The sequence below is a fragment of the Cetorhinus maximus genome, chromosome 8 (genome assembly GCF_964194155.1).
Source record: "Cetorhinus maximus chromosome 8, sCetMax3.hap1.1, whole genome shotgun sequence".
Taxonomy (NCBI): domain Eukaryota; kingdom Metazoa; phylum Chordata; class Chondrichthyes; order Lamniformes; family Cetorhinidae; genus Cetorhinus; species Cetorhinus maximus.
This window is the reverse complement of record NC_135886.1, coordinates 19,331,862-19,476,040: the sequence shown is the minus strand read 5'-3', so window position 1 is coordinate 19,476,040 and position 144,179 is coordinate 19,331,862. Positions and strand designations below refer to the sequence as shown.

Here is a 144,179-nt window from a genome sequence, read left to right as displayed (position 1 = left end):
AGTCGCAACACATCGAGTAGTAGATTTAATGCTAACCACATTTATGGATACAATCTTTACACCCATTTTAAAGCATTTAGTCTCTTACCAAACCTGTTGTCTCTGAGAGTCCCAGACCTTTGGCCTGCTCTTGCATCCCTATAGTGTTCACAAATTGCCTCACTTTGGATGGGCTGAGGAAACCGTCCTGAACCTCCCCATTGGAGATGTTCTGCTCAGGTGGCATCTGGGGGTTCATGTAGAGAACGGGATTTGAAATGTCCTCTGTTAGAGAAGCTTCTCCAATCCTCTCCCCCTCTGGGGCGTTGCTGCTCCTGGCTTCCCAGAGCTGGGGTGCGCTGGCCTCCTCGGGTTGTGGGCAAAGTTGGGGTGCGCTGGTCTCCTCATTGTCTCCAATGTTCTGGAGCTCGGGTGACTCGTCCTCCAACTCCCTAGAGCTTTGCCGCTTCTTCTGTAGGTGCCGCCCTTGCACTTCTTCGTCCGAAGAGCAGCTGCCCTTGTCTTCCGTGTCAGATGGGAGACGCCTCTTGCCACTTGTCTGGGAAGTGGCTTGGTCCTTTCTTAGCCCCTTCTTCCTTTTGGCTCTCTTCACCAGCTGCCACTCCCCCTGCTGATTTTCTGCTGCTTCCTCCTCCATTGATTCGCTCTCCTGAGGATTGGGAGGTTCAGGGGGTAGGCGTTTGGGGCAGGTCCTGTAGAGGTGACCTGCCTTGCCACACAGGTTGCAGCACTTAGTCTGTTTGCAGTCCTTTGTCTGGTGCCCTTCCTGTTTGCAATTCTTGCAGAGGGCGGCGCTGCAGTTGGCCACCACATGACCAGACTTGCCTCATGAGCGACAAAGTTTGGGCTACCCAGCGTAGACAAGGGAGCCACGGCTTCTCTCGATAGCGAAGCTGGAAGGAGGGTGGAAGATGGCTCCCTTACCGTCGGTCTTGAGCGTGACCTAAACCTGGTGTTTGCATGTCCAAATCCCGAAAGCGTCTCTAACGTCGGTGCAGCTCCCAACCTTGTCGACGTACCTGGCGAGGAAGGTGAACACGTCGGCGACAGGGACATAGGGGTTGTAGAGATGCACCGTCACCACACGGTCCCATTGCAACGGCAGAGCAAATAGCGGCTCCACCGTCAGGATCTTCATCTCCGGCTGGTCTCTCTTCTCCTCAAACACCTTCAGGAACTTGACGCAAGCTGCCACATGCTTGAAAGTCACGTCGAAATATCCAGCGCTGGGGAAGTCTCGCAGGGAGTAGATCTCCTCCAAATCCACACGCCTTCAACAGGATCTGTTTGATGAAGAAGGCTCGATCCATGGGTGCTCCTCCTTCGCTGTCCTTCACCGTGACCCGGACTTATAAAGCCTCAGCAGCACATCCCTGCTTTTATATTCTAGTCCTCTCGAAATAAATGCCAACATTGCATTTGCCTTCCTAACTACCGACTCAACCTGCAAGTTAACCTTAAGAGAATCCTGGACTAGGACTCCCAAGTCCCTTTGCACCCCAGACTTCTGAATTCTCTCCCCATTTAGAAAATAGTCTATGCCTCTATTCTTCCCACTTAAAGTGCATGACCTCACACTTCCCCACGTTGTATTCCATCTGCCACTTCTTTGCCCATTCTCCTAACCTGTCCAAATCCTTCTGCAGCCTCCCCGCCTCCTCAATACTACCTGTCCCTCCACCTATCTTTGTATCATCTGCAAACTTAGCCAGGATGCCCTCAGTTCCTTCATCTAGATCATTAATGTATAAAGTGAAAAGTTGTGGTCCCAACACTGACCCTTGCGGAACTCCACTAGTCACCGGCCGCCATCCTGAGAAGGACCCCCTTATCCCCACTCTCTGCCTCCTGCCAGACAGCCAATCTTCTATCCATGCTAGTACCTTGCCTCTAACACCATGGGCTCTTATCTTACTGAGCAGCCTCCTGTGCGGCACCTTGTCAAAGGCCTTCTGGAAGTCCAAGTAGATAACATCCATTGGCTCTCCTTTGTCTAACCTACTCGTTACCTCCTCAAAAAATTCTAACAGATTTGTCAGGCATGACCTCCCCTTGATGAAACCATGCTGACTTTGCCCGATTTTACCATGAACCTCCAAGTATTCTGAAATCTCATCCTTAATAATGGACTCTAAAATCTTATCAATGACCGAGGTCAGGCTAATCGGCCTGTAATTTCCTGTCTTTTGCCTCACTCCCTTCTTAAACAGGGGGGTTACATTAGCGATTTTCCAGTCCTCTGGGACCCTCCCTGACTCCAGTGATTCCTGAAAGATCGCCACTAACGCCTCCACTATCTCTTCAGCTATCTCCTTCAGAACGCTGGGGTGTAATCCATCAGGTCCAGGTGATTTATCCACCTTCAGACCTTTCAGTTTTCCTAGCACCTTCTCCTTGGTAATGGCCACCATACTCACCTCTGCCCCCCGACTCTCTTGAACTTTGGGGATGTCACTCGTGTCTTCCACTGTGAAGAGTGACGTAAAGTACCTATTCAGTTCCTCCGCCATTTCTTTGTTCCCCACTACTACTTCTCCAGCGTCATTTTCCAGCAGCCCAAGGTCCACTTTTGCCTCTCTCTTACCTTTTATATATCTAAAAAAACTCTTGCAATCTTCTTTTATATTACTGGCTAGTTTACCCTCATATTTAATCTTCTCCCTCCTTATTTCTTTTTCAGTTATCCTCTGTTGGTCTTTGTAGGTTTCCCAATCCCCTGGTTTCCCACTGCTCTTCGCCGCATTGTATGCTTTCTCTTTAGCTTTTATGCTGTCCCTGACTCCCCTTGTCAGCCATGGTTGCCTTGTCCTCCCTTTAGTATGCTTCTTCTTCCTAGGGATGAATTTTTGCTGTGTCTCCCAAATTACTCCCAGAAACTCCTGCCATTGCTGTTCCACTGTCTTTCCTGCTAGGCTCATCTCCCAGTCAATTCTGGCCAACTCCTCACTCATGCCTCTGTAGTTGCCTTTATTCAACTGTAATACTGTTACATCTGATTCCAGCTTTTTCCTCTCAAATTGCAGGGTAAATTCTATCATATTATGGTCACTTCCTCCTAAGGGTTCCTTCACCTTAAGCTCCCTCGTCAAATCTGCCTCATTACACATCACTAAGTCTAGAATTGCCTGTTCCCTAGTGGGCTCCACCACAAGCTGCTCCAAAAAGCCATCTCGTAGACATTCCACAAATTCCTTTTCTTGGGATCCACTACCAACCTGATTTTCCCAGTCTACCTGCATATTGAAATCCCCCATGATCACTGTAACCTTGCCTTTCTTACATACCTTTTCTATCTCCTGGTGTATCTTGTGCCCCACATCCTGACTACTGTTCGGAGGCCTGAACATAACTCCCATTATGGTTTTTTTACCTTTGCGGTTCCTCAACTCTACCCACACAGATTCTACATCATCTGACCCTACATCATTTCTTGCTATTGATTTAATTTCATTTCTTACTAACAAAGCCACCCCACCCCCTCTGCCAACCTGCCTATCTTTTCGATAGGATGTATATCCTTGGATATTTATCTCCCAGTCCTGATCCCCTTGCAGCCATGTCTCCGTAATGCCCACCACATCATACCTGCCAATTTCAATCTGCACCACAAGCTCATTTACCTTATTTCGTATACTGCGTGCATTCAGATACAACACCTTCAGTCCTGTATTTCCCGTCCCCTTTCTCATTGTTGTCCCTTTATCTGATGTGCTTGAAGTTAGATTCCTAGCCCTTTCCAAACACTCTGTACTATTTTGTGTTCTGGAGATTTTAATAGCCTCTCCTGGGCTCTCCTTTCTTTTCAGTTTTTTCATAATTTTCCATGAAGTTGAATTCACCCCCCCACACGCTAACCTGCTGCTTTGTTTCCCATTAGTCATACTTCTTGGAGTTTTACCCTTCCTTCCCCACCAGTTGTGAGCAATTTTGGGCACCATATCTCAGGAAGGATGTGCTGGCCCTGGAGAGGTTCCAGAGGAGGTTCACGAGAATGATCCCAGGAATGAAAGGCTTAACATATGAGGAACGTTTGAGGACTCTGGGTCTATACTCGATGGAGTTTAGAAGGATGAGTGGGGATCTGATTGAAACTTACAGAATACTGAAAGGCCTGGATAGAGTGGACGTAGGAAAGATGTTTCCATTAGTAGGAGAGACTAGGACCCGAGAGCACAGCCTCAGAGTAAGGGGAAGACCTTTTAGAGCAGAGATGAGGAGAAACTTCTTTAGCCAGAGAGTGGTGAATCTATGGAATTCATTACCACAGAAGGCTGTGGAGGCCAGGTCATTGAGTGTATTTAAGACCGAGATAGATAGGTTCTTGATTGGTAAGGGGATCAAAGGTTACGGGGAGAAGGCAGGAGAATGGGGTTGAGAAACTTATCAGCCATGATTGAATGGCGGAGCAGACTCGATGGGCCGAATGGCCTAATTTCTGCTCCTATGTCTTATGGTCTTATGGTTTTATGGACGGTGTTAGGTACCCCATGGTATGGGGCTCGACTGGTTATAGCCATCACTTCACGACTACAATTGATCTTAGCCAAAAGGCCGAGAAGCGATAACCAGGTTGATGGCCTTGCCTTCAGCTGCTGAGACCCTAAACCTTGGAATTCCCTACCTAAATCTCTATGCACCCCCTACTTCCCCTCCCACATTTAAGATATTCCTTAAAACCTGCCTTTTTCACCAAACCTTTGGTCACCTGCACTTGTCTCTGTAGCTCGGTATCATAGTTTGTTTGACAATGTTCCTGTGAAGCAATTTGGGATGCTTTACTATATTAAAGGTGCTATATACATACAATTAATTGTTATGCTGCTAATAAGATATGATGAAATGGGGTGGGAGGAGGGTCAAATGGAACAACATGGGCCAGTTGGGCTGAATGGCCCATAGATTCTATATAAAACATTCCAGTAACTATGTCGGTTTAATTTCTGCAGCAAAAACAAGCTGTACACAAAGTATTGCAAAGATTTTATTCTAGTCCTACAGCTAAATTGCTGCAATCTTATGACAGTAAAGTGCAATTAAGGGTTCTACACAATGTTACTTTTTTCATTCCAAAGGTGAGTATTTAATGTTTTCCAAAAGATTATTGAGCATTCACACCGGCTAGTAATATGTTTGCATTTAAAATAAGCGATATAGGAATCGTTTAAAGCTTAATTGAATTTCAATAAATAATTTCTGCTTCTTGAAGTAGCTTCTTCAACAGCTCCAAAACCTTCCGTTTGTGATTGATCAGTTCCTGACGAAGTTGAACAGCTTCTTTTTGCACCTCAAGGATTTTCTCTATCAAATGAATGACACTCAGACTGTCCGTGCTGTAGAGTTGTGCTACGGTAAGAAAGAAGTGTTTAAACAGCAATGCCACTTAGGGATTAGAACATACTGCAGGTTTCAAGTTAATTCAAGTTCATAATATTAATTTTAATATTTTGTTTATATTCTACCCACATATTCCTTGTCCAAGAATCTGCTTGTAAATGCTTGCCCTTCTCAAGGGCAATTAGGGAAGGGGAATAAATGTTGGCTTTGCCAGCGATACCCACATCCTGTGACTGAATAAATTTAAAAGTCCCAATAATTCACTTATTTACAATTATCAATGATATAAAGTTTGAACAATGAAAATTTAAATATATTTGCTTATTAATTTACGAACAATAGGAAATAGTCAAAGGCAATTGTAACAAGGGGGAAATGTCTCTTGAAATAGGCTGTGGTGCTCACCAAAGGAACCAGCAAGGCCCCAAGATTGTGCACTGGCTGATAACGCAAATAATGGGCTCCATATGAGTGAGCTAAGGTCACACAGGCCCTGAGTTTGAACGCCGCTCTATGCTGAGTCATCTGAACAGTAGTTGGAATTGCCAGCAGCACTGCTACCTGGGGAGGGGGAAATGGGCAGAATTCCCACCAAGAATCCTCTTCCGTGATTCCTAGTGGAAACTTGGGCCAATATTTTCAATTGCCAGTGAGGTCAGGAAGGGGCGTGGGCGCGATTTGAAATCTCATTCACGAAGGACAGTACATGGATCCCGCCGCCACTGGAACGTGATGCAATTCTCAAAGGGAGGGCAGGAGGGAGTAATGGGGAACCTGCTCTCCTCCAATTAATAGCCCATTAGCTCTTTGAGGCATTTATTTAGATGGCTGAGGAGGGCCAGGATGGAATTTTCAAAGTTGAAATTGCTGAATCTGAATACTCTAGTGCGCATTACTGAGCAAGCTGTGGGATTCAAAGTGAGGAGAAATTAAAGTTTTCTTTTTTTATGAAAGATTTCAAGAGTTGGGGGATACCGCACCAGATGGTGCACTTTCCCTTCATTTGGCCATTTGGTTACTTTTGTGCTCAGTGAGGCTGCTGGCCCACAAAAATGCTGCCTCCTCTCCTATGCAAGGCAGCAGCAGTCCCCATCATGGCTGCCATCTGCCTTTGCGGTTCATGGTCTATATGTAGCTCCTGCCTCCTGGTTACACTTGGTGCCACCAATTGGTTGCTGAGCTCACCTCCGGCTCAATTAGGGCATTTACATTTCAAGATAGTAGTGCAGGATTGGGACCCTGATTTGGAAATTATATCCCTGGTGTCAGCTAAGGACAGGATCAGCATGGTTATGGTACTGTTATGGTTATAAATAGCAGCTTGTTATCATTGACCAGGCTAACGCATGAAGACTGGCCATTTCAGCAAATAGCTGGAAAGCCGGTTACAGCCATGGAATTATGTTTCACTCTATAGGAGTCAAAGCCTTCAGGAAGAGAGAGAGATGAAAGCACTTGGTACTTCAAATTAAGATTTATTTCCCTTTCAGAAAGGCTTTTATTTCAGGGCTCCAATCTCAGTGGGGAACATCACAATGCTTATCAGTGAGTGAATCAGCAAGTTGTAAACAAAATTAGGTCTCGTTTTTGGTCATGATTCTAATCAGGATACTCATTCATTCGAACCCACCATGCATTCTGTCTGGGTTAATTTTTGGAAACAATTTTAATGTTTGCGATTAAAATGCCACTGTTTCAAAAGTCTTGATATATTATTGCATTTTGGACTTTTCTTTGGTATTCAATGCTAAAGATTACTATTTTTTAAACTCAGATTTAAAGGGACACTATGGGGGTAATTTTAAACCCCCAGGTCAGACAGTGGGGATGGAGTTAAAAATAAAAAAAAACAGCGAGAATCCCCCAACTCACTTCCCATCTCTTAGTTATTATCTAGACCTATCATCCCTGAAAACTGATAGACAATGTATCATAATTGCATTAAAGAATTCACTGCAATCCTCTTACACTGCATAATTGTTGTGTTTACATTACTCAGCAATTGTGCTTATCCTCCTTCCAAAAAGAAATCAACAATTCCCTTTTAGTCTTGTGTTTTTTGAGCCAATTGTAAGCAGATTGTAATCTAACGTTAATCACTTTTACAGAAGCATCCTAATTGAATAACTATTTGTTGCTATTAATATTATTTGTAACCCTTACATTATTGCAAATTCCATTCTAATGTGAAGAATACAGCCTTTTGGAGAAATGCACTTTGATTTCAACTACATCCTGCAAAGAAACAGGTTGATATGACTGATGAATTGTTTTATAAACTTACTCTGATTCAGAAAGCAGTGAAGTGGTCTAATGCTACCTGCACAAAAAAGACAATTAAAAGACATTGTCATTTCTGCTAAATCATTAAAAAAAAGTTTTATTTTTACTTTAACTGAAAAACATACAAATCATGAGAGCACCATTCATGCAATGAAAATTGGGTTGGCATAAGACACCATGACAATTGCAGACTATTTCTCCATAAAATGACCAAGAATCCTCTTTAACATTCCATTTCATCTGTTATTCTAGTGAACCATGTTCATAAATAATCTTCAAAAAATCCACTTGTCAATCCCTGACATTTTGAAATGTTTGCTCATATTGAACATCCTGGTGAAATAATAATATGCAGATCTGATTTGAACCCTGGGAGAGGCTTCTAAATTAGTCAGTAACATCAAGGTTGTAACTGCCACTAAAAAACTTCTCTATTATTCATTATTACAGCAAGTGCTCTAGCTGTTACTAGAATGTTCTTTAAAAGGGATGGATTTAGCATTGATTTCTTCATTTGGGAGGGATGATGTAATGAACTTGATGCACGGATAGGTTTCTTACTTGAAACAGATAACTTTATTTACAGAGCTCGTTTAAAAGCTACATGCTTGAACCAGGCCTACGACTAGGAAGCTCCACCCCTCGGATTACCCGCGCTTAGGACTCATTCGTCAGTATAATCACGTGACCCATAAAAGCAATAGGAAAGGTTATGCCTACAATCATTGCATTTCCTCCCCCTTTAGTTTTTTCACATTTCCTATTTACAAAGAATATTTTAATCCACAACATATACATATATACACAGGTCATGTGATTAAAGATTAAGTCTTTGAGGTGGTTTTCTAATTCGGTTAGAGCGGCATAGTGCTACCACTTGAAATTCTCCCACTGGATTGACATGATCAGGAACTGCAGCATCAGGTACATCCTTAGAAAGTGGCAGTTCAGGATTAGACAATTCAACAGAGACATCAAGTATGTTTATTCTAGGCCAATCTGTCACCTAAGGGATTAAAGGTTCGACATCAATTACAAGCGGAATAGCTGGTTGTTTGAATGTCTCTCTACTCCTTAGATGGTCCACATGTGTTCAAATAATCCAGTCTTCAGCTTGGAATGACAAGGGTCCAGTTTCAGAGACAATTACACCCAAAACCCAACTAGACCCATTTCCAATATTCTGCATGAAAACTGTATCTCCCATAGTAAATCTTCGAGCTTTGCTATAAATATTGTGATTCAATTTTTGACTACTCTGATACTTCTCAACCTTCCGCTCTAAGTTTGGAAACACCAGACTTAATCTTGTACATAGGCAGCATTTCATCAATAATTCAGATGTCGTTGAACCTATAGTTGCATGAGGAGTCATACGATAATTGAGAAGAAACTGTGAAAGTCGAGTTTCTGGAGTACATTCGGATAACCTCTTCATCCCTGATTTGAAAGTTTGCACTACTCTTTCAGCTAACCCATTTGATGAGGGATGATGTGGTGCCGTTTTAATATGCTTAATTCCATTTAAACTCATGAATCTCTGAAACTCTGTACTAGTGAAGGCAGTACCGTTATCCGAAACAATGACTTCTGGTAGGCCATGTAGACTAAAACATTGGCCAGCTTTTCAATAGTTGCGCTCAATGTCGGTGGTCTAATTTCATACACATCCATCCACTTAGAATGTGTATCGATGATCAATAAAAACATTGCACTTAAAAATGGACCTACGTAATCAATATGTAGTCTAAATCAAGGTTGACCAGGCCACTCCCATGCAGTGGAGCTGAAACGGGGAACTTCTGTTGTTGCTGACACTGAAGATAGTGCTTGACCATGCTTTCAATGTCACTGTCTATGCCTGGCTACCAGACATATCTTCGCACAAGAATCTTCATCTTTGATATGCCTGGATGCACACTGTGAAGCTCTGTCAAGAGTGGTTCTCTTCTTTGCGAAGGGACGATGACGCTTGATGTCCACAACAAGATTCCACCTTGACAACTTAACTCTGTTTTACGGCCATCCAGCTCTAGTTATAGGTATGCATGGCTCATGTTCTGTTTGGTGTAGGATTTGCCTCCTGCAAGCTTTGCTTACAAGTCTTCTATCCTCGGGATAGGATATTTAGCTAGTTTGGCTGCCTTGTACACAGTCAATTTGTAGTCCCCACAGATGCAGGTTTCATCACAGGCACTCTGGGCGCTGCCCATTCCAAAAATTGGACTGACTGGATTATTCTAGCTTCTCTAAGTGGTACGATTCTGCATCAACCTTCTCTTTTAGGGATAAGGCACAGGTCTGGCCTTAAAGAACTGGGGTGTTGCCTCCAAATCTACATATATTTTTGCTTGTAATTCTTTTATCTTTCACAATTCATCACTAAATACGCTGTCGTATTTCCTTAACAGCTCAGGAATTCCTCCTGTTCTCACTTGAAATATTTCTGACCAGCTTAATTTTTTGTAACTAGTCACGGCCCAGAAGACTAGGTCCTTCACCTGTCACTATGATCACTGGAAGCTGGGCTGTCTGTTGCCTATATGACACAGGTACTGTGGTGATGCCCTTTACCTCCAGTGTAAGTCTTCAATTGAGCCGCGGTTTGCTCCAGATTCAGTGGCTGGGTACCTTCATTTAGGTATTTAAATGTGTGCTCTCCCACCACTGTGGTTGAGGCTCTTATGTCTACCTTCATGACTAGAGGCTTCCCATTCACTTGAGGAGTGATGCCTATTGGTTCAGTTTTTACTGCTTTGACATTGTATAGGGAATAGATATCAGTATCAGCAGCTTCATGTTCAATCACATTGTGCATTTCAATCATCTTGGTCTGCCTGATGGGCTGTCTCAATTTCGCCTTGCATTGCTTTATAACCTGCCTTTTTTTGTGGCAGTAATGGCATTCTTCCTCCTTGAATCTGCAGGTTTTTGATACATGGTTACCTCCACATCTGTAACAGATTAACTTCGGAGTCGTTGCTGAAATTCTTCCACTATGCCTTTTCGTTTTTGGAGCAGCAGAGCCTGTCTCCCACTTCGCTGCCGTCTCTCTGGTTTTCGAGCCACACCCAGCGGTAGGTTCCCACCCCAACTGAAGAATGGCGCTATGTTACACACCCTGTAAGGCTGCAAGTCCCTCACAGCACTTTCCATGGTTAGCGCTATTTCCATGGTATGCTTCAAATCGACGTTAACTTCTGCAAGTATGAATGGCGTCATCGTGAATGCTGTAAACTAACCGATCCCCCAACATATCATTGAGTGTGTCTCAGAAGTCGCAGTGCTCAGTCAACTGTTTCAACCTTGCTATATAACTTGCGATGAACTCTCCCGGGGCCCTTACTCTAGAGTTAAACTTAAACCTCTGCATTATTACCGATAGCTTTGGCTGAAAATGTACCTTCACGAGATCTACCAGTTCGTTAAAAGATTTAGAATTGGGTGCATTCGGAGTCATCAGACTGCAGATGAGGTTATATGTCTCACTACCACAGACACTCAATTTATTTCATTCGCCACAAAATAAAAACCTAGGCGCTCTACGTATTGGCTCCAATCTTCCATGGATGCTTCATAACGGTCGATTCTGCCAAAGAATGGCGTGTCTGGAGAGTATACTTTCCTTTCTTTCCTTAAGAACTGATGTACTCATATTCACAGGGTGAGGTGCAGTGTCGGATCTGTCCCATCCTCATCGCCAAATTTAATGAACTTGATGTACTGGGCAGGTTTCTTACTTGAAACAGATAAGTTTATTGCAGACCACTTTTAGAAACTACATACTTGGACCAGCTCCATGACTAGGAAGCTCCACCCCTCAGATTACCCACACTTAGGGCTCATTCATCAGTGCAATCACATGACCCCTAAAGGCAGTAGGAAAGGTTATACCTACAATCACTATAGATGGATAGCCAAAGGGATTCTCCAACAGGATATAAATCATACCTTATGTCTTCAAAACATATATGAAGAAACATAAGACCATAAGACGAAGGAGCAGAAGTAGGCCATTTGGCTCATCGAGTCTGCTCCGCCATTCAATGAGATCATGGCTGATCTGATAATCCTCAACTCCACTTTCCTGTCTTTTGCCCATACTCCTTAATTCCCTTACTGATTAAAAATCTGTCTATCTCAGCCTTGCATATACTTAATGACCCAGCCTCTATGGCCCTCTGCAGTAAAAAATTCCACAGATTGACTACCCTCTGAGAGAAGAAATTCCTCCTCATATCTATCTTAAATGGGAGACTGCTTACTCTGAGATTATGCCCTCTGGTCCTAGGCTCTCCCACAAGGGGAAACAACCTCTCAGCATCTACCCTGTCAAGCCCCCTAAGAATCTTATATGTTTCAATAAGGTCGCCTCTCATTCTTCTCAACTCCAATGAGTACAGGCTCAACCTACTCAACCTCTCCTCATAAGAAAATCCCTCCATGCCTAGGATCAACCTAGTGAACCTTCTCTGAGCTGCCTCCAATGCCCGTATATCTTTCCTTAGGTAAGGGGGCCAAAACTGTTCACAGTATTCTAGGTGTGGTCTAACTAGTGCCTTGTATAGTTTTAGCAAGACTTCCCTATTTTTATACTCCATTCCCTTTGAAATAAATGCCTTCCTTATTACCTGCTGAACTTGTATGCTAGCTTTTTGTGATTCATGCACAAGGACCCCCAAATACCTCTATGCTGCAGCTTTCTTCAGTCTTTCTCTATTTAAGTAATATTCAGCTCCTCTATTCTTCCTGCCAAAGTGCATAACCTCACATTTTCCCACATTATGTTCCATCTGCCAAGTTTTTGCCCACTCACTTATCCTGTCTATATCCCTCTGTAGACTCTTTGCGTCATCCTTACCACTTGCCTTCCCACCTATTTTGTGCCATCCACAAGCTTGGCAATAGTACATTCATTTCCCTCATCCAAGTCATTAATATGTATTGTAAATAATTGTGGCCCCAGCACTGGTCCCTATGGCATTCCACTAGTTACAGGTTGCCATCCTGAAAATGTCCCCCGTATCCCACTCTCTGTCTTCTATTAGTTAGCCAGTCCTCTATCCATGCTAATATACTACCCCAAACACCACCCTTATCTTATTACATAGCCTTATGTGTGGTACCTTATCGAACACCTTTTAGAAATCCAAATATATTACATCTACTGGTTCCCCTTTATCTATTCTGCTTGTTACCTGCTCAAAGAATTCTAATAAATAAGACATGATTTCCCCTTCATGAAGCCATGCTGACTCTGCTTGATTATATTATGCATTTCTAAATGCTCTGCTATTACATCCTTTATAATAGACTCTAACATTTTCCCAATGACAGATGTTAAGCTAACTGGCCTATTTTCTGTCTCCATCCCTTTTTGAATAAGGGTGTTACATCGGCAGTTTTCCAATCCTCTGGGACTTTTCCAGAATCTAACAATTCTTGGACGAATCCACTATCTCTGCAGCTATTTCCTTTAATATCCTAGGATGCAACCCATCAGATTCAGGTGGCTTATCGGCCTTTATCCCCATTAGTTTCCCTAGTACTTTTTCTCTAGTGATAGTCATTGTATTTATTTCCACCACCCCCCCTACCTTTTGCCTCATGATTATTTAGCATTTTTGGATTGCTATTAGTGTCTTCTACAGTGAAGACTGATGCAAAGTATTTATTTAACTCCTCTGCCATTTCCTGGTTCCCCATTATTATTTCCCTAGCCTCATTCTCCAAGGGAATTATATTCACCTTGACCTTGCTCTTCCTTTTCATATATTTAAAGAAGCTCTTACTGTCCATTTTTATATCACTTGCTAGTTTACCCTCAAAGTTTATTTTCTCCCTCTTTATTATTTTTTTGGTCGTCTTCTGTTGGTTTTCAAAATTTTCCCAATCCCCTGGTTTACCGCTAATCTTTGCCACCTAGTATGTTTTTTTTTCACTTTGATACTATCCTTAACTTCCTTGGTTAACCATGGTTGGCTTATCCCTTTCCTACAATCCTTCTTCCTCACTGGGATATATCTTTGTTGCGAGTCATGAGATATTTTCTTAAATGTCTGCCATTGTTCATCAACTGTCTTTTCTGCTAAGTTCCTTTCCCAGTCCACTCCAGCCAACTCTGCCCTTATTCCTTTGTACTTCCCTTATTTAAGTTTAGGATAGTTGTTTCCAAGCTAAGTTTCTCACTCTCAAACTGAATGCTAAATTCCACCATGTTATGCACTGTACGTGTAATTTATAAGCCCAGAGATTGTTTTTAAGTGGTTAACTGAGTGTTGCTTTGGGGTTTTTGAGTATCAACAAGACCATATGCTTCTCTGTCCATATTTTAAGAATACTTAAGATGGAGTTTTGTGGCCTTAATTTTAGTGAACCCCGTCCCCAATCGACAGGCAGGAAATGGTGCAGCAAGGATTAAATTTTAAATGTCTAATTCTCAACTCTAACTTGCCTCATTCCCAAATACCATAATTTAAATGATGGCAACTCATCGCAATGATTATGCTCCTGTCTGCAGACAGGTGGGAAGCACATGAAGAAAATGCAAGTTAGTGTCCTGGGATTTGATTAGACAATATCCTCAGGTGTCCCGACCATCGTGAAACTCACCAGCTGCTTGCCCATCAAACGTACTCAGTGTGTCATTGCCTGTCATGGCATCAGCATCCGTTGTGACATTTGATTGTGCATTCTCATGGGATGTGAGCCCCATTGATATAACTTCCCCCTCTGTAGGTAGAGAGTTTTGCACTTCATGTGAAGTACCTGGAGAAAAGAAGAAGGGGTGAAGACTTCATAATGGTGATAAGCCAAAGTAAATTTGAACATGAATCATTTGACCATGATGGTTGAGGTGCTGAAATTGACTGAAGGTGCACTTGGTTGTGGAGAATGAGTCTAAACTAAAACCAGTCACCGTGTTCCGCTGAGCTGTCAATCTCATATCCATTAATGCTGCCTTATCTCTAGTAACTCCTCCATGGACAGGCACACTTCCCCACAAACCTGTGGTCCTCCACCTGTTCTGGCTCTCTCTCTAGCATTCCATGCTCTCTTCTGAAAAAAGGAGGTTTCTGAGTGGCTAGCAAGGGTGTGTACTTCTTCTGGAAGCAGTGCATAAGCTGAAAGGGAAATTCGGACAGATTTTAAGGGAGTGCGGGGTAGGGGGGTGGGGTGGTGCGCCATGCATTTGCAGGAATTGGCTGCCTGTGTGAATTGAGCTGATCTGCTTAGAGCAGGTGCAGGTTGAGCAACTTGGAGTGAAGAGGATGAGGATGGGATGGGTGACAGCAGTGATGGGAGGAAGCGAGGGTGAGAGCTGGTGCAGCGTGTCCTTGTGTTCAATGGTGGGGACAAGATGGAGCGAAAGCAAGTACATTTCAAGAGATGATCATGAAGGACCTGCACTGACCTGCCCTGACTAGTGAGTTTACAGATACGTTTCCTGCACTGAATCCAAATTTTTGGCATCACACTCTGCTGCTAGCTTCCTGAGTTGCCATGTCCTCTTAGTTATGGCATTAGATTTCTTTTCGCTTGTAGGGAAAAGCTCACCTCTTCAGGCCCTCCCAGCTACTGTGACCTGCAGGAAGGCATCGGAGAAGATCCGTTCACTTTACAGCCATCTCCAAACTTAGTACTAATGGTGTACAATCGATGTAGCGTAAACCCTCACTGAGTGAATCCTACCTTGAAGAGATGGGCTTGAAACTATGGTGGGGACCTGGACTGGAAGTTGTATCATTTACGTGGGTTGGAAACCCACTGTTACATAGATGGGCTGGAAAACCAGGAAACATTGTGGGATTAGGGGCGGATAACAAATGCCGAACTTGCCAGCAATGCCCACATCCCATGAAAAAATAAAAGTGGTGCCAAGCCATTAAAATTGGCCAAGACTCCACATCTCAGAAAGTTGCAGACCTGCCCCTGTTTCTGCAATGGCCTGTTCGTCCCAACCTCCACTTAATATAGGGGCCACACTATGGATCTCTTTAACGTTCAGCTACATACAAGTTATTTCAGTCACTCATTAATAAACTTATCATTATCATTGATATGGCTTCTCTAATAAATCTTGGTGCTTCATGTATGTCCCAAAGATCATATTTTAGAAACAAATTTCTAAAATAGAAAAAAATAACATGCCAAAACTCCCTTGCAGCAAATAACTGAATATCTATTAAATACTAAAAAGGAATGTTCAATCTAATTGTAAAAAGAAACTCCTTTGTTTAACACCGCAGAGAATTTGAAACATCTAGTCGGAAAGTTAATCCCAAATAAATAAACTGAATTGTTGTTTCCTCACGAATAAATGCAAATGAGTCAAAATTGTCCCATGTGATATTTAGTAATGAATATATAAATATGCTTGCATGAAATTTATCTGTCAGTTATTTTAGCTAAGGATTTCAAATAATAAATATAATCAATGTTTGATCTATGTGCTGAATTAATAAAGAAAAAACACATACCATTAGGTGGTTTCCCAAATTGTCCCTGCAAAAAAAAAGGTTAATTTAATACATGCAGCACACAACTGGAAGCATGTTTCTTACAATTTTAGGAATGATGTTATGAAAATGTGGCATTGCTTAGGAGGCCTCCCAACTGGTTCTGCCTATTAGGAAACTATGGGTTCACTGTCAATGATGATGTGAGGGGATGTTCTCCGAGGCCTTCCTACAGGTCATGGTAGCTGCGAGGGCCGTTTCCCTACAAGCAAAAAGAAATCTGATGCCATAACTAAGAAGACATGGTATGGGGAGGTAATGGCATAGTGGTATTGTCACTCAGATAGTATTCTCGTGTAATTTTCTGAGGTTCAAATCTCACCACAGCAGATGGTGAACTTTGAATTCAATAAAAATCTGGTGGTTGTAGTTATATGATGGTGACCGTGAAACTGTTGCTGATTGTTGTAAAAGCCCATCTGGTTCATTAATATGCTTCCCTTCCTTTAGGGGAGGGAATCTGGCTTATGTGTGACTCCAGACCCGCAGCAATGTGGTTGATTCTTAAATGCCCTCTAAGCAAAGGCAATTAGGGATGGGCAATAAATGATGGCCCAGCCAACAATGCCTGCATCCCATGAACGAATATAAAAAAAAATTCCCGGTATGTGTATAGCCCCCTGCGTTTATAAAATTGGCCATCTTATGTACAGTAGACCCCTCTTATTAACAGGCTCCATGTACCAATCTGCTAGGCTATTAAAAGCTCCTGAAACAAATGCCAATTAAAGCCACACATCAGCAACAGAATATATTAAAACAGTCAGAACATGTTGGAAATGTATCGACAATGTGGTCAAATTTATGTTTATTCTCCTGGATTGTCCTGTAATTAAATCCCAGATAACACAATTAATAGGCATATAACATTTCCAAGCCTACAACCTCAATTTAGGAATAATCCATTTGTTTAATGGTTAATGCCTTGGTCAAACTAAAATAGAAAGGGATTTATACAAACGTGTCATGTGTTTATTCACTAATACCTCTAACAGTAATTTTTAGACTTAGGTTTTAAAAATGAAAATATTAATAAACTTACTGGAACTCTCCATCTTCCTTTGTTTATTGCCTAGAAATTCAGGAGTGCTGGGGAATGGGAAAGCGAAGCATACGTATCCCATTCCAGCTGGGTGTGACCTGAACCTTCCAAGCTATTCAGATGTGAACCTCATAAAGTTAGGGAAATGCAAAGAAAAATTGGGTCATTGCTAATGGCACAACAACTGTCCAGCAAGTTGGTTGTTGAGTCAGAACAGGGCCACAGTTCTGGTCAGGACAATCATGAGGGGGTATGGGGGTGAAGGAGAAAGTTGTGAGCATTGGCTAGGTGCTTTAATGTGGGATTGGGAGGAGCCATCATATGCAGGTTAGTTATTAATCTTTTTGTAGGGTGGGTTTCCCTGAGAGCAACCTGCAAAGGTGTTTTTTAGCCTGCCATTTGGGGCCTTAGTGCATGACATGGTGCCTGAGAAATGGGTGTTACACATCCAATTTTTAGTCCCATGTGTTTTGTGTTTTCAAACCACTGATGGAGCTGAATCTAGGGAGCAGATATTGAAGCAGAACCATTTTAGAGACAATCCTTACAGTTTCTGGATTATCATTAAAAACCTCTCGATATTCTTCAGAAGAACACTTTTCCTCAATGCATTCTCTTTCCAGGTTATCAGGTAATAGCTCCTCCAGACCAACATTAGCCCTCCGGATCCGGGACAGGAAGGTACTGGCAAGTGATTTCTGCAAAAACACTAAATCATAGGGGGAATGAACATTCCTCAGGTTGCAAAAACCAGTAACATTGTTATTGCACATGTGGAAATGTCTTCTTTTCGCTGCCTCTAGCAGAAACGTAACTGTAAAAATAATTACGCTGAACTCCAGTGAGCCACATGACTCAGGGCTATTCCAATGTTATTCTGTAACGAGCCAGTAGGAGGTGCACACAAAGAATTTGAAATGAACCAATTAGTCATTAATTTACCCTCCTTGCACCTTCATAAGAACATACGAAATAGGCACAAGAGTAGGTCATAACTGACCCTCACGCCTGCTCCACGTTAAAATAAGATGACAGCTGATCTTCTACCTCAACTCCACTATTTTGCCCTACCCGCTATCCCTTGATTCCCTTCCCTTGCCAACCAACGTAAGAAAGTCCCCATGTGAGATAATGTGAGCAGAGACCTAAATCCTATTATACCATGACTGAATATATAATAGCACATTTACTGTCCCTGATGGCAAAGCAGTCATCAAATAAATGAGATGCAACTTCTGATTTCAGAGGGCCTGAGAGCCTCCAAAAGAAATCATTTCTAAGTTGCTTCTGGGGGCAGATTCTAACTGCAACATAAATATGGTCATCTCATATCTGTGTTTGGTACCGACTGGCAAAATGAAGATCCAGCCAACTCATTTTGTCCTCAGTTTTTGCTGAAATGCTGGTCAGATACCAAAGATTTTTAAGGGTGTTTGTCAAACCACAGGCACCAGTTTGAAGCCAGTACCTACTTAGGTGGAGAGGTGTTAGACCCAAATTATATAGTTATTTGTCATCATCTCCAGCAATGGAAAATGGAGCTGAATAGCAGTTCTACATAAATGTTAACAAAGAAGTTGTCTTTTTCCTGATATATTAATACGTTCTTTGGACTACCTGAGAACTTCTTAAACATCATGTTGCTTCAATATAACTACAACCAGTATGAAGCCAAAGTGGTGTGAGATTACTTCTCCAAAATGGTTTCATGTCACTTGACTAAATTCGATTGGTTCTCTACGTAAAATGTATAATATAAGTGGCCTTCAGTTTCTGTCATGATTACTGCACTGCAAGTGCTCCAGCACTACATAAAGTCACTGAAAATAAGCGCTACACATGGCACATACTGTATCGGCGACACCAAAAATTACTTTCAAGTATACATTTAACTAATCAATTACTAGCGAGACTTATGAATGAAAAGCATAATTACAAAAACCGCCTCTCTTAAGAAATTGTCTCAGTAAATGTTGATAAATCACAATTATAATTACTTACAGCAGTTCGTCTGATAGGACCAAAAGAGGACCAAAAAGATATTTTCGTACTTCAAAATGAAATTCATGTCAATTTCAAAAGCTGAGAAACAAGAAGATTTTGCACAATCCTGACTGTTGTTTGATTATTTGCAATGTAGCTCACAGTTTTTACTTAATGTAAATATCTAGTTAATAAATAACCAATAAATTGTAAGGTCACAATTGACAAAATCCTAATTCTGGTAAAAGCCTCTTCAATATTACGGACATTGGGATGTCAGCAACCCACTTCCTGTTTTCCTTGTGTGAATTATGGGTAGAGGTTGGGAGCACTAGTATGCTGATGATTCTTAACTTTTGCATGTCTGGTGAATTGTACGGGCTGAGGTACAATATTGCACACCATAATTCTGTTCTATTTGTGCAAAACAATTGATTCCTAATTTCCTTAAGGCAGTTGCATTTATTTGGATTGAATAAGATTTTACTAATGTGAATTTAATAAGAGGCTGAAAAGCGTCTCTGGCAAGGCCCGACATTTATTGCCCACTCCTAATTTCCCTTGAGAAAGTGGTGGTGAGCCACCTTGCACTGTCGTCTGTGTGGCGTAGCTGTTAGGCAGAGAGTTCAGGTTTGTGGCCCAGCGACAACGGTGGAATGGTGATATATTTCCAAGTCAGGATGGGGTATGTGACTTGGAGGGGAACTTACAGATGGCGATGTTTCCTTGTGCCTGCCACTCTTGTATTTTCAGGTGGGTTTGTGGGGTTAACTGTCCTGTTGTAGTGTTAGTAAGACCACAGCACATTGCAAACACAGCACACATATAGCTTGCACAGCTCATTTTGTGCTTTTCACAAGGCTGGCACAATTTATGGATTTCCGCATTCTCCCTGTGCAGACTTGGAAATGTGCAGCAAGTGTCCTTAGTTACAGGGAGGAATATCCAGTCAGTCAGTAGTTTTTAAAGAGCTGCTCCAAGCGATTAAATATGACCTGCAGGTCTTCCAAAGTCATGTATGGCAGCAAGAAGGGAAAGGCACAATACTGATCTTTTTGAGGGCACAGCTTTTAAAGATGCCATACCTACACCTAAAACAGCTTATCAGGTCATGAATGTCATTGCTGTTTGAGGGAGCTTGCTGTGCACAATTTGGCATTGATTTTCCTACATTATGAATAAACTTCAAAAATACTCCATTGGTTGTGAAGTGCTTTGGGAAATCCTGGAGTCATAAAAGGCACTATTTAATTTGCTTGCTTTGTTTCTTTGTCTTCCAAATCCTTTGGTTGAGGGTGTAGGGGCAGACATATAAAGATAGGCAATGTATGGGTACCCACACGTTGGGTGGAATTTTCCGTGCCCGCTGGCGTCGGGCATGTTTTGACGGTGTGAGCGGACAATTTGACAAGAAGGCCAGAAAATGGTTTCACAATGTCATGAAACCAGTTTGCATTTGTCCGCTCCACCCATCAATGGCGGGCCATGTTTCCCGCCATCAGACATTGGGAACCTCATTGTAAGCCATCTGCATATCATTATAAGCCCAGTTCGCCGGAATCAGCCCCCCATGCTGGATCATCTGGGCACGTCAGAGTGATTGCACATCAACGTGTTTCACAGCTGTATATGAGTGACGTGCATCTGGCGAGCTGCACTTCGCTCAGGACTTCGAGGTTTGTTTACCCACAGTGCTTCAGTTAGCACTTGCAGTCATCAGCGCCAGGCTTTGCAGACAGCACCACATCACTTTTAGGGGGAGCTCTGGGGCCAGTCTCTACCTACCAGATCAGCCATAAGGCGTGGGCGGCTTCTTAACAGCTGCAGGGCTAGGGTCTTGCTTGGGGAAGGGGCAAAAGTGGCCTCAGGCAAGGGAAGAGGCTGCAGAGTGAGGGCTGTACTGGGGAATGGGGTATCCCAGGGTGTGTATGTGGAGGCACAAGTTGATCTCTGCATGTGGCCTCAAGATGGTGAGGGCTGAGGAGGCAGCCTCCAGAGGAGATCAGGCCAGATGGAGATGTGAAGGTGTGTGTGAGAGAGTGAGTGGTGATGTCCCTTGAGCTGGAGGTGTGAGATTCCAATGAATGTGTGACGGGCTTGAGTGTGTGAGGTTAGAGTGATGAGATGGTTGCTTTACCCTTGCAGCATGGATGAGATCATTCATCCTTTGTCTGCTTAGAATGTCCAACCTCGATCACCACTGCCATCGCCTACCAAGCCAGAGTGGTAACATTGCTGCCCCTCCTGTGGCCAGAGCGGGGGTAGAGGACATCACGGTGGGCCTCCCTGGCATCCAAAAGGAACTCGAGAGATGGGTCGCTAAACCAGGGCTGCAGTCTTTTTGCCTTTCAGGTCCATGTCTTCTGTGCAGCTGTCCTAGGCTGGAAGCACTGAGAGGTGTGCACGCGGCTGCACTTTAAATGTGGGCACCCGGCGTGATGAAGCAGCGAGGTGACGGCATCGTGGGCGAATCGGAGCTTGCCCACCATCAAAATGGTGTGTTGCCTGGGAATGAATGATTAATGAGGTGGGATTGGGATGATACAGCGTTAAAAGCCACATTGCGGGCTGGCGGGTAAAACATCCTTTTCCTGCCCACTACTGCACTTAGTGCAAATCTGGGACGAATCCGCCCATTGCCTATGGTTCGTATTTGATCTTACAATGAATGCCAATAAGAGTTCCTTCACACCTAGGTCCTCCTGCACTGGGGGAGTATGCAAAGCAATCTGGCAATGTTGGTTGACACAAACATCTTATGTGTTCATTTTGCTGCATGGTTCACTTTGCTGTTGCTATGGAAACATGCTTCTAATGCAACCTATGAATCTTGCGAGTTAGGCCTAACAAGTGCACTACTGACACCAGCTACTTGAATGCAGCCCATCCAGGGCCCACACAAGTTGGCTTGTAGCTAGGGCATTTGGGTAGCATTAGCATAGTTTTACAAGTCCTGTAAATCTGTAACTTTTAAGAGGGAAAGGTCACAAATAATAGGTGGGAACATATGTAGATTGGAGAGGATCTCACAAATATCCATTCTTGAAGGATAAGCCTTCCCAATTCTGGACAGCCCCATTGCAGAAATCAATGTAAAACTGGCACCCGGAAAAAGATCCTGCTTTTCCACACCTGTGTGCTTGTACTCGTAGCCATTAAGGTTAGTGTTAAAGAATTGACACAATGGTCGCACAAGCGGGCAAACCTTCTGGTCCTTGGATTATCAGGCACGCTGACCTACATGGGAATTTCCTGGGAAGTTTCAATTACTGATGGGAAATTCCCCTGCTCCCTTGATCCTCTGTGAATATCTCCAACTCTGAGCCAGAGTCAGAGAGTTCAGACTGTTCCAGGGAATTTACCTGGATAGTTACCCAGGAAATGTTAGGCTGATTAAAACCTAGACTAGTGTCTGGGAAACTAGACAACCAATCCATGATCACCTGGCCACACCCTCACCTACCCCCCACCCCCGATCAGACCCGACTACCCCCCACCCGACCACTTGACTCCCACCGACTATACCCCCGACCTGACTATCCCAATGACCCGACCTGACTACCCCTGACCAACTGACTACCCACCCCCGGCCTGACCCAACTTGAAATCCCCCTGACACGAACCAACTAACACCCCGGCCATCCAGCTACCCCCAGACCCAGCTGCCACCTCACCCACCTGCCACCTCACCCACATACCTTACTCAACTGTCAGCCCTACCACCCCACCCATTCATTCATCCGCTCATTCGCTCACCCATTCACTAACATTTAAACTGGACTTCTAAGCTTACCATACGGCAGCTAGTGCTGGAAGAAGGGAGCATGTACTGTCTTCCCCCAACTCTACTCTGCTTCGATGAAGATTGCTGAAGGACACTGCACTCCGCATTTCTGGAAAAATTGGGCTTGGAAGGTCCCAGAAGAAATGCAGAGGAGCGTCAAGTCGGTGGAATTTATAAGTTGAGTGGCAATGCATCAATGATCGCCACTCCTCAAAAGATCTGGGCCAAGATTTTAGCAAAATCAATTTATGATTTTAATGCTGCGCTTTTTGTGCAACTTGCAAGACAAGTTAAATTCACAGTTCCCTCAATAATGCCTCTGAAACACATGAACCAATAATATTAACCTTAGGATATGGGCCATGACCCTTAAATGTTTTTGTTGTGCATGCCTGTTCATTTCAATGTGGAGTGCCTTTTAATATTATTTTGCGCATGCAGCCACACCCAGTAGCTTGAAGGACACAACTTTTGCATGGCCTGCATGGCATTTTCGGTTTGCTGTGCAGCTACACAGGTGCACAGCTTAGAGGGAACATCGGATATCGCTGGCAAGGTTGGTATTTATTGTAAATTGCTAGCTGAGATGATGGTGGTAGATTGTCTTCCTCAACCACTGCAGCCTGTATGACGATGGTGCTTCCACAGTGCTATGAGGTAGGGAGTTTCAAGACTCTTGTCCAACAATGACGAAGAAGTGGCGATCTATGTCCGAGTCGGGATTGTGTGTGAGATGGAGGGGCGCCCTCTCTCAGAACAGGATATGTGCCGAAACAGCAGAAAAGCTTGGTTTTGAACATTTTTATGATGTTGCTACATAGCAACCAGAACAATTTTGACCCTATGGCGTACTAATGAAATAAGTAAGAGGAACAAGCCTAATACTTTTAGGACAGAATCGTCCCAGAATTTCACTAACTGTGGTAGCGGGCATGAAAAACGATGTTTAACCCGCAAGCCGCAATGGCGAGTTTTTGTGCTGTATCGTCCACTTCCCACCTCATTAATCATGCAGCCACCCCCCACCTTACGGCTGGTCTGGCAGGTAGAGATCTGCCCTTGAGCCCCCGAAAAGTGATGTGGTGCTGCCTGCGAAGCCTGGCACCGATGACCACGAGTGTTGCTCAAACCTCGAAGTCTCGATTGAAGTGCAGCTCATCAGGTGCACGTCGCTTATGTACAGTTGTGAAACAAGTTGGCGCGATTCCCGGATGATCCAGCGTGGGGGAGATGATTCTGGTGAGCAGGGCTTACAATGAGATGCCAAAGTATTGAAATTAGGTTCCCGACGTGCGGTGGTGGGAAACATGGCCCACCATTGATGGGTGGAGCGGATGACCGCAAATTGATTTTACAACAGCGTGAAACTGATTTTTGCGATCTCCTGATATTTTCCACTCCCAGTCGCTATGATGCCCACCACAAATGGGAGCGGATGATTCTGCCCTTAGTGTAAATTTGCTGGGCAGATTCCTTTTCTCCCTGCTTGTAAGCAAGAGCATTTCTGTTATTAGCATCTATTTCCAAAGTATGGGTAATACATGCTGCATATCCAACTGGCTAAGTTATCAGAAATCAGTTGGATAAGCAAGGCATAGAAGAATCCAAACACAGCAATGTTACAGAAAGGAGATGAAAGTAATCTCTGCATAAATAACATAATTTTGTGTGTGTGTGTTCCATTTTCCTATAAATTTAGGTTTTTAAGTATTGTGTTGTAGTCTTGAGTAAGAATTATTTTATGCACTGAATTAGGATCGACCTGAGCAGATTGAGTTAATGTCAATAGTTCATATTACTAAATGTTTACTTGATCAATATTTGTGCTTTGGCACCATTCAATGCTTTCACAGTACTGAATGCTTTTGTAAATTATTAATTGTTGATTATTAATTGATAGCTGTGATTTTAACATGTTAATAAAAATATTTTTCTTAAAATGTAGACTTTGATATTGTTTAAACTTGAAAATGTGTTTTTGTTGCTCGTAATTGGTTACCTGAACCTAGATTTTACCTCTTCACGGACACAGGGGAGAATTTTATGGAGCCCACAAGAGTGGGAAATAAGGTGCGTGGGGTGATCTAATTAGGCAGGATGCGACATTTCAATTTCCCGATCAGATGCAACGATAAAATCAGCGAAGTGCTTGCAACATATCGAGCATTACACCAGCCTGTGACAGGTTCACACTTATGTCACGAATACTCGTTAACGTGAAACAAGTTTCAATAAAGTCCTATCTTCAAGATACAGTCAGTGCTGCATGAGAACTTTGTAGCATCTTGTTCGCAATTGTTCAAAGATGGTGTGCGCCTCTCAGCTTTGTGCACTTGTGTGTAAGGTCAGCGGTTTTCCTTGTTTGCCTCTACGGCACAAGGGAGGGGAGCAGGAATGAGAACTCTTGTATGGGGGCTTAGGACTGGAAAGGGTGAGTCAATAGTGAGGGGGGGTTTCTGGAGCGGAGTTGGGGGCATGAATGATTGGAAGAGGGATCCAGGGGTGGTCAGAGGTTGCAGTCCAAATATGTGCCGTCTCAGAGTGTTGGTTGGCAGAGTCCTTACAGGGCATTAAGTTCACCTACAACATTTCAATTCCCCCTGCTAAGAGTGACCTCAGACAATGTCCTTTACAATGCACAGAAAGGAGGGCCAGCTGAGCCTGCAAGTTCAACCATGTCCCACATAGTGGCAAGTACAACATTGGAAAAGAGTATGAACATTCAATAAAGAGTGAATGCAAAAACACAACATTGTTTCTTCCACTATAAAGGGAATGCCCCTAACTCCCTTGTAACATCACTGCATGCCAACTATGAGGCATACCAGTACATTTAGCTCTCTGACTAAGGTAATTTCAACAAATAACAATGAAGAGTGCAGGAGGACATGCCAGGAGTAGCACCAGGCATACCTAAAAATGAAGTGTCAACCTGGTGAAGTTATAACACAGGACTATTTGCATGCCAAACAGCATAAGCAGCAAGTGACAGAGAGATCTAAGCGATCCCACAACCAATGGATCAGATCCAAGCTCTGTAGTCCGGCCACATCCAGTTGTGAATGATGGTGGACAATTAAACAACTCACTGGAGGAGGAGGCTCCACAAATATCCCCATCCTTGGGGGAGCCCAGCACATCAGTGCAAAAAATAAGGCTGAAGCATTTGCAACAATCTTCAGCCAGAAGTGCTGAGTGGATGATCCATTTCGGCCTCCTCCGGAGGTCCCCAGCTTCACAGGTGCAGTCTTCAGCCGATTCAATTCACTCCACATGATTTCACAAAATAGCAGAAGGCACTGGATAATGCAAAGGCTATGGGCCCTGACAATGATACAGCAATAGTACTGAAGACTTGTGCTCCATGCCCTTAGCCAAGCTGTTCCAGTACAGCTACAACATTGGCATCTATCTGGCTATGTGGAAAATTGCCCAGTTATGTCCTGTACACAAAAAGCAGGACAAATCTAATCTTGCCAATTACCGCCCCATCAGTCTACTCTCCATCATCAATAAAGAAGAGAAGGGGTCATCAACAGTGCTATCAAGTGGCGCCTGCTTAGCAATAACCATGTTGGGTTCCACCAGGGCCACTCAGCTCCTGACCTCATTACAGCCTTGGTTCAAACATGGACAAAAGAGCTGAACTCCCGAGGTGAGGTGAGAGTGACTGCCCTTGACAGCAAGGCCGCATTTGACCGAGTGTGGCATTAAGGAGCCCGAGCAAAACTGGAGTCAATGGGAATCAGGTGGAAAACTCTCCGCTGGTTGGAGTAGTACCTAGCACAAAGGAAGATGTTTGTGGTTGTTGGAGGTCAGTCATCTCAGCTCCCAAACATCACCGCCGAAATTCCTCAGGGTAGTGTCCTCAGCCCAACCATTTTCAGCTGCTTCATCAATGACCTTCCTTCTATCATTGGTCAGAAGTGGGGATGTTCGCTGATGATTGTACAATGTTCAGCACAATTCGTGACTCCTCTGATACTGAAGCATTCCTGTCCAAATGCAGCAAGACCTGGACAATATCCAGGCTTGGGCTGACAAGTGGCAAGTTACATTCATGCCACACAAGTACCAGGCAATGACCATCTCCAACAAGAGAGAATCTAACCATCGCCCCTTGACATTCAATGGCATTACTATCACTGAGTCCCCCACTATCTACGTCCTGGGGTTACTATTGACCAGAAACTGAACTGGATTAGCCAGTTCAGCCTCTTCCCTTTCCTGAGGCCACTTCTCACCCTTCCCCAAGCAATCAATGCAGCCTTTGAAAAGCCACCCGGCCTTATGGCTGGTCTGGTATGTAGAGACCTGCCCGTGAGCCCCCTTAAAAGTGATGTGGTGCTGCCTGTGAAGCCTGTTGCTGATGACCGCGAGTGCTCCCTGAAGCAAGTTAGGCAAACAAACCTCGTAGGCCTGAGAAGTGTAGCTCGCCAGGTGTACGTAGCTTATGTTCAGTGGTGAGCACATCGGCATGTGCTCGGATGATCCAGCGTGGGAGGATGATACCCCCCAATGCCTCAACAAGATTCTGCCTAATGCCATACATACAGAGGTCAGTAATGTTATGAAAAAGCACAAGTAATAGGTCACTCAGACTAGAGACTTCATGTAAAAGTGTGAGTTAAAAATTAATTTTCAGGTTGATTTTTTTTACAAGTCCATGAATACAGAATCTTTTAAAACTCCATCAATGAAACCTAAGGCTTCAAACTGCACCAACACCTAAAGCTACAGCTCCCAAAGACGCAAGTGAAATAAGCCCAAACACATGCCTTTTACGACCTTTATCAATCAGAGTTAATTGAAATTTTATTGATCTACAGAATTTTGCAGAAGAAAATTAACATAAGTGTAATAGTTTCACACAGCCTTAACAGATTGTAACATTGAAAATAAAAAGCCTTTCCTATTATTTACCATCAGCACAAGCTTCTAACTTTGCAAAGAATTGATCTTCGTAGTCACTGATATTCTGTTTCACTTCCCCGAGCTTCTTCATAATTTCATTAATTTTCTTTTGCTCTTCAAGAATTTTCTTTGCAGTTTGAAATAAGCTATCTAGATTTAGAAAATAGAATTAGAACATTACTGTTACTCAGATCAAGGGCAAATTACTATAGAATCGTTGTTAGAATAAATTTACAGCAATGGTGTGAAGATTTAATTGAATTTTGAAATATGACAGTAACCTAGTCGTGATGTAAAATAAATAGACATATAAATAAAGCAATATATGCAGATACTGAAAATAAAACTGCATGGACCCATACCCAAAATGGCAAACTTGTACCTCATCACAGTGAGCACGTTAGCAGCTGTACCTGTTTCTTGCAATTCCCGATGTTTTGAAGACTACCTGAGTCAAATGACCACTTTCATAAACTATAGTACCCAAAGCCAATGGCACAAAAGCCCAAACTCAAATTTTATATGGTTCTCAGTGGTGATGATTCAGACACCAGCATAAACCAACAGCTGGAAGGCATTATGAATTGCCTCATAGCATCTGCTTTATACCACTGTGCCACCCCGGTGCACCTTGCTCATTATGCATGTGCCATTTGCTCACCACGGTTTCAATGTCTTCAGTCTGAACACGTGCATACCTTATATAATGTCAAACATCCCACATACATGTTTCAAAAATATTGTTGGTGTATGGATTTTCTTTAAGCACTAAAACTCAGAAGCCATTTTCAGCTCTCACAGCCATAAACTCAGGAAAGAGAATTCATTCATGATGGTTTAATTCCATGATGAATTTAGTAAGGAGGTCTCGGCAGCCTTCAGAGTGCTCTTCCAAGGATATGAGCTACAAACGTGTGGTGCATATGCGTCATTACAAGGGGCTGATGCACTTCTATCCTGCCTAACTAAAATGAGGCTACAGCTGCATTCAGGAATAGAAAGAAGATGTTTATCCAGTCTATCACTTGGGACTAAAAAGTAACTTTTGACTGGTTGAGGTAGTCCCATTACTTGGAAGTGCAGAATAATAATTTGGTGCACCCGCATTCCCAACAAAATTATTAAAAAAGATTTTAAAGCACGTTTGATGACAAAGTAAATATCCTAACTAGGAATGAACATCATTGAAGGTAAATCCTTCTTACTCTGACATGAATCTAGCAAGAGTGGATTTATAATTTGTCAATCTTGGCAGACTGTTTGGGTTGTATCTAAACTCTCAAAAAATGGGTGGGTTGAGGTTGTGTCAGAGGTTAAAGGGGAATAAGTCGGAACTTGAACTGAACCCGCCCATTTTCAGTTTTAACACAGCGGGACGAGAAGCAGACAACCTGCTCAAGGGAAGCAGATTGATCAGTTAAATATTATGATGAGGCTACGTGCCTCATTTTAACAGTTATTATATTTTTGACTACATAAAGGTGAATTTCCTCGGCAGATTAAAAGGAGGCAGGAGAGGTTGAATCCCTGAGGTAAGTGCTTTTGCACCACTGAGATCTTGCATCAAGAATTCAGGGAGTTAGGCAGTAGACTAAAAAGCAAGACTTCTTGGGTTGTAATCTCTGGATCACTCCCAGTGCCACTTGCTAGTGAGCTCAGCAATAGGAGAACAGTGCAGATGAAAACGTGGCTTAAGAGTTGGTGCAGGAGGGAGGGTTTTAGATTCCTGGATCACTGGGGAAGTTGGGACCTGTACAAGCGGGACAGTCTATATCTGAACCAGAGCGCGACTAACATCCTTGCGGGCAGGTTTGCTAGTGCTGTTGGGAGGAGTTTAAACTAATTGGGCAGTGGGGTGGGGGGGCACAGAATGGTAGCAGAATAGGGACATATCATAATTCAGTAAAACAATCAAGTCAGAGGGAGTACAGCTGCATTAAGTTTCAAGGGAGTAAGGCAAGGCTGGATGACCTCTACTTTAATGCCTGGTGTATTACAGGTAAAACAGAAGATGGGTGAGGATTGACACATGGAATTGTGATATAGTAGCCACCACTGAGACGAGGTTGAGGGAAGGGCAGGATTGGCAGCTCAACATTCCGGGATATAAAATCTTCAGGCGAGACAGGGGAGGGGGTAAAAGTGGAGGAGGCATTGCATTATTAGTTAAGGAGTCAGTTACTGCAGTAAGGAGAGAGGATAACTTGGAGGGGGCATTGAATAAAGCTTTGTGGGTAGAGCTTAGGAATAAAAAAGGGGCAGCCACATTGTTAGGTGTTTATTATAGACCCCCAGATAGTCAGCGGGAAATTGAGGAGCAAATATGTTGTAAAAACTATAACAATAGGGTAATTATATTAGGTGATTTCAACTTTCCCAACATTAATTGGGATAGACATAGTGCTAAGGGCTTGAATGGAGTGGATTTCTTGAAATGTGTACAGGAGAACTTTTTAGGTCAATATGTAGACGGTCCAACAAGGGATGGCACAGTGCTGGACCTAATTCTGGGGAATGAAGCCGGACAGATGGCTGAAGCGGTGTTAGGGGTGCATTTTAGTGACAGCGACCGCAACACGGTACAGTTTAAGTTTGTTATGGATAAAGAAATAGACAAGTTGCAAAAAAATGTTTTGGATTGGGGGAGAGCAGATTTTAGTAAAACAAGGCAGGATCTGGCCAAGGTAGACTGGCAACAGTTACTTGTGGGGAAATCTACAGAAGAGCAGTGGGGGGTATTCAAAAAGGAAATGGGGAGGGTACAGGGTCAACATGTTCCCTCTAGGGTGATAGGAGGGAGTAACAAGCCCAGAGAACCATGGATGACCAGAGATATTCAGGTTACGATGAGAAGGAAAAGAGAGGCTTTTAGCAGGTACAAGGGGAGCAAATCAGCGGAGGCATTAATGGAGTACAGAAAGTGCAGGGTGGAGCTTAAGAAAGCAATTAGGTGAGCAAAGAGGGAATATGAGAAATCTCTGGCTGGTAAAAGTAAGGAAAATCCCAAGATATTCTATAAGTATATTGATGGGAAGAGGATAACCAGGGAAAGAGTAGGGCCCATAAGGGACCAAGGGGGCAATCTATGGGTGGAGCCAGATGACATCACTTGAGTGTTGAATGAATACTTCACATCCGTCTTCACCCAAGAGAATGAGGATGAAGGTATCGAACTCAGGGAGAGAGGCTGCGAAGTTCTTAAGCAAATTGATATAGGGATTGACAAGGATTGGAGGTGTTGGCAGGCTTAAAAGTGGACAGATCTCCAGGTCTGGATGATTTGTGTCCCAGACTGCTGAGGGAGGCAAAGGAGGAGATCGCAGGGGCACTGACCCAAATTTTGAATTCCTCTCTGGCCACGGGGGAGGTGCCAGAGACTGGAGAACAGCTAATGTGGTTCCGCTATTTAAGACGGGTTGTAGAGATAAGCCAGGGAACTACAGGCCAGTGAGTCTCACGTCAGTGGTAGGGAAACTATTGGAGAAAATTCTGAAGGAGAGAATCTATCTCCACTTGGAGAGGCAAGGTTTGATCAGGGATAGTCAGCATGGCTTTGTCAGAGGGAGGTCATGCCTAACAAATTTGATTGAATTTTTTGAGGAGGTGACCAGGAGTGCAGATGAGGGTCATGCAGTTGATGTAGTTTATATGGATTTCAGCAAAGCCTTTGACAAGGCCCCACATGGGATGCTTATAAAGAAGGCAAATGCACATGGGATACAGGGTAATTTGATAAGGTGGATTCAAAATTGGCCTAGTTGTAGGAGGCAGAGGGTGATGACAGAAGGGTGCTTTAGTGACTGGAAGCCAGTGTCCAGTGGCGTACCACAGGGATCTATGCTGGGTCTCCTATTTTTCATCATTTATATAAACAACATAGATGACTATGTGGGGGGTAGGATTAGTAAGTTTGCGGATGACACAAAGATTGGTGAGGTTGAGTGTCCTGGGCTACAGGAAGATATAGACAGGATGGTCAAATGGGCAGATAAGTGGCAGATGGAATTTAACCCTGAAAAGTGTGAGGTGATACACTTTGGAAGGAGTAATTTGACAAGGAAGTATTCAATGAACGGCATGACACTAGGAAGTTCTGAGAAACAAAGGGACCTTGGCATGTGTGTCCATAGATCTCTGAAGGCAGAGGGGCATGTTAGTGGGGTGGTGAAAAAGGCATACGGGACACTTGCCTTTATCAATCGAGGCATAGATTACAAAAGTAGGGAGGTCATGTTGGAGTTGTATAGAACCTTGGTGAGGCCACAGCTGGAGTACTGTGTGCAGTTCTGGATGCCACATTATAGGAAGGATGTGATTGCACTGGAAGGGGTGCAGAGGAGATTCACCAGGATGTTACCTGGGATGAAATATTTAAGTTATAAAGAGAGGTTGGATAGACTTGGGTTGTTTTCATTGGAGCAGAGAAGACTGAGGGGCGACCTGGTCGAGGTGTACAAGATTATGAGGGGCATGGACAGGATGGATAAGGAGCAGCTGTTCCCCTTAGTTGAAGGGTCAGTCACAAGGGGACATAAGTTCAAGGTGAGTGGCAGGAGGTTTGGGGGTGGTGTGAGGAAAAACTTTTTTACCCAGAGGGTGGTGACAGTCTGGAATGCACTGCTTGGGAGTATGGTGGAGGCGGGTTGCCTCAAATCCTTTAAAAAGTACCTGGATGAGCACTTGGCACGTCATAACATTCAAGGCTATGGGCCAAGTGCTGGTAAATGGGATTAGGTAGGTAAGTCAGGTGTTTCTTGCGTGTCAGTGCAGACTCGATGGGCCAAAGGGCCTCTTCTGCACTGTGTGATTCTGTGATTCTGTGATTTTGCTGTTTATATTGTTCCTCCATATTCAACTATTATCCAGAAGCAAGATCCATTGAAACAACTCTTATTATGGAATTATTTCAAAATTAAGCACGTTTATGGGAAATCGCGGAAGTTCTCTACCATTTTTAATGTTTAATTGTTCCCAAGTTAAGTTAGAGGGGGAGGTAGTGGCATTGTCACTGGACTAGTAATCTAGTGATCCAGGGTAATGCTCTGGGGACCCGGGTTTGAATCCCACCATGGCAGATGGTGGAATTTGAATTCAATAAAAATCTGGAATTAAAGGTCTGATGATGATGACCATGGCCATTGTCGATTGTTGCAAAAACCCATCTGGTTCACTAATGTCCTTTAATCTGCCGTCCTTACCTGGTCTGGCCTACATGTGACTTGACTGTTTAATGCCCTCTGAACAAGGGCAATTAGGGATGGGTAATAAATGCTAGCCTAGCCAGTGACACCCACTTCCCATGAACAAATAAACAAGTAAACCAAAGACTATCATACATACCTCTAAGAACATAAATCATCCAGAAGTTTGCCTACAAATGAAATAGATGGATTTTAGATTCAGAGCTGTAAGAAATGTAAATCATAAATAAAAACATTTAAACATTTTAACAACCATGAGATCAATAATGTATTGATATAACTTCTTTAAGGCCAAAAAACATCTCAAAGAATTTCACAGAGCATATGCAAAATGATGCCAAGCCAAAGAAGGAGAAATATATTAAGAAGGAGAGAGGACTTAGCTGAAGGCATTGGAAAGGTGCGAGTGTTTAGGAAGTGAATTCCAACAGAATGATTCTTCAATCTGGTGTTAAAAGTTGAGAGCAGTACTTAGAGGGACATCACGGCCCATTGTCTTCTGCCCATTAAATTATACCCATGGAACACCAGGGACTGCACGCCGATGATTTAGGGAGATACACCAATTCTGAGCATTGCTTCCCCACTTAGCGGCATTGGATTACAGAATCACTCCCTGAGTACAGTAAGTCCCCATTTTAAGTTGCCCCACTTTAAGTCATTTCGCTTTAAAGTCATTCAGTTTTTTAGGGCGGGTATAACTGACTTACTTTGTCGATTTCCATTTAATGTCATTGCGCGTCATTTCACGTTGTTTCGCGCAGTTTTTAAAATCACCTGCCCTTTTAATCTGCTGAAGCAACTTTTTTTGACTTCTTTTAATTTAATATACTGTATTCGCCGCTCACAATGCGGTCTCCCCTACAATGGGGAGAACCAATCACAGATTAGGTGATCACTGTGCAGAATACTTCCTTCAATCTGCAAGCATGACCTCAAGCTTCCGGTTACAAATTCACCATCTTGCTCTCACGCTCATATTTCTGTCCTTGGCTGCGGCCGTGTTCAAGTGAAGCTCAACACAAGCTTGAGGGACAGCAGCTCATCTTCCAGTTGGACACTTTACAGCCTTTTGGAATCAACATTGAGTTGAACAATTTCAGACCATGAACTCTGTCCTCCATTTTAACTCTGCTTTTGTGCCATATTCCAATTTGAAACTTATTTATTATATCTTTAGCTTCTGGACAGAGCTGTTCATTATTCTGATATTTATACTCACTCTGGAGAAATGTTTTGTTTCTTTACTGCTACCATTACCACTTCCTGTGCCTTTTGTTCCATGACATCTTTATCATTTAATTTCTCCCATCCCCTACCCGAAGACTCTCTCATGTTCTTCATGCCCCTCCCCAATTTCGACGGTATTTAAATTATCACATCTCTGCCCTTCTTCTGTTCTGCTGAGGAGTCCCGAAACGTTGAGTGGAATTTTCCATCTTTGAAATAAGTGCTGTGATGGGCAGGTTCCGTGGTACGTTTCCCACTGGGCAGGATCCGTGGCACGTTTCCCACTGGGCAGGTTCCGTGGCACGTTTCCCACTGGGCAGCGTGACAGGAAATCGTGTCTGATTTTGCGCAACGGAGCTAATTAATTATGCATAGGCAAGTATCCCTCTGAATCGCGGGTCGGGAGCAGATTCATTCACCCTGCCATTCCCTAGTTGTGTTGAAGGTCCACTCTCTCCAGCCCAGCTGTGTTAAGGAGACATCCTGAGACGGCTGCGTTGAAGAAGAAAGCTGCAAACGAGGTTCAGTAATGACTCTCTTGTGGCCCTCATCAATGGAATCCACCAACACCAGGGTGGTTCCAGAAAGCCCACCAGCATCACCTCGCCGCCTTGGGAGGCGATTGCAAAAGAGGTCAGCTCGTTGGACGCACGCCCAAGAAATGCCGTACAGTGCAGGAAGACGATGAACGATCTCATCCTCGCCGCCAGGGTAAGTCACCCTTCAGCTCACTCCAATCTCATAATGGCATCATGCACTCAAAGTGCTGTACTGCTCAGGGATCCCACACTATGTTAGCAGGGGACACATCAGCACTGATTGTCTCATGGACACTTTAACATCACCAGCATCTCGTCTATCATGTACCGTGGTGGATTTACAGTTAGCGGAGCCCCTGTGCTCAGCTTCAATGTTGGGCCACCACACCAGAACCCAACCCCCACTCCCACATCCCCACCCCCATCCCCCCGCCCCCCACGGCACTTCCCCTTCCCCCGGCACCACCGCCCCCTTCCCCCAGACCGAAGGCCAAAGCCAAGAAAAATACACAAATTGATCAGTGCTCCTTCACCTGTAAAAATATGCCTGTGTACATTAATCGTGAAATAGTCTTATCACCAGGGTAGGACACCCTCAGCATGTCTGTGCTGAAACCCTGTTCGAGTACTGCGGCCCACATCCCCAACTTGCTTTCTGCCTGTTTTATATCAGCCTGGTGATTAATAATGCATTAACCATCTTAAACATTTTCAAAAGGAGCAATATAATGTGCACTATGTGCCGATTCCCATGTACTTGGACTCTCTGAGAGCAGTCAATCCCTAACAACATCTCCCAAAGGTTCTGCACATCCAGGATGCTTGGTGGGAAAAGAGGGCTGGAGGTACCTCAGGAAACCTTTTTGGAAAATATTACCTGGCCATCCAGAGGTAAGGTAGCAGTTTTGATATTAAGAAAAAAAACAGTTGTTGAGCAAAAATAAAACAATGTTAAAGTAATAAATTGTTAAATTGAAGAAAGAGTAATAAAAATGCCCAGAGTGTGAGAAGGTCAGAGTGTCTGTGTCCAATTCACTCCCAGTCTCAGGACGCACATTCAATCACCCTTACCGACTGTGTGAGTGGGTGTGAGTACATGTTGGTGTGTGATGGTGAGAATGAATGGGAAACCTGAGACTGGGAGTAAGACAGACACTCACAGTCACACACACCCACACTCTCACTCCACACATCTCACACTCCCACACACCCACACACACACACTCTCTCACTCCCACACACCCCCACACACCCACACTCTCACTCCACACATCTCACACTCCCACACACCCACACACACACACTCTCTCACTCCCACACACCCCCACACACACACTCTCTCACTCCCACACACCCCCACACACACATTCTCTCACTCCCACACACTCTCACTCCCACACACCCCCACACCCACACACTCTCACTCCCACGCACCTACACAAACACATTCTCCCTCCCACACACCCACACACTCTCACTCCCACACACCTATACAAACACATTCTCCCTCCCACACACCCACACTCTCACTCCCACACACCCCCACACACACACTGTCTTACTCCCACACACTCTCACTCCCACACACCCCCACAGACACACTCTCTCACTCCCACACACCTACACAAACACATTCTCCCTCCCACACACACCCACACACTCTCTCCCACACACCCCCACACACTCTCACTCCCACACACCTACACAAACACATTCTCCCTCCCACACACCCACACTCTCACTCCCACACACCTACACAAACACATTCTCCCTCCCACACACCCACACACTCACTCTCACACACCCACACACTCTCACTCCCACACACCTATACAAACACATTCTCCCTCCCACACACCCACACTCTCACTCCCACACACCCCCACACACACTCTCTCACTCCCACACACTCTCACTCCCACACACACACTCTCTCACTCCCACACACTCTCACTCCCACACACCTACACAAACACATTCTCCCTCCCACACACCCACATACTCTCACTCCCACACACATACACAAACACATTCTCCCTCCCACACACCCACACACACTCTCTCACTCCCACACACTCTCACTCCCACACACCTATACAAACACATTCTCCCTCCCACACACCCACACTCTCACTCCCACACACCCCCACACACACACTCTCTCACTCCCACACACCCCCACATACACACTCTCTCACTCCCACACACTCTCACTTCCACACACCCACACACACATACTCTCACTCCCAAACATACTCTCACTCCCAGACACCCACACACTCTCACTCCCAGGCACTCACACCCACACCCACTCAATCCCCACACACTATCACTCACCCATACCCTCACTCCTAACTCACTCCCACACACATACACTCTCTCTCCCCTATGCCCACAAGTCTCACTCTCACACACCCACACCCACACACTCTCACTCCCACACACCCAGACACACTCTCACTCCCACACACACATACATATTCACTCTTCCTCGCACACATTCTCATTCCCACACTCCCGCTCACCCACACGCACTCAATTTCTCACACGTCAGCCAGCCTCTTCCCACCCCTCTCCTCCAACCATGGGCTCGGCAGCGTCTTGCTCCCAGGCCAGCGGCAGCCAGCCTCTCCTCCCCAGGGCCTGCAGCAGACAACCTCTCCTGCCCGGGGCCTGCAGCAGACAGCCTCTCCTCCCGGGGCCTGCAGCAGACAGCCTCTCCTCCCGGGGCCTGCAGCAGACAGCCTCTCCTCCCCGGGGCCAGCGGCAGCCAGCCTCTCCTCCCCAGGGCCTGCAGCAGACAGCCTCTCCTCCCGGGGTCTGCAGCAGACAGCCTCTCCTCCCCGGGGCCTGCAGCAGACAGCCTCTCCTCCCCGGGGCCAGCGGCAGCCAGCCTCTCCTCCCCAGGGCCTGCAGCAGACAGCCTCTCCTCCCCGGGGCCTGCAGCAGACAGCCTCTCCTCCCCGGGGCCTGCAGCAGACAGCCTCTCCTCCCTGGGGTCCGCAGCAGACAGCCTCTCCTGCCCGGGGCCTGCAGCAGACAGCCTCTCCTCCCCGGGGCCTGCAGCAGACAGCCTCTCCTGCCCAGGGCCCATGGCACTCTTTCTCCAATCCCCTCCCTCACTGGAAGTAAACCTTTCTTCCCAGCAAATTTGCCGCCACTGTTGTTCACTTCTCCTCCAATCACAGGCCTCTCCTCTTCTGCAGTTGGGGGAAAGGCTCCGAGAAGAATATTCCACTCCAGCTTACCTATTTGACTGGCATTTTGAAAACTAGATCGGGGGATGGGGGTGTGGGGGAGTCTGTATAGAAGGGCTTCAGGGGCCGGATTCGGGCAGCGGGCTGGACAGGCCTGCCTTAACCAGATCTCCCACTCCTTACACTCTGAAACTCAGTCATTTTGGGCCCCCCCACTGTTGTTGAGGACCCCATCCAACGGCGTGGTGTGTTTCATTGTACATCCACCCCGACCATGCTACACAAACTCCATCCTTGGCCCTTACTGGGGAGGGCTCAGCACATACAGCAGGCATGCATGCTTCCCAACCTCTCCTCCATCTCTTCTCAACACATTCCATGCATTTGTCTTTACGCAGGTAAAGCTTGCCCACAAGAGGAAGAGGTCCCCGACTAGAGGAGGGAGGGCCGACATTCTGGGGCTGGCCACATTTGAGGAGAATGCCACTGAGTTGGCGCATGAGTTGGTGCTCCTGTGGGGGAGGCAAGATCAGCCTCTCCCAGCAAGCCAGCATGGATGAGGCCTCCATGACTTGGTCACATCCTGGCGTTCTCAGTGAGTGACATGCAATGTTATATTCAGCCTGTTCATGAACTAAATCTATCTGCTCTCTTACAGGCACCAGCAGGTCCAGACAGACCAGCAGAGTCAACATAAGCCCCAGCCTCCAGACTACCTCAGGGGAGAATCTGAGGAGCCATTGGAAGAGGACCCATTGCTGCGTTCACCTGCACCCTCCACCATCGCAGAGACACAGATTAGGCTCGGGGTCATATTCTAGAGAACACCTCACTGACATGTCTCCACAGCAGTCGTAGGCAGTGGCAGCCCAAGTCTCTGGCACTTGGAGGACCGCTGAAGATCAAGCACCCACTGAGTCCATATCTGATGTCGAACATCTGCAAGTGGCCATCTATAACATGCTGGAGATGTGACGACAGGTAGAGTTACAAGAGTCAGTCAACAGAAAAGAGCAAAGTATGGATGGGTCTGTTCACGTTCTGTCTGATGTTGTGGCTCCGACATTTGAGCACCTCAGGGTCTGCATGAGAAGGATGGTCCAGCAGGTTCTGCTGGATTTGCGCTTGGACCTGCATTCCATCGCTATAGGCATTGGTGGGATCTATCAGTGGCTAGGCAAGAGGGGGGCGGGGTGGGGCACCTAGACCTCTCTTCAGGCGCCCTCGGGCACCCACCAGGAGGAGGACCAGCAGCTGGAGACCCCGGGCCATCCAGCCAGGTGACTCTAAGTTGTCCAGCAGATCCCAATCCCCTCTGCCTGTTGTGAGAATTGATTTTTTAAAAATATTTTGGGGAATATTGTGCTATTCTGTAAAGAAGGCGAATGTCTATGTATGTGTGTGATTTAATTAAGCTGAGCAACAGTTTGATAGGTATCAGGTTGTCTGGGGCTTTGGAAACATGAAAAGGATAGAGGTGTCAAGTCGAGGTACAAGTGAATAGGTTAGATCTAACATTTGCATTTTTAGATAAGTTAAGTGTTTGTTAGAATATCAAAGGGGAGTCAGAGATGTCAAGGAGCATGTTTGCATCTTGCAGGAGTTCAAAGATACTCAAGTAGTGGGGATATGATATTTTATTGACCTAAAAGTAAAGACAAGATGGAAACATGAAAGATCTTATATTTGGAAGCGTTTGCGTTTCAAAGGGGTGTGAGAACATTAGAAAGGAGATGAAAGAGAAAAAGGGTATATTAGAGTTACTGTGGATAGATGTTGAGCTAGAGATGTCTGGAGCTGTTTGAGCTGTTGAGATAGGTGGAGCACTGAACTGGAGAATGATGCAGTTTGAATCACCCATCCAGTCAAGCCAGAAAAGCCTTGGGCTGCAGCAAGCAGTTTTATTCTGAAGTGGATTCCAGCACAGAGTGGAAGAGGGTAAAGGTAATATGGTAAACCTTTATTGAAGCTATATCAGCTTCCCTTGTGTGATATTATCAGACTTTTCTTATAGTTAATATCAATAAGTGTTGCCTGGAAGGTGTTTACTTGTGGGTTTGATCAAGTAGAGAGTTTTGGGGGGTATGTTTTGTAAGACTAACCTTAATCGCATAACTGTAATCTTGTGTGTTTAAGTTTTCTTTTATTTTTGATAATAAAACTTTTACTTTTACTTTTAAAGATCCCAAAGTGGTACTGGACCTCTTACTGCTGAGATAGGTACATTTTCTTCATGGTTTAAGAAAAAGGTTGTGGTCTGTAAGGCAAGTTTGCCTCAGGGATTTCGTTTGCACAGTAATTAACACTGGCTGTGGTTATAACACTGTGACCCCATCAGCTCCAGCCATACAGGCTGAGGCAGGTGCACCTGACCCACAGCAGGACACCCAAAGCAGGCACGGGCACTCCAGGTCTTGGCCCTCTAGAGGATGCCCACCAAAGACAAGAGGACATAACAGTCAGCAAGGTGCCTCCTTCTCTCCTGTGGATGTCGGGGATGCACCTAGACATAGCGACGGGGCTAGAAAAATTAAGAAGCTTTGAAATCATTTCTGGGTTACGGGTGCTCAATCAAAGTTTATATCACACACCTTTGTAAATACATTTGCTGTTCATGAGGATGGTCTCGTCATTTGAAAGCATCGTGCATATGCATCTATGTGCCCTCTTAATGCGAGGGTGAGCCATCCTCCCACTCAATGATCGTCTTCTTTGTGAGCCTCACATTATGTGATGTGTAGCTGAGTCATGAAAGTTACTCAACCCTTGTGCTATGTCAGAGAGATGTGTTAAACTCTTCACTAGAGGTGTCTGCAAAAAGCATTAGCAGCCATACTCCTTACAATACAACATGGAGTTAGGCATGTTCACTAGCCTTGGAGGGGTAGCTGCCATTGACGCTCCAAATGAGAAGGCTGCCTTACTGCCAAAGCACGAGACCTACAGCTATGATGGTTTCTCCAACTATGCGTGCATCTCAGTGTCTGCTAAAGTTTCTCATTAAGGTGGTAACAACTGCATCAAGTCCTTTGATGCAGCATTTGAACTTTCACTTCCCTGAGCGCTTGGATACAGAGTTCGCCGCTGACCTTTCTCATGATTAGGGCCTGCTGAATCATGAGGGTTGAGGGTGCAAGTCCGAATGCTGAACTTGCTCTTGGTGTTACTGATAATAAATGCCTTTCAGTGACTGGCATAGCACTAGGGGACAGAAGAAATGTTGCCCTGTCCCGGTGTCTGCATCTTACTTCTCCTGGAATCTTGTGGTTATCAGTGTGGCACAGACACATCTTCCACATCGTGCTTCTTCTATGGCATGCTCATGCGGAAGCTGACCCTCATCTCCCTCTTCAAGTTCCTGCCCTTGCAGAGACCCACTTGAGTGGTCCAAAAATCAGAAGCGCATCTATCACAGTATCACCATATCTTAACAGTGCAGAAGGAGGCCATTCGGCCCAGTGAGTCAGCACTGGCTCTCTAAAAGAGCATTCCACCTAGTTCCACTCCCCTGCCTTATCCCCGTAACCTTGCATTTTCTCTCTTTTTAGGTAGCAATCCAAATCCCTTTTGAATATCTCGATTGAACCTGCCTCCACCACCCTTTCAGAATGTTTGCTCCAGACTCCAACCACCCTCTGGGTGAAAATTTTTTCCTTACATCACATTTACTCCTTTTGCCAATTATTTTGAATCTGTGCCCTCTAGTTCATGACGTTCTCTTGAGTGGGAACAGTTTCTCACTATTTACCCTGTCCTTCCACCTCGGGATCTTGAATACCCCTATCAAGTCTCCTCTCAGCCTTCTTTTCTCAAAGGAAAACAGTCCCAACCTCTCCAATCTATCCTCATAGATACAGTTCTGCGTCCTGGGATGAAGAACATTGGCATCTTCAGGATGCCAGTGGTCTGCTTGATAATGCATTATGTCACCTTATACACCGCATTGTATCTCTCCTCCGAGTGACTCAGCAGATGACAGGCGGATGTCATGAGCCATCATTTGACTGGGTACCCCTTATTCCAAAGCTGCCATCCCTGTATTTGCTGAGGGCCTTCGAATATGAGAGGCACCTGGGAGTGACTCAGGATGTCTGAGTCATGGGAATTCCCAGGGTACCTGGTACAAATGTACATATGAGCTTCCAATGTTTGCACACCAGTTGAACATTCAGGGAGTGGAACCCTTTCCTGTTAATGAACAAAGAGGAGCTGCTGCCATGGAGCTCTCAATGCCACATGTGTACAATCGATTACACTCTGTACTCTATGGAAGACTGAGATAGGTGCAAACCCCAGAAATCTAGCAGCCTGGCTAGCTTCTTCGTGTGTGAAGTTCACATAATGATGAGCCTTACTGTAGAGGGTATCTGTCACTTCCTTGATACATTTATGTGCTGAGGACTGTGAGATGCCACTTAGGTCTCCTGTGAACCCTTGGAACGATCTGCAGGTATAACAAATGAGTGTGATGGTGACCTTTCAAGGGCACTGGCAGGGGATGTCCTCCCAGTCCATGTGGCGTTAGATCCTCCCGCAGAATGTGGCAGATATGATCCACCGCCTCTCTTGACAAGCGCAGACGTGTGCAGTATTGTCTGTCGCTCATCGCCAGATAGAAAGTCTTCCTCAGTAGATCCTTGGTTGTGTGAGTCACCCCCATGGGATGGTTTTAACCTCCTCATCCTCTGAGTGTTGCTGAGGATCCCCTAGACCTTGGATCTTAAGCCTCTCGAAGCTGCATTTGGCGACGCCTGGCCCTTCTCCTCCTCCCCAGTTGGTCACGGCCATCAAGAAGGTAGCATTGAGCACAGGCTCCATTATTCAATCCTCCTTCTCCCTGGGAACTCATTGATGTAAGAGATTAATAGTAGACCTCACACTCACAAACAGAAAGCTAATGTCATGACCTAGAACTGTGTCCACCCTACTCACTTTTTGCTGATACAGCCTTACAGTTGATGCACATACTCACATATCTAGGTAACCAAGATGCCAAACCTGATATTTGACATGTCAGTCCCACAGAGCATGGGAAAGGTTTGCACATATTCATGAAATGTGCGACCTCCTGTAATCTATGATCTTGTATGCTGATCAAGCTCAACTTCAGCAATGACTGGATGCCCTTTGGCCCATTACCCATGCCAATCGGAGGAAACACATTAGAGGCCTTTATTGATGATCTGGCAGATATGCAGCAGATGTGCTTCCTTAACTGTCACCTGCATTCTCCATGATCACATTCCTCTCTGTTAATACTCAAATGGAGCAATTGTATTGTGAGGCCAATGACTCCTGCAGTCTCTCGTTAAAGGTAATGGCTCCAATTGCACCTTCTCAAGGAAATCTTCCTCTTTTCTCTCAGCTCTGACTCTATTTCAATGTTGAGACTCTAAGCAGTTTGAGGGTGCTCCCTGAAAGGGACCCTGAGTCCATCCCTGAGCTCCTTCGACACTGACTCAGACCCCTCCTGTGCAGATTCTTTTCCAGTTTCGATTTCAAACTGAGCAACAACTCCAGGCTTTCAAGATGGTGGTGATGCACTTTCATTTTGAGACCAGCTTCCACCCTCCCCCTGTCGGTGTTCGGGTCCCTCCAGTTTTCCTAGAACCTCATGATGTGCAGGTAGTGCTCCCTCCTGTTAATCTCCAGCCTCCCCCAGTAATCCTGGATTCTGTTGTCATTGTAGTGGACATTCCAGCCCTTCCCCTGAACCCATCATTGTTGATGACCCCATGCCCAGTGTGGGCCTTACCCCTCCCCATCTCGAGGCTGTTTACACGGTTGCGTACAGAGGAGATGCCTCCCCCACTCCATCCCACCCCCATCCAGGAGAGTTTCGAAGCCCCCCTCTGCATTACGTATTCCCCCTTTACAGGCTGCAGGTGCCTCCTCTAACCATGGCTATCCCATCTGCAGCCCAGTACCGAGCCAGACAAGCCCATGGCCAGTGATTGTCAGATCATGACAACGCCCTACACACCAAGCTGTGTCTTATTCCAATTGAGCACAAAGTCCTTGCCCCTCCCTGGAGCGGGACTATGACGTGTGTGTCAAGCATATCCCTGTAGCATGGCCTGCAAAACTCCAGAACTGCCTTTCTCTCACCCTGACTCTGAAGTGCATTAAGCCCCAGGACTGCCTTTCTTTCACCATGATGACCTGGCCCCAGACCAGGGACTATAATTGTCTTTCAATGAGCTGTCCCGTTCCTTCTTTACAACACAATGTCCCTCCCGCCCTCCCCATCTCCATGAGACTCTTGTGCCACACTAACACAACTCCTCCCTCGTATTCTGAAGTCTGCATGCATCCCCTCCCATTCATACAGTTCGGCTCGCATCCACCCGCTTCTGTGTTTGCATTCAAGCCTTTCATGTTGGGGTCAAGCTTCCCCACCCTTGATCTCCTATCTGTCTGCCATTGTTGCCCCCTGTCAACCCCATCACCACCAGTTGTCCCCCATGTCTCCTTCCTCCTTTCCCTCCCCCCACCCCGCAACCAACTCCACCATTGCTCATTGTCCCCCACGTCTCCATCTTCCTTCCCCCCGCCGGTTGCAATGCTGATCTCTGTCCCATATGCAGCCCTGACTGAGCCGCTGCAGAAGAAACCCTCCTAGAGTATGGAGGAAGCCAGTGAGCAGACCAACCCTGCACCCCCACCAGTGCAGCGCCACACTGGCGTTGGTGAGAACCCGGAGCAGCGCTGCTGTAGGTAGGCATTGACTGTTGCACTCGCCTCGAGTACACGAGTGAAGTGATGGCTGCCAGCTGCGCACGACTTATATCCAAACGCGATTCAGACCGGTCTAATTTCCCACTGATGTAAGCGCGAGATTGGGAGGGGGAACGTGATTCCGACGAGTAGCGTTTTTAATGAGCATTGACGACATGCTAATGTATGCAAATGGCATTCCCGCCATGGGTCAGCGGGAAACCCGATCTGCCGTCAGCCCGGCAGGAAGGTGGTGAGGGAAAAATTCCAAACCGATTTCCCACGGGCTGGAATCCAATTTTTAGCCTCTCTCCAACTTTTCGCTCCTGCCCACCATGCAGGCAGGACGTGAAAATTCCACCTGTTAACCCTGTTTTCCTCTCGTCAGATGCTGCCAGACATGCTGAATATTTCCAGCACTTTCAGATTTGCTTTTTGTGTTATTGGGAGCTCACCTCAGGAAACTGGCTTCAGAAGATTAAAGGGGTGGGCTATTTTAAAAACTGCGAGCAACACATCAGATCTGAGGGTGCTGCGACAGAGCACACAACTATAAAAGTTTCATACTTCAATGTGGATGTTTCCTTGGTCCATATAAGTAAAGGTGGGGGAGTTGCTACCTGGCACCGAGGGGAGGAAGCCAACGCAAAGCAATGGTCCAAGCACAGCAAAATGAGGTTGCCTTGTCAGTCAATGCCACCCCTACCAATTCCCCTATAGCAGCTCATAAGTAGTTCAGTGATCTTACCAACCTAGCCAAGGTAAGAGGAGACAGCCACGCCTTGTAACGGGCAATGTAAACAGCAAGTTTCATATTGCAAACATCTCCTTATCCTGAGCAGCTGAAATCCTCCAGTTATGTGATCAGAGAAAGAATGAAAATGGGATAACAACAGTGAGAATGGGACAAAGAGGCTAAAATGAGCCTTAAAACCTAGTCCTTACTGTTTTCAAGTCATTTTCAAAAACCTCTCGGACCTCTTCTTTGGAACAGGTTTCTTCGAAACACTCTCTTTCCAGCTTCCCTTGTTTCATCTCCTCTAGCATATAGTTAGCTCTGCGAAATCGAGACAGGAACCGCGCAGCAGCTGGCTTCTGTAAAAATACTCAAAAATGGATCCAAATTATTAGAAATAATGTGGCTGTATGAATATATTATAACACGGTAATACTGTTGGCTGTCAAGTGTTTTGTGATATCCTGAAGTTCTGAAAGGCGCTATAACAATGAAACTTCTTTCTTTGCTTTAAAGTATGTCAAAAGTCAGGGCTCCAGGCTGCAATTTCACTAGATTTGTTAGCGCGCTGGTTTAAAATTTCACAGGATATAGGGATGTCGTAGGAAATCTGAAATATCGAAGGAAAAAGTTCCTTTCGAAATCCTTTTGGTGCTAGGGTACTTTGGCCTCGTACGGTTAAATCAATAAAATGACTGAACCAGTTGCTGTTTATTTATTCAGCTTTGCTTAGCTTGGAGACAGTTTCAAATCAAAAAAAGACACAAGTAACCATCAGCCTCACAATCCTGTCATATACACCCACACTCATTATAATCTGTTCAGTTATAACACAAGCTTTGTTACAAAGCTCTGAAGCTTGTTTGGTGACCTTTTATTGCATTTTATGATGTATGTTAACTTTTTGCCATATCTTGGGAATTTCCGCTTAAACGCTTTACCCCTTTTAACACACAAAATGCTCGGTTCCTGCAGACTGTGCAGGATTGGTTCTAAGCCTATTACCCAGGATTTTCGTATTCAGGCCCTGATTTTAAACTCCAGATGGGTTTCTAGCAGGCAGGTGCCCAGGCAAGTTAGAAACCTGCTGCAACAGAGAACAGGCCCAGGCAATTTTAACTCACTAATGTGCTGCAGTTCCTGCAGATAATCAAGCGACCCACGGTTGCTCATTGGCACGCAAGTAGTTGTAGTGAGGGGGGAATGCTTTGAGGATCTTGCCAGAGAGAAAGGGGGAGGAAACATGCAGGAGAGGCCTCAACGTTCCTTGAGGCATTGGAACATTCAGTCTCCTCCCCGCCTTATAAGGAAAATAAAATAACTTAACTTAAATGGTTTCATCTCGCCCAGGATCCTCTTCTCCCTTGACTTGACCTGGCGGAAAAGCCACAGGATTTTTCCCCAATCAGGCCTGTGGTAAATTAAGAGTCAGAGCTGGATGGCTTCATTGGTCTCCAAACTCCATTTGTCAGCGAGGACCCTGCCTGCTTTGCACGGGCTGCTTGGCCACCCATCCAGAAGCCTGAGTAAAAATCGCAGGCAGCTCTACAGGGTGTCTCCATAGCCCAGGGCATTTTACCTGTTCAGTCACCCAGGCCGGAATTTTCCAGCCCCCGTCCCATGACAGGTTCGTCCGCGGTGGGGCTGGCGAGCCATTGAAATCTCCATTCACATCGGGGGGGACTGGAAGATCCCGCCGGCTTGAGGGGCTGGAAAATTCCGGTCCCTGTTTCTGCCCGGTCGGTAGGATTAAAATTGCTACTGATGTATCCAGAATCCATCTTCCAATTGCATAATCAACTTAATGGAAATCATTCGGAATACTATTATTCCTGTATCTTATAAAGCCAGCGAGAGTTACATTCTAGGGTTTAAAGCATTAATGTGTTGACACAAAAAAATTAATTTTTAAGGAACATAATTCCATTCCTTGATCTCAATTATGCCTCAGGGGATGATGCAAAGCAGAGGTTCAGGCAGTTCATGGGAGAGATTGAAGACCTGAGAGTTGCTAACTGCCAGCGGTTAATGGGCAGTGGGTACAAGAGTCAAAATGGCAGAGAATGAATCAGATCACCAATCTATTCCCAGCCAGGGACTGAATCAACACCACATGCAGGAGCTACAGAGGGAGCCAGAGAAAATATGTCTAAAAACAGATTGCTCAAAGAATTATCATGAAAATTGTTGATACTTACAGTCATTTGCCTGACAACCAAAGAGAAACAGTGATATTATCCCGCAGCTCAAAATGATTGTCATGTTGCTTCCAAAATACCTGCTCAAATTTATCATCACAGGGAAAACAAGGTGCAGTATTGCAAAAGATAAACTCAAATTTATGTTTCACTGTTTATATAGTCAGTGTTTTCTTTTCTCATTGAAGTATTTTACTTAATAAATAACCTATTATCCTGAAAAGCTACCACAGAAGTTCACAGGGCCACCAGATGTTGGGCTAGGAGACAGGATGGCCAGTAAAATGTTGAGGAACCATGGTGACACAGCTCCCTGACACAATCCTGTCACCCTACCAATTCACCAGCAGTGGGACAATAAGTGTAGTGGTTTCCCATCATTGGCAGCTAATTAAAATAATTAAGTGCCCTGTTTTGACTGGCCGTTGACACTTTGTTGGGGAGGCCACCAGCTGCAAGGAGGCGGCCTACTTGGGGCTTCCTGGGGGGAGTCCATTAACGGGAGGCTCCATATCCCAAGGCAGGGATCCTGGTGTCAAAGGCTGCCCCTGCAGACCCGACACCGATGCTGAAGGTGTTACCCGCCCGACTGTCGGGGTCCTGCCTGCCTGGCCTCAGCAGAGAAAAAACATTTCTGACTCCACTGCGAGGGCATCTGAAAAGCGAGGTGCCCTCCCGTTCTCCTTCCAGCCTGAGCATCAACTCCCTCTCTTGGTGAGCTGGCAGCAGGTCTGATTGGGCCAGCAGAGTGCAGAGCCAGCCCGCCATCTGGAATTTTTGGACAGTACCAGCGATGACCAAGTGAGAGGCCACCTCCAGGGAGATTGCCAGTGTTGCCCTGTTGCCCGTCCCTGTGCAAATGGCCCCAACATCAGGACTTACTCTCTCCTAAGGAAATCCAAGCCACAGTGTACGTGGAATAATTTTTAATAGTTGTTTTGAGTTTGTGGGGTAGAATTTTCCATTGGCGATGTGCCAGTTTTTCTGCCATAAATTCAGCAGAACATTGACGGAAACCCTGGCCTGAATTTTTAGCTCGGCTGGTGGGCACGATTGGCAGGCCCGGGATTGGCTGAGAAATGGATCGCCAACTGCGGTCGGCCCCTTACCGCGATTTCACACTGGCTGGCCAATTAACGGCCAGCCAGCATGAAGCGCTGCTGAAAAGCTTAGCGCTGCCGGGGTGGTGGCGGGAGGAGGGTGGACAATGATGTCAACGTGGGCGCGGGCGAGCACTGAGAGAAAGCTCCCTGAGGGCAGAGAGCTGCCCCAGGGAGCCGCAGACCCCAAAATGTGCCAATAGAGTTTAAAAAAGCAGAAAAAAATGTCCGATCACAATCAGGCACCTGAAAATATAGGTGATAAAAATGCTGCCCCACAGATTTTTATTTTTATTTTATTTCATTACAGAAACCTCATCCCACCCTTGGATGAAGTTTCATGAAAAATGTAAAGGCTATCTGGCCGATTCGCCCGTCCGCCAACTGTAAGGTTGGACGGATGACGATAAATAGCAGACAACTGCGCCATTCATGGGCTTAATTGCCCTCTTAATTGTCGGTGGGCACGTTTCCAACTTCTGTGCGTGCCCGCTGAGTGAAATATCGCGCGAGTGCATGATGACATCATGGATGCTCGCCCGACGACATCTCGTGTGATTTCACACCCGATTGGGTCGGGCGCGTGCCCGCCTGATCAACCTAAAATTCAGCCCCCTGTGTTATGAATATGAAGTTTGTAGGATTCCTATGTTTAGGGACAATCTCCCTAATTTAGTGTAAGACAGAGGACTCACCGGGGTCATGTGAGCAGTTCTGAATTCTGTTCAATGACAAGCTTGAGTAGCATGGTTGTTAAAGGTTAGAAAGGGAGCCCAGGTTGTCTCACTGTGAAGAAGGTGTGAGGTATTCATCTGCAAAGAATGACCAGGGTAACTTGTGCTGTGGTGGATAGACTGTTAGTCTCCATGTCACATGGGAGTGTTAGGAATGTCAATTACACTTTAAACTGTCTTTTTAGTTTCAAGATAGAATGGAGTTGGGGGTCTGAAGGATAGTTAATTAGCATTTCAACCTGGATATAAGGCCCATGTGATTCACATTGCCATGGAGATGGACTTTGGGAAGGTGGAACTCCATATGAAGCTATTGTGGGATTGGGTTGCAGGTTTTCCTAAAAGACCCCTTAACCTCACAAACAGATCAGTTTGTAAGAATTAGAGAGAGCAGTGAGAGATAGAGGTGGGCAGTTTCCATGATTCACCATGCAGAATGCAGTTGGGAGCTCGCACTCAGATTGAAGCGACCATGTTGATGAGGATTTAAATGATGTTGGAAGATTCACCCAGTTTTGGCTGGAAGGAGGGTTCTTCGGGGTAACCCTCACTGTGAGAGTCAGTCAGTAGATTAGAAATTATCCAGCTGGAAAAGGAAAACGAAAGAAAGCCACTGGGGGCTGAGAATAGCTTTGGATTGGTTCAAAGAGACTGAAGTGTCCACTTAAGAGTAAAGTATAACAATGAGAGGGATTTTCTGTCATTTTAAAAGAGGGATCTTTCTGTTGTTTATTGTATAACTTGCTGACTGAATAGTGTTTAGACAATATAGCTTTTAGTCTGTTTATTACAGTAAAGCTCTTAGAACTTGAAATCTTGAGATGTGAACCTTCCAGTAAACTATAGAAAATGTGAGCCTTTTCATGCTTTGTATCTTTTATACTTTTTGTAAATTTATACTTTGTATATGTTATGAATTCCTTTTTATGTGTATTTTCGAATTCCTAGGTTCAAATTTCCAATATCACATTTTATTGTAGATGTAAAGCAGTTCTGAAAAAAAGACACAGAAATTGCATTTGTTGACTTGGGGAAAAGCCATGGATATGTAACCAGCTACTAGTCTACAGAAAAACAATTATTGACATTAGGGTGCACCTCTGAACAATTAGTCTTTAATTTACCTTGAGACATTTCTAATTACAGGAATTGAACTTTGTGGTCTGAAAGCAATATTGTTCTATTTTTGCAGCAGAATACTGAATTATGTTTGCCCGATATAACACTCCAACCTCATCAAATAGCATTTCCTCCAACCTGTTGTGAATAATATCAACACCCCCAATATTTTTAAAGGCTCATGTCAAACTTGACTTCTGTGTGAAAAGCTGCAGAGAAAATAAATCTCTTCAGGAAATAAGCCTGGAAAAAAAGCCTTTTTGTATCTATAATTTAGTTACTTATTTCATGTTAACTTAGTTCCAAATTTTGTATGTGAAATTAGAATCACAGGTGTATAAACTCCAATGTCTGTACTGTTGGTCGAGAATGTTATAGAGTGGAACATCCAATTGAATGCTTCTGTGTAATGTTCTCACCTCAAAATGTGTCGTAGCTCCAAACACACTGACCACTGAAAGGAACCCTGAATATAAGCCCATGTAATGCAAAAGTAAGTAATTACTCTGAAAGGGCATTGGGAGTTAATTTTCTGGGGAAATCCTCCAGGACAGCATAGGGTTCTGCATGTGGTGAGACAATGAGCATGGCTGGACTGCTGCCCAGGTGCAATGATACAGGTGCCAGTTCATGGATGGCGAGATCGCACGGGGGGGTTCCTACTGCAAAGGACTTAGGTGAGGGCCAGGCTATGGAATGAGGCTGATGGGTGTTCACACTACAATGTTTGGTGCTTTGGGAAGCTTACCAGAGAGCCTGCAGTCAACATCGAGGCAAATGGAGGAATCTGGCAACAACTTGCGCTCTGATGAGCTGGCACCAGTGTGCTATCCCCCTGGTGCAGTGCACCCATGCCAAGTATCTCACCCTCCCACCTCTATGCTATCCTCTACAATAAAAGCAGTGCCAGTGGTGACTGCAAGTGTGAAATCGAGGGATGATTCTTCATCATCACTCTCTTTTTGCTGTTCCTGCACTATATGATGGTTCTTGGCTATCTGAAAGAGAAAAGACACAGCGTAAATTTGTCATACGGGGAGCTGGTAAATCAGAAGAGAGTGTGGGGTGAGGGGGAAGTGAGATGCTGTGATGAAACTCAAATAATTACCTTCAGAGTTTGGGAACTCCAGTTCCTGACAAGCCTTGAGCCTTCCATGTATGCGCTGGCCGGGAAATGGCCACACATGCACAGTTCGTGTCTCTTATGTTCTTTAGGCCAGGAACCGGCCCTGCACACCTGTACAGAGGAAAGGAAGTAGAATGGTGCAAACAACAGGTCGGCTGACCTGATAACGGAGTGCCATTGCGCTGTGTGTGTCCCAGGGAGCAGGACAAGGGATGGACACAGGGGGAGGTCCCAGAAGAAAGTCCCAGGCACGGACAAGGACAGGGATCAGAAGGAGGTCACAGAAGTCAAGTTAAAGGAAAGGAGCCAAGCAGTAAGCTCCAAGTTAAAAAGAAAGCTGCAAGGAGTAGACTTGAAGCAAAGCGAGTTTGAGAGAATCTGTGATGATCTGAGGATGCAGCAGGAGGGTATTGATTCCTTACTGTGGGCTTTTTGGAGTTGTGGTGTTCTGCTTGGCATGGCTGAAGAGCTGAAATTGCACCTGGAAAGTGACCTTTGAGTGTACTCGAAAATCCAGGGAAAGGAGTCTAGGAAGGTGAGATTGAAACCCTGCAAGGTGGGCCATTGTTGAAGCCACCCAAGTGGGAGCGGCTTTGGAAAGAACACCAAGGCAAGATCTTCATATGTGGAGATTGGAAATGCTTCTGAGAAAGACAAAGTTTCAATGAGACAGGTTGGCTCACAATGCAACAAATGTCTGGGAGGGTTGTCGAGAAATCCATGGAATCTGCTTGGGTTGCATTTGTCATTTACTTTGGAGTATGGTGTGTCTGACCACAGTTCACCTGTTAATTCACATGTACCACATACCCAACCTGAATATTAGCGTACAAGATAGATATGGTAAATTGTTTTATCTTTCTGAATTTGTATGTGTCTGTAAAGATATTGCTGGGGTGAAGAAATCATGAATATTTGAATCACATTCTTGTTTGTATTGAGATTTTTCCACTCTGTCTAGTATAATATAGTTCATTTTTTTTGTTTAATAAATATTTTATTCTTTGCGTTAAAAGTTCATCAGCAGATTCCTGTGAATTTGTTCAGTAACTTTCCTCCACTGTTTCTAAAACAAAAGTTTGGATCTATCAAGCCAGGTTTAATTCTGGGATCTGATTTGTCCAGTATTAACATCAGCTGGGATCGTAGGGATGTGAGAAAGAGGATTAGTTATGAGATCATCTTCATTGAATTGAGCCCTTCAAATGCCACGGCCTCATCTTTGCTGAGAACTTGGAGCTCATTCTTTTCAGAATGAGACTTGTGGGCAACTCCATTAATACACTTGTGAAGCAATCATTAAGCAGCACCTGATGGCCGATATCTCAGATTTCATTGCAGCACAAGCAGCTTCCACCAAAAGGTTGGGTACTATCATGCAAGTTCAGGCTGTTGCCATTGGGACTCTGGATACTCGTGCTCAAGGCAGGCTTAATGGTCTCATAGTGGACCAGCAATCTGTCCTCAAATAGATCACTGGGATTGCTGAGGCACTGCCTTAAGGGAGGGAAGTGGTTTCATCCAGCATGAACCTGCTGTTCTCTCAGGATGAAGGTTTTCATGATCCCATCCCTGCCCCTGCTGTGTTTGTCAGCCAGCACCCCAATCTGCTGCTGCATCCACAGCTCAGAGTCATGCTCCCAAGGGATGGTTTCATTTACAAATGTGATTTGGAGTATATTTTGTGTTGGCTTTTATTTTTGCATTGCGGCCAAAGAACTTTGTGATGATCAGTGACAGAATATAGGTAAGTAGTGTGGGGAATAGAGGGGTATGGTTAGTGATATTGCACTCAAATTAGTTCATGTTGAGACAGCGGGAAACGGTTGTCTAGGCTGCAGCCTCCCTTCCTCTTCCACCTCTCTGCCCTCCTCTGCCTCTCCTACTCCTCAGCTTCTTGCCTGATAGATGCTGACAAGGCTGTTTCCAAGTGATGGCAAAGTTGCCTAGCATCCTAGCATGCAACTAGAAAGCTGGGGACCCACTCAGCAGAGTGCCATTGAGCTCCTTCGCGCAAACGAATCATTGCTTCAGCAAGCCCACGGTCTGCTCTATCACATTTTGTGTGGCAATATGGCTATCATTGTATGCATCCTGTGTACACGTCCAGGGGACGTGAACCAAAGTCATGAGCCAGGTCAACAACAGAGATCCCTTGTAGCCCAGGCCTCCAGCCCATCAATCAGGCTGTCTGTGGGTGGGAACCCCAATTAAAAAAGCCTAGCACTTATTGCCAGTTTCCTGACTTCACAGTCGCAATCCATGTCATAAATTGGAAATGCAAAAGTGCAACAGTGTGCTGGTGCATCTCCATAAAGCAGTTCCTGTAGGTGCCAAAGTTTGAAACCAGGGCATTTCCTGCTGTGCATTTTGCTGAGATGAAGCAGGACATTGCAAATGCCAGAGGCAGCGAAGACAACCAAAGTCAGGTGAAAGGTTTTCAATAGTGGGGTACAACAGTAAAAGTGAAATCCAAAAAACAAATAAAAAATCCAAACCAAAACACATGGAATGATGCAATGACAAGAAACTAAAAACGGCAGCAACAAAGCAGGGATTAATCACATCAAGTCCTTGACCCAAACCCCTAAAACTATTTCCTGCAAGAGTGCATTTCATCCCAACTCTTAGCAGTACCCAGCACCTGCTCCCACCATAGAGGAAACAAAGGGCTAGTTGAGACACTCTCCTAGCATGACCTAAATGAATGCACTAATGAGGCCTGCACCCTGTAACAGCAGAAGGCTCCCCATGCACCCAGAGCCTAGCTCCACTGGAAACCCAAGGCTAGTGAAAATAAAGGCATAAGGCAAAAACGGTCTGGTTCACTGCCTCTTCCTTTTGCTTGCTCATGTGAGTGGCACCCCAATCCCTGCTTCCTGCACATTGCTCAGTTCACGCAAGGGATAATATTTAAACTAGCAATACTCATTCGTTCCCAAGGGCTCCATGACCTGTGGCATGAACAGTGTCCTCTTGCCATTGCAAAATTTACTCAATTACTCCTGCCACTCACGTGTGCCATTGTTTCTATGTACAATATTCTTGTGCACTGACAAGAAGAAACAGAATTTTCTCTTGCTGGGTATGTCAGTCTCCAGCCATCAGGCTTATGTCTCCTCTCATTCCTTACAAAGATAAACTGCTGATCCATCCAATATACTATCCTGAATCAATTCACCAAAAAAGACACATGAGGTTCAACTGGAAACAGATGCCGTCAGCCCTGGTTTAGTGTGGCTTGGTTACAAATGGGCCATCAGTTTGTTCCTTATCTCAACAATCCTACAGACTGTCTCCTTAACCTGTTTAAAATTACAATTCAAACAAAAAAAATTAGATCAAATTATATTTTAATAAACATTAAACCTTGTTTTTTATTATTTTCTTGTCATCTTCATAAACCTCACTAACATCCTCATTGGAACAAATAACCTTAATAAACTCCCTTTTCAGATCTCCTGGCAAAACCTCAAAAAGAGATGGTATACACTTTGTGAAGAACCCATCCGCAGCTGGTTTCTGTAAAAATCACTAAATAATAATCATCAAAACAAGTTTACTCTTCGATATCCCTCTAGGGAGTGCCTGCTTGTCTTCATTTTATTTTACTGGAAAATGGAAAATACTTGGGCTCAGATTTGCTGGCCCTGCCAAGGTCGGGCCCAAATTACTGGAACCGGCAAACATGCTGGTTTTTCGACCCCATTCCCGGCATCAGCCACTTTGGCCGAGGTGTATTCGGGTCCCACGAGGTGGTCAGCCATCTAGGTTTACCAAAAGCCTTGTTAAAGGTCAACTTAGGAGACAGACTTAGGACCGTCCTCCAATTTCCTGCCACATTAGGGAAGGTGGGGTGGGGGTGGGGTTGGTTGTGTGTTGGGGGGGTGGGGGGGGAGCGGTGTTGGTGGCAGATCAGCAGTCTGGAGGCGGGCACCCAGAAGCAGGACAGTGGGCGAGCAGGCCTTCTCTCCCGGCCAAAGTGGGGCTGCTCCCAACGGCCACTTTGTAGAGGGTCTCCCCCACAGTAGTAGCCTGGCTGCTTTATTTTTAAATAAAACTTTTTAAAATGTGACAGAGTTGAAGCACCTTCTCAGTTTCTTACCTTTTACTGAAGCCAGGTACCCCTCTTTGAAGGTGTAAGGCCACTTATTGGCCCATTAGCTTCATGTGCCCATCCACGCCTTATACCCCTTAGTTAGACAGGGAATCTATCTGTATGCCAATTAAGGGGCACCTTAGTCAAGATCCCAAGGAATGACTGATTTCCCCTCTCTTTCCCCCGCCCCCCCCCCACCCACCCACCCACCCACTGGGTTTGGGGCCTGGATACAGTCCCAGCACCTGTTTCCCCCACCCTCCACCCCAAAGTGCAAATTCAGTCTATGATATAAACCACTAAACATAAAATTCAGCCTTACATGTAAAGGGGCTCCATTTTTCTTTTTTTTTGCACAAAATATACTTTATTCATAAAATATCTAAAAGAACATTACAAAAATTCCAAAATGGTCATTACAGAAAGATATTCAAATTACCTACATGGGTCATGTTGCACTCTGAGGTGCTTCAATACAATTGTGGTACATGTAATATTTACTGTATTCATTCAATGTGAGTCATACAGCCCGAAGGGTTCTATACAATTCCCAGCCCCTTGGTGCAATATGGCTGAAAGACCTTAGACAGCGTCCTTTCCCCATTGCATCTCTGCAGCAGCTGCCCCAAACTTTAATGCATCCCTCAGCACATAGTCCTGGACCTTGGAACGTGCCAATCTGCAACACTTGGTCAAATAAGTCTTTGCACTGGACCAACAAGTTTCAGGCAGACCAAAGAGCATCTTTCACCGAGAAGGGGCTCAATAACTCATGAATAAGAGCAGGGAAACTTTGTGGAGCCCACGCCAAAACTCCTCACAGCATGATGCCAGGTTTCCCATGATGTCACTTACGCTGATGCCTGTCAGAATATGTCCAGCCCAAGTTGGTAACCCAATTTCACACAATTGGACAGTGAAGCAGCAGCACTGGCAGAGGATATTGTGGTTAGCGCAGTCAGAAGCTACACAAGAGTTCACAGGGGACAGAGTGATAACGTACCACCCTCACAGGAAATGTTGCCTGGTAAGAGGGGTTTCAGGGTTGGGGGGGGTGGGGGGGGGGGGGGGGGGGAGAAAGGGTCTTGTGAGGGGTGGCTCCTCAAAACTGGCAGGTCGCCCACCCACTTGATTGACAAACAAGTTCAGCACCTGAAAGTTGTCCACTCCACAGAACATTTGTGACTAGACTCCCAAGTAGTGGAATACCCTCTGCCCTCCCTATACCTCTCGTCTTTCCTCCAAGATACTCCTTAAAACCTACTTCTTTGACTAAGCTTTTGGTCATCTGACCCAATATCTCCTTATGTACTTTGATGTCATACCTTGTCTTATAATGCTCATGTGAAGCTCCTTGGGACTTTTCATTATGTTAAAGTTATTTAAGGCGTGCAGAAAAAAGACCAGAGTATATGCATATAGCATTTATATGTAGAACTTCCCAAAATCCCTTTGCTATTTTAATTTACATTTCCCCCTTGTTAAAGCTTAATAGCAATGCAAAAATATTACTACAAAACAGTTAAGAAATTGTCTGACTGAAGAAATGACACTTGGGATTTTATTTTTTTAAAAAAGGACTGTTTAGTCTGATGAAGAAAACTGAAATATGGTTGAAGACATAAAATTTGACTAATACAAAAAATATTGGTGAATCTTAACATCTGACACTCTGGCCATTTCTGGGGAAAAATACATTTCATGAAATAAATCATTTTATCAGCCCTTTTAAACTGTTGTCCCATACATTTGAATGGTTGCATGATTAGAGGATTGGCTGCTTGCAAAGTATGAAACTATGACATCTACTCAATATCATTAGTCATGAGCAACAAAAAAAATTGGAAAAACAATTACTTCTGCCTTGCAAATTAATGTAAACATTAGCCAACACCCGTCAGAAATTTTTTAAAAAACAATTCCAAAAAGTAAAATCAGGAACACAGGAATTAGGAACACCACCACCACCTGCAGGTTTATCTCCAAGTCACATGCCATCCTGACTTGGAACTATAACCGCCAATCCTTCCCCGTTAGGTCAAAATCCTGGAACTCTCTTCCTAATGATGCTGTGGGTGTGCCTACACCAGATGGGCTGTAGCAGTTCAAGGTGGTGACTCACCATGACTTTCCCAAAGGTAATTAGGGATGAGCACAGCGACATTCAGATCCCATGGAAGAATTTTTTAAAATTCACAATAGGCCACTGATGAAAAAGCAGGGACCACAATGGCACAGACGAGGATTTTGGAAAATAAGTCTCATTGGCCAAAAGCATGAAAAGCTCCAATTCTATCTTGTCGTTATTCCATCGATTTATTGGCATCGGTTACTGCAATATCCTAATGAACATTTAGAAGCACAAGCCCAATTAATCAGTTTTTATTCAATCGAGTTGCAGCTGGCTAGCTCTGGAAGAACATCAAAATGAAAGCAAAATACTACTGCTACTGGAGTTCTGAAACAATACCTGAAAGTGCTGGAAAAACTCAGGTCTAACAGCACCTGTGGAGAGAGAGAGAGAGAAAGAGAATTAATGTTGAGTCTAATATGATTGAGTTCCAAAGAGTCATATTGGATTTTAAGCATTAATTCTGTTTCTCTCTACAGAAATGCTGACAGACCAGCACTTGTTTTTTCCCCTCTGGATGAACATCTATTGCTTTCCAAAAGGGAGTAGATTCATTTAACAAAAAAAATTAATAGACTGATGAATTCCCCCAGCCTACACCCATGATAAAAACAAAATCGAGGGGAGGCGATGGCGTAGTGGTATTGTCACTGGACTAGTAATCCAGAGACCCAGGGTAATGCTCTGGGGACCCGGGTTTGAATCTCACCATGGCAGATGGTGGAATTTGAATTCAATAAAATTTGGAATTAAAAGCCTAATGATGACCATGAGACTATTGTTGTAAAAATCCATCTGGTTCACTAATGCCCTTTAGGGAAGGAAATCTGTCATCCTTACCTGTATGTGATTCCAGACCCACAGCAATGTGGTTGACTCTTAAATGACCTCTAATCAGTTGTAACAAACCACCACAAAGTCACAAAAAAAAAAAAACAGGAATGAAAGCGGACGGACCACCCAGCAACAGCAATCGCAGCCCCGTCCACCCTGCAAAACCCTCCTTCCTAACATCTGGGGGCTAGTGCCAAAATTGGGAGAGCAGTCTCACGGACTAGTCAAGCAACAGCCTGACATAGTCATCCTTATGTACCTTACAGGTAATGTCCCCGACTCCACCATCACCATCCCTGGGTACGTCCTGCCCCACCGGCAAGACAGACCCAGCAGACGTGGTGGTACAGTGGTCTAGTTGGGAGGGAGTTGCCCTGGGAGTCCTCAACATAGACTCAGGACCCCGTGAAGTCTCATAGCATGTCAAACATGGGCAAGGAAACCTCCTGATTGCCACGTACCACCAGCCCTCAGCTGATCAATCAGTGCTCCTCCATGTTGAAGATCACTTGGAGGAAGAACTGAGGGTGGCAAGGCTGCAGAATGCACTCTGGGCGGGGGACTTCAATGTCTATCACCAAGAGTGGCTCAGTAGCACCACTACTGACCAAGTTGGCAGAGTCCTAAATGACATAGCTGCTAGACTGGGTCTGCAGCAGATGGTGAGGGAACCAACAAGGTAAAAACATACTTGACCTCATCCCCACCAACCTGCCTGCTGCAGATGCATCTGTCCATGACAGTATCGGTAGGAGTAACCACTGCACGGTCATTGTGGAAACAAAGTCCCGTCTTCACATTGAGAATATTCTCCATCGTGTTGTGTGGCACTACCACCATGCTAAATGGGATAGATTTCAAACAAATCTAGCAACAAGTCTGGACACCCATGAGGTATTATGGGCCATCAGGAGAATTGTACTCCAATGCAATCTGTAACCTCATGGCCTGGCATATCCCCCACTACCATCAAGCCAGATCATCAACCGTGGTTCAATGAAGAGTGCAGGAGGGCATGCCAAGAGCAGCACCAGGCACACCTAAAAAGGTGTCAACCCAGTGAAGCTATAACAGGACTACTCGGGTGCCAAACAGCATAAGCAGCAAGTGATAGGCAGAGCTAAGCAATCCCACAACCAACGAATCAGATCCAAGCCCCGAAGTCCTGCCACATCCAGTTGTGAATGGTGGTGGGCAATTAAACAACTTACTGGAGGGAGGCAGCTCCACAAATATCCCCATCCTCAATGGAGGAGCCCAGCACAGCAGTGCAAAAGATAAGGCATTTGCAACAATCTTCAGCCAGTAAGTGCCAAGTGGGTGATCCATCTTGGCCTCCTCCAGAGGTCCCCAGCATCACAGATGCCAGTCTTCAGCCAATCCAATTCACTCCACATGATCAAGAAACAGCTGAAGGCACTGGATACTGCAAAGACTATGGGCGCTGACAATATTCCAGCAATAGAACTGAAGACTTGTGCTCCAGACCGTGCTGCGCCCGTAGCCAAGCTGTTCCAGTACAGCTACAAAAGTTGCATCTACCTAGCTATGTGGAAAATTGCTCAGGTATGTCCTGTACAAAAAAGGACAAATCCAACCCAGCCAATTACCACCCCATCATCCGACTCTTGATCATCAGTAAAATGGAAGGGGTCATCAACAGTGCTATCAAGTGGCACTTGCTTAGCAGTAACCTGCTCACTGATGGCCAGTTTGGGTTCTGCCAGGCCTCATTACAGCCTTGGTTCAAACATAGACAAAAAAAAAGTTGAACTCCTGAGGTGAGGCGAGAGTGACTGCCCTTGACATCAAGGCGGCATTTGACCGACCATGGCACTAACTGAACAAGTCATAAATACTGTGGCTACAAGAGCAGGTCAGAGGTGAGGAATCCTGCAATGAGTAACTCACCTCACTGTCTCCCCAAAGCTGTCCACCATCTACAAGGCACAAGTCAGGAGTGTGGTGGAATACTCCCCACTTGCCTGGATGTGTGCAGCTCCCAAAACACTCAAACCTGGACATCCAGGACAAAACAGCTCACATGATTGGTACCACATCCACAAACATTCACTCCCTCCACCATCGACACACAGTAGCAGCAGTGTGTACCATCTACAAGATGCACTGCAGGAATTCACCAAGGCTCTTTAGACAGCACCTTCCAAACCCATAACCACTACCACCTAGAAGGACAAGGGCAGCAGATTGATAGGAACACCACCACCTGGAGGTTCCCCTCCAAGTAACTCACCATCCTGACTTGGAAATATATCGCCATTCCTTCACTGTTGCTGGCTCAAAATACTGGAACTCCCTTCCTAACAGCACTGTGGGTGTACCTACACCACATGGACTGCAGCAGTTCAAGGCGGCAGCTCACCACCACCTTCGAAGGCAATTAGGGATGGGCAATAAATGCTGGCCCAGCCAAAGCCCACATCCCATGAATGGTCTTATTTTGGATTTTTTAAAAATTCAAAGAAATGTGTCTTCCCAAATAGATCTATTACATTAAAAACAGTACAATTTACATCGTAAAAATTTATATTCCAGTTTAACAGCACAGGACTCAGGGTCCTCAAATTTACAGCAAGTACATGAATATAAAATGGCACATGTTACAGACTTTGCAAAAATGAAATCTGTCAGAATATTTGAAGTTGGTTTTATGTAGATGGATTTATATTGGCTTTCATAAAAGATTTGATCAAAAATAATGTGCAACTGAAGAAATAATTTATGATGTTTCTACCTTTAACCATCTACCATCACTCTAAATTCTAGTTTAATATCATTTGTGAAACACTGCAGTGAAATCATACCAAAGTCAGAGATTAAATTGCAAGTTTTTACCTCAAAGTATTAACATTTAAATTCTGATATAGGCTATTTGTAATAAATGAACAAAGGTGCTATAGCAAACCAAAAAAATTGTCTGTTATCAGTAAGTCACTGATTTTAATCTTTTGAGATTTTGTGGTATCAAATAACTCCACATGGAATTATGTAACTTTCAGATTTCCAATGTCCAAATGACATTATTAAAAATGGATAAGTCACTTTTATATAGAATTATGCCCAATATTGTAGATCAGACTAATTTGAATTGAAATAATATCAAAATGTAATATAACAAATTTTAGTACACAATTGTTAAAAGGCAATTATATATTTAATGTCAATCTGAAATTTCAGTTTAGTTAGCAAATCCTTAACTTAGTATTTTGCATTCAAAGTATACAATAATTGTTCCTTTTGTCATTTTATTCTTGTATAAAACAATGGCAAGGGAGATACAACAACATTAACTTGTTGACGAAACCATATCATGAATGAATTAACTTCATTCAAGATAAAAACGAGGAGTAATCTCCATCGAAAGATAGGCATCTTATGTTAATCGGCCTTTTGAAACCATGGCCAGCATCTTCTGGTCAGCGAGCAGGGGCAGGGTCCGCCCGCCATGTAAAGTGATGTCGGTCATGCATCGCGGTGTTACCCCACGTCATTTAGATTGACAGTTCGGCAGGCGCGCATCCAACTCGGATGCACACCAACTGACCTGTCAACGACCTATTTAGGCCATTCAAAAAACGATTGAGCTGATTAGTGGACCTGCCCGTCCAACCTTAAGGTTGGCAGGCAGCCACCTGAAAAAGTATGAAACCTCATCCACAGGCGGGATGAGGTTTCATTGCTGAATCAAAAAATTGAGACTTTTAATTAACGTTATGTCCATGTCCCAACTCATGTGACATTGTCACATTGAGGGGACATAGATGGATGAAATTCTCACTGCACTAACTTTTTTTACTTTGGGAACCGATCTCCGAGGCAGCACTTAGTCTCGGAGATCGGAGTGCTCCTCCACGCACATGCGTGAAGGAGCACACTTCCGATTTTAGGAATCCCTTCCCTGTAGACGCCACGCTGGGTGGGCCTTAATTGGCTCATATTCTTATACTATTTAAAAGAGCACCATGGTACTTTCATTAAATATCGTTTCCAGTCCCTTGTCAGTTTGGGTCTGAAGCTTCTTCCTTTGCCCACCAAGCACACTGAAGCGAGTACAAGGCATTCCAATTCTACTGCTCGCTTAAAAAAAAAATATGAACAAGACTGAACACAAGACTGTCTGGGAACTGTGGCACCTCTCAAAGTGAAATAAATTCACTTAACCAGAAGTCTACAGCCCAAAAATAAGCCTTTATTGGACAATTTCAGTGCCTTAAAAAGGCTACAGTTGTACAATAGGAGAACTAAGACCTCCTAAATTACGACAGCAGTTACACTTCAAAAGTACTACTTTGGCTCTAAAACATTTGGGGACATCCTTAGGTTGCATTTTTGTAGCACCTTTTGCAAATTCTCTCTACAATATTGGAAATAGATTTGAAAATTAGATCCTATAGCAAGCATTGGGATTAAATTGCTATAAACCATCTCCAATCTCCGGAGTTCAGCATTTTGTTTATAAATGTAGGCTGAGACTGGGCTTATGGGAAACAAAACCTCATTAGATGAGACTCTATGGAGCTTAATTTCTTTAATAAAAAAACTCAACAATTCCATAAGTTACAACATAACATTCATGGTCTTCTATGGTACCATTAGTGTGAACAAGCATATTAACCACATTAAAAAGTAATCAATATTTTAGAGGAATTTTCACCTACAGTTAATAGTTCTAGTGGTTGGAATGAAACCATATGTCACTGGGTTGGCAGGGGTTGTGCCATGTGCAGGTTCGGAGGTTGAATTTGCCATGGCTCATGTCCTTGGTTTGTTTGTAAGAGGTGGTACAGCTGCTTCAGGTGAGTCACAATATTATCTTTAATATCTGGGGTTGAGATTTGCAGCCTAATACTGCCACTGTCAAAAGAACGTGTAAATTCACCGTTGAACATCTCGTAAATCATCCGTGCAACAACTGGCACAACCTGAAAGATTAGGACATATCACAACAATTAGATGGGGAAAACCAGGAAACATTTTACATTTTGCTAAAGACCATTGTAGCTTTTAAAAATTCCAAATGCATCCCCTCGGTCAAGTGCAATCTACTGTTACAAGCACAGCAAGTGCCTCTCTCCATGCAACTGCCACCACTGGGGAGGTTAAGAGGAGTAATATCATGGGAACATTGTCACCCACCACCCAGACTTGGGATATTTGCATCACTATGTCAATTTCCCAGAATTTATTGATCAACATGGCCTAGGATTGCCACACTGCAAGACGACGACCCACCACAACCTCAAGGTAACTAGAAATGGGCAATGCGGCCTTGCCAGGTGTTGCCCATATCCTAGAACAAACAATAAATCAAACTAATTAAGCCATTGGCCCACTAAGGATAGAGTTGGTTTTGGAAAGTTTTTGTGAAGCTAGAACCCATTGGTTTAGGTAAATAGGCAAATGATGTGTTTCCCATAATAATATACAACTGCAAAGATAGCTTGTAGTACAATTAAAAGCACCAGTAGCAGCCTAAAACAGAAAATTTAACAATCCCTTGCCCATAGATATTTAGAAATCTTGGGCTTTTACCAAATGGAATAGAACAGAAAAAAAACTTAAACATCCTGAACTTGAATCCATTTATGGCTTCACATTTTAAATCTAAAGTCACTTTTAAAAAAAATCACTTAAAATATTAAGAAATGAATATGATTAGAATTTAAATAATTAAATCAGTTCTGGACTGTAAAAATGCAGTAGACTTTTATTCAGTTCTCAATTTTAGACTCAAAAGGAGACAGTATATTGTTCACTCTACTACCCATGTGTTGAGCATTTAGCCAGATTCTACATCCTAAACACAATGACAACATTGATAATTAAATCACCTTTGTAACTGAAATGGTGTATTTCAGGCTAAGTGCAAAAAAAATTGTACGCCGCAAACAGGTACTTTGTCTAGAAAGATGACTAATAATTTATATTGAGGCAAAACCCAGGAATCTGTTACCTGCACCATTATTAGTTTTCTTTCCTTCGGTTTGCCATCAGGCCACTCTTCCCCAAAGCACAGGTAAATCTCAAATGGTGGTACTTTGTTACTTTGTCCTCTTTGAAGATCAATCAGATCTGCAATTCAAAATCAAAAACAAGTGGTTTTGTATGTGTGAAGACACAATGTTCAAGTTTAAAGGTCTGGCCAATCATTTTTGTCAAATGGTTAATAATGAAATAATATTGGAGACATGCAATAGTTTCAATTTTGGCCTCAACTGATTTTCCTAATTAGCGTAGCCCTGGGTGGAGGAGCACTGCATTAATGAATTCAGAGACACAACATAAATGGTTCTTTCTTCATTCCTGCCCTCTCCTACATTTTCTCCCTTATCCTCATATGCAGCTTCCTTTAGCTGATGGTAGAACCAAGGGATCACATTGGTCATTGTGAAAGTAAACGGCCATAGATTGAACCATTTCACATCCGAGGAAGACACAGGATGAACACCTTTGGGAGAGGGACCAATTGCAGCAAGGGAAATCATGCTTTCATATCCAGAAATTAAACTAGTTTTCTTCAATCTATCCCATTTAGTTCACATTAAAAGTTACTGAAGAAAACTCACCACTTAGGAAAGTTTCCAAACAAAAGAGTTTGACTTTCTTCTGTCGTTCTATGACATGTGGGGTAGTAGTTCCACTCGCACAGGGTCCTGACCAGTACACCTTACACTGACACAGGCGGATGGCATAGATTGCATGTCCACTCACTTCCAGTATCAGTCCTCGATCCATCACATCCAGTAGACGGTTTGTAAAGAGACGTTGCTTTTCATTTGAGATATGGTCTGTTCCAGGAAATTTCACTTGTTCAAGGGAAACTGGACCAAATAATTCCTCCTGGTTTGGCATTGGACCTAGATCCCCATAAAAGAGACGGCATCCTTGTGGATTGCTGACGTTTAAGGCTGGTCCCAATTCTTTGCCTCTGTACTGGAACTGGATCTCCAGGTCTGTCACTATACAGAATTGAGGGGAAATATAAAATCAACCTTTTAAAGCTCTAAGAGAACCTTTTCACAATATATTTTTAAAATTTGAAGGATGATTAGATTCCCATCCATTATGAAGTGCATGGAAAAAAGTTACTTAGCGCAATTCCTTTTAAAAGCAGATTACTTTTCACTGAGATTTTGACATCAATTCCCATCTACCTTCATTTATGCTCTTTTAACATTTGCATCGATGGCAGCAAATTTTCTATTCTCCGTCAGATGCAAAATATTCAGAGTTCCCATTAAACTTGCATGTTTCACTCCAATATACTTTCCTCTTAATATTATCATGAGGAAATCAATTTGGCTCAGGTAGCAACATTCTCAGTTCAAAGTCAGAACATCCCAGCTTCAAGGTTTTCCTTAGGATGTAACAATATACCGAGGGCAACATCCACCAAGTCAGCAGTGCAGAGAGTTGCATTTTAGGTGGTGCTGTTATCGAATTATACATTTGGCCAAGTTCAGATGGATTTTAAAGATCCCATGGCAATAAAGACAGCGGAGAGCTCTTCTAATATCCCAGATTAGATTCTTCCTTCAACTATAACCATTAACTTAAACAAGTTAGCTGGTCCTTTATCTCAGTGCAATGAATTCCTACAAGCAGCAAAGTGTTACACTTTCCTACATAGTCATTACATTTTCAAGTTATTCATTATACATCTGGCTCATCTAAGATGTCATCAGGTGCTATATATAATTCAGGTCTTTCTGATGAGGATATGGTATTAAACTGAAACTGGCCATTAATATTTAAGCAACAAGACAAAATGCAATTAACTGCAACTGAGTTGAAGGCGTGCAAGAATGCCACTAACTAGGTTGGCATGGGGGAGAAAGAAAAATTCTTGCTATAGAGAAACAAACTAATCTTAGATTTGATTTTGGCATGCAGATTTTTTTGCTTACTTGGCAGTGAGCTGATCCAGGTTTCTGGAGTGCTGAATATCTCTGCTGGTAAGTGTGGATCGACCTGCAAGATCTGTTCTGGTTCAGTCTTTATCCACTCATTGGGAGAACAACTGGTCACATTTGCTGGGGCCATCGGAGAGTCTGCAAGGTTCAAGTTACTCAAGTTACAGAGTTGGCATTGTTACTGATTAATAAAAGATCAACTTTCATTATCAAATAATTCCTGCACTGTTTTGTTAGGTCATCCACAATTTACTTTGCGTAATTTAAATTACAGTATTGTTCAATTTTTGTAAAAAAAATCTCAGGGTGGGCAACACCCACTTCCTATTTGCCCCAAGGCGGCACTGGTGGTTGCCTCGTGAAGAAACCATTTACAAATGATTGGCTTTCTAGGCCACCTCAGAATCAATTACTACTGTGTAGAGCAAGATCGGAGTTATCTGCAGGTCCTGATGATGTCTAACATAGCATTAATGCTGCAAGTAAAGCTGAATTATAATACAATTCCCTGAGTTCACTACACAGTGTACGTTACTAGAAAAAATTTAAAAATAATTAACCCAGCTAGATTGATAGTTACAATGCAGAATTCTGGATTCTTAACTGGAGGATCAGCTTCAAATCCTTAGTTTCTGCTGAATCTGGGAAAGGGGGATAAAGTCACCAAGATGTTCTTTGCTTCACCTCTTAAGAATGTCCACAAAATTCCTGAAACAAAGGGGTATTACTACAGCTTGCAAAGAGATTTTCCCTTCTCATCCCAGAGTCAAAAGGTTGCCCAAGACTTAAGCGCAAAAATCTAGGCAGACGTCAGGTTGAGGGTGTTGTACTTTGTATCGGAAAGGTGGCACACCCCAACATTAAACTTGAGGCCTCATCCACCCCCTCAGGTGACAAAAGGTTTTATGGCACTATTCAATGTAGAGCATGGGAGCTGTCCTCAGTGTCCTGGCCAATATTTATCTCCCAACCAATACTAGTATCTGGTCTTTAGCACTTTACTGTTTGTGGGCCATTGCTGAATGCAAATTGGCTGCTGCATTTTCTACATTACAAGAATAACTACACTTCAACAGTATTCCATAGGAAAATAGGACTTCGGAGGAGGCCATTCGGCCCTTTGAGCCTCCTTTGTCACTCAATAAGACCATTGCTGATCTGATTATGGTCTCATCTCCACTTTTCCATCTGCTGCCCATAACTCCCTTATTTATTAAAAATCTGTTTAACTCAGTCTTGAATTAATTCAATGACCCAGCCTCCACTGCTTTCTGGGGAAGAGAATTCGACAGACTAATGACCCTCAGAAAATATTTCTCCTCATCTGTCTTAAAAGGGACCCTTTATTCTTAAAATGTGGCCCTTTTCTTCCCCCTTTCTATGCTATACCATCCAGCACTTTTGCCCACGAGTATAAATAGTGGGGAGGGATGGGAGAGAGAAAAACTCAAGAAGCAAGGTTATTTCTATTCTGTTATGGTTAAATGTCAAAAATTTAAAACATTCCACCACAGAACTTTTTGGACAATCACAAGATTCCCAATCCCCTGGGAATCTTACTCTTATTGAAAAATATGTGCTTGATCCATTACTAATAGTAATCATTTATTTGTAGTTCTGTTCTTCAAATGCTGCACACATCTCAGCATCAAGCATCTTCAGATGCACCCACTCCGCACCACCAAAATAATATCAGCAACATTGTCCTTTTGAGCGAGACTGCCAAATTGTGCCCATGAGGAAATGGGCTGAGATTGCCCAGACCCATTTCACACTGGATACTTACAGCCAATATAGAGCCTAACTGGATTGATTTCAAACCCAGTTTCTGGAGATTTGTTTTTAAAAAACCACTTTATTCCAAGATGTTAATAATTAAAACAAGAACTCTGGTCATAGATTAAATTCACACTGACAATAGTATTGGGTTCACTTACCATTCAAATTGAGAAATGGAAAGCTTTCTTGCATCTGTGTATAAAAAGATAAAGGAAATGAATGAGTAGCCCTTCTTTTAAATACCCATGTGACCAAAGACCAATATTTTCATAAATGCGGAGGGGTCTATTGCTGAAGAGCAAGCATCTATATTGGCTTTGTTCATTGAATCTGGAATGCACCGGTTACAAGGGTGGTGGAAGCAGAATCAGAGTGCAGAAGAGGCCCTTCGGCCCATCGAGTCTGCACCGTGTGAGACACACCTCACCTACCTAATCCCATTTACCAGCACTTGGCCCATAACCTTGAATGTTATGACGTGCCAAGTGCTCATCCAGGTACTTTTTAAAGGATGTGAGGCAACCCACCTCCACCACCCTCCCAGGCAGCGCATTCCAGAACGTCACCACCCTCTGGGTAAAAAAGCTTTTCCTCACATCCCCCCTAAACCTCCTGCCCCTCACCTTGAACTTATGCTCCCTTGTGACAGGCCCCTCAATTAAGGGGAACAGCTGCTCCCTATCCATGCCCCTCAATCTTGTACACCTCGATCAGGTCGCCCCTCAGTCTTCTCTGCTCCAACAAAAACAACCTAAGTCTATCCAACTGCTCTTCATAACAAATGCTTCATCCCAGGCAACATCCTGGTGAATCTCCTCTGCACCCCCTCCAGTGCAATCACATCCTTCCTATAGTGTGGCGACCAGACTGCACACAGGACTCCAGCTGTGGCCTCACCAAGGTTCTATACAACTCCAACTTGACCTCCCTACTTTTGTAATCTATGCCTCGATTGATAAAGGCAAGTGTCCCATATGCCTTTTTCACCACCCCACTAACATGCCCCTCTGCCTTCAAAGATCTATGGACACACACGCCAAAGTCCCTTGTTCCTCAGAACTTCCTAGTGTCATGCCGTTCATTGAATACTTCCTTGTCAAACTACTCCTTCCAAAGTGTATCACCTCACACTTTTCAGGGTTAAATTCCATCTGCCACTTATCTGCCCATTTGACCATCCCGTCTATACCTCCCTGTAGCCCAAGACACTCAACCTCTGTTAATCACCTGGCCAATCTTTGTGTCATCCGCAAACTTACTAATCCTACCCCCCACATAGTCATCTATGTTGTTTATATAAATGATAAATAATAGGGGACCCAGCACAGATCCCTGTGGTACGCCACTGGACACTGGCTTCCAGTCATTAAAGCATCCTTCTGTCATCACTCTGTCTCCTACAACTAGGCCAATTTTGAATCCACCTCATCAAATTACCCTGTATCCCTTGTGCATTTGCCTTCTTTATAAGTCTCCCATGTGGGACCTTGTCAAAGGCTTTGCTGAAATCCATGTAAACTACATCAACTGCACTACCCTCATCTGCACTCCTGGTCACCTCCTCAAAAAATTCAATCAAATTTGTTAGGCATGGCCTCCCTCTGACAAAGCCATGCTGACTATCCCTGATCAAACCTTGCCTCTCCAAGTGGAGATAGATTCTCTCCTTCAGAATTTTCTCCAATAGTTTCCCTACCACTGACATGAGACTCACTGGCCTGTCGTTCCCTGGCTTATCTCTACAACCCTTCTTAAATAGCAGAACCATATTAGCTGTTCTCCAGTCTCTGGCACCTCCCCCGTGGCCAGAGAGGAATTAAAAATTTGGGTCAGAGCCCCTGTGATCTCCTCCCTTGCCTCCCTCAGCAGTCTGGGTCACAAATCATCCAGACCTGGAGATCTGTCCGCTTTTAAGCCTGCCAACACCTCCAATACCTTGTCACTCCCTATATCAATTTGCTCAAGAACCTCGCAGTCTCTCTCCCCGTGTTCGATACCTTCATTCTCATTTTCTTGGGTGAAGACAGATGTGAAGTATTCATTCAACACTCTCCCGATGTCATCAGGCTCCACCCATAGATTGCCTCCTTGGTCCCTTATGGGCCCTACTCTTTCCCTGGTTATCCTCTTCCCATTGATATACTTATAGAATATTTTGGGATTTTCCCTACTTTCACCAGCCAGAGCTTTCTCATATCCCCTCTTTGCTCACCCAACTGCTTTAAGCTCCACCCTGCACTTTCTGTACTCCACTAATGCCTCCGCTGATTTGCTTCCCTTGTGCCTGCTAAAAGCCTCTCTTTTCCTTCTCATCGTAACCTGAATATCTCTGGTCATCCATGGTTCTCTGGGCTTGTTACTCCTTCCTATCACCCTAGAGGGAACATGTTGAGCCTGTACCTTCCCCATTTCCTTTTTGAATGCCCCCTACTGCTCTTCTGTAGATTTCCCACAAGTAGCTGTTCCCAGTCTACCTTGGCCAGATCCAATAACTTTTTCAAAAAGGGAGTTAGATAAGAACTTTAAGGGGAAAATATTGTAGGACTATTGGAAAAGGGAAGGGGAGTGGGGTTAATTGGATAGTTTTATCAAAGAGCAGAAATATAGGCTGTATGGCCTCCTTCTCTGCTGTGTCATGCTATAATTTGAATGTTGCTGATTGCATTCATTTCTTTAGATTGGATGCTGGTTCCATTATTTCCTGACAAAGATTGATTTGGTCACTGATAAGGTTGCATGGTTATCATAAATTTTACTGTCACAAGGCATCTGCTGGCATTCTGCACAATAAGTCAGCTGAAAACAGACCAACACAAATAGCTAACATACAATGACGATTCGAAGACTACGATTTCAGGTTCAGATTGTCATCATCTGAAACTTTTATTGCCTCATCATTAATGATTTACCACCCTCTGGCTTGATAAATAAAACCCAATCCATCTCTCCTTTGTCAAAATGGTCATTGCCATGCTAGCCCAGTTAGTACATTATCAGGTTTTCACCCATGTATGCTTTCTAGCCTGGATTCTTACACAACAATAGAGAACAAAAATCCAAGCTGATTTCTTACCCCACGCCCCATTCTTTAGGCCTACAACCACCAAGGTCAACTATAGTGTCCCCACAACTGTACTGACCAAAGCTAGTTAAATTAACAGGCCACGAATTGAGCTGGGGACTTTGTATTGTATGACTTAGTTCTGCACCTGATGGTGGCCTTACCTACCAAATCATCAGGGTGCTAAAGATTTCCAGAATGAATTTGTTGTAATTCATGTTTCAAAGTTTTTCCACTCACTTTAACTTGAGGCTGAGAAGAGTTCAAGTCATCCTCCTCTTCATCTTCCAAATCTACATCATTTTCTTCCCATGGTACAGATCCTGTAAAATACAATGTTTATAACATAAATCCAACACCCATTAAATTTAAATCAATATTTGTGGGAAGTCAAAATAAAACTAAGTTATCCCTTTACTATATTGGGTGGAGTAAAACCTGATTTGAGCAGTGAATTTTGATTCTGGCGGCAATCTCACACATTTGAGAAGTTTTACATTGTTAGCTAGATTTTGTTAAAGGCTAATTTTAAACAGAAAACAAATAACTTGCTCACTAGCTTAAGTCCCAAAATCATTTTGGCTCTTTGGTCACTTTCCACATGTATGCTCACTGCCACCCCTCTCAGCATCTTTACTGCTTCAGACTCATTGTAGAGCTTGCCCGGTATCCAGTACATGTTTGTCTCTGCCACAGGCTCTGTTCCTGAGCCATTGACTCTATCCTGATCTCTGGTCACTGTCCAAGGCCAAACTAGACTATTTATAACTTCTGCACCTATTGGAACCCAAGGTGAGTTTCTGATCACATATCCTCTCCATCACCAAGAGCTGCCTATTTCACCTCTGCAACATCATTCAGTTTTGCCCCTGCCTTCAGCCAACTTCTGTTGAACCACTCACCATTGCCTTTGCTAACTCCAGGCTTGACTATTCTAAGATTTTCCTGGCCAGCCTTAACTGCTGCCCCTATCCTAATTTACATCAAATCCCATTCATCCATCATGAGATTACTGGTCTACTTCTGACAATGCCTCAATTTTAAAATTCATAGCCTTGACTTCAAATCCCTCCCATAGTCTTGCCCCTCCTCATTTCTGTAGTCTCCTCCTGCCCTACAATACCTCTACACTCATGTCTCTGGCCTCTTGCACGTGCCCAATTTTCTTCACTTTACCACTGGCAGTCACGCCTTCAGCTGCCTCAACCTGAAGCTCTGGAATTCCCTCCCTGAACCTATCTACCTCTTGCAAGTTGTTCCTTCAAACCTCTTTGACCAAGATTTTGGTCAGCTGTCCTAATGTCTATGTGTGGCTCAGTGTCAAATTTTATTTGATAATGCTCACGTGAAGCTCCTTGGGACATTTAACTAGACACTATATAAATAGATACCATATAAATACAAGTTGATGAGTCCATTGACAGTTCCGCCTCCATAACAATTGTTTCATCTTACTGTTACACCATATTGAAATTTGACCCCTTGAAGCTTATAGCTATTTGCTGCATATCCCAATATTAAAAAAAAGACTATTTCTAATACCTGGTCCCAGTCTGCTATAAAAACTGTTAGTTAACAAAAATTATTCAATTAAAATCCCAACTGACAACTACTTTTAGCACCTGGGTGAAAGATTTGCCAGTGCCAGCTATTGCAATCAACCAAAAGTTTCTACCTGGATTGCTGGGTGTACTGCCACTCTGTGGGATATCACACACTTCATATATCTTAAGAGGATTCATTGGAACCTCTTTGGTTCCATCATAAATTAGGTTAAATTCACGACTTTTGTTAAGTGCACAACGAAGCTGTGCTTTCCACTTGGCTGGATCTGGTTCATCAATCCCTTCTTGGTACTTTCCAGTTTCTACTGCCCATGCCTGCAAATAAAAACATTAGAATTAATATTTAGCTGATCCTAGATTTAAACCAGATCAGTGCTTGCTCCTTCCATTCTCATTACTCATGGCCCCTCAAAAATAATTTAAACTTACCTTTTCTGCATTGCCAATGAAATGGATCGGCAAATGCAAGGCTCCAAACACACCTAAAATGCCAAACAGGGGTCCCACATCTATCACAGGGTCTTCATTTGCATATTAAAAGGGACCCATTGCCTGATACTGGCAGACACTTGGCAGCTCAGTGGTAGGTCTCTAAAATTAGCAATGGATGCAGAACTGGCACTAATGGGGCAGTAAATTTGCCAATCCCATGAGGTCATTGATAACCTACTGATTTCAGCAAGTTAAAAAAAGAACAATCCCATTGTTGGTTCAGTGCATACTGGCCAATCCTGTTCCATGCAGTGATTAAATATACAATATTTTCCCATAGACAAGCTGAGTATATTCTCAGTTTAAAAGAATTTTCTTCAACTATTTCATTATAACCCAATAACTTTATTCCGAGAAAATTAGCACCACAGACTTTTCCACTTTGGTACAAACTTAAAGCTGACAGAAGTGAATTGGCACCCCCATTTGAAATTGCTCAACTGTGTCTGGTATGGTGGATCTTTTTATAAGAGCTTCTATAACCTTACTCTCCACAATGCTAAGTCATAAAGCCAGTAAAATATATAATGGTGCAAAACCTTGAAGATAGTGTTTTCTTCTTCTTGAGGGGGGCTGTGACGAGTTGCATGTTTCCAAGGGATTTGGAAACGTTTATTTTCCCGATGGAGCCAAACTAGACCTGGGAAAAGGCCACTGTCCACTTGGGCCACCAGCCAAGGTTTCAAACGCACCCTCCGTGGATGTATTGCCATTATCTGAACAAAATAAAATGGTCATTTAGAGACATTAAGATCTACAGGATATTTTCAACAATACTGACTTGTAAATGAAGGTCTGCTTAAATCTTATGGATGTAACAAGCTAGTGCTCACACAGCTGGACACAGTTATTGGGCAGCATCCATCCAATCCAGTGTTGATAAACTTCACTGGGTTCAGAGGAATAGTAGCAAAAATGTCACTTAAAAAATATATTTTTTTAAATGACATTTATCAGGGTAACAAGTCATATGAAAAGTGTATTTTCACTACCAGTTTCAAAATGACCAATATGAGTTGCAGGACATAACCAAACAGTTGAATACATAAAACAAAGCTCTTTCTCAGTGCAACTTACATATTGTACATTATTATAAGCATTCAATCATAGTGTATTGTGCTGCAATGGTCAGATCAACAAAAATAAATCGTTGCTGCACTCAGAACTGAGCTGGGAATTAATATTCTGATGGCACATTTACACATCAGACCAACAAGGCTTATAGGAGACCCAGAAGTCTAGAGTTCTGAATGAGTTGGACAGAGTAAGTGTGGAGAGAATGTTTCCACTTGTGGGAGAATCCAAATCAAGGACCATATGTACAAGAAAGTTACCAATCAATAAATCCTATCAGGAAACAAGGAGAAATGTATTTAGTCAGCAGTTAGAATGTGGAATTGACTACCACAGAAAATGGTGGAGGTGAATGGGTCAGAGGCTTTCAAAGGGAAAGCAGACAAATGTATGAGAGAAATAGAAAGATACGCTGGAAGGCAGAGATGAACAAGGATGAGATTCATGTGGTCTATAAACACCATAGACTAGTTGGGCTGAATGGCCTGTTTTTTGTGCTACATATTCTATGTGACTATGTATAATTGTAGCATAAATACAACCCAAATCTAGAGTCAGGGCCCACTGCATACTGGAGCAAGTCTACTTAAGAGGTGGGAGATTCATTAGCCTTCCCTCTGAAATCTGATCTTGATACAGTTTCAGACTACATTAAGTTAGGTGACAGTCAGGCAGCAGAAGCCCCTTTGCACCAAAGTAAAGCCTGTGTAAATGTGGCCAGATGCTGCAGTCCAGGGGATTCAAAGCACTAAAGTTACATTTCTAATGTCAGTGGGGTAGCTGCAACACAAGTTCCAGTAGACAGTAATTGGCTTCTGTTGTCTAATTCTTGTCTGGAACATACCATGGTGACAGCCCGTAGCCACCGCAGTGGTTAAAATCGGAAATGTTCTTTTTTAAAAAAAAACCAGGACATAGGCAACAATTTTTTTTAAAAGGGTAACCGGGGAATGTGAACACATTGGAAACATTGTTTGCCACCATATTCTCATTCACATTCCATATCATGTAGTAAACCGAAAGCAATGAGAGGCTGCCCCCTCAGTCTCACACACCTTCCTCCCAGAGTCAGGTAAGAAGACCTCGACTCCGGATTCGCACTAGGTTCGACGCCAATTCGAAGTGAAATAGCAGCAGGACACTTCTCGGCAAACCCAGATGTATGACTAATCCATATAGAAACCCGTTTTTTAAAAAAATAAATCCAGAGTGAGATGTGGAGGAAATTCCATCCTTGACGTGGCGGAAGGAATCCAAGACCCACAGGGACAGAAGAACACACCCTCTACCTACTGGAGCAACCCAGGTTGAGAGTTTACCCCCCCTCCTCTCTCATCGGCAGAATCAAATCAGTCACAGCATTAAAATCCGCTCCCCATTCCGGGAGAAGGGGAAAAAAAATCAAGTTAAAAAAAACTGAGATCAGGAGTTCGCATCCTTTTTACCTTCTCGTCGACGTCCAGCTTGTGATCCCGGAAATGTCTGGTTTACAGAGAGTCTCCTGCAATAATGTAGCCAAGAATAAAAACACACACTGCGTTAGTTACACTCTTCCCACTATATCCCAGCGTTCTACAACCCTGCTCAGATGGTTCCTGCTTTGGTTAAATCGAGATTAACTCAAACATTCCGTCTCCCGAAATAGGTCCCAATTTAAACCACCCTGCACAACTTCCTCCAAAAAGGTTTCTGTTGGCGAACCTACGTCAGACCCTGTGGACACCACACCCTGAGCTCAGGCAGGTTACAGCACCCAACACACAGCAAGAAATCCATTCATCGCTTCGTTTAAAATCATCTATGGTTCAGCCAAACAAACCAAAAAAAAAACCGATTAACTCCACCGTAAGACATAATTACCAACCACAGAAAACAGGGGCACGTGAGAAAGCCAGGAGAAATTTCCTAAAACGTTTTAAGAAACGAAACAACCACCACCTGTAAATAACTCACCAGCAAGAACAATACAAGTAAACGGGGAATTGACCAAGTTTATTATAAACTGTGAAATACTGAATTTATAGTTTAAATGCCCACACCCCACCCCCCTATCTTAAGATAACCCCAGCTCTCTCATATTGATCTACAATATTCAACAAGACATTTTGCTGATTACTACATGAAAACACAGGGGTAAATTTTGAAAACCCAAATTCTTTCGAAGAAACTCTCGATCTAGATTTGTGAATGAATTGTACACTTCATAAGCATTTGACGGTTAAGAAAAAACTTCCAGTAGAGACACAAGCATATGATTTAAAGCAAAGTTTAGATAAGTGGACGTGCAGTGAGCGCACACCATGGCAGCTGCCGTGAACGTAAGGGGGTCATGTCCAGGCACCTAGAAAATAACGAGAAGCGTCCACACGGCAGCACGAAATAGAGAGCCCAAATACAATGCTGAACTTACCTTGGAGGTGATACGACACACGGGCTAACAATAATTAACTCTCTCTCTCTTTCCTCCTCCAAAGGGCTTCTGAATGTCAATCTTCCTTAGCTTCGGTTCCAAGCCAGGTGTGTCCAATGATTCAGCGAGTCACATGAGTCTACATTTCCTGTGCCAGTTTTGCTGAGTTTACTTGCCCAGTTTCGCTTGGAAGGAATGTGAAGTGCGTGAATCACCCATATTGTAGCTTGACTAACAATTAACGCGTCTAGCTGCGATTGAAACATCGGAATTTGCAGGAATGCAGTGATGTGTGATCTGCAAGGTATGAGGTCAAACGGCCATTTAATTGTATATTCATTCCGTTTATCTCGCCGCCAACGCCAGACTTCTCCAAATTATCTCAACTGTGGTCACACAGCCAAAAACGAATCGGGAATTTTGTTCATCCCGCAGCTCAGAACTTAAAAAGAAAGACTTTATGGAACCGTTGGACATCCCAAAGTGTTTCATAGCCAATTAAATACTTTTGAACTGTTGTAAAGTAAAAATTACAGCAACCGATTTGTACACAGGAAGGTAGCACATGGGCAATGAAGTCGTCTAGTTTAGTGGTGTTGAGGGATAAATGTTGTCGGGGAACAACTCCCCTACACTTCTACAAAATAGTGCCACGGTATCTTTTACATCTACGTGAGAGGACCAACATCTCATTTGAGCGAGTAGCATACGTTTTGTGCTCAAGTCCCTGGAGTGAGAGATGAACCCACAGCCTCCTCACTTGGAGCTAACAGTGCAACCAACTCAGCCACAGTTAATACTGCAGACCAACCATGTGCTCCAATAAAAAGCTGAGGACAGATGTCATGAGCCAACTTTTTTTAACAGCCACAGTTGTGGGACCAGAGGCCAATAGGCCTGCAGTTTCCATTATAATTGGACAGTGAGCGTGCACCCTGGCCAGTAATTGGTCTGCTCCTCAAGAATTGCATTGGGCATCAGGTGCCGTGTGACGTGGAGTCAAGATCTCAACGTGGGTGAATTTCTGCTTCCCACTCATCAGCAATCCAGCCCCAGAACTCAGGATTAGCACTAGGAAGTGAATGAGCCACATGTCTGATAATCACCTTAAATCAATATTACAAAGTTCACTTCAGTTATAAACATATTGTAAAATGTGAGAAATCTCCAGTATCTGCATATCTCCTTTTCCACAGAAATATCACAAGAGGCCTTGAAGGAATGGGCCCAAAATTTTTGGATAAGGGCCTCTGTGTCTGACTAAATAAGGTGGTGTTTTGGTGAGACCTGCTGCAGGGGACACCACAAGTGAGAACTTCCCATGATGTAAGTGGCATGGAAGGACTTGGGTGCCATGGTGGTAATTCCATGCTCTGATGACTATTCCCAGAAGAAGTGCAATGACATGACCACAGCAGCCAAGGTAAGCATTCTCTGGAGTTTAATTCAGAACTCAGCATTTTATTAAAAGTAATGGAGAAAAAGAGTTCTAAGCTATTTGTACGAGTTTTTTTAAACAGGTTTGAGCCGCAAAGGAGTTGCTTGTTCTTTTAATGCATTTTTTATTGAGAAGGGTAGATGGTCAGGTGATTTCAAACTGAGATGCATTTGTTTACTCAGCACAGAACCCAAAGGCAATTTAAAGTCATAAAAGTCCATTGCTGGGGAAAACAATCCTTTCAGTGTGTCTAATATCACCCTCGGATGAGCTTCTGACCATATACCAGCACCATCGTTAACATCTTCTGTTTCCACCTCCATAACATCACCAACCTCTACCCCTGCCTCAGCTTAACTGCTGCTATCCATGCCTATGTTACCTTTAGGTGTGACTATTCCAAAGCACACCATGTCAGCCTCCCGTGTTCCAGCCTCCATAAACTTGAGGTCATCCAAAACTCTGCTGCCCATGTCCTAATTTGCACCAAGTTCCATTCATCCTTATCCCTGTGCTCACAGGCCCTCACTGGCTCTGGGTTAAGTAATGCTTCAATTTTAGAATTCTCACCTTATTTTCAAGTCCTTCCATGGCCTCACCCCTCCCTATCTCTGTAATCTCCTCTACCCTTACAAACTTCCAAGGTATCTCCCCTCCTCCAATTCTGGTCACTTGAGCATCCTCAATTTTAATCATTCTACTATTGACAGCTGCGTCTTTAGTTGTCAAGGGTCATTCCCTGAAATTCTCTCCCTAAACCTCTCCTCCTCTTCTCCTCATTTAAGGCACTTCTTAAAACGTACCTCTTTGATCAAGCTTTTGGTCACCTGTCCTAACCAACATATGCTGCAGAAGACTTTTTTTTTTAAATCCATGGTATATGGGCATCGCTAGCAACGCCAGCTTTTATTGCCCTTGAGAAGATGGTGATGAGCTGCTTTCTTAAGTACAACCAAGCAACTTGCTAGGCCATTGCAGAGCACAGAGTCAACCATGTTGCTGTGGGTCTGGAGTCGCATATAGGCCAGATGGGCAGAGTTATTTTTCTAAAGGACATTAGTGAAATAGATGGGTTTTTTGACAATTCAGTAGTTTCATTATCATCATGATTGGTGCCCGCTTTTAAATTTTCAGATTTATTTAATTAAGTGAATTTAAGTTCCCCTGCTGCTGAGGTGGGATTTGAACTCACATCTCCAGGTCATTAGTCAGGTCTTCGGATTTGTAGCGCAGAAACAACTATTTTGCTACTATACCCTATTATAATTTTAGTTATACACAAAAATGCCTGTTCTCATACTGGGATGGGGAAAAAATCTGAAACTCTGCAGAGGGATACAAGTGTTAAATGCACTAGATTTGGAAACTTTACTCAATGTATTTTCCAGCAATTTAAGAGACAGTGAAAATTGATTTTTTTTCCCTAAAAATTAAGTGACATCTGTCCGACTTTACTGAAAACTATTCTATCTATCAGCTGTGAATTTAATTATTCCTCGTGTTTGAAATCTTCAAATACAGCAGGTAATGTATTAATGGGAGAAAATAGTTATAACTAGCTTTTGTTAAAATAAAGGCTTAATTAATCGCAAGCCTGGTCTTACAGAAGAAGGGATTGTTCTAGTCAGGGATGTGGACAGCAAATTTCTAATTATACAAATTCCTTACATGTGTTACCTATGACAACTGGTAGTATATTTTACATAGGGTAGTGGGGAGGGCAGCTGCATAGTCATTAAAAAATTAATATTAAAAATGATGTATTCAGGTTATTTTAAGCATTTCATTACTATATAGCTAATAGATTTTAGGTCTAACAAAGGGAAATTTGTGATATTTGGCTTTTGACACACCAGCTAGATCACCACCTCCCCAAGGCTACTTCCAACAGTTACTCTTCCTGTTCACAAAGGCAATCTTTCCTTCCAGTGCCATCCAGCTTACAGGAATACTCTCCCCTGAAAATCCTCTTAAATCCACACAGTCACTGTAAATCCCTCCCCTAATTTAAAGCAGCATCCTCTCCCTCCTATTCACACCACTCACTATTCATTCACTATTCTCTCTTCTGGTGCCAACCCCAATTCAGTCTTGCTTTTCCCCTCCAACAGCCCTAAGTTTGGATACTCGTGTTCTCCACGCTTCCCACTGCAGAGAACTCTCTCTGCCTGCAATGTCTCCCCCCCCATCCGCCAGGTTATGATGTGGCTTTTCTCCCTCTCCTTCAAGTCTTGCCATCACCTTTCTTTGCTCTCTGGTTCACATAAACTTCTCTCTTCTTCCCCTCCTTCATGTCGGTGCTGCTTCTGGCTCCCCACCTCCAAAACGATGCTCCTACACTCCAGACAAACTCCACGGGCTGTATTTTACACCCTCCAACACCCTCCCCACCAAACGTGTGTTTTTTTTCGGCGCAAGAGGTGTGGGGGATGGGCACGTAAAATATGTCGGGTGGCTAGCCCACCAATCTTTCTGCCAACCCCATTATATGGGAGCTGGCTAAGGCTCCCAATAGCCCACCTGCTTTTGGGCCAATTGAGGGCCTTAAGTGGCCAATTATGGCCCACTTCAGGCCCTTAATCTGCTTCCACTGCCATAAAATGCTGGGCAGGCGGGCGAGAGTGAGAAGGCCGCTTTTTAAACAACTTTGTTGAAAAGGTGGGAAGTAAAGGGGGGCACATCATTTGTGGGGGGTGTCTCCTGTGTTTATCAGGTGCACCACTCCCACCCCATGATGTTCCCCACCCCCCCCCCCTTTGTTCCTCCCCAATTGGCCTCCAAAACCTATCCCCCACCTTGGTTGTCCTCTCCCTAGGCTCCCCTATCCCTCCCCTTCCAAAACCCCACACTTACCTCTCTCCAGTGACCATGTCCTCTTCACCCTGGAGCCTCCTTGCAGTCACAGCATCATCCACTACTGTGTTCTGGCACTGCTGAGACTGATAGAGCAATCCGATTTACCAGCAGCTCTCAAAGGCGGGACTTCATTCGCTGAGGGACAGAAGTCTGAGTAGGCTGCCAGCAGCATATTATCTTGCAGGGCAGCCTTATTTAAAGTCAAAACAGAAACAGAAATACCTGGAAAAACTCAGCAGGTCTGGCAGCATCTGCGGAGAAGAGCACAGTTCATGTTTCGAGTCCTCATGACCCTTCAACAGAACTAAGTAAAAATAGGAAAGGGGTGAAATATAAGCTGGTTTAAGGGAGGGGGGTGGGGGGGGAGGTTGTTGGGACAAGCAGCCAGTCATAGGTGAAGATAACCAAAAGATGTCACAGACAAAAGAACAAAGAGGTGTTGAAGGTGGTGATATTATCTAAAGGAATGTGCCAATTAAGAGTAGAGAGCAGGACAGCCAAGGTACAGATAGCTCTAGTGGGGGTGGGAGAATACTAAAAGGTAGAGATAAACAATGGGTGGAAATACATTTAAAAATAATGGAAATAGGTGGGAAAAGAAAAATATATATAAATTATTGGAAAAAACAAAAAGGAGGGGGAAGAAACAGAAAATGGGTGGGGATGGAGGAGATGAGTTCAAGATCTAAAATTGTTGAACTCAATATTCAGTCCGGAAGGCTGTAAAGTGCCTAGTCGGAAGATGAGGTGCTGTTCCTCCAGTTTACGTTGAGCTTCACTGGAACAATGCAGCAAGCCTTCCAGACTGAATATTGAGTTCAACAATTTTAGATCTTGAACTCCCTCCTCCATCCTCACCCCCTTTCCGTTTCTTCCCCCTCCTTTTTGTTTTTTTCCAATAATTTATATAGATTTTTCTTTTCCCACTTATTTTCATTATTTTTAAATGTATTTCCACCCATTGTTTATCTCTACCTTTTAGTATTCCCCCACCCCCACTAGAGCTATCTGTACCTTGGTTGTCCTGTTCTCTACTCTTAATTAGCACATTACTTTAGATAATATCACCACCTCCAACACCTCTTTGTTCTTTTGTCTGTGACATCTTTTGGTTATCTCCGCCTATGACTGGCTGCTTGTCTCAACAACCACACCCCCCCCACCCCCCAAAATCAGCTTATATTTCACCCCGTTCCTATTTTACTTAGTTCTGTTGAAGGGTCATGAGGGCTCGAAACGTCAACTGTGCTCTTCTCCACCGATGCTGCCAGACCTGCTGAGTTTTTCCAGGTATTTCTGTTTCTGTTTTTGTTTTGGATTTCCAGCATCCACAGTTTTTTGTTTTTATCTCTTATTTAAAGTCAGTCGGTTTTGAACCAACTTTCCATCGAGGCGGGGGGGCAAGCAGTAAACCCGCCACCCACCCTGTAAAATCCAGCCCCTTGCTTTCCTTCCCTCCTACCACAGTTGCGAGCCTCCTCTGTCTTTGCCACATCTCTATCACTCCTTTCTCTCACTGCCTCCCTACCCTATCAGCACAACTCCCAGGTTGTACCCCTTAGTACCACTGCCAGCCGTTAACATGCTAAAGATGATTTATTCACGGCTTTTGGCCAGGAAACATCAAAAATATACCATCCAACATGAAAAACATGCCATGTGTGGGCCTTGACTGTGAAGCAGAGGATCTAAATAAGCTGATGGTCCTGAAAATTACTAGTTAATTCATAATGGATGAACTATAGCCCAGCTTACTTCAAGAGACAAGACAGGAAATCTGCAAAGCATAAGTTACATTTTTAGGTGCCTTTGGGTGATTCTTATCCTAAATACTTTGTATACAATACAACAGCGTCTACCCTTCAAACGTACTTCATTGGCAATGAAGCACTTTGGGACGTTCTGAGGTTGTGAAAGGTACTAAATAAACACAATTTCTTCCATTCCTTTCATTCTTTCAGTATTTTAGATTATTTTCAGCAGGTTTGAGCTCCTGTGGATTTTCAAAAGTATCTCCACTGGCTCCAATGTCTAGGTATATTTTTAATACAAAACACAAAATGACAAGTAAATTAATTAAAAAATATATGAACACATAATTATGCAACAGTTTTATATTGCACCTGGATCTTTGCAGTAGATACTATACCAACTAACTACTCGAACAAAACTCACAACTTGCCATGATTCATATGAGCTACTATCAGTGTTGCTATTGATTGGCTAAATCTTACCTTATGTATCTGAGTGTTGCAAACTTGTGCTAGTGAAGCCTTTTTAATTTTATTTCATTACTTTATTTTTATGTTTTGCTTGGGAGTTTGCCTCACTTATTGTAGCTACTGATATTTAACTAATTCCAAAAATGAAAAATTTAAACATAAACATGTGGAAACTTTATCTTGTACAATTTTTTCTTCCTCCTATAATCTGAAATCTGTTAATTCACATAGTCAGCACTTCCTGATTCACCTGGTGTCTTTTACTCTGTTCACTCTCGTTAGTATTCTGTCATCCGGGCCTTTGCCTTGATTTTCCAACTTAAGAGAAAAGACACAATGTTAGCTAGTGTATAAATCTTTGAACAGCAATAACAGATGATTTGTATAAAATCTATTTTGCTAGTGAAAATAAATGAATCGCAACAATGTTAAGATAAGAGATTTGCATATAGCAGGTAATATAACTGGAGAAATCTAATCAGTTCTTGAATATGGAAGTCAATGAGGCTTTTGCCTCCTGGCAAATCTTTGCCCAATCTCAAGAGCTGTACTTGCTAAGGACCTGTGTGTAACAAGGTGACCCACACTTTGTGTCTCTGCATTGTTTGTAAACTGGTCTGAGGTTTTCTTTCTTGTTGTGGTTATTCCAACCTGGTGAACTTTAATTTATGCACCACCCAGATGGCATATAGTTTCATTGATAGAATGCAATGAAAGCATAGACTATGAATATGTTTAAAGCACTTATCATCTTGAAAGGTGCATCTCCAGGGATTTAATGAAGAAGCAGTTGTTAGTTTTCACTACTCTAATAAATCATACACTGCCTGCATCTCCAAATACTTGATTCCACCTGAAGGCTCTCTGAGGTACAACATGTAAGATCACAGCTGCAGGGATATAGAGTAACCTTGGACTTTGCCCAGTAACCTTATATTCTTAAAGGCTTCCAAACTTCCCCTTCGCCTCCAACAATGTGATGTTACTCGCTCTGTATTGAAAGAAGAAAGTATATTATTCACTTAGAGAGAAATCTACTTGTTCAGTTATAAATATTTTTAGTCACAGGTGCCATTACAAGCTTCCAAATAGGAAACTATTGGTTGCAAGACTCAGGCAAAAATGCATGATGATTTATGTGTTGACATGTTGTCAGCATGAGGCCTGAGCCAATTTGGGACTCAGGCCTCACTTGCATGTTGCCAGTGAGCAGTGGTATGGTAGACAAAATTTGTAGCTATTGTCACATAACTTATGTATTTCTGAAAAGCTAGGTACATTAAGTTCATGTAGTGAGTAACGTTTTAAATATTCAATACTTGGATGGGCAATCAAATCATCAAAAACAAAACCAGAGATCAAATCATCAATCTGCAGTACCTCAGGAGTAGGAATGGGGAAGGGCATCACACAAAGGCATCCTCAGTCCAACAATCCTCTGATGCTTCATCAATGAGCTTCTGTCTATCATAAGGTTTGGAGTGGGGCTGTTCGCTAATGATTCCAGTGTTCAGGTCCATTCGCAATCCCTCTGGTAATGAAGAGGGATTCCAATTCCAGACTACAGCAAGCCCTGTATAATAACTGGCAGTTAGCATTCACAACATGTAAATACCAGACAATGATCATCTTGAATCAGAAAGGCCACCTATTTCCCCATGACCTTCAATGGTGCCATCATCACTGAGTCTCCCATTAACATCTCGTGGACACTGCTCCCCACCTCACTGACCAGACGTTTAACTGAAACAGCCCTAGCAACATGGTGGCTATAAGCGCAGGACAGAGACTTGCTATTCTGTGATGAATTGATAACCTCCTGACCCTTCAAATCTGCTCTACCATTTACAAGGTGCAAGTCAGGAGTAGGATGTAATACCTATCACTTGTCTTGATGGATGCAACTACAACACTCGAAGCTTAGCAGCATTCAGGATAGAGCACTCTGCTTGATCAGTGCATCTGATTCTGAATTCAACGTGTGAGATAACCATCATTGGAAGAACTGCAGTGATTCAAGGAGAGGACCCACCATCCCCTTCTCAGGGCAATTAGTGGTGAACAGATGTGGCTTTGCCAGTAACACCTGCATTCCAAGAACAAATTTAAAAAGCCAATTGACTGACAAAAAAATCTTACTTTAAGAAGATCTATGGCTTCCTACAAACTTCCTTTGAGTTGAATTTGTGTTATCCATCCAATTAGAAGCAAGTACATAGGTTCAGTATTCAAATAATATGTTTAAATTGAGGGTAGACTAATGCATGCAACATAGTCAGGTTTTATTTTTCACAGGAGAGGTTACTGTGATCAGACAATTGATAGTTTTGAAATTGAGGTAAACCCCTATCTTAAAGAAGTGAAAATATTCGTGAAAAAAATACTAAATCTTCTGAACTTATGGAGATCCCACAACTGCACACATCCAAAGGGGGAAAAAATAAGGTGCATGTGTGAGCATTTTTGTGGAGTCTCAGTGCGTCAGTCACAACAGAAATTAATAAACTCTGTCCTTATAACAATGTCTCATTTAAAGTATGTTGGTGACTAACTTTATATCAGTTAACAGAATTGTTTCTCTCGCGCATTAACATTTTACTCCCATGAAACAGGGTGCTCTAAAATTCACTGGAGCACATCATTTTTTACTCAAAACTCAAATTCCCCTGGGAAGCTTGTGCCAAGACAGGAGAGTCAGGGAGTGTGTGAGAGGGAGGGGAAACTGAGACATTTCCTCTATTTCAAATTTGAGACATACCCATTTGAGCTATCCGTGACTCCAAAACAAAGACTTACGTTTATATAGCGCCGTTTACTATCACAGACCTCCCAAAGTGTTTTGCAGCCAGGAGTGGAGTCACTTTTATGATGTGGGGAAATATATCGAAGGTTATAAGGACAGCGTTGCTGCTGCCAATGCACAAAGTCTCCGAATCAAAGCGCTGGCACCTGTGCACTTCCTTTTATTTTTCTCTCATTTTGTCTGTCTTTTAGAGTAATCTAAATGAGTTTAGATTATTGGGGGGGGGGGGTCCCTAAAACCATTCCCAATGAAGGTTATGTGACCTGCGGAGGCACTAGGGGTGTATCAGGTAGAATCCGCAGGGTAATGCAGACAAGGTTATGTCTTGCTGTGTCTGACTTATATTTCAGATGGTCCCAAGCCGTACTCTCGAAAGGAACAATGTCCTCACTGAAAACTGATCATTGCTGAGCCTGATATCTCAATCTCAGTGATTTAAAGCACACATGGCAACCGGTTATCACTCGTGCCTCTCTGATATTGCTCGAATTATGTTGATTTCGCGGGAGCCGGCTGCTGCAGCCCCAGTAACAGAACAGTGGGTTGACTTAGATTGATGGGACCCCCGGGATTCCCGAGTCCTCCCCTTTCCGGACCCCCAGCCCCCTCGCTGACTGCATTCCACACGGTGCCGGTTGCTGTACTGCTGCGGAAATATATCAACGTCCCTCCTCTGGGGAAACTCCCTGTCATTCCGGGATGGTTGGATGTAACTGAATGTACTGAGTGAAAACATCTCCTCCCCAGAATCCCAATAACGTTCCTCTGTCGGTTCTATTTTCAATTGACATTTGTCACTTTCTAAATCCTGTTTTTTTTTATTCCGACGCTGACGAGTTCTAATGAGCCCCAAATCGCCTTAGTAGCGATTACCGCTACAATCGGAGTTTAAGACTGATGACTAATATCATCTTATGTGACGTAGGTGAACACCGCCCACATAACTTTCTTCAGTAATAGTTTGCAGTAAATCAACAACTGTCTTCCACATCTGTATCTTAGCTGATCACATTCCGTCTGAAATTGTTTCCAATGCTTGAAGCATTTTAGAAACCAAATCTTAGTACAGTCTTTCTAAGCGTTTCTTCCTAACAGTTTGCAAAACTCAAGGTGACTGCATTTGCCATCACGTGGTGCTTAAAGCAATAAACCGGCTTTAAATATGTTTCTCTATGCCTGGTCATAATTTCTGCCCGCTGTATCACTGGAATGTGTTCACAGGGGGTTTGGGACATCCTATTCACCAAATTACTGCGGTGATCTTAAACATCCCAATTCCAAAACGCTTTTGAAGCATTTTAAAATGTCCTGTTTACTCGTCTCCCCTTCCTCGATCTATTCCCCAAGCCACTGCATATGAATCTCAGAAATAGTTTATGTAGCATTATTTGGAGATGATTACCCTCCTGGGTAATTTTAGTTACCCACCTACCCTCATCCTCCTCCACATCTGAGCCTCCTGAAATAAATATTCCTATCCTCCCAGTCTCAACAGCTTATTTCCAAGGCATCTTTTGATTCCACGAATGCTTTGTTGTAATGTAGACATCATATTCTCCCCTTTTTAAAAAATCTTCTCCTGTTTGTACAGTCATCTCTGGAATGTCAGCTCCATTCTTCTCCTCCTCTTCATCATTCAGCCACCTTGGTGACATCCAGAAGCATGGGGTCAGTTTTCACATGTACAATAATGGCAACCCCATCCCTCCTCCTGCTGCTCCATGAATCCTAAGACCATTACTGCATTCTCCAAAATGCCTGTTCAACTATGGTTCAATGGGTTAACATCTCCTCCAACTGCATGTCAGGAACAATCAAAGCCACCTTCAACCAAAGCCAATTATTTCCTGGCCGTAACTTCATCAGCTTTCAAGATGTATCACTAGAGACTAAATCCTCAGGGCTGGAGATGCTGTTACAAAACTCAGCTTCTTTCTCCACATCTAATCGATCAAGGCCCATTTTCTTCCACTTCTGAAAATCGTATAGATTTGCCTTTATCTCTTCCCTCTCGTTTCCCTGATTTCCACACCCCTACAATGTACATTTATCCAACCAAGGCTTAATTTCTCAGTAAGTCACTGTTTGCACCCTCCATAAATTATATCTCATTCAGAATGTCGATAACTATGTTGTCACCAAGATTAAGCCCCAATCTCCTATCACCCTGTTCTTGCCAAGCTTCACTGTCTCCCTGTGCTCCAACAAATTAATTTGAGTATCCTCAATGGTCCCCATCCACTTCAGTTCCTTTCTTTCCTTTCATCCTTCAACATGCAGCCCTTGATCCTCTATTGTCAGCCTGCACCCTGATTTCTAATATACCATCTTTTCTATTATTATTCAAATACTGCGTGGAAATTCTTTCTAAACACTTCTGCTTTTAAAAGCCCATCTGGTCTCTCTATCTAACTGTTTCCATTTTCATTCTGTGCCCTGTAAAGTGTTTAGAAATATCCCGTGCCAGAAGTGCGCATGTGCAGAAAACAGTGACCTGTCCCAAATGTATTCTTGGAATAGGTAGGATTAAGGGACCATTATAAATAATCTCCAGCCAATTAATTCCGAAGCATGTTATGTTATATAAAAATGAATAGCAGTGTAGCACATGAGCCCTCCTGTAAATATTGTTAAGAATATATATCACCAGCAGCACCTGATGTTTGTTTATCAGTCAAAAAAAAGTTTACACCTTTACTGTTAATTGTTAAATGTTTGACCACATTCTAGTTTCAATCTGCTGTCTATTTATTTATAATGACTGGCTTAATAACATGAAACATAGATGAACAATATATTGTTGAAGATTGTAATGATTGCAATTACTCTTTAACCATTGATATGTTCCTGCCTTATGGTGAACAGTAGTTAAACTATCCTATTGGGAAACACTTCAATGATCTACATATTCAAGTTCCTATGTTTCACAGTCAAGTTTATTTCAATTATTTGATGGTGCATATTCATCAGTTAAAACAATTTCAACATGCCCATGAGTTTTCCCTGTAACAAGACAGCTGCAATTCAAATATTTAAAAGGCCCTATTAAGTTGGACATTTGGCAAACCAACATTATTAGTTTTTGTTTCTGGTCTTTCCAAATTGAATATCTACTAATCTGATTGTTAAAGTACTTTTTTTCTGATTTATAATTTAATTTCCATAGCTCCATACTTGCAATACAATAAAAGCAGTTAAATTATATCTAAAAGATGGTGGAGAATTGAACTATGAAGAAGGTTTGGACTGATCGCTCAAGCTACCTGCATTCATATTTATGTGGATATTTATCATGTCCCATTATTTGGTTTGAAAAATAAACTATTTGTAAATAAATCAGGTTCAGCTATTTCAAGCCCAGCCATTTTCAGCTGCTTCATCAATGACCTTTCCTTCCATCATAAGGTCAGAAGTGGGGCTGTTCACTGATGATTGTGTGCAATGTTCAGCACCATTTGTGATTCCTCAGATATTGAAGCAGTCTCTGCAGTATATGCAGCAAGACCTGGACAACATTCAGGCTTGGGCTGATAAGTGGCAATTAACATTCATGTCAAACAAGTGCCAGGCAATGACCATCTCCAATAAGAAGGAATCCAAGCATCTCCCCTTGATGTTCAATGGCATTACCATCACTGAATCCCCCACTATCAACATCTTGGGAGTTATCATTGACCAGAGACTGAACTGGACCAGCCATATAAATACTGTGGCTACAAGAGAAGATCAGAGGCTGGTAATTCTGTGGTGAGTAACTAACCTCCTGACTCCCCCCAAGCATCTCCCCTTGATGTTCAATGGCATTACCATCACTGAATCCCCCACTATCAACATCTTGGGAGTTATCATTGACCAGAGACTGAATTGGACCAGCCATATAAATACTGTGGCTACAAGAGAAGATCAGAGGCTGGTAATTCTGTGGTGAGTAACTAGCCTCCTGACTCCCCAAAGCCTGTCCACCATCTAGAAGGCACAAGTCAGGAGTTTGATGGAATACTCTCCACTAGCCTGGATGAGTCCAGCTCCAACAACACTCAAGAAGCTTGACACCATCCAAGACAAAACAACCCACTTGATTGGCCCTACATCCACCTTCAATATTCACTCCACCATCAACGCATACTGGCAGCAGTGTTTACCATCTACAAAATGCACTACAGCAACTCACCAAGGCTCCTGTGACAGCACCTTCCAAACCTGCGACCTTTGCCACCTAAAAGGACAAGGACAGCAGGAGCATGGGAGCTGCACCACCACCTGCAAGTTCCACTCCAAGCCACATACCATCCTGACTTGGAAATTTATCGCCGTTCCTTCACTGTCGCTGGATCGAAAGTTTGGAACTCCATAACAGCACTATGGGTGTACCAACGCCACATGAACTGCAGCAGTCCAAGAAGGCAGCTCACTACCATCTTCTCGAGGGCGATTAGGGATGGGCAATAAATGCTGCCCTAGCCAGTGATGCCCACATCCTATGAAGGAATAAAAAAAGCACCAAATAATGTATAGTCAGAAGATAAAGTGCCTCCCCACATAACATAAATGTATTCAATCTTACTCGGTCATTTTTCTAAATACACTCTCCATAGCTTGGTATTTTTTGTGATTAACTGTTCTGCTGAAATAATTACGGTTGTTTTTGTATTTCATTTATGCAAACAGCACTATCTTTCTTCTGTACTTTGGTATTGACCCATTCGTTTAACTAAGGTTCTCACACTACTTTTAGCCAGAAATTGGCTCTATGCAACCATTGAAGCATGTAACTCTCCCCTTATAAGAATATTGAACCACACTGCAGGAATGCCCTTTTTAAAGCCAAGATAAACAATCTTGGGTTGTCCAATTCTTCACTTTCATTATTGGAAGAATTAATATGATGAGTGCAATGTCACAGGAATCTTTCCGACTTGTTAACTCAATTGGACCTTAAGTTAGCAACTACCTGAGAAAGCCTCCACAAATGTGTTGGACTGGCCCTGTTTGAACTCTAAGGTGAATGAAGGTCACAAAATATTAGAGAGTGCTCACTGGAAAGCTCATAATAAACTTAGCGCTCTTTAAGTAGGTATTGCCCTGCTTGAAGCTAGATCTGAAATCTCGTGTTAATAAGAAAATAGCTTTCATTTCTAACAAGAGGTGGCAGGACAAAGCAGACCTCCCAGCCAGTTTCTAGTGGATTGTGACATTGTTTGGGAAGATGACTGCACTCTAGAAGATCAAAGTTGTTGTCGGAGTGAGGTTTGATCAAAATCCTGGGCTCTAGAATACTGTTCAATTCTGTATTTTGAGGGTTGAAGTGATCGTGGAGACGTGAACCCAACTGTAGAAGAGTAATTAGTCCTCATTGATAATCAGGGAGGTTATCGAACAAAGGAGCCCCTGTTCATACAGTTGAGGTTTGGCTGAACAGAAGTTTGGGCTTTGAGAAGATTATTCACTCTGTTAAGGTGACCAGGGTCTGAGGGTTCTCATCCTGGGAGACTAATCACTTCTGCCGAGGTCTTTGGCAGAATATTCCAGTTCTGTAGTTATGGGGCAGGCGGTGAGTGATGAAAATAAAGGGGAAATCGGTGTTGCTGAGCTACAAGATTTGTACAAGAAGTTCGTGACTGAATGTCCCAGTGGAACCCTTTTCTTTCATGAATTCAAGCATTTTTTTGGAGTTTTAGACAATGAAGAAGCAGCTGAATACATAGAAAACATGTTTCGGGCATTTGATAAGAATGGGGTGAGTGTGAGTTTGCTTTTGTTTCCCTGGAGCCCTTTATTCCCAGCTACAACCCAACTAGTAATACATAATTTCAAACCTGTCCCATGCTCGTAGAATCATAGAGTGGTTAGAACACAGGAGGTCATGTGGCCTGCCGTGTTTGTTCTGTCCTGTGGATGTTAAATCTGTCATGTAAAAGCGAAGTGGTTGATAAGATGAGATTAATGGGCCCAGTGACTTTGCTTCTCAAACTAATCTTGCCACTGATATAATGTCCCCTTGCTTCTAGTTGAATCAGATGGAAGGGGGAGTTGGGTGGGGGGGGGGTGGGGTGCAGAATCACAGAATTGTAGCAGTGCAGAAGGAAGCCATTTGGCACATCGTATCTGCTTCGGCTCTCCAAATGAGCAAGTCGCTTAGTGCCCTTCTCCCTGTAACCCTGCATATTCTTCCGTTCCAGATAAAAGCCGAATTCCCTTTTTAATGCTTCGATTGAACCCGCCTTCACCACACTCTCAGGCAGTACATTCCACACCTTAACCACTTGCTGCGTTAAAACATTTTTTCTCATAACACTTTTTTGCTTCTTTTGCAAGTTACTTTAAATCTGTGCCCTCTTGTTCTCGATCCTTTCACAAGTGGGAATGCTTTCTCCCTACCCTCTGTCCAAACTCCTCATGATTTTGAATACCTCTATCAAATCTCCTCTCAACCTTCTTTTCTTCAAGGGAAACAGTCCTAACTTCTCCAATATTTCTTCATAACTGGTTCCAGGGATGAGGAACTTTATTCTCATGAATCACACCCTTCAGAAAGTGCAGGGGGGTCAGGGAAAGGAGTTAAACATCTTCAGGATATTGAAAGGGCACATTTAATTGTGCAAGCACAACACTATCTTTTTGTGGCTATTTGCTCACTTCTGAAGGTGGACTATTAAGTGGGTTTCTAATAGTTTCTTAATGTATTGCTCACTTTACCCTGAATTTAACCTAAAAATCCATATATAATTTTCTTTGTGTCTGGATATTGAGATTAGAAAAGTCAAAAAATTTAGAACTGAAGAAATTAATGAGAAGGGAGTGCAAATTTGGAATCAATTTACATTTTAGATTATGCAAAAAAAAATTGCCAGTTTGGTAATAGATGAATGCAATAAGAATTCATCCAAACATCTCAATCTGTATTCCATTCTAACTGTTTCCCTATGGGAAATACTTGGTCCTTGCTATAGAAATATAGTCAATTGTCAAGGATGCAATATATGAGACTGGATACATTCTAATTTTCTGGCAGCACTAAATTATATTTAATTCAGTCGATAACGGGCACCAATTCATTTTTCTTCCAGGACAACACCATTGATTTCTTGGAATATGTTGCGGCACTCAATCTGGTTCTAAGAGGTAATCTGGAGCACAAACTGAAATGGACTTTCAAAGTTTATGATAAAGATGGAAATGGATGCATCGATAAAACAGAGCTGCTGGAGATTGTGGAGGTCTGTGTCTACTTTATTTCTTTTCTTTGAATTGGCATGTTCCTTATACCCAAATCCTGACACTTCCTCTTGTTTTACAGTCTATTTACAGATTAAAGAAGGCTTGCAGTCAAGAATCGGAAGATGGGGCTCCTCTCTTGACTCCAGAAGAAGTTGTAGATAGAATATTTCAGTTAGTGGATGAAAATGGAGATGGTAAGTATGACATTTGTTAGGTTTCTGCCACTCACTTTAGCCCTCACCTTCTCAGGCTGAACCAGATTGGAACATAGGAATGGTTGGACAAACAAATATCAAGGTCCATCTCTGTAAGAACTTAATAAATAGACCCAGAAATTATATGAGAACAACCCCAGTGATGAGGGGCTTTGGGAACCAGAGGTCCAAAGTCAACTTTTTCCTCCCAAACAAGCTACATTTACCACATCTTGCTTGAAATTATTCATATACAGTATCCCAAAATGTTAGTTTCTGACATATATCGACCTAATCTGAATAAATCAAAATTCATTGCTTCCAGTGGTTCCATGGATGTCTGTTCCTTTGATTGACCACTCATTCACTCTAATATTGTTTCTGCAGATTATTTTTGAATTCATCCCTTTTCAAGCACAGACTCTGTTGTTCAGTCCTTCTATTTAGGACAAAACAAAATAGCTTGTGCTCCCAACCTTAGCAGTCTCTTCCATCAGAACTAGGTGTCAGATTCCATATCTCTCCATCATAAAGACCATCCACTTCCACTTTGCTAACATTGTCTATCTCCAGACTATCACCCACCTCCATCAAACCTGAGCCCATCTGTTGCTAAAACCCTACTTTTTGCTTTTATTAAAAAGCTTTCCTGACTGGCTACCATCTTCTGCCCATTATTAAGTTCAGCTCATTTAAAACTCTGCAAATCCTGTCTAATGGCACACCAAATTGCACTGACACACATTGGCTCCTAGTCCACCATTGTCTTAAACTGAAAATTCTCATCCTTGTGTTCACATGTTTTCATGGCTTCACCCCTTTCCATCTCTGTGACCACCCCCTCCAATTTCCCATTTCTCTGACTCAGGCCTGTTATACATCTCTCTCTCTTCCTTCCATTATTGGCAGTCAGGCTTTCAGCTTCCTTGGCTCCATGCTTAGAATTCCCTCCTTAAACGTTTATATCATTCCATGTATCTTTCCTCTTTGAAGATTCTTTTTAATATCCATTTCCCTGACCAAGCTTTTGGTCACCACTTCTAATCTTTCATTTGGCTCAGCATCTGTTCTCTTTATGTCCCCGCTAAGGGTGTTTTCTATGTTAAAGTGCCATATAAAGGTTTTTCATAACACACAGTCCAAGTCATTTTATCAATGCCATCAATACCGGGTAGATGTTGACATCCACAGTCCACTTGCATTCATTGGCACCCTTCAATAATCGAAGAATATTAGTAAACAGTATTAGTAGAAAAAAGGAGCAGCAGAAGGCCATGTGGCCGCTCAAGCCTGTTCGGCCATTCAATAAGATAATAGTTGATCTGATTGTGGCTTTAATTCTACTTTCCTGCCTGATCCTCATAACCCTTGGCACCCTCGTAGATCAAACAACTGTCCAACTGAGACTTCAATGATCCAGCCTCTACTGCTCTCCGGGGTAATGAGTTCCAAAGATTAACGGCTCCCTGAGGGAAGAAATTCTTCCTTATCTCTGTCTTAAATGGGAAACCTCTTATTTTGAAATTGTGCCCACAAGGGGAAACATCTTCTCAGCCTTGTCAAGCCCTCTCAGAATCTTATGTCCCAGATGTGCATGGAGTGGCAATCACTGTCAGATTGCAACTCCGCACCTTCTTACTTACCCGGGGTCGGGAACTGCATATTTCTTGCCCAAGCTTCCGTCTCAGGCCTGGTGAGAGATGTGCAGTGTACATGTTCATAAGGAGAACTTTTGGGCTGGGTTCGCCAATGTCATTTCTGCTGCCTAGGTCGATTTCGGGTGATTCGTCTAGTTTAATTCCTTTTTTGTAGACTTTGTAGCAGTTTGATATAACTGAGTGGCTTGCTAGGCCATTTTAGGGGGCATTTAAGAGTCAACCACGTTGCTATGGGTCTGGGGTCACATGTAGGCCGGATGAGGTAAGGATGGCAAATTTTGTTCCCTAAAGGACATTAGTGAACCAGATGGGTTTTTACGACAATCGACAATGGTTTCATTGTCACTATTACCAAGACTAGCTTTTTAATTCCAGATTTTTATGAACTGAATTTAAATTCCACCAGCTACCATGGTGGGATTTGAACCCATGTCCCAGAGCCTAGATCCAGCCTAGTCTGGATTACTAGTCTGGTGATTTTACCACTGCGCCACTGTCTCCTCAGTGGGGGTGGGAGCTGAGGGGGAGGGTGGGAGGATGGGGTGGGTAGTCAGGATTATGGGAGGTTAGTCAGGGGGCAGGGGTACAGCCAGCATTGGGTGTAGTTGCGGGCCATGGGGATCCAGCGGGGAGTTCTGGGGGATCACTACCATAGCTACCCAGGAGTTAGAAGTGGTTTTAATGCATTTAACTTTTCCTGGATAACTGTTCTGCTAAGAGTGCTGGAACCATCCAAAGTCTCCAATTTAAAGCAGAGTATCGGATGTTTCCCAGTGTAGGGTAATTTAAACTTCCTGGGTAAGTACTGTGAAGTCCTTGCGTGGAGACATCCGGGGGTGGGGGGCGGTGCCCTAGCGCCTAGCGCATCTTCTGTTATACCTTCAGGGTACGACCCTCGGGGGAATAGAAGTTCTGGGCCTATATGTTTTAATATGATCACCTCTTATTCTTCTATAGGCCCAACCTGCTCAACATTTCCTCATAAAACAACAGCTTCATCCCAGGATCAGCCTAGTGAGCCCACTCTGAATTGCCTCCAGTGCAAATATACCCCTCCCTTAAGTACGGAGCCCAAAACCATATGCAGCACTCTAGGAGCAGTCTCACCAATCCCCCTGTACAGTTGTAGCAAGACTCATGTATGGGAACATCCAGATCCCTCTGTACCACAGCATTCTGCTGTTCTCTTCATTTAAATAATATTCTGTTTTTCTATTATTCCTGCCAAAGTGGACAACCCCATATTTTCCCACATTATACTCCATCTGCCAAATTTTTGCCCCCCCTCACTTAACTATGAACTTAACTATATCCCCTTGAAGACTCTTTGTGTCCTCCTCATAACTTGCTTTCATACTTGCCTTTGTATCATCAGCAAATTTGGCTACAATACACCCGGTCCCTTCCTCCAAGTCACTAATATAGATTGTAAATACTTGAGGCCCAGGCACTGATTCCTGAGGCATCCCACTAGTTTATGCTTTGCTGATCTGAAAATGACCTATTTATCCCAACTCTGTTTCCTGTTAGTTAGCCAATCCTCTATCCATGCTAATATATTACCAACACCGCCTTATCTTGTGCAGTAACCTTTTATGTGGCACCTTATCGAATGCCTTTCAGAAATCCAAATATGTCTACTGGTTCTGCTTTCTCTACCTTGCTTGTTACATCCTCAAAGAGCTCTAATAAATCTGTTAAAGACAACTCCATTTTCATAAAACCATATTGACTCTGCCTGATTGTATTATGATTTTGCTAAATGTCCTGCTCCTACTTCCTTAATGATGGATTCCAGCTTTTTCCCAATTACAGATGTTAGTTTACCAGGCCCATAGTTTCCCATTTTCTTGCATACAGGCATTACATTTGCAATTTTCCATCCACTGGGACCTTTCAAGAATCTAGGGAATTTTGGAAGATTACAACCACTATCATTGCAGCCACTTTTAAGACCCAGAGTGTAGGCTGTCAGGTCCAGCTGACTTGTCAACCTTTAGTCCCATTAGTTTTCCTAGTATTTTTTCCCTTTTGCCCCTTGATTTTCTCCTATTGTTGGGATGCTATTTGTGTCTTCCGTTGTGAAGACAGAAACAAAATACTTGTTTAATATCTCTTCCATTTCCTTTTTTCCCATTATTAATTCCATAGTCTCATCCTCTTGGGGACCAACATTTACTTTAGCTATTCCCTTCCTTTTTATATACTTGTAGAGGCTCTTACCATCTTTTTTTAATAGTTTATCAGTTTACTCTCGTATTCTAACTTCTCCCTTTTTTATAGTCATCCTTTGCTGATTTCCAAAGTTATACCAATCTTCTGGCCTACCAGTAGCAATGTATGCATTTTCTTTCAATTTGATAGCATCCTTAACTTCCTTAGTTAACCATGGATGGTGTATCTTTCTTGTAGGGTCTTTCTTTCTCAATTAATATATCTTTGTTGAGAGTTATGAAACATTTGCTTAAATGTCTGCCACTGCTTATTTGCCAACTCACCTTGTAACCTATTTTCCCAGTCCACTGTAGCCAACTCTGTCTTCATAACTTTGTAATTGCCTTTTATTTAAATTCATGACACAAGTTTCAAACTGCAAGTTTCTCGCCTTCTAACTGAATGTGAATTCTATCATGTTATGATCATTCTTGCCGAGAGGATCCTTCACAATGAGATCATTAATTAATCTTGTCTGATTACACATTACCAGGTCTAAAATAGCCTATTCCCTGGTTGGTTCCATAATGTACTGTTCTAAGAAACCGTCCTGAATACACTCTATCAACTCATCCTTAAGGCTACCTTTGCTAATTTGATTCCTCCAATCTGTATGAAGATTAAAATCTCACACAATTATTGCAATACCTTTCTTACACGCTCCCATTATTTCTTGATTTACACTCTGTCCTACAGTGAAACAACTGTTAGAGGACCTATAATCAATTCCCAACAGTAAATTCTTTCCTTTGCTATTTCTTATCTACATCTTGATCTTTTAAGCCAAGATCTTTTCTCAGAATTGGTGAGGAATCAAATTAGCAAAGGTAGCCTTAAGGATGAGTTGATAGAGTGTATTCGCGACGGTTTCTTAGAACAGTACATTATGGAACCAACGAGGGAATGGGGTAGGGTGAGAATGGCTGGAAAATAAATATCTTTAAAATGCTATACAATTAAGAAATGCTGGATTAGGCCACAGCTAGAGTATTGCGTGCAGTTCTGGAATCCACATTATAGGAAGGATGTGGTTGCACCAGAGAGAGTTCAGAGGAGATTTACCAGTAAGTTGCCTGGGCTGGAGAGTTTTAGTTAGAAGAGAGACTGGATAGACTGGGGTTATTTTCCCTGGAGCAGAGGAGATTGAAGGGGGGACATGATTGAGGTGTATAAAATTATGAGCGGCATAGATAGGGTAAACAGGAAGGAACTTTTCCCCTTGGTGGAGGGATCAATAACCAGGGGGCATAGATTTAAGGTAAGGGGCAGGAGGTTTAGAGGGGATGTGAGGAAGAATTTTTTCACCCAGAGGGTGGTGGGAATCTGCAACTCACTGCCTGAAAGAGTGGTAGAGGCAGAAACCCTCATAACATTTAAGAAGTATTTGGATGTGCACTTGCGATGCCTTGGCATACAATGCTATGGCCCTAGTGCTGGAAAATGGGATTAGAATAGTTAGGTATTTGTTTGACCGGCGCAGACTCGATGGGCTGAAGGGCTTTTTCCTGTGTTGTAGACCTCTATGATTCTATGACTAATATAAATATGGTAGAGCAATGCCTTGAAGCCCTAGGCATAAGTGAAGAGGGGGGCCAGTGAAGGAAGTAGGGCGTGGATTGTATTTTAAACATTAGAGAAGAAAATAAGTCGAAAGATGACAAATCCTAAAAGTGAGAATAAAAATGAAAATTAGTGTAAAGAAAAAATAAATGTTAAAACTAACTTACCTGAACAAATAAGATGACAGGGTTACTAAAAGAATTCCAGAAATCTGTAGAACTGAAGCTCTATCTAGTGGAAGAAGTGTGCAGCTGCAGTGTGACTGTGTGACAGATAACAGGGAAATCATTTAAGGGGCCAATTAGAGGTATGAAAGAATACTCGTGCCCAAATAAGGGGTGCACATACTTAAAAAAAATTAATACAATATAGATAGATAAGTGTGACAGCCCATAACCTACATATCAATATCACTTTATAATTTAACCAGTTAAGCATCTTTTGAGTTAGTTTGTATTGTTTGTAGATTCATTGGTGCTTTTCATTTTTCAGGTCACCTGTCCTTGGATGAATTTATTGATGGAGCGCGGAGAGACAAGTGGGTAATGAAAATGCTACAGATGGACGTGAATCCAGGCAGCTGGATGACTGATCAGAGACGCAAAAGCGCTTTATTTTAAACATGCTACAAAATCTCCAGAATTTAATACGGTTGTAAATGATTAGATGCCGGGAATAAAAGGCAGGTGTATAACATTACTTCCTCATACCTACTGCACTTTTAATACCCATTTTAAAAAAATGTACTATTACCATTTCCCCTGAGAACATTTGTGACCCAGAGGATCAAGGCTAAAAAGTTGACGAGTTTTATACTGCATACACTCTTGATGTATTTGAGTATCTTTCATGTATGTGGCCTTTTTAGAAGGATTTGGTCCCCTGACTCCATGACATATGCTCATTCATCAGAATTTGGTCCTGTAAACTCCTGATGTTATCTTTATTTTATTCTAATTGGCTGGTTTTATTTGACTTTTTTGTGTTTTTAAATTTTATCAGTACCTTCAACCTGACAATAAACAGTTAAAGGAAATAGGCTTCTAGTCAATTCTTTGTTTTACTTTTGAAAAGTATATTTTACATCAGAAATGGAAAATAGGATAAATTAACATTAAAATTAATTAAATTAAGTCAACATGAATGGTAAGGCAATTAAATGAATATTATTTTTCAAGGTTCCTGAAAGATTGCAACAGTTGTAGTTGTGGTTCCACAGCATTGACTTGGATGGAGTTGTGAAGATTTTGTGAATACATATGCACATTTGCTTACAGAATAAATAAACATGACACTTTCTACCAACAAATGAACTTTATTTTCATTAGTATATTGGTATTTTCATTAGTATATTAGAATATACACGATGTGTGTGACTTCAGGAGCACATACGAACAGTCTCTCAACCTGTCCCAACGTTTAGTTAGATCTTAAGATCAGTATCTTAAATTCATCCATCCTCTTTTGTTCCATATCCCTTGATATTCTTCCCTAACAAAAATCTATCAATCTTGGTCTTGAAAGCTTCAATACCCAGTAGCCACAATGTCTTGAAAATGAGTTCTCAATTTCTGTTAGTCATTTGTGTGAAAAAGTATTTTTTGATTTCACTCCTAAATGGCCTAGCTATAAAATTGAGATTATGCCTTCTTGTTTTGGCTTGTACCACCAGAGGAAATAGTTTCTCTGTATATACCTGATTGAATTCCTTTCCCATCATAAACACCTCAATCTTTTAAACTCAAGGGAATACAAACCAAGATTATGCAACATGACCTAATAATTTGATCTTCAGACCCTGCTGAATCTGCATTGTATTCCTTCCAAGGCCAATATATCTTTCCTAAATTGGGGTGCTTAAAAATGACTGTTGTTCTCTAGGTGGGGTCTGTCCAAGCTTTTGTTTAACTGAAGAGTCCCTTCTCACTTTTGAATTCCGCTTCAGATAAAGACCAACATTAGATTTTTTGATTACGTTTTGTATGCTCATGGCCCTAAATCTCTTTGCTCTTACACATTTGTTGCCCATCCCCAACCACCCTTGTAAACTGCATTGGCAACTGAGTGGCGAGGCCATTTCAGAAGGCAGTTAAGAGTCAAACACATTGCTGTGGGTCTGGATTCACGCGTAGGCTAGGCCAGACCAGGATGACAGATTTCCTTTGTGAACCAGATAGGTTTTATGACAGTTGATAACAGCTTCATTGTCACTGTTAACTGAGACTAGCTTTCATTTCCAGATTTGTTAGTTGAATATAAATTCCATCAGCTGCCATGGTGGGATTTGAACCCTTGTCCCCAGAACATTAACCTGGGCCGCTGGATTACTAGTCCATTACTACCACGCCACCATCTCCCCATATCGATCATTGTTCATCAATGCATTTTGTTGCATCCCATTGAAATTAACCCTGAATTGCGGTCGCATCATTTGCTCTGGATTAAATAAAGACCCATCTTCAACTGATTCTGAAATGACTAATTTTTTTGGCCTTCTTTCCTGGAAGCAGGTCCTGAAAGTAATCAGAACAATGTTTCTGCTGCAACATCAAACCTGTCTTTTACATTAAATCACTCATAATCTCCCCATCTGAATGTAAAGGGGGCGTATCCTTGTTTAATTAAACTATCAAATCTGTTTACAGGAAATCCTCATATTTGAAGCTGCAAAACATTTTCTATTTCTCGCAGGGAACATTCCAAGATACATATTTTGGAATACAGGCTGCACAGCCTAGAGTGCTGAGGAAATGAATGATTCCCAATTGTCCCAAATTAAGGGGAAAAAATGAAAATCATTGCAGAAAATAACACTGAATATAAAGAAGGTGTTTGGGTTTGGTTATAGGAGCTCATCAGCACAATATGGTTTTTGCTGAATAATAAGCATTACATTTAGAGGTATTAAAAGGTACCATTCTTGCAGAATACCCCATTAACCATCACGTTGACAAAAGATATATAAATGTCTTATTCAATGGGAATCTTTTATTAATCTACAGCTATGCTTAATGTGGTCTACTATGACAATGGAAAATGAGTCATTCACATAAATCAAACACACGAGGGAATATGGTATCTCTTATTTTACAAATTTCAACATAAAAAAAGTGTGAAGCATTGCATTTTGTTTAAGAAAAATAAAAGGGATTACTTGGAAAATAAGAATCCGAATGGGGTTGGGACTGCAAATACACAAATCACTAAAGCTAATGATGTAGGTCAATAAGTCCATAAAAAAAGCAAAACAAGCCACTAAGATTTATTTCTCAAGGGAAGGAATTCAAAAATAGAGAAGTTATGCTAAACTGGTTTCAAGCCTTGGTTAGATCGCACTTGAAGCACTGTGTACAGTTCTGGCCACTATATTATTAAAAAAAGATAGAGGTAATGGAGAGGTCGCAAAAAAGATATACATGGATGATACCAGAACAGTAAGATTATACCCATAAGGATAGGATGAGCAGATTGGGTCTCTTTTCTCTTCAAAAGAAAAGGCTGAGGGCTAGCCTAATAAACGTCTTTAAAATAATGCAAGGTTTTGATAGAGTAGACACAGTGAGTGTTGCCACTTGTGAGGAAGAGCAAAAACGGAAGCCATTGATGTAGGATAGTCACCAAGAAATCGAATAGGGGATTCAGAAGAAATTTCTTTACCTAAAAAGTGGTGAGAATATGGAACTCATCACAGGGAGTAGCTGAGGCAAATAATATAGATTAATTTGAGGAAAAGTTAGCGAACCATTTAAGGGAGCAGGGAAGAATAGAGAGTTACGCTGATAGAGTTGGATGAGGAGGGTGTGAGGAGCATTGAGTGGAGCATAAAGAGCAGCATGGCACTCATTTACTGACCCAGTCAGACTCGATAGGCAGACTACTACTAACTACTAACCAGTTACATGATTATTTGGGGCTATCAGAAAATTAGCAGTAGATGTTCTGCATTCTTGACATCCATGGGCAGAATTTTACAATCCCATTGCAGCAGGGGTGGGGCCATAAAATGCAGTGAGACATTCAAAAGTCCATTGACTTCGGCAGGACCGTAAAATTCAGCTGACGTAAAATTCTGCCCCATGTGTGTTTTTTCCACCAAATTCCCAGACCATTGGAGCCTACTCTGCAGGTTTCTTATGCTTCCTTTTGCATCTAGTGTGTTTTAGCTATTCTCAAACATCGTGTTTCCTCTGTGTCTTTCATTTCATTGCATCTTTAAATCCCCTGTTAATATCACTTTTTCCACGAAGCCTTCTACACCCAAGCACTTCATGGATCATTTTTAAATCCTTTCTGTATACTTTTATCTGCAGATGCCCTCCCCATCACCTTTTGTCACTTTGGTGGAAGATGGAACTCCCAGGCGAACACCATAAACAGCTATAATTAGCAGTTTTCACAGTTTCTCTGAGTTTTTTCTGTTAATTTCTGTCAAAGATACAACAGAAGATAGGGAAATTTCTCCCCCCTTAATGTTTAGACAATGCAGATAGCAGAGTTCATATTTGAATCAATTGCAAGTGCCTTTAAAATAAGCATCAGAAGTCCAAGGTGCATCCGAAACACTTTATCTACCTGATCTGTACAATCACAATGGATTGACACTTCATTCAGTGTCAAACACAAGATAATGTTAGACTCCATCCTTCAGGACTTAGAGGCAAAGCAATTGTGGATGCATATCAATGTAAAAATAATTTACATTATTAGAATAATTCCTGGGTCAGATCTTCACTTGACTCTGAAGCAGACTGAAGGGAAGCACTGTGAAACTGCTTCTCCAGTTGGCTATCTCAATTGCTCTTCATACCGAGTGGACTATGTGAAGCTGATATCTTTGGGCACTTTATAAACTCAAGGTCCTCAAGGTTCTTAATGTTATGAGTAAATGGACACTCGCACCTACATTAAAAAAAAAATTGGCAAGGGAGCTAAGCTTTGTGGAAAAGCGAACAGGATATTTGAATATACAGAGATAAAAACAAAAAGCTAAAAGCTACTGCGATGCTGCCAGACCTGCTGAGTTTTTCCAGGTAATTCTGTTTTTGTATTTGAATATACAGCTAGGGCAATGCATTACTAAACAAGGTGCAACCAAAGGGGATGTAAATCAACTCTGGCAGGGGCATAAAAATAGTTGGTTGAAATTGGCTGCCAATTTTCCTTTCTGTCATTGCCTGTCTCATGCCCTCACTGACATTGAATTTCAGCCTCAAACAAGACCTTAGTTAGGCCCCATCTAGAATGTTGTGTTCAGTTCTGGTCTCCTTACATGGAGGAGATATGGTGACCCTAGAAAATTTTCAGAGGAAGTCACTAGGATTAACATTGTCTACAAAACCCATAACTATCAGGATAGGCTCAGGGAGCTGAGCCTCTAAAGTTGGCAAAGCACAGATTTTAGGGAGGCGTGATTGAAGTGTTTCGAATTATAAAGGAGGTAAACAGAGTACATGTGGACAGATTATTTGAATTACTTGAATTAGGGAAAAAACAGACATACATGTTGCATCAGCAAAGAACTAGGTTAGAAGTCAGGCGGCCTCCCTTTCCCCAGGCAATTACTGATCTTCAGAATTGGTTGCTGGTTTGTGCAATGAATGCAGATTTATTGGGAACATTCCAAAGGCAGCTCGACAAGTTCCTGCAAGAGACTGATAACACTATGTATAAAGGTTGCTGGGATTTTGAGTAATGTTTCTCCTAGTCATTGTAATTTTCTGGAAGTTAATTTGATTGCTTAGAGAAATTTCCCAAAATTCATTTCTCCAATTGGCTTCAGATTCTTTATTATATTTGTCTGTCCCAGGAAATTACATGGCTGTTGGTGGATGGGGAGTATAGGAGTAGTGTTGCTTAGCTGCCACATGGCTAAATGGAACAGACTCAATGGACCAGTGTAGCTCTTTTGTCTGTATTTTGGTATTTTTAGCAGACTGCACAAAGTGAAATAAAACCTTGCACAAAGGCCTTTCATAGTTCACTGGGGATTTCTAAACTCCAGGCTTCTTCACTGGAGAATACACTGATCCCATTATGTGGTTTTTAAACCTTCATAAATCTTATTCAGATGAAATATTTATTGGGATAATAGTCAATACACAGTTATCAAAAATACACTGAAATTTGTCCTTTACAGTGCCTATTCAGAGACACTTGTCCGCCTTAACCATCTAGTGACTTTCCAAAATTGAAACTTTATGCATTCAAAGCCATTGTAATCATTATTATTAAAGGAATGATTTTCGCCACAAATTTCTATTCAGTAAATCCTGCCAGTAGTTGTGGATTTTATGCTGTTTAACTGCCCTATGGTAGCATCTATGCAGTAAATGAAACACTTTCTAAATTTCAGCTTGTTTCCTTTGCATTTAGTGTATGTCACTTAAATGTAAGATATATGTGCTGTTAGGTCAAACACTGGATTTCATCTTACACCCAAATTCATAGAGAATCATTGCACTAAGGTTGATGTTTGCTGCTTCTTATTGGGTTTATCTTGACTTCTGACAGATTTTCTAGCAGATATATCTCTAACAGATTTTCTGTTTTGAATACTGCTGAGGCAGATGGTTTCTCAGGGCAATGCATCAAGAGCCAAGTCAGTGGCACCATGAGTGGCTCAGCTGCATGGTGGGGGGGGGGAATGGGAGAGCAATAGTGATAGGGGATTCTATCGTAAGGGGAACAGACAGACCTTTCTGCGGCCACAGATGTGTTACCAGGATTGCATGTTGCCTCCCTGGTGCCAAGGTGATGGATGTCACTAAGCGGCTGCAGGACATTCTAAAGGGGGAGGGTGAACAGCCAAAGGTTGTGGTTCATATTGGTACCAAGGACATAGGTAAAGAGCAGGATGAGGTCCTGAATGCAGAATATAGGGAGCTAGGAAATAAATTAAAAAGCAGGGCCTCAAAGGTAGTAATCTCAGGATTATTCCCAGTTCTATGTGCTAGTGAGATCAGGAATAGGAGAATAGACCAGGTGAATGTGTAGCTGGAGAGATGGTGTAGAAGGAAGGGATTTAGATTCCTGAAGCATCGGGACTGATTCTGGGGAAGTGGGACCTGTACAAGCTGGACGGGTTACAATCCCAGCAGGACTGGGACCAATATATTCGCAGGATTATTCACTAGTACTGTGGGGGAGGGTTTAAACTAGATTGGCAGGGGGTTGGGAACCTGAGCGGGGAGACACAAGAGAGGGAAACAAAGATAGGAATGAAAGACAGAAAAGCAGAAAGCAAAAGTGGAAGGCAGAGGAAACGGGGGCTAACAGCAAATAGGGCCATAACACAAAACAAGATGTGTAAAAATGTTAAAAAGACAAGTCTAAAGGCACTGTATCTGAATGCACATAGCATTCGCATTAAGGTAGATAAATTAACAGTGTAAATAGATGTAAAAGGGTACGATATGATTGCGATTACAGAGATATGGCTGAGGGTGATCAAGATTGGGAATGGAATATCCAAGGGGACTCGATATTTAGGAAGGATGGCAAAAAGGAAAAGGAGGTGGGGTTGCATTGTTAGTTAAGGATGAAATCAGCGTGATAGTGAGAGAGGATATTGACTCAGAAAATCTAGATGTAGAATCAGTCTGAGTGGAGCTAAGGCGCAACAAGGGGCGGAAAACATTAGTTTTCTATAGGCCTCCAAACAGTAGTGGTAAGGTAGGGGGAGGCATTAAACAGGAAATTAGAGATGCATGTAACAAGGGTGCTACAGTAATCATTGGTGACTGTAATCTACATATAGACTGGGCAAACCAAATTAGAAATAATGCTGTGGTGGATTAATTCCTGGGGTGTGTACAACTTGGTTTGTTAGACCAGCACATTGAGGAGTCAATTGGGGAACAGGCTATCCTAGATTTGGTATTGTGCAAGAAGAAGGGGTTAATTAATAATCTTGTTGTGCAGGGTCCTTTAGGGAACAGTGACCATAAAATGATAGAATTCTTCATTAGGATGGAAAGTAAAGTAGTCCGATCCAAAACTGGGGTCTTAAATCTAAACAAAGGAAACTACGAAGGTATGAGATGTGAGTTGGTTAAGATAGATTGAGGAACTTCATTAGAAGGCATAATGGTGGATAGGCAATTGCTAATATTTAAGGAAACAATGTATGCATTGCAACAGTTATACATTCCTTTCTGGCGCAAAAACACAACAGGAAAAGTGGCCCAACCATGGCTAACAAAGGGAATTAAGAATAGTATTAGATTCAAAGAGGAGGCATATAAAGTTGCTAGACAAAGTAGTAAGCCTGAGGATTGGGAGCAGTTTAGAATTCAGCAAAGGAGGAACAAGAAACTGATTCAGAGGGGAAAATAGAGTATGAGGGTAAACTTGCAAGGAACGTAAAAGTGGACTGTAAAAGCTTCTATAAGTATGTAAAAAGAAAAGATAAGTGAAGACAAATGTAGGTCCCTTACAGTCCAAAACGAGAGAATTTATAATCGAGAACAAGGAAAGGGCAGAGCAATTAGGCAACTACTTTAGTTCTGTCTTCACAGAGGAAGACACAAATAACTTCCCAGAAATGCTAGGGAACCAAGGGTTTAGTGAGAAGGAGGAACTGAAGGGAATTAGTATTCCTAAAAAAAGAATAGTGCTGGAAGGAATTAATGGGGCTGAAAGCCGATAAATCCCCAAGGCCTGATAATCTACATCCCAGGGTATTAAAGGAGGTGGCCATGGAAATAATGGATGCGTTGGTTGTCATCTTCCAAAATTCTGTAGATTCTGGAACAGTCCCGGAAATTGGAGGGTGACAAATATAACCCCACTATCTCAAAAAGGAGTGAAAGAGAAAACAGCAAAATATAGCCTAACATCAGTAGTAGGGAAAATGCTGGAGTCTATTATAAAGGATGTGATAACAGGGCACTTAGAAAATATCAACGGGATTAGATAAAGTCAACATGGATTTATGAAAGGGAAATCATTTAGGACTGAGATGAGGAGAAACTTCTTCACTCAGAGGGTGGTGAACCTGTGGAATTCTCTATCACCGAAGGCTGTGGATGTCAAGTCACTGAATGTATTTAAGAAGGGATAGATAGATTTCTAGGCATCAAGGGGTATTGGGAGAGGGTGGGAGTATAGCACTGAGATAGAGGATCAGCCATGGTCATATTGAATGGCTGAGCAGGCTTGAAGGGCTGAATGACCTACTTCTGCTTTTATTTTTCTATGTTTCTTTGTTTTTATGAATACATTGAACACTTGCTCACCACTGTTGTTCGTTTGAGGGCCTCAGCTGTTTTAGCCCTAAGAACAAAATTCATAAATAATGGCAGAAGGAGAATCCGACATGAACCTCATGCACCATTGATTTATCTCACAGGCATTACTTCCTTCCACTGAAGTGACAGTTGTGTTCCCCATTCTTAGACAGATCCCAAGCCTGACTTTAGCAGCAAGTGACCTGTAATAATGTTACACTAGATTACTCAGCCAGCAAAAACGACTGAGACTTGGCTGGCATAAGTATAACATTGCTGAAAAAGAGATATGCTATCAAAGCTTTTCGTCTTACACTCACAGGATAGCTCACAAGAATTTTCCAACCATAACAGAAGAACAACTGCATGAGAAGAGAGTGCTGATTGGATGGCAAGTGGACTATGATTGGTAGAGGTGTTGCCATGGAGAATGTAGCATGGAAAACAGTTAACTGCCCGGCTTTGTTCAAATTCAAACTGGGCAGGTCAGCTCTGATTGGTCAAGGCATTGCCTGGGGAAGGAACCAGGGATTGACTGTTCCTTAAGCTGTTTAGTTGAAAAGGTGCAATGTGTGGACATGTTCCTTTTGTCTGCAAAGGACAGGGCCCTGTGTGCGAATATATGTAGCTTCTAGAAAAGTGCCCAGTCTACCCCAGATTACCCTGGAAGGGTAAGGTGTTTCAAAAATTTGAGTAACAGGTAAAGTTAGATGTTACATGCTGCTACAATGCAGTAGCCACACAAGTGGTATTCTTCATGAACAAGATGCTGCTGTCAAGCCAAAACGAGGTCCTGCCTATCACACAAATGAGTAATGTGATATATGAATTTCAGTGCTGGTGTGATGCCAGGTATGTAGGCCATACGTCCCAATGATGGGTGGATTGTATGAAACAGCACATCCCTTCGGTGGTTCACAACAGGCAAAGTATTGACCGTACCCAACCAGGCCCTGTTTGCAAAACTCAAAACATAGGGTAGAATCTTCGGGTCGGCGCACGGGGGTGGGCCTGGCTCACCGATGTGTAAAATGACACGCGGTGACATCGGGCATGCGTCCCGATGTCACCACACGTCATTCAGATCCTTAGTTCAGCGGGCACGCACCGGAGTTGGCTGCGCACTCACCAAACTGTCAAAGGCCTATTAAGGTCATTTAAATACCAATTAAAATAATTAACAAAGCTGCCTTAAGGTTGGCGGGCAGGCAAAGAGCCCAGGCGGCCTTCGCATTTATCATGAAACCTCATCCACAGGTGGGATGAGGTTCCATGAAGTGTTTATAAATTGAATGAAAGTTTTTATTAAAGTTCATTGACATATCCCAGCTCATGTGACACTGTCACATGAGGGGACGTCTTAAATTTTTTTTTATTTAAGTTTTTAAACATCAAACTAATCTCCCTGAGGCAGCTATGGGCCCCGACTCAGCCTACGCCCCCCTGCCCGCTCAGCGCTTCTGGGTGCACGTCACACTGGGCGGGCCTTAATTACACCCACATAAAATAGCGGTGCGCAGCCGATCGCGGGCAGTGATTGGCAGCGTCCCCACCCACACCCTCTCCCATCCAACACCCCCCCCCCCCCCCCCGCCCCCCCGACGGGGAGAAAATTCTCCCCATAGCGTCCAACATTAGATGTGATTCCATGGCTGGACAACAGCTTCTAAACAATCCTGATTGTGCTAAGAATTACACTGAAAAGTAATTTAAGATTGTCAGTTGGGCTCACAGTGTGGCTCACTTATGCATGCTAGAAGCCACATATATTTACATACAGGGCCTTGTCCTTTGCAGACAAAAGGAACGCATCCTTACATTGCACCTTTTTCAACTAAACAGAAGCTGAGGGAACAGTCATTCCCTGCTTCATTCCCCAGGACAATGCCTTGACCAATCAGAGTCGACCCGGCCAGTTTGAATTTGAACAAAGCTGGGCAGTTAACTGTTCCGTGCTGCATTCTCTGTGCCAACGCCTCCACCAATCAGCATTCTCTTCTCATGCAGTATAAATTGTTGTTCCCCCGTTACGGTTGGAAAATTCTCGCGAGCTATCCTGATGAGTGCAAGATAAACAGCTTTGATAGCATCTCTCTTCTTTCAGCAATACTCAAGTTCTGTACTACCAAATGCCTACTTATATTATATACTAATACTATGTATACTATTTGTAATAGTTGCCCAGTAGCAAGAATAGATTCCCTGAGGAATTAATCCATGGAAGTTCATTTCACACAGACAGGAAGAAAGATAAACAAAAAATACAGATCAGGATAAAGATCTCTTTAGAACTATTACTAAGGGATTTGCTGCTGTATTAATAAGCATGAGTCACCATTTAGCAAAGCTCCAATTAGAATTAGTTAGATCTTGACCTTGTAAAAAAAGATTACAAATACAAGATTATATATGTCAAAACAGCAAAATGGGTTGAGTTTACCTGGGCCCCAGATTTCCAGCCTAATGCCAATTTGCAGCATAAAATGGCCACACAATTGAAACATGTGCCCAAAAACACCCTAACTTTTTTTAAATGTATGTGTTATTGGTTGACGGAGGAATTATTAACCAGAGTGTTAGGAGAGCTCACTTCTCTTCTTTGAATAGTGCAGTGGAACCTTTAATGTCCGACCAGATAGTCATACTTTGAGCCAGTCATGTTTAAAAAGCACTGTCTTCATGAAAATGTGTTTAACAAAGATTCTTTAATTTATTTAGCAGCATAAAATATGGCAAAAAACCATGTGTGTAAAACCATTGCAAGCATTTAAAAATACAACCCATTTTCTAAATTATGTTTATATGGAATCTGTCTCTCTGTGTGCCCCATCAGTAGTGTAATCTACCCCGCAAGTTTTCATTCTTGTCAGATATTATTCACTCCAACTTCACTGCACAACAGCAGTAGCAAGTTCCTGATTTCGGAATAAGTATAAAGATTGGTGTGATAGCCTCAGGCAGCTGCACAGTGGAGTATGGTCATGCTCCACCAGGTGGCAATTGGATTGGGTGTCTAGGTTTTCTACAATTTCAAGGTGAATGTAATATGAGACAGGGACACCTGTGCTTCTGTTCTTACAATCCTGAGTTTTATTACTGCAGCCAGCTGAATCACACAATATTTACAGGAGGTCTGCTCACACGTTCTTTCTTGTGCGCACTATTCCGAAAGGGACCAGCCCTGCGGTCATATTTTCTTTAAGTCTTTATGTTGGAAATGTTTATTCTTCCACATTTATGAGCTGGTAAAATCGTAGAATCATATACCATTTTCCTTCTATATGTCTGTTTAGGTGAAAAGTACTGTGAGAGGATAGGATTTCTTTTCAGTAATGGTGGCAATAATGTTGGGGATTTTTCAAAGCAACTGATTAAGTGGTTAATGGTCATACTATTCTGATTTTTGTCCTCTATTGCGTTGGCATTGGTGGTCCTTAGGTGAGGTGTGGCTACCTGAAAATGATCAGAAATAATTTTTTAAAACTTTACCACTTCAGTAAAACGAAACGAATATCTCACAATGTTCTTTCTATTTTTCATCACATAATATCTGGCTTCTTGTGACAGGATTGGTACTCTGCATTTCTTCTTGCCCACTTATCCCTCCATCAGTTTTCTCCCTGGTTCCTCCTAAGAAACTGTTGTCTCCTGTATTGGTATGGTTCACCCTCCACGGGGAGATGGTGGAATAGTGGTAATGTCATGGGACCAGTAATCTTTAGGCCCAGACTAATTCTCTGAGGTCATGGGTTCAAATCAATTAATAAATCTGGAATTGAAAGCTAGACTCAGTAACGGTGACCATCAAATTATCATCAATTATTGTAAAAACCCACCTTGTTCACTAATACCCCTTTAGGGAAGAAAATCTACCATCCTTACCTGGTCTGGCCTATATGTGACTCCAGACCCACAATAATGTGGTTGACTCTTAATTGCCCTTTGAAAGGGGCCTAGCAAGCCACTCAGTTCAAGGGCAATTGGGATGGACAACAAATGCTCACCTTGCCAGTGACACCCACATCCCATGAAAGAATAAAGAAAAAAACTTCACTCAAGTGGCCATTATTTATGCGTAGTATAAGCACTGAATGTTGCCATACTATTCTACATTATTGCCCAGCCTGATCCTGCGATCAATTGATATCCACCACTCTGAGTGTGGAACAGGGGTCATTGGATAGTTGTCAGGAGTGATAAATCTGGCTGATTTTCCTCTCCCTAATCCAGGAACACAGAGGCTAATTATAGCCCCCACTAGGACTTCCCTGGTTGATATTAGTTAATTAAGGCCTAACATGGGATGAAACTGTGCTTTCCTGGTCCGTAAAGTTCAGCAACTCACTAAATATATCTGGTGAACTATCAGATGGGAAATTTTGAATTAAAGTACTGAATGGCACTAAAAGATGCACTTAATGCTGTTTAGGATATATTGCTTTGTAATTGATCCTTTTTCATATCTATTATAATTGGTAAACTTTTAGTTTTGAAATAACAGTATAAGTAAGACAATTATTCATCAATATTACTCTATGACATTTTGTAAATTGTGAGGTTTCTATCCGATCGGCATTTCAATAATAATTCATTCATAGAAACTACATAAAATCATTTCCTGTTTTCATTGGAGGATAATGATGTGGTCATCTCTGTCAAAGGTTGCAGAAAGGTAGAGGAAAACAATGGGATAATACATAAGGGGCATGGTCACAGAGAATATTATTTCTGGCTTTGGTTAGGGTTCTCTCATCTTTGAAAAAGGGTGATTAAATACCCTGTTATTTGAACTACAGTGTTGTAACGTATCAACTAAACTTTTGAGAAATAAAATGAACAATGGCAATAAAGAATTATGAGAAATCAATTTAAAAGAGATACCATGAAGAGTCATGAAAGAGCTTACAACATAAAACAGTCAACTAACGTATCATAATTAAGACAGTAATATGTATGAAGTTAATTAATATTTGTTTCTATTCTAGTATGTATTTTTTCAAGGTATTGAATTTTGTTTGAAAAGACTTTCCTGTAAGTTCTCTCATACTACACTTGAGTAGGTTTAAATCTGCTGTTGCACTACTTCTAACCATTTACATTGCTTTCTCCCTGTGATGTAAAATCAGTGCGATTTTTAGTCATGCCACTTGCTTCAATTATGCTTTTAAATAGATTTTGATGGAATGGAATGCAACAAGTGAGCCAGTTAGACTAGTTTCAGATGGCTCCAACAGCATGCACACCACAAATCAACATACCAAGAGATTCTTGATTCTCCAGATCCTATCTCTCACAATGTTTCCATAAGAAACTGCACAATCAGTTGATGCTTGTAAAGGTTTCTTCTCAGGCATGTCAGACTGGTATATCCACAGACAATACAGATTTCTAATGGAGACTATTGAACACACTTTTAAAATATGTAACTTTGATGCAATGGTGGATTCAAAATGATAGATGCATTCCTCCTGCTGCCACAGGCCCATTTTCCTCACTAGTTCATATCATGAACAATTGGCATCAGTCTAAAGCTTGCTATAGTACCACATTATCAGTTTGATATGTGCAAAGTGCAGCTTGCAAGACCTAACTTTTACTGTGAACTGTATCTCGAACTTTGATTGCTGAGAGCAGATTAAATACAGCAGTTGCTATCAAATGTATTAATTCAGATCAATTTAAAAGTTAAGAGGACAAGAGTTAAGGGAAGAGTTAAAAATGGAAATACAAACAAAACTGCTGGGAATACTCAGCAGGCCAGGCAGCATGCATGGGGAAACAGAGTTAACGTTTCAGATCTAAGACCTTTTGTCAGAACTGGAAAATGTACACATGCAATAGGTTTAAGCAAGCACAGAGGCAGGGAAAGGAGAGAAGGGGAGGAAGGAACAAAAGGGAAGGTCAGTGATAGGGTGGGCGGCAGGGGAACTTAAATGAAGTTGATCAACACGATGATTTTTGAGTCCAGAAGTTTGTAAAGTGCCTAATCGAAAGATGAGGTGCTGTTCCTCAAGCTTCTGTTGAGCTTCATTGGAACAGTGTAGGAGGCTGAGGACTCAGCAGGAGTGGGATAGAAAATTAAAATGGAAAGTGACCAAAAGCTCAGGGTTAAGCTTGTGGCCTGAATAGAGGTGTTCAGCAGACCAATCACATAATCTGCATTTTGTCGCTCCAGTGTAGAGGAGACTACACTGTGAGTAGCAAATCAATGCCCCAAATTGAAAGAAATAGAAGTAAACCGCTGTTTCACCTGCCAGGATTATGTGGGGCCCTGGATCATGGGAAGGAAGGAAGTGAAGGGGCAGCTATTGTTTCTCCTGCACTTGCATGAGAAGCTGCAGTGGGAAGGGGTATTGGGGTAATGGGAGAGTGGTCTAGGATGATGCTGAGGGAACTGTTCCTTCAGAAAGCTGAAAGAAGACAGGAGCAGAAGATGCATTTGATGAATGAGTAGAGTCCTTACAGTAAGCAGAATGGGAGGAAATACAATCAAGGTCACTGTGGGAGTCAGAGGGCTTCAAGTAGATATTGCTTGATAGCCTATTCCCAGAATTGGAGATAGAGAAGTTGAAGAAGGGAAAGGAAGAGTCAAGGATGGACCAAGTGCAGGTTCAGCTGCAAGAATAAGACTGCATAGGGATAGAGTACTACTTAAGAGAGAAAATAAAAGTGATGTGCTTTCACTTCCTGCTCTGAAACACACCATTCTGAAATATGGTGTTGATTTTTTCCAAAATTCCCTAGATTCTGGAAAGGTTCCATTGAACTGGAAAGTAGCAAATATAACCCCTCTATTCAAGAAGAGAGGGAGGCAGAAAACAGGAAACTATAGGCCAGTTAGCTTGATGTTTGTCATGGGGAAGGTGATCATTACAGAGGTTATATCTGGGCATTTAGAAAAGCTCAAGGTAATCAGAAAGAGTCAGCATGGGTTTTATGAAAGGGAAATTATGTTTAACCAATTTATTAGAGTTCTTTAAAGGAGTAACATGTGCGGTGGATAAAGGGGAGCCTGTAGACATACTGTACTTGGATTTTCAGAAGGCATTTAATAAGGTGCCACATCAAAGGTTATTGCGGAAAATAAAAGCTCATGGTGCAGGGGGTAACATATTAGCCTGGCCAGAAGATTGGCTGGCTGGCAGAAAACAGAAAGTATGCATAAATGGGTCTTTGTCTGATTGGCAGCATGTGCTGAGTGGAGTCCTGTAGAGGTCTGTACTGGGGCCTCAGCTTTTTACAATTTACATCAATGAATTAGATGAAGGGAGCTAAGGCATGGTAGATAAATTTGCAGACAACACAAAGATAGGTAGGAAAGTACGTTGTGAAGAAGACATAAGGAGTTTGCAGATGGATATAGATAAGTTGAGTGAGTGGACAAAAATCTGACAGATGGAGTATAATGTGGGCAAATGTAAAGTTGTTCATTTTGGCAGGAAGAATAAAAAAGCAGAGTATTACTTAAACGGACAATGACTGCAGAATTCCGAGGTGCAAAAAGATCTAGGTATTCCCGTACATGAGTCACAAAACGTTAGTATGCAGGTACAGCATGTAATCAAGAAAGCTAATGGAATGTTATCTTTTATTACGAAAGGAATTGAACATAAAAGTAAGGATGTTATGCTTCAGTTATACTGGGCATTGGTGATACTGCATCTCGAATACTGTGTGCAGTTTTGGTCTCCTTATTTAAGGAAGGATGTAAGTGCATTGGAGGCAGTTCAGAGGAGGTTTACTAGATTAATACCTGGAATGAGTGGGTTGTCTTATGAGGATAGGTTGAACAGGCTGAATTTGTTTCCACTGGAGTTTAGAAGAGTGAAGGGTGACTTGATTGAAGTATTAAGATCCTGAATGGTCTTGACAAGGTGGATGTGGAAACAATGTTTCCTCTTGTGAGTGAGTCCAGAACTGGGGTACACTATTTTAAAATTAGGGGTCACTCTTATAGGACAGAGATGAGGTGAATTTTTTTCCCTCAATTGCTGTGCAACTTTGGAACTCTCTGTCTTAGAAGATGGTGGAGGCAGGGTCACTGAATATTTTTAAGGTAGCAGTTGATAGATTCTTGTTAGGCAAGGGAATCAAAGGTTATTGGGAGTAGACGGGAATGTGGAACTCGAAACACAAGCAGATCAGCCATGATCTTATTGATTGGTGGAGCAGGCTCGAGGGGCCGAATGGCCTACTTCTGCTCCAATTTCGTATGTTCATATGTTCATATATGCAGGATTCTGAAATACAAATGATTCGAAGCATTTTACCTCTGTAGTTATACAACTCATTGTTCGAGGGAAGTCAGGATGTACTTCAAACTAAAACTAAGAGGATTTTATTTACATCAACTGACATGGACTAAGGCATAACACATGTAAGGAGTAATTCTATAGTCTTGCAATGCCAGTGGGGCACCCGCCTCACATGAAGGGCGAAGTGGAGAGTACCATCTACAATTTGGAACCCTGTCTTTGTACTATCGCTTCTACCAGCATGACTCTCAAGTAAATATAAGTCTTCACCTGTCCACCAGATGGCTCTGCTGTAAGATTCTATAAGCTAAACATTCCTTTTTGCTATATCAGGGGGTGAAAGCTCGTGCATTTTTATATCATTCCCTAATCCATCATTTTAGCAGAAACATTAGATAACTTCAAATAATTGGTGCAAGAAACCTGCAATAAGATAAAGGCAGAGAGGTGACAAATACATTAAATGTTCCTCCATTAATATTAATTTCGAGCCTGAAAATTAAACCCGTTGTTGCAGCATGCCAACTCCAGCATAACAGTTGCCTCCCTCAGTGTATTTCTGGTGTAGGCTCGTCCAGTTCTGCATATGGCTATTGACTTCAATTGTCCAAACACATACATCAGCACCAATACAATATAATGAAGCTCACCTCACAATGCAATCTCTGATGAAGTACACTTCTATCCATTTGGATTATTTTACAGGGAGGTTTACTATACAGAATGGAGAAGGGTTGATACATCCTTTTGGTGGAGAGAGCCCTGAAAAAAATGATGATAGGTGGTGATTATAGGTAAACAGAACTCCGGAACTCCGAATGTGTGGATCCAGACTCATGCAAATTCGATATCCACGGTCAGATTAAATGTGGTCCTGGCGGCTTTCTCAGCCCAAGCAGCAGTTGACAAAGTCATTACTTATATTAGGGTCTTAGTGCATAACTACAACAGGATGTCCTGGCACTTGTTTTTCTTCAATTGCAGATTACTCCTCCATTTACATGAGAAGTTTAGCATTGGTTTATTGCCTTTTTGGCTTCAAGCTCGGGCTAAATTTGTGCAATCCATGTGAGGTGAGGGAACCCGACCTGTTCCTAAAGTGATACAGAGAGACTCCATCTCCTGTTCTCAACTGCAAATCTCGGCTACAATTACACGACTGCTTATTTACATGGATGCACCTGCTGTTTTCTTATAGTACCTAAAATTTCTGCTAATAATTATTTGGTAAAATGACGAAGCCAACGTTTTGCCATGAGTTTGTTTACCAATTGACATGTCCTATAGCTTCATTGCCATATAATGCAGAGTAATATTTTAAAAGAATCTGTAGTACAGCACGTGTAAAGTGAGCTTACAGGTACCTGCCACGTAATAAAGAAAATTAGGAAGTTGAAGATAGCATTTGCCAGATACGCTGAAAGTTAGCATTTGATATTGATGCATGTGTGCTGTGTACAGTTTTTAGAAGCAGTTCAGAGAAGATTCACTCAGCTAATTATTGAGGTGAGGGGGCTGGTTAACTTTTGAGAGGGTTGGACAGACAGGGCTTGTATCCACTGGATTTTGAAGAATTAGAGATGATCTTAGTGAAACATATACGATCCTGTGAGGACTTGACAGGGTGGATGCTGAGAGGATGTTCCCCTTGTGGCCTTGTGGGAGAGACTAGAACGAGGGGACACCAGTTAGAAATAATGAGTCTCCCTTTTGAGATGGAGATGAGGAGATTTTTTTTCTCTGAGAGACTTGTTAGTCTGTGGAATTCTCTTCTCCAGAGAGCAAAGGAGGCTGGATCATAGAATATTTTTTAGGCTGAGTTAAGCAGATTCTTGATTGTGAACAGGGGGTAGGAAAGTAGAGTTGAGGCCACAATCAGATCAGCCATGATCTTATCAAATCTTATCGAAGGCCGAATGGCCTACTCCTGCTCCTAATTCCTATGTTGGTCAGTACGTATGTGATGAGCCTATCTTTATAGCCTGCTCTAACTTTCACTCTAACCTATCTACTAAAATGGACAATATATGCAGGTGGACCATGACTTATACAGCTATAACTCGATGTGCACTTCCTTAAACAGGGCATCCAACTTACCTCTACTTCATTACTTAAAGTACTGGCATATTCTGTATGAAACAATAAACTAAAGGTTTGTGAAAATTGCAAAGCTTCTGAGGGCCTGAATCCCCAGAGATTCCCCGGCCCTCAGTACGTGGTTGGTAGGACTATATAGGGAAGTTGCGGTCATATCAAAGGGCCCCCCAAGAGATTCCCTTCAGTGACCCTGCTGGTCATCGGTCAGAGATCGACCTTCACTTCCAAACGTGTAGCTGCTTCGTAAACTTGCCATACGCTTTCGACCAAAAAAGAATGGATTTCGCGATGCTGAAGCTCAAGCGGATATTGGTTTCTGAACAAAAAAAAAAGAAATCAGAAATTGCTGGCTTTGCTGATTGCAATTAACACACAGTTTATGAAGTCAACATGACGTGAGCAAAGGTGCCCGCCTGGCGGCGAGAAGTGGCGCTTTTACCCGGGGCTCATTTCCAAATACACAGTTTGTGAAGAAGAATAAGTTTCAATGTAAGAAACGCCCAAACTAAGGGAGGAATGGAAAGCAGCAGCAGGTAAATTGATCCCACGATTGTTCGATATTGAGAAAATTGAGAAATTAATATTGAGAATTTAGACTGGGCTGTCAGCGAGCTGATTTCTATCTAGATTATCACCTTTAAGACAATTGCAAGGAAAATCTTAAGAAACCTGGTTCAGGTATTTTATTCCCAAATTCCTAACACTTCCTCACCTTGTATGAAGTTCTGAGCCAGTGCCCTTAAATACTACTACAGTACGTTTCTCTAAATTGCCAGACATTTAATATTCATGTTTTTTTCTGCTCTAAGTATATACATTAGGAATGCAATAAATGTCTGATTAGTCTGATTTCCACAAAAATGGCCATTTTAAAGTCAAATGACTTAATAAGTTTTGAACAGAATCATCTTTACTTCCAGCAGTTTGAATTTCAGTTCAGTGTTTAATCCCTGTTTTCTGATAAATTCTGCATTAGCAGTTTACTTGCAGATTGAAGGTAAAGTGAAATGTTTTGTGTCGTCAGATGTTTCAACACAGAGACAGAAGGAAGTACAAAGTGGCTAAAGGCCGCATCCACCTATGAACCAGTACAGCAGGTTCCATGTAACCTAATCATGAGGCAGCACATGTTGACCCTTTTTATTTACTTAATGTTAAGGTGTGCTCATTTTTTTTAGACCATAAGACGTAGGAGCAGAGTCGGCCATTCGGCCCATTGAGTCTGCTCTGCCATTCAATGAGATGATGGCTGATCTGATAATTCTCAATTCCACTTTCCTGCCTTTCCCCAGAACTCTTGATTCCCTTACTGATTAAATATCTGTCTATCTCAGCCGTGAATACACTTAACAACCCAGCCTCTACAGCCTCCTGCACTAAAGAATTCCACAGATTCACTACCCTCTGAGAGAAGAAATTCCTCCTCGTCTCTGTCTTAAATGGGCGACCTCTTACTCTGAGATTATGCCCTCTGGTCCTAGATTCTCCCACAAGGGGAAACAACCTCTCAGCATTTAACCTGTCAAGCCTCCAAGAATCTTGTATGTTTCAATAAGGTCGCCTCTCATTCTTCTAAATTCCAATGAGTACAGGCCCAACCTACTCAACCTCTCATAAGAAAATCCCTCCATACCCGGGATCAACCTAATGAACCTTCTCTGGACTGCCTCCAATGCCAGTATATCTTCCCTTAGATAAGAGGACCAAAACTGTTCACAGTATTCTAGGTGTGATCTAACTTTTAGTTAGTTTTAGCAAGACTTCCCTATTTTTATACTCCATTCCCTTTGAAATAAAGGCCAATATTCCATTTGTCTTCCATATTACCTGCTGAACTTGTATGCTAGCTTTTTGTGATTCATGCACTAGGATCCCCAAATCCCGCTGCGCTTCAGCTTTCCGTAGTCATTCTCCATTTAAATAATATTCAGCTCCTCTATTCTTCCTGCCAAAGTGCCGAACCTCACATTTTCCCACATTATATTCCATCTGCCAAGTTTTTGTCCACTTACTTAACCTGCCTATATCCCTCTGCAGACTCTTTGTGTCATCCTCACTATTTTTGTGTCATTCGCAAACTTGGCAATAGTACATTCGCTTCCTTCACCCAAGTCATTAATATATATTGTAAACAATTGTGGCCCCAGCACTGATCCCTCTGGTACTCCACAAGTTACAGGTTGCCATCTTGAAAATGCCCTCCTTATCCCAACTCTCTGTCTTCTATTAGTTAGCCAGTCCTCTATCCATGCTAATATACTACCCCCAACACCATGGGCTCTTATCTTATTAAGATAAGAGCCCATGGTGTTGGGGGTAGTAATCAGGCATGATTTCCCCTTCATGAAGTCATGCTGACTCTGCTTGATTATATTATATATTTCTAAATGCTCTGCTATTACATCCTTTAAAACAGACTAACATTTTCCTAATGACAGATGTTAAGCTAACTGGCATACATTTACCTGTTTTTGTCTCCCTCCCTTTTTGAATAAGGGTGTTACATTGCATTTTTCCAATCCTCTGGGACTTTTCCAGAATCTAAGGATTCTTGGAAGGTTACTACCAGTGCATCCACTATCTCTGTAGCTACTTCCTTTAAGTGGTACTGTGAAGAAGTTTTGCTCCCCTTTTCTTTCAATTTGATACTATCCTTAACTTCATTGGTTAACCATGGTTGGTTTATTCCCTTCCTATAATCCTTCTTCCTCACTGGGATATATCTTTGCTGTAAGTCATGAACTATTTTCTTAAACGTCTGCCATTGTTCATTGACCGTCTTTTCTGCTAAACTCCTTTCCCAGTCCACTCCAGCCAACTCTGCCCTCATTCCTTTGTAATTATCCTTATTTAAGTTTAGCACAGTTGTTTCTGACCCAAGTTTCTCAGTCTCAAACTGAATACTAAATTCTACCATGTTATGGTCACTGTTTCCTAGGGGATCTTTTATTCTGAGATCATTTATTATACCTGCCTCATTACACATTACCAGATCCAAAATAGCCTGATCCCTGGTTGGATCCACAACATATTGTTCTTGGAAACTGTCCCGAATACACATTTATGAATTCTTGCTCGTGTCTACCTCTACCAATTTGATTTTCCCAATTTACATGAAGATTAAAGTCACCCATGATTAATGTACTGGCTTTTGTACATGCCCTCATTATCTCCTGATTTTGCCATTAGTGTTCAAGCAGAGTTTCCAATAATGACTTTTAAAATAACTTAAATGCATTTTATTCACTAGTAGAATGAAAGTAGAGTCCGTGATTGCACAGATTCACTGTATGAAGAGTTTAACTGCTGTATATCAGGAAATAGTTAATCGATTTATGGACAGGATTTTCTGGTCAGTGAGCAGGGGGCGGGGCCTGCTCGCCAACACGTAAAATGACGTGGGATGACGTCGGGCGGAACTCCCAACGTCACCCCGCCCCATTTAAATTTTCAGGTAGGCGGGGGCTCAGCAGAATCAGCTGTGTGCCTGCCGACCTGTCAATGGCCAACTGAGGCCATTGACAGAGTCATTAAACTAATTAATGGACCTGCCCGTCCAACCTTAAGGTTGGCGGGCAGGCCAGGAGCCCTGGCGGGCATTAGAAAAAGCATGAAACCTCATCCATGGGCGGGATGAGGTTTCATGTAGGTTGTAAAAAATGTAATTAAAGTGTATGTAAAAGTTATGGACATGTCCCAACTCATGTGACAGTGTCACTTGAGGGGACATGTCAGGGAATTTTATTTTTCTATTTTTCAGATTTATTAATGTATAGCCGATGCCTCAGGGAGATGAGTTCGCTCTTAAGAGCGCACTCTCGGCTCAGGGAATCCGCCCCCCCCCCCCCCCCCCCCTGCACAGGGAGCGCATAGCGCTTCCGTGCAGATGTCACGCTGGGCGGGCCTTAATTGGCCCACGTAAAATGGCGACATGCCCCCGATTGGAGGCGAGCTTCTGCGCACCCGCACTTAAACTTCCCCCCCAACAGGGGGAAAATTCTGCCCTATTTGTGAGGCACAAAGGCAAAATACTAGGTCAGCAATTACAAATTGAAGATAACCTGTTTTTTACGAAGATTTCTAATTATGGTGCCCCACCTTTTAAAAACATTGGGATTGACTTTAACCTGCCATAATTGGCATAAAATAGGATGGTACAAGCCTACAAGCCTAAAGCTAAGGAACAAAACAGGTGCAATTACATTGCTTGGTGTAGTCTATAGGAAAAAATAGGTGCAAGAATATTAGAATAGTTGTAATAGAGGACTTTATATGAATATAGATTGGGATATAAAGGGAAGAAAGGGGCAAGAATGTGTTCAGGAAAATTTTCGGGTATGTATCAAGTCCAACAAGAAAGGAGGCACTGCTAGACCTGATTCTTGGGAATGAGGTGGGCCAAGTGGATCAAGTGCCAGTAGGAGAACATTTAGGGGTCAGTGATCATTGTATTATAAGGTTTAGGTTGGCTATGGAAGAAGACAAAGAGCAATCCAGAGGACGAATAATTAACTGGGCATTGGGGGGGCACGGGGGAAGCCAACTTCAATGGGTTAAGAATGGATCTGGGATGAATAAATTGCAATCAAAAGGTTGGCAGGAAAAACAATAGTTGAACAATGGGCTACCTTTAAAGACGAGATTGTTCGGGCACAGTCAAGGTATATCTCCACAAAGGGGAGAGGTACAACAAACAAATCCAGAGCTCCCTGGATAACAAAAGAGATAGAGATGAGATGAAGAAGGAAAAGTGTGCTTATACCATATGGCAGGCAGATAGTGCAATGGAGAACCAGGCTGAATATAGAAGTGAAAAAGAAAATTAAGAGAAGCAAAGAGGGAGTATGAAAAGAAACAGGCAGCTAACGTCAAAGGGGATCTCAAAGTCTTCTATAGGCATATACATTTTAAAGGGTGGTAAAACGAGGATTGGGGCCAGTTAGGCGCCAATAAGGGGATTTACACATGGAGGCAGGAGGCATAGTTGAGGTATTAAATGAATGCTTTACATCTGTCTTTACCAATTAAAAATATGCTACCAAGCAGTGGTGGAAGAAAAGGTCATTAACACTAGAAGAATTTAAAATTGACAAGGAGGAGGTGTTATGTAGGCTGTCTATACTTAAAGTTGATAAAGCACTACGATTGGATGGGCTGCATCCAAGGATTCTGAAGAAAGTGAGAGTGGAAATTGCTGAGGCGCTGCCAATAATTTTTCAGTCTTCCTTCGACTTAGGGGTGCTGCCAGAGGACTGGAGAATTGCAAATGTTACACCATTGTTCAAAGAAGGGTGTAAGGATAAGCACAGCAACAACAGACCAGTCAATTTGGTGGTGGGGAAACTTCTAGAAACAATAATTCAGGACAAAATTAATAGTCACATGGATTAATGCAGGTTAATTAAGGAATGCCAGCATGGATTTGTTATGAAAAAAACAAGTTTAACTAACTTGCTGGAGTTTTTTTTTTGAAAAAGTAACAGATAGGGTTATGTGGGCAATGCTGTTGCTGTGGTGTACATGGACTTCCAAAAGGTATTTGATGCAATGTTGCACAACAGACTTGTGAGCAAAGTTGGGGAATAATAGGATCAGTGGCAACATAGATACAAAATTGGCTGAGTGACAAGAAATAGAGAGTAGTAGTTAATGGATGTTTTTTAGGCTGAAGGAAGGTTTGTAGTGGAGTTCCCCAGGGATCAGTGTTAGAAGCCTTACTCTTTCTGATATATATTAATGACCTAGACCTTGGTGTACAGGGCATAATTTCAAAATTTGTGAATGATATGAAAATTGAAGGAATTGTGAACTAGAAGAGGATAGTGTAGAACTTCAAAAGGACATAAGCAAGCTGGTGGAATGGGCAGACATGTGGCAGATGAAGTTCAATGCAGAGAAATGTGAATTGATTTATTTTGGTAGGAGGATGTGGAGAGACAATGTAAAGGGTACAACTCTGAAGGAGGTGCAGGAGCAGAGGGACCTGGGTGTATATGTGTATAAGTCACTGAAGGTGGCAAGACAGGTTGAGAAAGTGGTTAAACAAAGAGGCTTTATTAATAGTGGCATAGTGTGCAAGACCAAGGAGGTTATGTTGAACTTGTATAAGACACTAGTTTAGCCTCAGCTGAATAGTGGATCCAGTTCTGGGCATCACACTTTAGGAAAGATTAGAAGACGTTGGAGTGGGTGCAGAAAAGATTAACAAGAATGGTTCTAAGGATAAGGAACTTCAGTTATGAAGATAGATTGGAGAAGTTGGAACTGTTGCCCTTGGAGAAGATAAGGCTGAAAGGAGATTTGATAGAGGTATTCAAAATCATGAGGGGTCTGGACAGAGTAGATAGGGAGAAACTGTTCCTACTCATGAAAAGATCATGAACAAGATGACACAGATTTAAAGTAATTGTCAACAGACTTCTTCACACAGCGAGTGGTTAAGGTCTGGAATTAATTGGCTGAGAGTGTAGTGGAGGCAGGTTCATTCAAAGCATTCAAAAGAGAATTAGATTGTTATCTGAAAAGGAAGAATTGTAGGATTATGGGGAGAAGGTGGAGGAATGGCACCAGGTGAGTTGATCATTCGGAGAGCCAGTGGAGATGTGATGGGCCAAATGGCCTCCTTCTGATCCCTAAGTATTCTGTGATTCTGTGATTCATTAACTTAGGCCTCATTGAGTCCAGTGGCATTCATGAGATCCTGATTGCTATTGTAGGAGATCACTGTTTGGAGGGTATGCCATATATACCCTCTGACCAGATCCATTAGCAATACAGTCAAAAGGCCCCCAGAATGGCACTTCTAAGTTATGTTTAGTGGGGGAGTGGTGGTTGGGGGTGCGGTGGCAAGAGAAGCAGGGATGCTCTCTCAGGTCCTACAAATCACATGGCCTGAGGATTGCCTTGATTTGGCTTCCTTGGCCTTAACTTGCAAATCTCTCCCTCCAAACCATCAGGATCCACCCACCAGTGTTTCAGCCAATTGATATTCCCATGGCCAAAATCCCTGCGAGTTGTCTTGGGATGCCCGCTTTTCTGTCCACAGTTTGCTGGTCGGATTTGATTGAGGCCCCGGCCTGCACATTGTGGAAGCCTCTTCACCACTAGAACAGATGCGTAGCTGGCTTGCTTGTCTTGTTAGCCTCCCAGCAATCAAATTCTGCCTAATTCATTCTGAAGCATTGCTCTAAGCAAGTCTAATGTAAACAAGTCTAATGTGAAAAAGGATTTTAGCTGAGCCCTTATCTCATCCATCTTACTAAAGCTTACAGGCAGGGTTTTTTTTTAAAACAATTCAGGGAACATTTGACTGGGTCTGCACCCAGGCACAGTTGAGCCCTGGTTACAGTGAATACTGGAGTACATTTTTCTTTCTTATTCTTATCAAGCAAGAAAACCTGAGAAGCTGTTGAAAATGGAATTTACTGTAGAAGATGCGACAACTATCGATTCTTATGATGGTGGGGAGTTCACAATTTCCCCCAGCAGACTAGCCCAAATTGCACAAGGGTTAACAGAACACCCAGAAACAGACAGATATTACAGGAGCCTCAACAATCACGGGTTGAAATTTGGAGGTAAATTATTCCTGCATGTTTTATTTTTGTTCTTTTTTATTTTAAACATCAAAAATCTCAATAAAAATCTGTATTGTAGCACAGAAGCACCGAAGAATCACAGAATCTTTACAGTACAGAAGGAGGTCATTTGGCCCATCGAGTCTGCACTGGCTTTCTGAAAGAGCAATCTAGTCCCGCTCCCCTGTCTTAGCCCCATAACCATGCACATTCTTTCTTTTCAGATAGCAATGCAATTCCTTTTTGAATACCTATCTTATATCAGAGATTAAAATTCTAATGATTTAGGGAAGCAAAAATAATAACATAAAATCAAAGCTTTAAACACAGATTTCTAGATGCAAATGATTTAATGTAGATATACCTGTTAGCAAAAGAACCCTGTTCAAAAAGGAAATGAGACTGAAAAAGATACAAAATAATCAGGAAACAGTAACATTTTGGTGATAGTAGAAAATAAACTCTGGATTTTGTACCTAGAATTTGTAAATTAGAAACAATTTGCATCCTTGTCAAAATTACATCTTAGGTAACAATTCAGAAAAATCAAATTTATTAAATTTAGTAGCTTTCCAGTATCTTGATACTTTTATGCATAGTGCGTATCCACACAGATGAACAAGTCCAAGGTTCAATCTCTGATCTGAGTTGAATTAGCAGCTCTCAGATAGGTCATTGTAGAGGTTCTATAATTGGCTGCAGTATCCTTGGATTAGAGAGAAGGATGACATCATCCAAAGTCCTCGCTCCTTATTACGATCCAGTGATCTTTGCTGGAAAGTGAGTCTAGCACAAAGTGTACATGAGAACCCCATCATCCCCGACTGTAATGCCTCACAGTCAAACACGTTGCTAAATCTCGCTCTCAAAGCTGCACAAATAAATAGCCCAGCAGGAAGGGAAATGGAGTCTGTTGGAGCCTGTGAGGTCATTCCCAACCAGGATAAGTCACTGCCTGCAGGAAAGGGGGCCACATTGAAAAAAAGAGAGAAATAGTTTTCGGGTGCTGTAAGAAAGTTGCTGTGGTACTTGAAAGGTGATTGTGACATCATAAAGCACTGATTTTCTCATTGCAAAACTAGCTTTAAAAAATATTTAAATAGCTTTGTTTCTTTCCATAGTTCATTACTTAAGATAAAACTATGGTTTGAGTCTAAGTGGTTGTCCTTAATGAAGGATCCATTGAAATATTGACTCCATTAACAGGTTTTCCTTGTTTTAACTATCAGAGTACTCATGAACAGTTCTTACATTGGTACCATTAAGTCCATTTATTGTGACTTAATAAAAAATACACAGAGCAAATAAAGACAGTTTCAAAGTTTCTTTACACTGCCCCTCTTCCCATGACACCTTTCCATGTAAGCGCATGAGCCTGTAACACCTGCCCTTTTACCCCCTCCCTCCTCACCATCCAAGGCCCTAAACACTCTTTCCAGATGAAGCATAAGTGGGGGGGGGAGGGAAGGGTAAAACTCCAAGAAGTATGACTAATGGGAAACAAAGCAGCAGGTTAGCGTGTGGGGGGGGTGGATTCAACTTCATGGAAAATTATGAAAAAACTGAAAAGAAAGGAGAGCCCCGGAGAGGCTATTAAAATCTCCAGAACACAAAATAGGACAGAGTGTTTGGAAAGGGCTAGGAATCTAACTTCAAGTACATCAGAGACGACAATGAGAAAGGGGACGGGAAATACAGGACTGAAGGTGTTGTATCTGAGTGCACGCAGTATACGAAATAAGGTAAATGAGCTTGTGGCGCAGATTGAAATTGGCAGGTATGATGTGGTGGGCATCACGGAGACATGGCTGCAAGGGGATCAGGACTGGGAGCTAAATATCCAAGGATATACATCCTATCGAAAAGATAGGCAGGTTGGCAGAGGGGGTGGGGTTGCTTTGTTAGTAAGAAATGAAATTAAATCGATAGCAAGAAATGATGTAGGGTCAGATGATGTAGAATCTGTGTGGGTAGAGTTGAGGAACTGCAAAGGTTAAAAAAAAAATTGGGAGTTATGTACAGGCCTCCGAACAGTAGTCAGGATGTGGGGCACAAGATACACCAGAAGATAGAAAAGGCATGTAAGAAAAGCAAGGTTACAGTGATCATGGGGGATTTCAATATGCAGGTAGACTGGGAAAATCAGGTTGGTAGTGGATTCCAAGAAAAGGAATTTGTGGAATGTCTATGAGATGGCTTTTTGGAACAGCTTGTGGTGGAGCCCACTAGGGAACAGGCAATTCTACATTTAGTGATGTGTAATGAGGCAGATTTGATAAGGGAGCTTAAGGTGAAGGAACCTTTAGGAGGAAGTGACCATAATATGATAGAATTTACCGTGCAATTTGAGAGGAAAAAGCTGGAATCAGATGTAATGGTATTACAAAAACAGAATTACCTGGAAAAACTCAGCAGGTCTGGCAGCATCGGCGGAGAAGAAATCAGTTAACGTTTCGAGCCTTCATGGCCCTTCGGCAGAACTGAAGCCAAATGGTATTACAGTTGAATAAAGGCAACTACAGAGGCATGAGGGAGGAGCTGGCCAGAATTGACTGGAAGATGAGCCCAGCAGGAAAGACAGTGGAACAGCAATGACAGGAGTTTCTGGGAGTAATTTGGGAGACACAGCAAAAATTCATCCCTAGGAAGAAGAAGCATACTAAAGGGAGGATGAGGCAACCATGGCTGACAAGGGAAGTCAGGGACAGCATAAAAGCTAAAGAGAAAGCATACAATGCGGCGAAGAGCAGTGGGAAACCAGGGGATTGGGAAGCCTACAAAGACCAACAGAGGACAACTAAAAAAGAAATAAGGAGGGAGAAGATTAAATATGAGGGTAAACTAGCCAGTAATATACAAGAAGATTGCAAGAGGTTTTTAGATATATAAAGGGCAAGAGAGAGGCAAAAGTGGACATTGGGCCGCTGGAAAATGACGCTGGAGTAGTAGTAGTGGGGAACAAAGAAATGGCGGAAGAACTGAATAGGTTCTTTGCGTCAGTCTTCACGGTGCAAGACACGAGTAACATCCCCAAAGTTCAAGAGAGTTGGGGGGCAGAGGTGAGTATGGTGGCCATTACCAAGGAGAAGGTGCTAGAAAAACTGAAGGGTCTGAAAGTGGATAAATCACCTGGACCAGATGGATTACACCCCAGAGTTCCAAAGGAGATAGCTGAAGAGATAGTGGAGGCATTAGTGGTAATCTTTCAGGAATCACTGGAGTCAGGGAGGGTCCCAGAGGACTGGAAAATCGCTAATGTAACCCCCCTGTTTAAGAAGGGAGTGAGGCAAAAGACGCGAAATTACAGGCCGATTAGCCTGTCCTCGGTCGTTGGTAAGATTTTAGAGTCGATTATTAAGGATGAGATTTCAGAATACTTGGAAGTGCATGGTAAGATAGGGCAAAATCAGCATGGTTTCATCAAGGGGAGGTCATGCTTGACAAATCTGTTAGAATTCTTTGAGGAGGTAACGAGTAGGTTAGACAAAGGAGAGCCAATGGATGTTATCTACTTAGTCTTCCAGAAGGCCTTTGACAAGGTGCCGCATAGGAGGCTGCTCAGTAAGATAAGAGCCCATGGTGTTAGAGGCAAGATACTAGCACGGATAGAAGATTGGCTGTCTAGCAGGAGGCAGAGAGTGGGGATAAGGGGGTCCTTCTCAGCCGGTGACTAGTGGAGTTCCGCAGGGGTCAGTGTTGGGACCACAACTTTTCACTTTATACATTAATGATCTAGATGAAGGAACTGAGGGCATCCTGGCTAAGTTTGCAGATGATACAAAGATAGGTGGAGGGACAGGTAGTATTGAGGAGGCAGGGAGGCTGCAGAAGGATTTGGACAGGTTAGGAGAATGGGCAAAGAAGTGGCAGATGGAATACAACGCGGGAAGTGTGAGGTCATGCACTTTGGTAGGAAGAATAGAGGCATAGACTATTTTCTAAATGGGGAGAGAATTCAGAAATCTGGAGTGCAAAGGGACTTGGGAGTCCTAGTCTAGGATTCTCTTCAGGTTAACTTGCAGGTTGAGTCGGTAGTTAGGAAGGCAAATGCAATGTTGGCATTTATTTCGAGAGGACTAGAATATAAAAGCAGGGATGTGCTGCTGAGGCTTTATAAGGCTCTGGTCAGACCACATTTATAATATTGTGAGCAATTTTGGGCCCCGTATCTCAGGAAGGATGTTCTGGCCCTGGAGAGGGTCCAGAGGAGGTTCATAAGAATGATCCCAGGAATGAAAGGCTTAACATATGAGGAACGTTTGAGGACTCTGGGTCTATACTCAATGGAGTTTAGAAGGATGAGGGGGGATCTGATTGAAACTTACAGAATACTGAAAGGCCTGGATAGAGTGGATGTGGGGAAGATGATTCCATTAGTAGGAGAGACTAGGACCCGAGGGCACAGCCTCAGAGTAAAGGGAAGACCTTTTAGAACAGAGATGAGGAGAAACTTCTTTAGCCAGAGAGTGGTGAATCTATGGAATTCATTGCCACAGAAGGCTGTGGAGGCCAGGTCATTGAGTGTATTTAAGACAGAGATAGATAGGTTCTTGATTGTTAAGGGGATCAAAGGTTACGGGGAGAAGGTGGGAGAATGGGGTTGAGAAACTTATCAGCTATGATTGAATGGCGGAGCCGACTCGATGGGCCGAATGGCCTAATTTCTGCTCCTATGTCTTATGGTCTTATGGTCTTATACATGCACCTTTCAATTTAGCATACTGTATTCACAGCTCACAATGTGGTCTCAACACTAGGGAGACCAAACACAGACTGGGTGACTGCTGAGCTGACCACTCAATCCGCAGGCACGACCCTGAGCTTCTGGTGCCCTGTCATTTTAATTCTCCACCTTAGTCTCATACTGACATCTCTATCCCTGGTCTGCTACACTGTTCCAGTGAAGCTCAGTGTAAGCTTGAGGAACAGCACCTCATCCTTTGATTAGGCATTTTACAGCCTTCCAGACTGAATATTGAGTTCAACAATTTCAGATCGTAATCTCTGCCACTTCACAGCCCACCCCCCAACCGCACCCCCCACCCCACCACCATTTTGTCACCTTTTTTTTTACAGGTTTTGGTCTTAATTTTGTTCTTTTCGTTTTTGCTTTCAAACAGCAGCTGTTATTCTGCCATTCACACCTCCTCTGGACCCATTTTTTTCTTTCTTTACTTGTCCCATTACCACTCCCTTTGGCTGTTCGCACCAACTGTTTTGTCATTTAATGTCTCCCGTTTTCCAATCTATCACCGACCTTTCCTGTTGTTTTTTCATTCCACTCTTCCCAATTTTACCTCCTTAAAACCAGATATATTTCTAACTTTTCCCAGTTCTGGGGAAAGGTCACATCTTAAAACATTAGCCCTGTTTCTCTCTTCACAGATGGTGCCTGACTTGCTAAGTATTTCCAGCATTTTTTGTTTTTATTTCAAAGTTTTGAGTGGCATAGATAGGGTAGACAGAAAGGAATTTTTCCCCTTGGCGAAGGGATCAGTAACCAGGGGACATAGATTTAAGGTAAGTGGCAGAAGGTTTATAGGGGATGTGATGAGCAACTTTTGTACACAGAGGGTAGTGGGAATCTGGAAAGCACTGCCTGAAAGGGTGGTAGACTCCTAACATGTAATAAGTATTTGGATGTGCACTTGCGATGCCATGGCTTATAAGGCTATGGGCCTAATGCTGGAAAATGGGATTAGAATAGTTAGGTACATGTTTGACCCACGCATCCTCGATGGGCCAAAGGGCCTTTTTCTGTGCTGTAGACCTCTATGACTCTATGACCCAGCAATGTTGCAACAATAACTAATTTAACGGTCATCAGTGCTATGGCTGTTGGGTGGACAATGCGGACCTCATTGTTGGCCTCAAATACCTGGCCATGCCACCCCAGCCTCAGCGACACCAGTTGACCTGGGTGCATGCCACCTCTCCAGCTCAAGGGCCTCCTGCTCGAATCGGCTAAAGATGAGAGGTGTGCCTGGCCGCCTCCAGTCCTCACACTCTCCAAGGCATTATGAGCATTCCTCTCCAGAGAAAGAGAGAACACTATTCATTACAGCAAATTGCACATGGACTCTGCATGCCCACACCGCACCCCAACCAGAGTAGGCCACATCAGGCCTCCAGTGCCTCCTCTCCCTGCTACTGCTGATCACTCACACAAAGATAGTACACCTGCTCCCAACCCCCCCCACAATGGCCCCTTGGACACATGCTGCATTAAAGCAAAATACTGCGATGCTGGAAATCTGAAACAAAAACAAAAATAGCTGGAAAAACTCAGCAGGTCTGACAGCATCTGTGGAGAGGAAGACAGAGTTAACATTTCGAGTCCATATCACTCTTCATCACTTCCTCTCCACAGATGCTGTCAGACCTGCTGAGTTTTTCACATGCTGCATACATCACTTTAGGAACCACTTGGTATTTAGCAAGGATGTGCAACTACGTGCAGCATCGAGGGCAGCAGATGGTTCTTTGCCACGACACCTTGAGGCTCACCTCCCACCATCTCATCACCCTGAATAGAACATGTGTTGGAGTTCTGAGTATGCACCTAGCTGCATCTCCTGCAGGTTGCCCCCAAACTAGTCACGTGCAACACATGCTGCGGGGGGAGAACTCATCTCTTCATGAACCACTCAGGCTGATCTCAGCATGGGCACTATCTGCTTGCCCACCTAGCGAAGGAAAAGTACCCTGCGTGATTCAATGCAGTCACGACAGTAAGACTTGTGGGGGGGGGCCTCAAAGGCTAAGGCTACCTGCTGGGTTAAATGCCCAATGCCAACATGGCGCACAGCCTGCCAGAGCGCAACAAATCATTGAAGCACTTGCGGCACTGGATCCAGGTGCGCCGCACCACGTCGCGGGAGCTCACCACCTCTGCCACCTCCTCTCAGACATGTTTGGTCATGCAGGGGGGCCTCCTCCTCCCATTCCGGGGGGCCAACACCTCCCACTGTGCTGCAGCCTCCTCGAGGAGGGCAGCATGGCAATCATCAGAAAAGCGAGCGGCACATTGGTCTACCCTACAGCCTTCCTTGCTCCTGTGGCAGACCCTGCGGCCTGGCCTGCTCAGCCGACCCCCTGTGGTGCGCCCTCGAACTGGCCATTGTCAGCAGCCTACAAAAGGCTGCCAGGCCTTCTTTTAAATAGACTGCCGGGTCGCCATTGGACCCGGCGGCCTGTGCACGCCCACCGCCGCCCGCACACTCCCGCTATCCACGGGAGTCAGCAAATATGCTGGGCGGGCCTTAATTGGCCTGCCAGTGTAAAATGGCGGCGCAGACCCAATCACAGGTGGTGATCTGATCCACGACCCCCCCCCACAACAACAGAAAATTCTGCCCCAGATGTGGCCTAACTAACGTTTTATACAGCTCCATCATAACCTCCGTGCTCTTGTTTTCAGTACCTCGACTAATAAAGGCAAGTATCCTGTATGCCTTCTTAACCAACTTATCTACCTGTCCTACTGCCTTCAAGGATCTATGGACATGCACACCAAAGTCTCTCTGATCCTCTGTACTTCCTAGGGTCCTACCATTTATTGTGTACTCCCTTGCCTTGTTAGTCCTCCCAAAATGCATCACCTCGCTCTTTTCAAGATTAAATTCCATTTGTCACTGTTCTACCCATCTGACCAGCTTGTCTATATCGTCCCATAGTCTAGGGCTTTCCTCCTCGCTATTTGCTACATTGCCAATTTTGGTGTCATCTGCAAACGTACTGATCATACCTTCTACAATCATGTCTAGATCATTAATGTACACTACAAACAGCAAGGGACCCAGCACCAAACCCTGCGGTACACCACTGGACAATGGCTTCCAGTCACAATAACAACCTTTGACCATCACCCTCTGCCTCCTGCCACCTGAGCCAATTTTGGATCCAATTTGTCAAATTGCCGTGGATCCCATGGGCTCTTACCTTATTGACCAGCCTCCCATACGGGACCTTGTCAAAAGCCTTACTGAAGTCCATGTAGACTACATCGACTGCACTACCCTCATCGACACACCTAGTCACCTCCTCGAAAAATTCAATCAACTTGATCGCGCTATCACAATGGTTTCGCTATTTGTATTTAATTCGAGATATGTGCGCAGAATTTAGAATAATAAGTCCACCAAGACTTTTAGAGATTTTTCAAAAACTAAATTAAAATATTTATTAACAAAATAATAGATTTCAAGCACATACATAGGACTACAAATTACTACATTATAACTCTAAAATTCCTAATTAATCTGACTCCCAGTTACACCCCCTTTAAGGCAAAGGTCCAAAAATAGATTTTAGATTTTAAACAGATCCAGCAAATTAGCACAATACCCTGGACAGTGGAATTCAAAATGGCTTTTCTCGAGTTCCAGTTTCTGTCGACAACAGGCTTAGGCACAAATGTTGGAGGCTTCATTAAGGCTACTTCACACACTTCTGTTAGATATCACAATGCCTTCTCCTGACACATAGTCTCATTCTCCTTTATATATGTTTTCTCTTTTTAATATGTAAATTCCATTGTTTCCATATGCCTTCCTCATAATATAAATCTTTTCATGTTGCCAATATTCTCATTAACCTCTTTGAAATTCAAATCTCCCTTCATCTATCTGAAGATGCAAATTCCCTCCACACCTTACATGCTAAGCCAACATGCATGTTTACTCATTAGCATGTCATGCACCTAGCTTCTTTTGATGAGTCAAAGCCTGCAGTCTATCTGACTCCAAATGTAATTAAATCACACATACAGACAGGCCCAACTACTTACCCCCATAAACCTACTTTACAATAAACTAGAAAAATATTATGAAAATTATTATACTCTCATGACACCTCACTCCTTATGTCAAAATGAACCGCCATAATTTAAAAAGATGGCTTCATTTTCTTAACCCATCTTACACTACCTACTATACTTATCTATATACCCACACTATTACATTACTAGATGCATGCTTTAACATATATATATATATATATATATATATATATATACCAAATCCTTGGTATCAACAGAAGTCATTCAGTCCAGTGTCCAGGTTTTAAATGTCCAATTTCTCTTTGAGTTTTAAACTCTCGACAATACACCTGCAGTTTAGATTTTCTCATCCAGCCACATGTATAATCTGTAAATTAAATGGTTGCAGTAATAAACTCAATCTGAACAACCTTGCACTTCAGTCTTGAAATCTTTCCAGAAATTTTAAACGATTTTGGTCTGTATAGACAATTATTTCTGACAAATTGTTTGCAACATAAACCTCATGAGCTCTACCCACTAACCTAGACTGTAAAAGCAATGTCCAGTTTTCTTGTGGTCATTTCATCTGTTTAGCTATCTTCTCAAATTAAATAAAGAACACCTCTACATCTCTTTCTTCAAACTTCGGAAGAGCTTGCACAAATTAAACATCTTTCCACTGGGTTTAAGTTTGAAGGTTTTTTTCATAATCTGAAACTTCCTCAGCATCTGAGGTCTCTTTTTTAAAGTCCAGCCTTTTAAGCCTCTCTATCTCTTTCCTTCACTCTCTCCTCCATTGCTAACTGCTCCCTCTGGTGAGCAATATGTTACCTCGCTCCTGTAAAATTCAGCCAATCGAGTTTTATTTTTGAAAGATATTTTTAAAGCATTTCATGGAGAATTATGAAATAAAAACACTGAGGCTCCATCTGTCTTCCCATGATTCCATGGCACGATCAGAAGAAGTTCAGGAATGTTCTCCCTGGTTTCCTGGCTGATAATTTATGGGTCACCCAACTTCACTATAGCAAATGATGTGGTCATTATTTCACTGCTATTTGTAAATAAGCTGCTGTATTTCCTTCATTACAACAGTGACTCCACTTCTAAAGTATTTCATTGGCTAAAAGGTGCTTTGGGACATCCTGAGTTTGTGAAAGGTGTTACAGAAATGGACACTATTGCTTTGCTTTCTTCTTCCCTTTATTTTCTCTGAATTATACTCTTGTAAAATGCTTGTTTTTCTTTTGTTGAAACAATAGGCTCCTGTGTAAGTTTGAAACTCTGATGTGAAACGCCCATTGTTCTGTTATACCTGTTAGGGCACATACCATTCTCTTTTCTAAGTTAGGTCACAATGACCTTCTCATTCGTACAGCCATCTTATCCTGGCATATCTAAAAGCTTCCATAACAGCAATGAGAGAACAGGATTGTGTTACAGAAGTATCAGTTGAACAATGATTGGACTGTAGAAGTACATGGGGTCCCTTGTTGATTTGTCAGAATATGCAACAGTTCAGGGTGCCATGGCGTTGCTTGATGACAGCATTTTCTCCTCTGTATCAGAAAGTGCACACATGCTCCAATCCAGAAAACTGAGCACATAATCTAGGCTAATATCTGAGTGCAGTACCAAAGGAGCACACTTTGTTTCAGGAGGCAGTCACATCCCTTAGGTTAAGTGGATCGAGAAAGTAGAAGTGGAGGAGCCTCAGCTCTTGAAATTGTAAAAGAGGTCCGAAGTTCTTGCAGCTTGTGAGAACGAAAGCAGGGGCTGCACGGTGAATGAGCAAACTGACCATGGCACCATGATAAAGGAAGCAATTCAGGTTGGGGGGATTAATAGGAATGTACTGGTAATGGGGACAATATATTCAGAGGAATATACACAATTCTCTGCAGTTGAGAGTATGAGTACAGGCGGCTGTGTTGCCTACCTGGTGCCATGGTTTGGGACATCTGTTCGGGGCTGGAGAGGAACTTGCAGTGGGAAGGGGAGGATAGAGTTCTCGTGGTCCACATTGGTACCAATGTCATAGATAGGACTAGGAAAGAATTTCTGCTCAGGGATTAAGAGCAGCTAAGTTAAAAACCAGAACCTCAAAGATAATAATCTCTCGATTATTACCTGAGCCACGAGCAAATTGGCATAGGGTAAATACAATTAGAGAGATGAATGCATGGATCACAGACTGGTGTGGGAGAAATGGGTTTTGATTTATGAGACACTGGCACCAGTACTGGGGAAAGTGGGAGCTGTACCACTGGGCCAGGATTCCAGTGCTGGGACCAACGTTCTGGCAAGTCATATAACTAGAGTGATAGAGTGGGCTTTAAACTAAATAGTGGGAGGAAAGGATCATGTAAGAGGTGATGTAGTAAATCAAAGGTAACAATGAGGTACTAGAGCAGGGTGGTGATTTGGTTTAGGATAACTAGAGTGTGGCAGGAAGGGACAAAGAGTACAATCAGTTTGGGTAGAGATAAGAAATAGGAAAGGTAAGAGCTCATTTTTGAGAGCAGTAGCTAATGTAACACCTTTATTCAAGGAACAAGGAAGACAGGAAGCAGGAAACTATAGGCCAGTAAGCCTAACATTTGTTGTAGGGAATTATTAGAATCCATTATTAAGGAGGTTATAGCAGGATACTTAGGAAATGATAATGTGATCAGGCAGAGTAAACATGGCTTTGTGAAAGGGAAATCAATTTTAACAAATTTGTTAGAGTATTTTGAGGAAGTAACAACCAAGATGGATAAAGGGAAACCTGTAGATGTGGTGTACCTGTATTTCCAAAAGGCATTTGATAAGGTGCCACATCATATAAGTGGGGATGTATTAAATTAAAGGTAACAATGAGGTACTAGAGCAGGGTAGCGATTTGGCTTAAGATAACCAGATTGTGGCAGGAAGGGACAGAGAGTACAATCAGTTTGGGTAGTGATAAGAAATAGGAAAGGTAAGAGCTCACTTTTGGGAATAGTAGTTAATGTAACACCTTTATTCAAGGAACACAAGACAAGAAAACATGGTAATGTGGTAACATAGGGGGTAACATAATAGCATGGGTAAAAGATTGGTTAGCAAACAGGGAGCAGAGAGCAGGGATAACTGGATCTTTTTTATGTTAGCAAGCTATAACTAGTTGAGTGCCAAAGGGATCAGTGCTGGGTCGTCAACTATTTACAACCTGTATCAACGATTTGCATGAAGGGACTGAATATATAGTAGCTAAATTTGCCGATGACATAAGAACACAAGATCATAAGAAATAGGAGCAGGAGTACACCACATGGCCTACAAAGCCTGCTGCACCACCCAATGCAATCATTGATGATTTTGGGCTTCAACTCCACTTTCCCACCCACTCCCCATATCCCTTGATTCCATGAGAGATCAAAAATCTGTTTATCCCAGCCTTAAATGTATTCAACGATGGAGCATCCATAACCTTCTGGGGTAGAGAATTCCAATGATTCACAACCCTTTGAGTGAAGTAATTTCTCCTCATCTCAGCCCTAAATGATCGGCCCCTTATCCTGAGACTGTGCCCCCGTGTTTTAGACTCTCTGATCAACGGAAACAATCTCTCAGCATTTGGAATACTGTGTACAGTTTTGTTCTCCTTATCTGAAAAAGATGTAATTGTGTTAGAAGCAGTACAGAGAAGGTTCACTCGACTCATTCCTGGGTTGAAGGGCTTATCCTATGGAGAAATGTTGAGCAGGTTGGGCCTATACCCATCAGAGTTTAGAAGAATGAGAGGTGATCTTATTGAAACATATAAGATCCTGAGGGGATTTGACAGGGTGGATACCAGGAGGATGTTTCCAGCTGTGGGAGAGACTAGAACTAGGGGACACAGTTTAAGAACAAGAGGCCTCCCTTTTTAAGATTGACATGAGGGGGATTATATTTTTCAGTGGGTCATTAGTATGCAGAATTCTCTTCCTGAGAAGCAGTGGAGGCAGGATCATTGAATTTACTCAAGGCTGTGTTGGATATATTTTTGATCAACAAGGAAGTCAATGAGGGGTGGGGGTGCAGACAAGAAAGTGGAGTTGAGACCATGGCCAGATCAGCCATAATCTTATTGAATGTTGGAGCAGGCTCCAAGGGCTGAAAGGCCTACTCCTGCCCCTATGTTGCTCTGTTTTCTATGTTAATAGTGACAACATATTAAAAGTATTGGCTGAAGTGTTTTGGATATCTTGAAGTTGTGAAAAGCACAATATAAACTAAAGTTCTTTCTTTCTTCCATGTATAGGCTAGCAACCAAATTAACTGAGGCCTACAATTCCCTTCAAACCTCGTATGCTTGAATTTCAGATTTTAGATCTTTGTTTTTTGCCCAACCAATTTCTTATTTTCCTGGCTGTTCCAATGGATTCACGGCTGAGGATTGTTCACTACAAACCACGTCCCTATGCTCAATGGATAGTTGTAGATGAAGGTTGCCCAACATACAGCCTGTAGGCCAGAGTCCTTACCGCCAAAGGTTTCCACCCAACCCGACAGTATAAGTAAGTGCATGTGACAGATTCGGGAAACAAGCAGCTCGAGGGAAATTTGGGATAATCCTTCAATTTCCTCAGCGTTCTCTCTAACACTCAGGATGGCAGTGATTGGCATTGCCCCATGAGCCCATTCCAGACATTGAAAGTATTTTGATTTCAGCTCACAGACAGAACCCCTCACCTGTGTTCTTGAAGATCAGAGAGAAATGTGGTGAGGATGCATCTCCTCCAATCACAAGCTGTTTCTCTCACAGCAAAGGTGGGAGAGAAACAGTGGGACAGGAGGTGGCAAGGGAGTGGCTAGAGTGGGATAAGAGACATTGAGGGAGCAGCTGTCCACTGTCAATATCCAGCAGGGTTAAATATCTCTGAGGATCTCACCAAGAAGCTCTCCTGAGAAGTTTACGGGTAACACTATACCCACAAACAGAACGCCAATGACGTCAAGGAGTCTGACAATGTGACGCTGGAAGGACAAGTAATGGACAGCATCCTCACCACATTTCTCTCTGATCTTCAGGAGCACAGGTGAGGGGTTCTGTCTGTGAGCTGAAATCAAAATGTTTTCAATGTCTGGAATGGGTTCATGGGGCAATGCCAATCACTGCCATCCTGAGTGTTTTAGAGAGAGAACACTGGGGAAATTGAAGGGTTATCCCAGACTTCCCTTCAGTACTCCCAGGAAGTGGCTTCAGAGCAATGCCGACAGTAGATCAGAGGTTTGGTTGGAGTTGGGGCACTGGTGGGGATGGATAAACTCTGAAAGAGTGGCTATGAAGCATGAGGAATAAACTGGTGACAGATAGGTGGAAGGTAAATGCCAAGTGTGCAGTTGGAGGAGATCACAGGAGAGGAAAAAAAGCAAACACATCAAGCTAAGTAAAAAACAAAGGAGAGCTGTATGCCTTACTTGTGACTTGGTCTGTTAAACAATATCCTTCAAATGCAAATTAAACATTTAATTCAGTTGTTTCAATGAATTATCTTTTGCGTATAATATTTTGGGTTATTTATCTGCTCTGATGAATTGCAATTTAACAAACCCTCGGTGGAAACAGTTTATTCTGATTCATAGAATGCTGTTCAATGAGACTGGCAACAATTGATTGGATAATGCAGGACACAAATATATAACTGCAGATATTTTAAAATAAAATGATTTGATGAGGTAGAGAAGCTATGTTCTCTGGTGGGGAATCCAGAACAAGGGGACACGATTTTAAAATTAGAACTAAGCTGTTCCAGAGTGAAATTAGAAAGCACTTTTTCACACAAGGGGAAGTGGGTCTCTGGAGCTCACTCCACCAAAAGTCCGTGGATGTTGGGAACAGTTGGAGCTTTGAAGACTGAGATTATTTAATGTTTTTTTATTAGGGAAGTACATCGTGGGATATGATAAAGGCAGGTAAAAGAAGTAGCGGTTCAGATCTGCTATGACCTAATAGAATGATAGAACAGGTTCGAGGGGCTGAATGGCGTTTCTATTCCTAAATTTCTAATGCCTTATCTTTCCAAAATTTGTTGTAGGTTAACTAAATTATAAATTGTGGAACAAACAATTTTTTGGGGGTTGCAATGACGACTCAGCTAGGTTAACTAGTCAGGATGTGTTTGGTGGTGGTATCCACTGGAAGTGGCAGCCACAGCAGAGGATGTCATCTCGAATTGTGGCTCTGCGAGGGAGGAAAAAGGTGAGAAGTGCGGGAAATGGGACAGACACATTCAAGGACCCTATTAACTATGGTGGAGGAGAATCCTTTGTTGGGGAAAAAGGAAGACATACTGGAACTACCGTTGTGGTAGGTGTCATCATCAGAATGGACACAAAGGAGACTGAAGCTGGGAGAATGGATCAGAGCCCTTAGAGGATGTGGGGTTGGAGCAAGTGTAGTCAAAGCTGCCATGGGTGTTAGGCTTATGGTAGATATTAGTTGGCTGCCTATCAAAGAAATGGAGATAAGAAAGCAGAGGAAGCAAAGAGAAACATCAGAAATCAACCAGGTTAAAGGGAAGGGTGGATCTTCCCATTCCATTTCTGGTAAGGACTCTATTCTGTTCTCCCACCAAACACACCTTACCCTCTCCTCCACTTTCAGCATTCTGTAAGGACCATTCCCTCCTTGACACCCTGGTCTACTGTTCCATCACCCCCAACAACCTTCACCCCCTTCCCAGAGCGCCTTCCCACACAAGCTCAGGAAATGCAACATCTGCCCTTTCACCTCCTCCCTTCCTACTATTCAGGTCCCAAACACTCCTTCTGGGTGAAACAGTGACTTACTTGCCCTTCTTTCTGTTTAATCATCTGTATTTGCATATGATGTGCCCTCTTCTAGACAAAATGCAGATTAGGTGATTGCTCTGCTGAACACCTCCATTCATTCTGCAAGCATGACCCTGAGATTTCGATCGTTTGCCATTTTAATCCTCCATTCGTCTCCCAGTCTGACCTCTCTGTTCTTGACCTCCTACACTCTTCCAATGAAGGACCTCGTCTTTCATGTAAGTACTTTACAACCTTTTGAACTGAACATTGATTTCGATAGCTTCAAATCATAATCACTGTTCTCAGGTGCCGGAACTCATTCAGTCACAACTCTTCAAGATCCCAGTTTTCTGTTTCTTGACTGCTCCCTTTTACTTGACGCCATCATCCCTTGTATCATTTCATCTATACCTGCCTTCCACCACATCACCAAGCTTCTCTTTGTTCTTCCTTCCCCGCCTCCCCTCTGCCCACCTCCCCCACCTTTCCCTACCTCTGTTCTTGGTTAAAAGTTGTCACATCATTAACTTCTTCCAATTCTGACATATGGTCATCAACCTGAAACATTAAATCTGTTTCTCCCTCTGCAGACTCTGCCTAACCTGCTAAACATTTCCAGTATTTTCTGTTTTTATTCAGATTTCCAGCATCTACATACGAACAGTATTAGGAGCAGGAGCATTAGGAGCAAGGGTAGGATATTCGGCCCCTCGAGCCTGCCCCGCCATTTGATAAGATCATGGCTGATCTGACTGTGGCCTCAACTCTACTTTCCTGTCTACCCCCTATACACTTTAACTGCCTTGTCAATCAAGAGTGCGTCTAACTCAGCCTTAAAAATATTCAATGACCCAACCTCCACTGCTCTCTGGAGAAGAGAATTCCTCAGACTAACAACCCTCTGAGAGAAAACATTTCTCTGAGAGACAAAATCTTCAGCATTTTATATTTGTTACAAGATTGAAAGTGATAGTGCAGGTATGGGGTGAGTGGTAAACACACCTGCTTACTGGCACAAGAACCACATTAAATTGCCAGCTCATTAGAATGAGTCACCCCATACCTGCACTATCACTTTCAGGTGCAATAGGATTTCTAGGCCTTTGTTTCTGCTGTTAGATGGTTTTGCCGACGGGGTGGCTTTGCAAAGTCATATTTGGACAAGATTTCCCACAGAACAAAAGTTCCTGTGGGTGTCAAGGAGCTCTGGGAGGGGACACAACATACTGAAAAACATTTGACAGCCACCAGCAAATCCGTTTGCAGTTTTTCTGCTTTCAAACTGCCTCTCATTCAAGCAGTTTTGTGGGACCCATCTATGACTTGACTTTATTAGTATAGAGCTGAATGACAGAGAAGAAAAAATGCTACACCATGTGACCTTAAAATTACAAAGTCCGAATATTAGCATATGAATGAAATGCTGTTACCGCAATTAGACCAAATGATAAATCCTAAGATAAGGCCGCAATCTTAAATTCAGCAAATGTAAAACAAAAAATTAGGAATCATAAAAATGATTTAACGTACGTTCCCTGTCATTAAGCCCCCTGGTATACTGCTCAATCTTGTAACAAATATAAAATGCTGTTAATTGTTAAATTGCAATTTACCTGAGCAGCTACGTAACCCAAGCTGTTATATAATGAAAGATAATACAGTAGAAACTACTGAATAAAATGTTCTCTTTCCCTAACAGCACTGTAGGTGTGCCTGCACCACATGGACCTCAGTGGCCAAAGAAGGCAGCTCACCACCACCTTCTCAAAGGCAATTAGGGATGGGCAATAAATGTTGGCCTAGCCAGCGACCCCAAATCCCTTGAATGAATAACAAATAAATAAATAAATACCGGCAAAGTCACAAATGAGGTATACAGCTCTCTATTTTTTACTTAGCTTGATGTGTTTGCTTTTTTTCCTCTCCTGTGATCTCCTCCAACTGCACACGTGGCATTTACCTTCCACCTATCTGTCACCAGTTTATTCTTCGTGCTCCATAACCACTCTTTCAGAGTTTATCCATCCGCACCAGTGCCCCCACTCCAACCAAAACTCTGATCTACTGTCGGCATTGCTCTGAAGCCACTTCCTGGGAGTACTGAAGGGAAGTCTGGGATAACCCTTCAATTTCCCCAGTGTTCTCTCTCTAAAACACTCAGGATGGCAGTGATTGGCA

The 144,179-nt window shown here is 42.8% G+C and overlaps 4 protein-coding genes across 6 annotated transcripts; 1 reads left to right on the top strand and 3 right to left on the bottom strand.

Annotated features, from left to right (window-relative positions):
* Window positions 1-4,953: 4,953 nt before the first annotated feature.
* LOC144683489 (uncharacterized) lies at window positions 4,954-19,337 on the bottom strand. 2 transcript variants are annotated; one of them, XM_078546547.1, is made up of 5 exons: window positions 19,180-19,337; window positions 17,727-17,887; window positions 16,098-16,122; window positions 14,230-14,385; window positions 4,954-5,343 (listed from the first exon to the last, which is right to left on the bottom strand). In XM_078546547.1, the coding sequence occupies exons 1-5, from the start codon at window positions 19,244-19,246 to the stop codon at window positions 5,180-5,182; spliced, it is 573 nt and encodes a 190-aa protein (XP_078402673.1). In that variant the 5' UTR covers window positions 19,247-19,337; the 3' UTR covers window positions 4,954-5,179. The 2 variants fall into 2 exon arrangements, with proteins under 2 accessions (XP_078402673.1, XP_078402674.1); XM_078546548.1 differs by lacking the exon at window positions 4,954-5,343 and adding an exon at window positions 7,739-8,623.
* An 8,405-nt stretch (window positions 19,338-27,742) lies between these two features.
* Window positions 27,743-47,835, bottom strand: LOC144683491 (coagulation factor X-like). The gene is made up of 4 exons (XM_078546549.1): window positions 47,678-47,835; window positions 45,689-45,849; window positions 33,200-33,230; window positions 27,743-28,009 (listed from the first exon to the last, which is right to left on the bottom strand). The coding sequence occupies exons 1-4, from the start codon at window positions 47,772-47,774 to the stop codon at window positions 27,861-27,863; spliced, it is 438 nt and encodes a 145-aa protein (XP_078402675.1). The 5' UTR covers window positions 47,775-47,835; the 3' UTR covers window positions 27,743-27,860.
* Window positions 47,836-63,354: 15,519 nt separating this feature from the next.
* irf6 (interferon regulatory factor 6) lies at window positions 63,355-77,258 on the bottom strand. Its single transcript, XM_078546544.1, has 10 exons — window positions 77,136-77,258; window positions 76,171-76,226; window positions 74,191-74,367; window positions 73,270-73,474; window positions 71,835-71,917; window positions 68,692-68,725; window positions 66,749-66,892; window positions 65,408-65,800; window positions 64,795-64,913; window positions 63,355-63,763 (listed from the first exon to the last, which is right to left on the bottom strand). Exons 3-10 carry the CDS (start codon window positions 74,362-74,364, stop codon window positions 63,536-63,538), a joined length of 1,380 nt encoding a protein of 459 aa, XP_078402670.1. The 5' UTR covers window positions 74,365-74,367; window positions 76,171-76,226; window positions 77,136-77,258; the 3' UTR covers window positions 63,355-63,535.
* A 482-nt stretch (window positions 77,259-77,740) lies between these two features.
* On the top strand, window positions 77,741-101,355 carry guca1b (guanylate cyclase activator 1B). Of its 2 annotated transcripts, none has more exons than XM_078546546.1 (4): window positions 77,741-78,558; window positions 93,522-93,671; window positions 93,752-93,866; window positions 99,791-101,355. In XM_078546546.1, exons 1-4 carry the CDS (start codon window positions 78,490-78,492, stop codon window positions 99,916-99,918), a joined length of 462 nt encoding a protein of 153 aa, XP_078402672.1. In that variant the 5' UTR covers window positions 77,741-78,489; the 3' UTR covers window positions 99,919-101,355. The 2 variants fall into 2 exon arrangements, with proteins under 2 accessions (XP_078402672.1, XP_078402671.1); XM_078546545.1 differs by lacking the exon at window positions 77,741-78,558 and adding an exon at window positions 91,600-92,191.
* Window positions 101,356-144,179: the final 42,824 nt, after the last annotated feature.

Bases quoted from the DNA above. Each gene is read 5' to 3' on its own strand.
- LOC144683489 (XM_078546547.1), bottom strand. From the start codon at position 19,246: ATGAATTTCATTTTGAAGTACGAAAATATCTTTTTGGTCCTCTTTTGG. The intron at 17,888-19,179 runs GTAAGTAATTAT...CCTATGATTTAG, and splicing joins GTCCTATCAGACGAACTGCT to TGTTTTTGCAGAAATCACTT. The intron at 5,344-14,229 runs GTGAGTTTCACG...TTCTTACCGTAG, and splicing joins GTTTGATGGGCAAGCAGCTG to CACAACTCTACAGCACGGAC.
- LOC144683491 (XM_078546549.1), bottom strand. From the start codon at position 47,774: ATGATAAATTTGAGCAGGTATTTTGGAAGCAACATGACAATCATTTTG. The intron at 45,850-47,677 runs GTAAGTATCAAC...TCCATTTTTGAG, and splicing joins TGGTTGTCAGGCAAATGACT to TATTTTTACAGAAGCCAGCT. The intron at 33,231-45,688 runs GTAAGGACTAGG...TTTCATTTGTAG, and splicing joins TTGAAAATGACTTGAAAACA to GCAAACTTCTGGATGATTTA.
- irf6 (XM_078546544.1), bottom strand. From the start codon at position 74,364: ATGGCAATACATCCACGGAGGGTGCGTTTGAAACCTTGGCTGGTGGCC. The intron at 71,918-73,269 runs GTAGAAACTTTT...TGTATTTTACAG, and splicing joins CAGTACACCCAGCAATCCAG to GATCTGTACCATGGGAAGAA. The intron at 65,801-66,748 runs GTAAGCAAAAAA...AATTCTGTATAG, and splicing joins CTGGATCAGCTCACTGCCAA to TGACAGACCTGGAGATCCAG.
- guca1b (XM_078546545.1), top strand. From the start codon at position 91,994: ATGGGGCAGGCGGTGAGTGATGAAAATAAAGGGGAAATCGGTGTTGCT. The intron at 92,192-93,521 runs GTGAGTGTGAGT...TTTTTCTTCCAG, and splicing joins GGGCATTTGATAAGAATGGG to GACAACACCATTGATTTCTT. The intron at 93,672-93,751 runs GTCTGTGTCTAC...CTTGTTTTACAG, and splicing joins AGCTGCTGGAGATTGTGGAG to TCTATTTACAGATTAAAGAA.